The following is a 141,588-nucleotide window of genomic DNA, read 5'->3' as shown; positions in this document are numbered from 1 at the left end:
CTCATCTTTATATGGATGCCTCCTTCTCACTAACTGAAACTGTTGAAGTCTTCCCTGTCTGACCAGCTGCTCTAAGTTAGCCACAACCCTTGCTTCTTCTATCCCCCTCTCCACCAACCTGGACTCTGGAAAAATATGCCCTGTTTCATTTTCTTCTAATTACATATCCCCAGCTAAAACACTCTTATTTATGATTTGTTGGCTTATTTACTTTCTGTCCTCTTTCCCCCACTTAAATGGTCTTACTTGAGCACAAGGACCTCATCATTCTTAACCTGCCACATTTCCTAAGGCCCCGAACACTGCCTGGGACATGTCAGGACCTAGTAAATATCCACTGAATGAATAGATTAAGTCCACAATTGTCTTGTAGTCAACTTTTAAAGGCCACAGGTACGTTCATTCTCTAAGGTTCCATGACTCTAAGATTCTACAACTCTAGTCAGGTATGGTGGTGCATGTCTGTAATCCCAGCTACTTGGTAGGCAGAGACATGAGGATCATGAGTTGGAGACCAGCCCAGATAAAGGTATTGAGACCCTGCCCAAAAAGCAAAATAAAAACAAAAGGGCAGGGGTGTGGCTTAAGTGGTAGAGCACTTGCCTGACAAGCTCAAGGCTTTGAATTCAATCCCCATCTCCACTCCTCAGCCCTGCCACACACCAAAGAAAAAGACTCCACTTCTCTGCCCTCCTGTGATTCCCTGGGAGCTGGGGCTCAAAGGTAAATGAAAGGCTGCTGTAGGGAAGATGGAAACAGCTGGCTGAACTATGATGGGACAAAACTCCCGGCGTCAGGAGAGAAGAGACAGGAGAGGAATCAGGCACCCGGCAGAGAGAAAGTGTGTAGATCAAGGTCCCCTATGCATATGTGCGAGGCAAGGTGACTCTTCCCCGAGATCCGCCCTGTCCACCTGTACCGTCTCTTCCGGAACTGCTGATCTATCTCTGCCAATGACTGGCCTTTTGTTTCAGGAACGAATGAGTAGATGAAACTCAGGCCGAGGACAGCGGTCAGCCCGTAGAGCAGGAAGGTCCAGGACAGGCCAATGGCACCTGGGGATGAAAGGCGGGAATGTGGGCCAGGAGCCAGGCGATCGCTCCAGCCCTGCAGCCTGAGAGCTGGTTCACCAAAGCCAAGGCTCAGGGTAGCCAGCAGGCGGGCAGGTAAGGACCTGAAAGTGGGACAGTGACTGGCAGTCCCAAAGAAGGGAGAGAACCAAGGCACAAGTCCACACACATGGGCAACTGTATTTAGGGGAAAAGCCCCTCACTTAATCATGTCTTACACACTAACCACCCGAGCTTAGGTAGGGACACCAGATGTAGCATCAGGACAGCTGCAGGGCACAGCCATGAAAAGCCAGGAAGCCCATGGACATTGTTCAGTGAACTCGACACTCAGCAAACTGAACTTCAGCCAGTTTGGCCAGTGTCTGAGTGACGATGGTGCAGAAGACAGAGGCCAGGGCTCAGTCCCAGGGGAGTACTCAGCACCCCTCTTCCTGGAGTCTCAGGTGGAGGCCTGGTCCACCAGGACCCAGATGATCCCGAGTCCTTTGAACTTAGTTAACTCAAGTCAGAGAAAGGAGGCTGTGGAGGAAGGGACTCAGTCTAGGTGGACACCTTTCTTTCTCTTCCAGGCATGGCCACACCTTCAACAGCTCCTTGACCAGTGGGCCCTGCTCTCCAGCAGACACAGTGCTGGGCTAGAGATAGAAGGACCAGTTTCCGTCTTCTGCCTACCTGGCTGAACTTGGAAGGATGTGTTTTCCCATCTGTGAAATGGGAATGACAGCCATGGGGCACAATCCTAATAAACCCCTACTCCCTCCCTCTCCCCTTTTCCTTCCCTCCTCTCTATTACTCGCATTCATTTCAGACAGAGAGAAATGCCAGAAGTCTGCAGCAGCAGGGAGAAGCCTGAGCACCCTGACGTGACAAGAGACTGTCATGGTGGGTGGCTTCATCTTTCGTGTCCCCCACAGCCCCACAAGCTGGCTGTGCCACAGGAAATAGGGAAGTAAGTGAGCCCTGAGAACTGTGCCTTGGGTCCACAGTGAAGCAGGCCTAGGCCTAGGCATCAGAACACTCACAGTGATTGGCTCAGGGATGGGAATGTGACCTTGCTGAGCCAATGGGAGTTGGTCCTAGAACCTGGGCTGGAGCCAATGGGAAAGGTGCTCTCCCTCTAAGGGCTGCCACGCTGCCTTTTGGCTGCCATTTTTGCACCCTGAGGCAGGTTTGCCTTGGAATAAAGCCTACCGGGCAGCAGGCAGAGCTGAAAAGGAATGAAGAATGGCTGACAGTTGTTTGGAGCCCTGGGGTCAGTTTTGCATGAAGCTACCTGGGCTGCATTGGGTTTTCTGTCATTTACGGCCTGACAGAGACAGGAACTTTGACTCTGTCTGGAGAAAACCAGACCTGGATCCAGAAGGAACTGGGCCAACAGATTGGGCCAGAGGACTTACCAATGAGGTGGAGGAAGGAGAGGCTGATGAAGAGGTTGGCGGCCCAGTTGAAGCTGTTACAGAAGGCAAAGGCTCTCCCTCGGATTTCCGCTGGGTAGATCTCACTGAGGACCAGCCAGGTCACTAGGACAGGAGAGCAGGAGGGCCCCTGGGCTAAGGCTGAACCACATAGGCCTCCCCCAGTGTGAGACAAACAGAATGGCAGACTCCTGACCCTGAATCTCCTCATACTGCCTCAAGAATCTCTGTAGCCATTGCTCCGTTTGCCCAGGACTAAGGGGTTTTTAGGGACACAAGGCTTTCAGGGCTGAGACCAGGGCAGTTCTGGGCAAACTGGGGTGGTTGGATTTCACCTTATTTGTTAAATTCCTTTTAAGTAAGCCTTTGTGACTGAGCTACCCAGGAGCAGAGCCAGATTTTATGAGGCCTAAAACTTAAAATTTTCTCTGCAGAGCCTTAAAACAATTACAAATATAGTTAGGCCTTGACCTTAGGAGGAACACCTGGAAATACCCACTCCAGTAACCTTTAGACTGGTAAGGCCCCCAACTGCCCACTAAGAGCGATAGAATGTTCCAGATTTACCTGTAAGAAAACTCTTACCTGGTCCAAATCCGAGTGAGAAGGCAGCCACAAAGGCCATCATGCAGACCAGTGCGGCCCAGTGCAGCAGGAAGTGCTCTGAGGTGGGAGGAGGGCGTGCTGGGGTGGTGGCGCTCAGGGCTGGCCAGGGAGGGGCTGTGGCATCTCTGGCTCCTGGATGGGGCTTGGTTCTCTCTCTGGCTGACAAGACTGGCTCCCCTTGGTCCCCTCTTGTTCTTGTCATTGGAGGTAGAGAGGAGCCCCTCAGCAGACCTGAGCCTCCAGGGAGGCCAGACTGCCGGGTGGCATTGGGCATGGCCAAGCAGCTTGGGCCTGAGTCCATGGGCACTGAGAAGCTGACTAGGCCTATGCCACTGACCGACAGGGCCATGAGGGCACAGCCAGAAAGCAACAGGGCCCTGCGGCCTACCCGGTCCACCAGCCCCATAGCAGTCAGGGTGACTGCCACCTTCACCACACCGAGCCCCACGGAAGCCAGCACGGAAGAGGACCTGCCACGGAAGCCGACTGCGTGGAAGACAGTGGAGGCATAGCTCAGCACGTTGGGCTGCCCTGTGAGCTGCTGGAAGAGCACCAGCCCCAGGCCCACCACAGTGCGGCCTCGCATGTCACCCCGGGTCCTGAAGAGGTCCAGAAAGGTGTACCGTGGCCGCACCAGTTTGGTGGCCTCATCTCCCTGAAGTGGGATGAGGTCCTTGTGGTCAACAGGCTCCCCAGCACTGGCAGGGAGGAGGAGGAGGCTGAGGGTCTGCAGTAGAGCTGGTGCCACCGCCCAGCCAAACATACGCCTCCAGCCCCAGGGGGTGCTGGCCAGGGCGTAGTTGAGGGCGTAGGAGAGCAGGATGCCCATGGTGGTGCCCACCTCGTAGAGGGACACTAGCACTCCCCGCTGCCGCGGCCCCACCAGCTCTGACACGTAGATACAGCAGGCCATGGAGGACAGTGAGATGGCGAAGCCCACTGCCAAGCGGCCCAGGACCAACCAGGCCAGGGAGCCAGCCAAGCCCAGGCTCAGGCTACCTGCCAACAGCACCAAATTGCTCCCCAGGATGGCTCGTTTCCTGCCATAGCGGTCAATGAGGAAGCCCCCCACCAGGGAAGCAATGAGAGCGCCCAGGAGCAGGCTGCCCACCAAGAGTTCCTGCTCTGAGCAGCTTAGCCCGAAGTCCAACTGCAGTGGCAGCAGGGCACCTGATATGACAGCCAGTTCATAACCAAAGGTCAGGCCACCCAGCAAGGACACAGAAGCACACAGGAGCAGGACAGGTGGGGGATGGCCTAGAAAACAAAAGTAATAGAATGGTGTCTGTCAGAGTGTCTGTGCACCAGTCTCCCTCCATCTGTCGATCTATCGTCTGTTCAGCCATCCATTCGTCTATCCATTCTCTCCTTCTTCCCTCCCTCCAACCTCTTTCCCTCTGTCCATCCTTCCTTCCTTCTTCCTCCTTCTTTTCCTTCCTTTGCTCTTTCCTTCCATCTATCCATCAACCTGTCCATCCATCCATCCACAAAGTCACCATCTATATGCCCATTTATCTACCTCTTAATTCACACAACCATCCCTTGGTTTATTGATCCATTTATCTAAAATCCATCCATTAGTCCACACATCTTTATACCCATCACTCTATATGCCCATCCACAGACGTCACCACCCATCCATTCACCCATCCAAATGTGTCATCACTCATGTACCACACGCCAGGGCGCATTACTGAACTCACAATACAGGGGTGTTGTGAAGAACCTCACATCTTGGTAGGAAAAGGCAAGGTGGTCAGTAGGTGTATAACACAATTTTATGTGGGGATTGGACAAAAGAGACCAGACAGAGGGAAGACCAAGTATAAAGGCCTTGGGTTGAGACAGATTTGGGTAGATTTGACAACCATGAATAGTAATAGTTAGGGACCCTTACTAAATGGCAGATCCTGTTTTAAAAGCGTTATACATATTTTCTCATTTAGTTCTCACAATAACCCTTTAACATAGTATTAGCATCATTCTCTAAGGTGCAGAGAGGTTAGGAAACCTCTGTACTGATGTGAGTAGATGCTGAAGGCTTTGGACCCTGGTACCAATGAGTAAGGAGGCCAGAGTGGCTGGAGCCTAAGGGAGAGTGAGCCCCGATGCCCAGTGTCAGAGTTCTGATCATGAAGGATGTTCTAAGCCTCTCTGGGAGGAATCTCTGCACACCTCACCTCGCTCTGTGTACTGCTCAGCTGCCCTTGATCAAGTTACTTCTGGTCTCTCAGTCTTGGTTTGCTCTTGTGTAAATGGGGAAAATAAGACCATCTGCCTGCTTCCAGAACTGTGGGAAGAAGCTAAAGCAAGGATGTGAGAGTGTCCCTTGAATGTTACTCCACCATGTTAGAAGACCTGCCACTGTTGGCTGCTTAGTGCAGCGGAAAGCAAGGTCTTAGACTGCAAAGGCCTCACCCCACCACTTGGTCCATGAGACCTCTTCTCCTTGACCTTGTGTCCGATCTATAGATGGGTCTAATAAATCCTTTCTCACTGGCTCTTGGGAGAGGTCAGAAGATAAAAGCTATTGGCCCCCGGTTCCTTTTTACCAGTCCTTTGCCCACTTACACACGTGGTTAAAAACCACAAGCTTGGTGTCATCCTTCTTCCCTTTGAAATTCATCCCTGAGAGGCTGGTGCTAAGGGTACAAGGAGGAGGAAGAGGTGACTTCTTCCCACTCTTTTCTGTAAATGTGGAGTGAAAGGCCTACCAAACGGCAAAGCAGGTTCCTGGCATAGTGCGCAAGAATTTTTTCATTAACCACGCATTTTGTTTTTTCATTCCAAGAGGTGGAAAAAAAAGTCCAGCAAAAACATCATCAAACACACCCAACTCTACTTTCAGAAATTTAAATGCATATATAAACCACTTACCATAAAGAAAACATGAAACAGAAATAACCACCTACTTGGAGCTGAATGAGAACAAAAGGCCCATGTGCCAAAACTATGGGATGTGATGAGAGGTAAACCCGTGAAAATTGTAACTTTTTATGAGAAACCCCCAGATCACCTCAGAATAAGTAAGGAAGCCTTTGTGTCACCAGATAAGGGATGAAGAAGTTCCTAAACATTTCCAGTTTCCAGGCAGTGTCACAGGAACTTGAAATTCACAATGACAAGAATTTAAGGTGTCTCACAAAAAGGAGAGCTTCGCAAGGTGGAAGTTTTAGCAAAGATGTATTTTAGCATAACAGAACAAACTAGGGAGAAATAGGGAAGTGGGGGGAGCAAAGCACCTCCCGCTTCGTGTAGCTGTGGGAGCTGAGCTCAAACACAGTAGCCTTTCTGTGGGCTTTATATTCTCTGAGCTGGGGAAATACATGCGGTCATGTCTCTGTCATCTAGTAACTCCTGGGTGGCCGAGGTGGGTACTGTTTATTATTCGAAAGCATAAGATGTGATCTAAATCCACCCAAAACACAGGGGCAATAGTTACAATTTCAGGACTTCACTTTGCCAGACATGCGCTCTGGTTTTCTGTCTCTTTTAGCCATTTGAGAAGAGTGTGTAGCTTCTTAACATCTCAAGGGAGAAGGCGGCCACAGAGAGGCCCGTGTGCCTCCCTACTCATACGACTTAACACTGTAAGGGAGAGCTCTTTCCTTGTCCAGTTTACTTCCTGGTTCACATTTCTGAGTCTGGGGCTTTTAATATTTATTAATTTTAATTTTCCTGACTTCTTGCCTATCCATCCTGCCTCATTTGAATAAAGAAGCTATGAAAATTCGAAGGAGCAAGTGGAATTAATGAATAGAAAAGCAGATGATAATGAAATGTGAGAAAAAAAAAAAAAAAAAGGCCAAGCTAGCTGATTATAACCCTCAAGTTGGTTGACACGACTAAGACAATAGCTAATCCTGGCCAGTGTGATTAAGGAAAAGAGACAGAAATATAAACTCAGGAATTATAAAAGGATCATCATTCCAAATAGAGGACAAAACCCAGTACACAAAGAGTGACCTCCCCTCCCTGCTTCCCCTGCTCACCTGAGCTGCCTGTGTTTAGGCCACTTCAACCTGACAGGTTAGACCTAGTCTGCTGTGTGTCTCTTGGGAAAGCAGCACAGAGCTGGATGCATTCAAGATCAGTGTGAGACGCTCTGCTTCAAAAAAACTAAACTGAGTCACATTTATTACAATTACTGCTTCTGCCACTTCTTTTTGTGTCTTCTACTTACCATGCTATCAAGCTACAACTTTTTCTCCCCATATTTGCTTTTGTTTTTCCAGTGTGGTTCCATTTACCCCACTAATTTGAGTGCTGCATGTTCTAGTTCCTTTCTTCCTAGAGAAGTGCTGTCCAGTAGAATTTTCTGCAATGATACAAACTTCTGCGTCTTGTGCTGTTGCATATGGTGGTATATGTTTCCTTCGTGTTCCCAAAAGGGGACGCTCCCTGAACAATTATGGCGCCCAGGTCTCTCTGTCCTCACTTCCCTATGCCCCACCTCCCTTGGTCCTGGAGGTTTCACTCCCAGAGGGAAGATTTTTCCAGGCCACATGAGGCCTGTTGTTATGGCTTAGGTAATATTCCTCCATCCCCACCCCTTGCAAAGTTTCATGTGTTGAGGGCTTGATCCTCAGGGGGTGGTGCAATTTTGAGAGATTCTAGAAACCACAGGAGGTGGGGCCTAGGTGGAGGGAGTCCGTCAGTGGGTGTGTGCCCCATCCTGGTCCCCATTCTCTGCTTCCTGTCAGCCATGAGGTGAAGAACCTCCCACCACCATGATGTTTCTGCCCAAGTCCATGGGGCCAAGCAACCATGGACTGGACCCACTGAAACCATGAGCCAATCCTTCTTCCCTTTAAATTGTTCTTTCGGGTATTTTGGTCACAGCTCACAAAAGTAACTGATGCAGAAAACTGATTCCAGCAACTAATGGAAGGAGCAACCAACAGTGACCAAACCTGACTGTGTGAAGCTTAAGCCTTGGGAATTGGTTTGTGGAAGGAATTTGGAAGAGTCTGGAGATGTGGGTTAGAGAAGCTGTCAGCAGAGCTTAAAGGGCAACTTTGGTGGAAGCTCAGAAGACAGAACATCAGCAGAAATGTGGGCAGTGAAGGCCAAGCTCATGAGATTTCAGATAGGAACAAAAACTCTCCTGGGAACTGGACTAGAGGCCCTTTGAATTGCATATTGGCAAATAACTTGTCTACATTTTGCCCATGCCCTAAGACTTTGTGGGAGGCTGAGTTTAAAGGTAATGGACTCATTACTCTGGTCAAAGAAATGCAGTGCAGCATTCAGACTGTGGCATCATTATTCCTGGCTGCTTTTAGCCAGGCTTACATGAAGAATAAAGAGCAAAAAGCAAAGCTTTTTGTTTTGAAAAACTTGCAGTTTGGTCAGAAAAGTTGAGGCTAAAAAGGCATGGTTTCTGAAGAGATTAGTGCCATTAAAGAAGACAAACACTTTGCATTGGGACAATAGGAAAGATGATGACTTTAGGGCATCTCAGGAATTGCTAAGACCCCATCTATCACAGCCTCAAGGCTATACATGTGTAAATTCATTAAAAAGAGTTTCCTTGAGAAAAGAGAGCCCCTGGGACACCTTGCTGGCACAGGGCTGCCTAAGAAGTTGTTTCCCTAGGATTCTGTTCACTGTGCCCAGCTGTCCTGGCACTCAGAGGCCATTGCAGCCATGGCCCAAGGAGGCCCGGCTACTGCTAAAGGTGTCAGCAAACCTTGGTGTATTCATGAGATGATGCTAGTTTTGCAGGCCTGCAGAATGCAAGAGTTTTAGGGTTGTGGAGGCTTCCACCAAGATTTCAAAGGAACAGCTGGGAGGTCAGCATCCCTGAAGGCAGCACCTGAGAGGGCAATGTGTAAAGATGTGAGGGTGAAGCCTATACTGCAATGGAGACCCAAGGAAGTTAGGGATGCCAGAAACATGGACTGTCTAATTAGAAAAGCCTCAGGACATGAATGGAGCCAGCCCAGGAGAGAGGCTTTGTGGGCTGCAATCAGCAAGGCCATGGGGGCAAGGCTCACTCATGACACTTCATGCCCAGGTTGCTGGACATGGAGCTACAGGATTTAATGCTTGCTCTGCTGGCTTTCAGTCTTACTTTGGTCTGAATGCTCCTTGTTAATTTCCTGCTCCTCCCTTTTGGGATAGGAAGGTTTACTCTGTGCCAATGTATGATGGAAGCATGTAAGTTGTTGATTTTACAGGGGCTCACAGCTAAGAGTTGTCTTGAGTCTCAGATGAGACTTTGAACTTGGGCTTTTGAACAATGTTGAAACTATTAAGACAATAAGGGCTCAAGGAGATGGACTGGATGCATTTTGCATTATGAGATGGACAGCTCTTGGGAGGTCAGGGGTATATGTCTCATGGTTTGGATTTGAAGTGTCCCCCGCAAAAGGCTCATGTGTTGGGGACTTGATCCCCAGCTGGTGACACTATCTTGGGAGGTTCTAGAGACTTTAGGAGGTGGGCCCTAGCTTGAGGAAGTACATGCCTTTGAAGGCTGTGTCTGGTCCAGACCCCTCCTCGCGCTCTGCTTCTGTGCACCATGAGGTGAGCAGACTCCTCCTGTACAAGCTCCCACAGCCATGATGTTCTGCCTTACCATAGGGCTGGACAATGGAGCCAAGGACTATGGACTGAAGCTATGAAACCATGAGCCAAAATAAATATTTCCTCCCTTTGTTTCTGTCCAGCATTCTGTCTCAGTGCAAAGTCTGACTAACACAGCAGTTGAGGGGAAAACAAGGAATTGCCTGCCATTTCCTGGGTTCATCTTGAGACAAAAGGGAGCCCAGCCAAAAGACCAAGGCCAAGTTGACTTCGCACAGTTTTGCTGGAAAACACAGTATAGATTTGGGTCACTGTGGTAAAAGGAGAACAACAAAAATTAAGGTAAAATATAATAGTAGTAATATCCTGCCAGGCATGGTGGCATACACCTACAATCCCAGCAGAGGCAAGAAGATTGTGAGTTTGAGGCCAGCCTGGGCCACATAGCAAAACCCTGTCTCAAAAAAACAAACAGTAATAATAGATGTCGTTTATGGAGTATCTTCTCTGGGCAAAATCTTTATGTGCCTGCTGCTGATTCATCCTCGTAACAACCCCATGGAGTTCTGCTACAATCACTCATGTTACAGATGGAGAAACTAAGGCTCAGAGTGTGTTCACAGCTAGGAAGTAACACAGTCAGGACCAGAACACTTCCAAAGCCACACATTAAGAGCTGTGCCTCCCTGACTTGCAGCAGCAAGGGCCGGTTGGAGATAGGTTGGGGAGACAGAAAGAGCCAGGACTCAGGGCAAAGAGCAGAGGAAAGAAAACTCTCAAGAGGACTCCAAGTGACAGAGTAGGTGAAGTCTCATTGTCCCAAGGAGCATCCCAAAGGTGGGGGAGTCTTCAGCAGGACTGGGGAGACCATCCCCCTTCCCCAGAAGCTTTCCATGGCTCCTGCTGCCTGTTTGAGGAAGTCTTTAGTGGGACAAAAAGGCCCTTTATAGACTACCCTACCTCCCAGCTACTTCATCCCCATCCTGACCCCATTCCTCCCCACACCTTGCAAACACTTCTGTTCCTGGCACACATCAGACAACTCCATGCTCACTGCCTCCACTAGCTGGCACTGCCCTGGTTCCCAAATGCTGACTATCCCACATCAGCCACCTCTCTGGAATCCTCTAGGTACACACACCTGTTGGCTTCCAGACCCCATCCTCTGTAGGGGAGCTGCCTGCCAACCCTACGCCATAGGCAGTATTGTCATTCCCATTTTATAGATGGAACCCCCAAGGCACAGAGAGGCCAAGACATTTGTCCAAGGTGACACAGTGTGTAAGTGACAGAGCAGGGATTTGAACTCATGAAGTCTGATGAGTTATCAATGTTGAGTGTGATAAAAAAAAAAAAAAAGCTCACATTAACTGACCACTTGTCCCATGCAGGTGTGAGCTGAGCATCTCAAGTTTACATTTGATAAGCATCACTGTGATAAGGGTATTTTATAGCAACCATATGAAAGTCAGAGAAGGTGACAAACTGTCTCAGGTCATGACCAAGAGGGAGCATTGAGGCTGGAACCCAGCCCTGATCCCAAAGTCTGTAGACAGAGTCCAGTCCTTGAACTGTGGAGAGAGCAGCCTGGGGGCTCTAAGGAGGGCAAAGACAGGGGGATTACTTTGAACCTGTCCCTTCCCAGCATACCTCCACCACCCAGCCCTGGCTCTGCCCAAGGTAGGTGACCAGTAACTAGCTACTGAATTAATTTAGGAAGAACAGAGGGGCAGGAACAAGGGCCAGAGCCAAGCTCAGTTTCCTGGGGACCCTGGCCTCTGTAGGTTCCAGTTTCTCCCAGGCACTGGGTCCCTGTACCCCAGAAGTGATGGACTTTAGAGACAGGGCTGGAGTTGGGTGACAGGTGTGCCCTTGCTCTGTACACGGAAAGCTGGGTTGCACAGTGGTTAGTAATACAGACTGGCTGGGGTTCCAAACTGGAACTTTTCTTCTCCATAGCTGTGTGGTCTTGGGCAATACACTTAAGCTCTCTGTACCTCCTCTATTTACAAATGGGAGAGTTTACATACTGTATATACCTGCCTACCTACTTCATAGCCATTCTTGGCAACTATATGATTCTCGACAGAACAGTCCAGAGTGCGGTTTTAAGAGATAAGTCAGGTTTTGCCCCCTACCTCAACCCCAGTTTAAAACCCTTCTCCTGTTTCCCCGTATCATTTGGAATAGAACCCAAACTTCTACAAACTTCCTACAAAGCCCTGGGTGATCTGGCCCTGTCACCCCTGACATCTTTTCAACCCATCTTCCCTTGTCCACTAGGCTCCAGCCGCTCTGGCTCGGCCCATACCAGTTCATTCTGACACAGGGCCTTTGCACTTGCTTCTCTTGCCACCTGGAAGCTCTTCCCCCGGATCCCAGCAAGGCTTGCTTCTGCAGGGGAAGATCTCGGTTCCAGGGCCTCCCACCCACCGAAGCCCAAGCCTGGGGCCTTCGCATGGCTTCACTGTGCACTGTGTTCAGTACTTGTTCATCCAGCAGCTCAGCCAGCACAACAGCTCCAGGAGAGAGAGGATTATGCTTACTTCCTTCCCCTGCTGTCTGGCGCAAAGTAGATGCTCACTAAAGAATGAACGGCTGACTGGCCCTTTGACCTTCCGAGTCCAGAGAAGATGAAAGAAATCTTAGAGATGCTCAGCACTGGACTGTCCTCTCCTCTCCGAGCCCTGTCCAGGGCAGGGTCTGTCCGTTTTGCAGGACCCCTCGCCCTGCCCATGTGGTGCGGGTGGACTGGGCCCATTTCCTCCCCTGCAGAAGCGACATTTCCCTGGCCCGGGGCTGTTATCAGGAGGAAGGCGGCCAGGACAGCGCCGGGCCAGCAGGGCTCCTTTGTCCCTGGCAGAAAGCAGGAGGAAGGCAGTGCCAGGCCCGCCTAGTCCCCAGTCCCGGCCTGCGGTCCCGCCGGGCGGGATGGGTCGGGGGCCGCCAGGAGGGCGAGGGGCGCGCGGCCGCGCGATGGGGACTTACCCATGGCGAGCCGGACCCGCGGGCGCGCTGGGGGCGCCGGGGACGCTGGGGATCCGCGCGCGTAGCGCCCGAGTCAAACTTCGTTGCCCGCCTCGGGCCTGTGTCCCGCCCGCGGCGCCACGTCGGCCAGCCAGGCCCCCAGCCTGGAGGCGGGACGGAGGGGAGCCCGGGACCGCCCCCGGCTGTCCCGCCAGGCCAGGCAGGGACCCCGCCCTCCCCACTGCCATCTGAAGTTCTCCCTGGGGGAGCCCCCCACGCCTGTCTCTCCCCAACTTTTTCCTCAAGTGGGAGATGCCCCAATCACTGTGACCCTCCCTTGAGTGGCCTCCCAGTGAACACACACACACACACACACACACACACACACACACACACACACACACACACCCCTGAGCGGCTCACTCACCCACGGATTCACCATTCTAGCCCAGAAGAAAAGGAAATCCCCAAAGGACCAGGAAAATCCCACCTACTGGTAAAGGCTGGCAAGATGTGCTAGGCAGGCCCAGGGGCTACCTTGGCTCTCTTGGTCTGTTGAAGGGACACTTCAGCTGCCACCTGATGATCTAGACAGAGGGAACAGCAAAGGAGCCTGTGGGGACCGAGAACAGCAGATGTGAAGCCAGGGGGCACTGGTGCCTAAGAGTAGAGAGGCAGAGTGGAGGGAGACAGGGGCACTGGCAAAGGTTGATACTTAAAGGAGGAATCAGGAATGTGGGTTTTATCCCAACTGAAGGGAGAAATAACTGGGGAGCTCTAACAGGTCACAGGAGCCAATGCTGGGACAGGGAGCCCCCTTGGAGTCTGCTGGGAGGTGAGGGATGAGGTTGGTTTGGCTCAGGTGTTGGTAGAGATGGAGAAACACAGGCAGATGGGGGAGAGACTTGTAAGGACTTAGACCCTGGAAGGGGACAACTCGCACTGGGAAAGGCAATCTACAGTTCTGTGTTGGCTGGGTGGTGTTGGGCGCTTGGTCACCTTTGAGGCTGGGTGACACTGGGCATGCATGTGGAAACAGGTGGACAGTTAGATATAAGCCTGGAGTTCTGGAAAGGAGTCAGGCTGGGGACAATGCCACCAATTGTCAGCACTAACATGGCACAGGCTTCTGTAACCTCACTGTGTGCTCGTACATAGGTGCCTTCCCCACATGCACCAGAGCTGTACTCACGCTAACTCAGCCTCACAGGTGGATGCATGCATTCTCCCATCAGGCCTGTGTGCCATGGATACAGAGGCATTTCGGGAATGAGACAGCGTGGATAAGACCTCTGAGCCAGAAGCCCTTGTACAGTCCTGAAAACATAGTGGGGGATGTCTGACAACATGGCTCCAGAATTCTTTGCTCCCTCCCTTGAAATTCAGGTGGGCTTGTGATTGCTTCAACCAGGGCACTGCACAGAGTGGTACTGTGTAGTTGAGTTTTAGGCTGGGTCACTGGAACGCTGGTACCCCAAGACTCCATGTAAGAAGGCTGCCCGCCAGCCATGCTGTGAGGAAGACCATGCTAACAGAGGCCACATGCAGATGGCCCCAGAGAGATGTCCTAGCCTCAGTGTCATCCCAGCCCTGGCTCCAGAGTTACCCACTGGCTGTCCAGATGCCCAGTCTTTCCAGCTGAGTCTCTAAACATTATGGAGCAGTGGCATGCCATCCCTACCCTTTGCTCCCTAGATTCCTGACCGACAAATTCCATGAATGTAATTAAGTGATCTAAGCTGCAAGAAGTAAATTGTCCTGCAGTAATAACAGCTGGGACAAGAGAGTGATGGTTGCTCAACTTTGTGTGTGGAGTCGCTCACTGTCAACTCTCACAGTACTTCCAGCTAGGAGAAGGTGGCAGGAGCTATTACAATCTATCCCCACTTTATGGATGAGGAAGCTGAGGCTAAGGAAGGAACTGTAGAGCTTGCTTAAAGACACACCCTGTATACAGCTGAGCTTAGTAGAGCCCAGTTCTGGGGAAATGGGGCTCCAGGTGTGGTGCTCTTAACTGTCCTATATCACCACCATTCTGCATGGAGAAGAGACCAAGAAGGCTTCTTGGCTCTGATCACGTGGCAGCTCTTCCTTCATCTGTGAACATCTAGAATTTTCACCAGGACTCAGGGTGCAGCAAGGACTGGCTGTTCCACTCCTGGGAGATAATCTGCACATGCTAGTTGACTGGCAAGGCCAGTGATGACCTTGTGGCTCAATTGAGTCATGCTGCTTGAGTGTCTGCTGCCATGTCCTGTCTCCAGAGAATACAGAACCCCTCTTCATTTGCCACTGTCAAAGGAGAAAGGAAACTTCCAACTGGATGGTATAAGAAGCAGCTTCAAAAAAAATGGTTGGTCCCTGGTATTCATACCCAGTGTCATCCTCTTCCCTGGAGGGTGGGCAGGACCTAATGACTTACTTCTAATAAATGGAAACAGCCAAAGTGGCAGGTGCCATTTTATGATTGAGACATACAAGACAGAGGTTTGGGGCTTGCTTGTGGTCTCCTGATAGCTCAACTATTCGCTCTGGTCAAGCCACCTGCCTTGCTGTGAGCTACCTGATGGAGGGCCCCACAAAGGCAATGCCTCCAGGTAATAGCCAATGGGAAGCTCAGGCCTTCAGATCAACAGTCCTGAGGAACTGAACGCTATCCACAAGCTCATGCTTGGAGGGAGCTCTCTCCCAAACTGCCTCACTGACTAGGTGTCCTCACTGACAACTTGATTGCACCTTGCCTCTGGGCTCTTGCTCAGGGCTCAACTCTGCTCAGTTCCCTGTACCTTAAACACCATGAAATAATAAATGTGTTTTGCTTTAAGCCATTAAGTTTTGCGGTAATTTGTTACATGGTGATAAATAGCTAATACAGATTCCATCACTGGTAATTACCTTGTTCAAGAAAAGGAGGTGGACCACCTGGAAGGCAGAAGGAGGGATTGGCCAATGGAAAGGTTTATCTGCCTTCCAAAGAGTTGGTTGCAGCAAGCGTGCAGACATCTATTATCCCCACAAACAAATCTCCATGAATGTGAACTTAGAAACAAAAACCTCTTTTACTTCTGTATCCCCAGTGTTGTGCTGCAGAATATCTAGAACCATGCCTAGCCGATAAAGAGTTGCTCAATAGTAACTGCTGAAGGATTTTTTATCTTCCTCTCATTCACCGAGCTAACAGAACTTCCTGGGTTTTGTTCTCCAGAGTCTACACTTTAAAAGAACAGAGATCAGGTGAGACAGATAGAGGGACCCAACCCTCCCAGGACACTGGAGCAGGGGTTGAGCACTGTTGAGCATTGCTAACTACTGTTAAATGCTGTTGAGAATGTTAGCTTTGATTTGAGCTTTCTTTAAGCCTTTATAGTAAGCACTATAATTTTTTTTTCTGCGAATGAACAAAACTTCCAGGAGCAGTTGTTCAGTCCTTTGAATGTCAGTGGATAGACCCTTCCCTTATGCCTAGCAGCCTGGAGGGGGGCATGTATCAACCTTCTCTAGCAAGTGGCTGGACTGCTGCCCTGGTGATACTCTGTGATCACTCTGAGATCACCACAGCTTACAGTCACCATGGCTCCAGATAACCTGGACAGGCCCTGGAAGGCAGCATTTCAGGCAATAGAAGCTGTTGTCCTTCAGGATGGAGGGGGAACACCTCCTCAGAAACTCAGAGGCCAGTGATTGGTGCAATGTGGGACTTGCATTGGTCCCTATGTGGGGTTTGTGATTGGTGGAACTGGAAGCTGTGCTGTGGCTGGTGCAAACACAATCCCTCATTTGCATAACACAGACATTGCCCTCCCCCGCCACACACACCTAGCTATATAAATAGGCTATTAGCTCACTTTGGCTGAGAGACCAACTTCTGTGTAGCCCCTCAGTATTGAAACATTAGGTTCAATGAAAGGCTTCTCCTGAATGGTCTTCTCTTGCCTACTTGTAATTTTTATCACAGAAGAACTCAGAGATGGTGGGGAGAAGAGGCAGCAAAGACAACAGAGGACAGTAGGAGTACAGAGAACGCTATGAAGAACTGAGGACAAGGGAATATAAGTCCCCATCACTAGAAATGTTCTAGGAAGCTGTCAAGCCCTGAGGGCCAAGGATCTCAACATCCAATGTCCAATTACTAACGCCAGTCACTGTAAAGACTGACATCTGAGTTTGAATAGCGGCCAAGTGCCAGGCCCCTGGCAGTTAAAGCCCAGGTTAGTAGCCTCCAACCTGAGCACACAGAGCTGCAAGTCTCTGGCCCCCAGGGGCTGGAGCCATAAACCTCTACTTCTCAGGCCTTGGAGCCATAAGCTTCTGAGTAAGCCAGTCCATAAGCCTTTGGTCCTCAAGGGTCCAGGACTGCTTCTCCTTGCTACTCCTAGTTCCTATTGGAGCACAGCAGAAGGACCCCAGACAGCTGCAAGTTCCAAAGCCTACAGGGTCTGCATAGGCATTAGGAATGGCAGAAGTGAGCTGGCCATAAGGCAATGTGGAGTGGTGAAAACTGACACACCGAAGGCCATATGTCCACAGCAGGAGTCGCAAATGATAACCACCTGCCTTGTTGTGTCCACGAAGTTTCACTGGAATACAGCCGTGCCTGTTCACTCATATACTTTCCATGTAGCTTTTGTTCCTCAGCTGTGGCGTGGAGCAGTCATATCAGCGGACTGTCTCTGGACCTTTACAGAAAAAGTTTGACAACCACTGATCTGGCCTAGCTGGGGCAGCTGGACTGGTGCTCAGCCTGTGGTGGAAATACAGACATGGTGCTAACAGGTCTTCCATAAGGGGACCATGATCTTTCCTGGGTTCTTTTTTAGTGAAGGCAAGTAAATTTTCTTTAAAAAAAAATCAAGAGTGCTGGAAAAATCGTGATGAATTGTATGCAACTCCAAAGATACCAGTGTCCATCTCAAAACCGGGTGCATGGGACACAGGTGACCTCGGGCAAGGTTCTCGTGGGTCCCACACAGTGCCCAGAAGTGACAGAGCCTGGAAACCTAACAGAGCCATTGGAAAGCGATGACGATGGGCCAGACAGCTCTGATGTGTCCTTGTGTATTTGCTGTTGCTGTCCTCACATAATTGCTGCACAACAAATAAACAACCAGAGGGTAGACTGACTGCTCATCCTGAGAAGGGGGCCTGCCTGAGGACAAAGCCACCATAGAAAAGACTGCTGAGAGGCAGCCAGATACAAACTCAGATGCCACTGCCTGAGCCCCAAAGTCCAGCTGTGTCTACCATGAGCCCTGCTGTGCTGCTTGTCACTTCCCGCCACTATAGTCATGAATAATGAAAAGTTATCCTTGCTGGGTGGCACTGCCAGCACCGCGCTCGGCCTCTTCCCTAACCACTGCAGTGCACACTGGTCTGCCCCAGAGGCCAGGAGCCCTGAGGAAATGACACCCATTGGGAACAGCCGTCAACCATGGCTGCTGAAGAGTGATTATAAGTAGTCAACTGTCAACTCCACTCCTTCACTCTTTGACAGTCAAAAAAAAAAAAGAGTATTTGAAAAAAAATTTTTTTCTTTATCCTGTGCACACTATTTGGTAAGATTTCCTTTCCTCTCAGAGCTGTAGGGGGTGAGGAAACAGCAGGCTGGTAGTTAGATGGGGAGGTAGGCATTAATTAAATAGTCATAGGAACAAAGGACTCTGTGACAGTGCTAGAGAGGAGAGACTCTGAGGGGCACTGGGACTTATAACTATTGGATTTCCTCTCCTCTGATGGGTGGCAGGGCTTCCTTGAGTGCCTGCCACTTGAGCTGAGAAGGGAAAGATGCCTCCTCCATGAGTCTAGGCAACAAAGGGAAGGAAGAGCATTTCCAACAGAGGAAAGAGCAGATGCAAAGATCCTGTGGCAAGATGGAGTATGGCAAGAGCTTCAGAGAAGATAAAGGTGTCTGAAAAGCAGAGAACAAGGGAGGGTTTGGTGGGAGAAGGGTCTGGAAGAGGATGCAGAGGTTCCTTGCAGGGCCTTACAAGGCTGAATTAAAGATGGTGTCTTTATCTTAAGCACAGGGAGGAGCCATTGAGAGGTCTGAAATGAGTTAAAGAAGCCAGAACCCATCTGACTGTAACAAGCTTGGCTCTAGTAAATATGTTTGCACAGTAGATTTCTAAAGCAGGGGTTCAGACAGATTTGGTAACCATAGTGATGGCTATGTGGACACAAACAATTATGATAATGAACCCCCGAATTTGAGAAACTGGATGTTATAAATAGAATCTGTTCTGGGTGAGCTTTGAGTGGTCTGGGCTCATGAAAGACACTGGAAACTGCATTCTGCCAACAAAAGGGCCTAATGTTTGAAAAGGGACCTGCCGTGTGAGTGAATGAAACCCGGGACCACATTGCTATGACACTGGTGTCATAGCAACCCTCAGACCAAAAGGCCTTTCTTCAGTATTTCCAACCGGGCCCCAAGGACTGAGGGGGAGGGGTGAGGACCCTGAACATGGGAAACCAGTCTGCTGTCCACTATCTCCATGTGATCAGCATCATATTTAATTCTGACAAGCACTTGCTGAAGTGGAACCAAAAGATGTGGCCCACTGGAACTCCTCCAGCCCCCTGTCTTAGGCTTTTCACAGTCTTTTCTATATTTCTACCATCCTGTGTTGTTTTCACCCCTCTGGCCCCCTGCTCTCTCTGCCCCTGGCTGTTCTCTGGAACTCTTCAGTCGCCTTCTTGTTGCTGTCTCCACTTGATGTTTACCAGCTCAGTTCACTCTTCTTATGATAAAAATCAAAAGTCAGTAAAGAAAAGACCATTTGGGACATCATTTATTGGGCCTAATGTGTGACAACACAGGATTGTGTCTCCCAGCTGACTTGAAAAGTCAGCCCAACAGCTTATTTACATGGCCAGGAAGGGCACAGGTGTTTGAACCAATCACAGCAGAGCCCTTCATGTAAATGAAGGATTATGTTTGCACTAGTCCCAGGCCTTCTGCTGGGCCACCAGGCGAAGTACTTCCCCTCTGGCCTGGGTGACAATGGCTTCTAGAGTTCACCGGGGCTCGTGATATCAAAAAGACCAGAGAAAGCTGCTTGAAGCAGTTGTGGCTGAACAGTGCCTACTGGAGCCAGAGTTGTGCTTTGGCAGTGAGGCATGAGTATAGTTTGGCCAACTGCCAAAGAGGGCTGCTTGGCTCACAGTCAAGGCAAGTTCAAGGTGCCCAGGCATAAGGGAAGGGCCTGTTGAAGGACCAGCCATGACAATTTTAATCATTCCCAGAAAGCATTAAGTGTTTCCAATAAAGACAAAAGCTCAGCACAACTAACAATTCTAATAGCACTTAACAGTACTTAATAGTATTTAGCAGAACTTAATAGTGTTTAACTTCTGCCCCAGAGAGTGATGGGACTTTCTCATCTATCTATGATCTCATCTATGCTGGGAAAAACCCCATAATTATGTGTGTGTGATATGCCTGATGTATAACACAAATCTGGAAACTTTATATAATGGTCAGTGGTGTTGTAGATTGGTGAAGGGCATGGGCTGTTTTGGATTTGTGAGTGTGTACACAATTTTGTATTGTAAGAATCTGTGACGGCCCATGTTAGCCTTGTAATGAAACCGAGAGAATCAGAAAGCTTAAGTTTGATTTCTCATCTCCTCCCCCACAACCCTCTCTGAGACTCAATTTTCTGCAAGAAAGGTTTTATCATTTACCCTTATTACTCCTGAACGCATTCCATAAATAGTCATGATCCTAGCACCTAAGACGATGGAGAAATGGTTTGTTGTCTGCTTTGGCTAGGTAAGCCCCTGTGCGGGGGCGGGGGGGGGAGTTCAGGAGTCAAGGGGCGAGGAGCCCAAAAAAGAGGCCACTAGGAGCCAAATCTTTCCAGGATGTAGAAGACTACTGAAGGAGCAGAAAATCCCAAAGCGATTTCCTTGAGAGAGGCCGAAGTTTTCCGGAAAGAGCCGAAAAACTGGGACGGCCCCAAAGCCTTCCGGGAGTGTTACCGAGGGTTTCCGGAGAGAGCCGAGAAGTGAGGAATTGTACCGAGAGTTGCCGAATGAGTACGGAGATGGACGAAGGCTAGGGGCGGACCACAAGAGCGGTTCCTGAGAGATACCAAAGATCTCGCAAAGGGCGGAAAGGTCGGGAGGCGGAACCACTCCCACAGGGTGGAAGTGTCGGAGGGGAGGTGTTGAGTTGCGGAAGAAGTCGAGGGTTTCCGGAGCGGGCGGAAGCGCCTACGGCAGCTTCCGGAAAGAGTAGTAGGGCTGTGTGGTGGTAATGGCTGAGGTTACGGAAGCGGCTTCGGCGGAGGCTGAGGCGTTGGCCGCGGCCCGGGAGCGGAACAGCCGCTTCCTGAGCAGCCTGGAGCTGGTGAAGCAAGGCGCCGAGGCGCGGGTGTTCCGCGGCCACTTCCAGGGCCGCGCGGCCGTGGTGAAGCACCGCTTCCCCAAGGGCTACCGGCACCCAGCGCTGGAGGCGCGACTCGGCCGGCGGCGGACGGTGCAGGAGGCCCGCGCGCTGCTGCGCTGCCGCCGCGTAGGTAAGGCGGCCCCGATACCCAGCTCCGTAGTTTCTGCGTTCGAACCGTCTTCCTAGGCCTCTAGGAAGTGGCCTCTCGCTCCTGTCTTCGTTCATTCTTAGGAGGTCGCGTGGTCTTGGAGCAACCCGCATTTGTCCGAGAGCCATGCCGCTGGCTGCTCGGCTCGGCTCTGCCACTGTTGCTCCGCAGTGAACATGCGCCCGCTTCCCATTTCACCGGCTCAGTTTGCTGTCGCTGTCTCCTCGTTCATTAGTCTTAGGAAGCAGATGTGATGACAAGCACTTGCCGTAGGGCCAGGCTGTCGGGATTCGCTGCCTCACGTGTAGCATTCCAAGAAGTGCTGAACCTCTCCGCCTCAGTTTCCTCAACCTGTAATGGAAAAGGGAAGTAAAGGCATTCGTGACGGAGACCGTTAGGCGACGTGTGTATGCCGTGCATCACGTTCGAATGCGTGCCCGATACATAGCCCTCAATAAATGTCAGATTTCTTTAAAGTCGTTCATTTTTTCCCCATTACGACATCATTGTGTGTCGCCACCAGAAACACTGTCCTCAGATGAGAAACTGAAGCTCAGAGAGGGAAAGTAACTTGCCCAAGGTTGCACAGCTAGTAAGTGGCCGATCCCTCTGATTCAGAAGCGTTGGCCTTTTGCTTTTATAATTCTTGCCTTTTTCTCACTAGGTTTTTTTTTTTTTTTTTTTTTTTTTAGGCACCTACTGTGCACAAGGACATTGTTAGGTACTGGAAGAGCTGGGGAAGGGGGGCGGAAATTAAGTGGTGAGCAAGCAGGTACATTAGTACCCCTTGAACTAAGTTTAATGAAGTTAAATTTCACAATTTCCATTTTACTTTGTGATAAAAGTTGCATTAAACATGAGCTGCCTTGTTTACCTCCGTGTCCCCCGTTGACATGCCTGTCGTCAGTTTTTAGAAGGTGTCCCAAGCATGGTTGACATTCAGTAAAGATTCATTAGTTGAAGGAATTGTCCTTGAAACAGCAGAAGCTGAGGCTTAGAGAAGTTAGTGTGACTTCAGGGTTTCACAAAGATGAATTTCTAAACAGACAGACTGCTTAGCCTCCTGTTTGTGTCCTTGTCAAAAACTGCTCTGACTGGGCCTAGCCTCCCCTCTGACTCTTTGTTTACTTTTTACGGAGTAAGTGTGGTGATGAAGTCCAGTTGTAAAGGGTGTTTGGGAGGAGGAGGGAGCTTTGGCACCTCTATACCTAACTTGGGTGGGCTCAGTCATAGTCCCACTGGGCTTGAGTGTGTGTGGGGGGGTGTGGGGGAGACAGACATCTGGAGAAGCTGTGCCATTTTCTACAGCATTCCTAGATCTTCTCAAATAAGTAGATTTAGTCTGGAAAACCAGCTCAGTCTGAAAATAAAGCCTACTGTAAAAAGAAGAAAAGGAATTTAAGCCACTAACCGCTTATGTATTGATTGCAGGAATATCTGCCCCAGTTGTCTTTTTTGTGGACTATGTTTGTAACTGCTTATATATGGAGGAAATTGAAGGCTCAGTGACTGTTCGAGATTATATTCAATCTACTATGGAGACTGAAAAAACTCCCCAGAGCCTCTTTGGCTTAGCCAAGAAAGTTGGGCAGGTTTTGGCTCGAATGCACGATGAGGACCTCATCCATGGTGACCTTACCACCTCCAATATGCTGCTGAAGCCACCCCTCGAGCAGCTCAACCTGGTGCTCATAGACTTTGGGCTCAGTTTCATTTCGGGACTTCCAGAGGACAAGGGAGTTGACCTCTACGTCCTAGAGAAAGCCTTCCTCAGCACCCACCCCAACACCGAGCCTGTGTTTGAGGCCTGTCTGAAGAGCTACTCCACCTCCTCCAAAAAGTCCAGGCCAGTGCTAAAGAAATTGGATGAAGTACGCCTGAGAGGCAGAAAAAGGTCCATGGTTGGGTAGAAGAGTGTGTGTGATAACCACACACAGTTCAGCTGTTTTTCAAAGTAAATGTGAAGAAATGCTATGAGTGAGATTAGACCTAAATAAAGGTGTTGGGATATTTTTAAGTGCTCTGTGATCATCTTGTTAAGTGCCATTATCATCTGCAGTTCTCTGTTCTCAGGAGTTTATTATGTACATAAGACATGTTTCAGGTAGAATTGGGTATTTAAAATAATCTAGGGACTTGGGTGTGGCTCAAGTGATAAAGTGAAAGGTCCTGAGTTCAAGCCCCAGTACCACCCTCTACTTCCCCCAGAAAAGCATAAAACCAGTCTAGGGCAGGCTTTCTCCCATATTGTGACTTGTATTCCTCCTGTCACAGCGGTGGCATTGAACCATATCATGAGAACATTATTCTCTTCAGTCTCAGTTGGGGATAGTTTGTCTTTATCAGCCCTTTAGTCCAGTGGTTTTGTTGTTGTGTACATGATGTGTTCAACTTAAAACAATTTAGTGTGATATAACCAACATTTTAAAAATCAAGCATAGATTAGAAAGTGTATTTCTTTATGAAACTGTTTTGAGTGTATATGTAGACACAGATATGCAGTGGTAAGCAGTGATTGATACAAAGCTCCTTTAAGTTTATGTAGATAGAGGATTTACATCACAGGAAGTAGACAGTCATAATGGTGAAGTAGTATGGAAGGAAGTTTGACAGTCTGGTTTCAGGAGCAGGAAAACTGAGTTCAGATGCCAGCACTGGCTGAGGTATTTGGGAAGGCCCACATTAGTGAAACCATATGGGGTATAATCTGATGAAGCAAAGTATAACCTAATCCTGACTCTGGTTTCTTTGAAACTTTATTTACAAAGATAGGCAGCTGGCCTGTAAGTCATAGTTTGCAGATTTGATTTTTAAAACTATTAAATATTTTTCTTGATTATTGAGTTTTTAGTATCCCCCTTTAATTTGTGCCCTAGACAAGTGCCTCACTTGCCTCCCTAATATGGCCAGCTGTCACTCACTACCTGGGCCCTGATGGGGAAGCCCAGGTCCTCACAGTCCTGCCTGAACAACGTTTTTGGGAATGAGGTGTCTCCTGAGTCTAATTAGGAGTATTGCAACCTCAAAGGACTGTGGGCCTCTTTTGCCACCAGAGGTCGCAAGTTACTGTCATTCTCTGCAGACAGGTAGAGGTAAAGGAGAAACTTCTCTCCACTTCCCCTTCTCCCCTCTCCTTCCTGCCTCCTTCTACTCTCTCCTCTACTTCCCTCTTTTCTTCCCAATTCCTGCTTTCTCTCGTTTCCTCCTTTCACCCTTGATCTTCATTTACTCACTCCTCAACACGTTAGCTATAACCAATTTAACTGAAGTGAGCCTGTCCTTCCTGACATCAGCCCTCAAATCTTCTTTCCCCTGCATATTATGCACATATGTAGACATCTTTGAACCTGAAGCTGCTGTCATTCAGGTGTTCTGTCACTTGAAGCCCTAAGCATTCCAACCCAGACAGATATGGCTCCCAGTCTTGCAAGACACGCTGTTCACAGCATTCTACTGCCTTTCTCATCAAGTTGGGGCCTGTAGAATCATTGGACTGCATGTTTAGATCAAAGACGGGAGTGACAGGCTTGACTCCAGACCTGTCCAAGATAACCTCAGGAGCTCTACCCTACTAGGTCTGGCCAGTCTCTGTTTCCAGCAAACTATGAGTTTGGGGAGAGTGCCAGATTTCTTTGGGCCTAAGTTTCCCTGTCTTCAAAGTGAAGCATTTGATGTGAATCAAACTGATTGCTGACCATGAAGACATTTTTTGTTGTACCCAGGTAATGTTATTTTTTAGTCACCATTGTTAAAACACTTGGGATGGTGTCATACAATAATCGACATATCTGACTTCTTTGGAAATATTGCCAGGAGAACCGGCCACATGTTCCCCATTCCTAAGACATCACCACCCCTTCCTCTTGTCTCCACTCAGGCCACCTGCCAGTCACCATCCATCTGCACGTTTGTGCTGCAGTTCTTACAGAATTGAGAGGGGAGCAGAATGTTTCTCACTCAGACCTTGTTCCCCTCGTCACCCCCATGTTACTTGGCCCTAAGAGCATTTGGGCATTTGTGTTTTGTGCTTGCAACCCCTAGAGAAGATAGTCTGGGACCTCCCCTGGTGTCTCCAACCCAACAAGTCCCAAATAGCCTTCTGGTTCCATCCTTGGTCTCTGCTCCTACCACAACCTTAGGAAAGGACAGCTCGGACCCGGCCCTCAGCCCTGAATGGGGGGAGTGGGGCTCCTGTGACTCCATGTCCAACCCCAGTCTAGCCAACACAGCAGCAAATCTGGCAACTTTACTTGGAAAATGTAATCAGGAGCTAGGAGAGTTATTGTGCCTAGGGGAGGGCAGGGACAGGAGGCTCCTGGCAGATGGGAAGTTCTAGTTCTTATTTCAGTGCTGGGTCCACAGGTGGATTTGGTTTGTAAAACTCCATCAAAGTGTATGCACACTTGCTTATATGTGAGCTTTTCTGTATTTATAGTTCACTTCTCTAAAAAGCTTATGAATACACAAACAACCTATGGTTATGTTCCTCCTCCTCGTTGCTCCTTGGCTCCAGGGCCTCGTGATCCTATGCCTGACCTTCCCAGCTTCCTCCTCACGGGACTCCTTGCTGTGCCCTCCTTCCCCACAGTAGCTTGAGGAATCCTACATCTCAATTTGGATCCCGTCATTCCTCTGTTCGGAACACTCCATTGGTCCCCACCTCCCTCAGGGTCCATGGAAGCACCTGCCCCACCCAGGGCTTACCTTCTCCCCACTCTACTCCCCCATTTCCACCCACCCACCCCATTCCTCACCTTCCTACACACCTGGAATACTTCCTCCACTGCCTCCTGCATTCCCTTCAGGTCTCTGCCAGATGTACATTGTCTGAGGAAGGTCCCTAAACACCCTGTGCAGAGGTAACTCACACCTGCCCACCTGCTTCTCATCTCCATTCCCTTGTGTTGTGCTCATGACCACCTAACATTCCTGAGCCCACTGCTCTTGTGCTGGCTGGCTGTGTCCCCAGCTAAAACACAGACCCTGGGCAGGGAACCCATTGGGTCTGCTGCTGGTTCCTTAGATGTAGTAGATGATGTGTGCCTAGCCTGCTCATTGGAGAGAGTCAAAGATCCACGTGAGCCTCCCACCCCCTCCCCAAGCATGTGCCATGCATGCGCGCACACACACACTCCACCTACCCAACGCCTTTCCCAGCTGGAGGCAAGGCAGAATGCAATCCTGGCCTGTGGTTTGGAACAAAAAACAGTCAGAACCCTGGGGGTCCCATGCCGATCAAAGGCTTCTTCGTATTTGTGAGCCGACCCCCTCTGTCCAGGGTAGAGGCGGGTAGGGGACTGCCCAGAACCTGCAGTTGTCACAGCTCCAGGCCTTCCCCATAGCGAGGAAAGGCCTGAGAGACCTCCAGGAGACCCAGGGGGAAGACTCCCCCTCCCCAGACTGAGGCTCTCTGCTGGGACCTGCCTCAAAGCCAATATTACTCTTGGAGCTGCAGAGGCACCAGTGAAATGTCACGCTCAAAGATGCTGACAGTGGCACCAAGCAGGAGAGAACACTGGAAGCTGTGATGCCCCCTCCCTGCTCTCCCCCCTTCCCTGCTTTATTTTTTTTTTCACAGCAGTGCGCATGCTTTCCACACTTACCTTCTCATAGAAAGACTCAGAGGACAGCTCTGTGAGTGGGGCCTACACCCGGCCTCAGCCCCGCTGTCTCCAGCACCCAGAATAATGCCTGGTGATGAATGATACTTGTGATTGTGATTGGTGGTTGTAGCAATCAAATGCTTTGATATAAAACAGGTTTAGCCATTTGATATGCACCGATCCTCTAGCAGGCATCGTTCTAGGCACCAGGAGTGTGGCGGGGGACAATGGGACCCCTCATACTCATGGAGTTTAACCTAGTGGGAAATAATTTCAAATGGTGAAGGAAGCGCGGGGACTGTATGCAGTGAGTGCAGTAGACTTTCCTTAGATTGGGGGATCATGGAGGCTCCTTGGGGGAGGTGACATTTGGATTGAGATCTGAGAGAGAAGGAACCGGGCACTGTGCTGGTGGGGGTTGGGAGAGGGTGCCCACAGAGATCCAGGCAGAGGTGGTAGTAAAGCAGAGCTTGGTGTGTTCTAATAGCAGGAAGCAGGTCACGAAGAGTGTGGTGTACAGTGGTTGAAGAGGGGTAGGTGGGAATGGAGTTGAAGAACTAGCCAGGATCCAGTGGTTCATTTAAGCTCCCAGCAGTGCTGGCCTATAGAAAGCCCTGGATAACTGGGCTGGTGACTATAATGAACACATCCACTCACAACTTACACAGCTCGTTATTTTCCAGTTGCAAATCATTAGTACCATTTAATGAGGGGTTGGTAGGTCGCTAGGCCTGTGCTAAGTGAATAAACATGAAAAGTAGTTAGAAGTGAGTGGTTTCCTTCAGTGACCTCAACACAGCAACCTCGGTTGCAGATGCCTAAAGTCATGAACACATCAGGCTCAACACTGGGGCTTAACTGTCCTCGAAAAGAAGTAAGAGGTTGGCCCGTGCACTAATAAGCTCTGGGCTCCTACCTGCTTTGCCAGCCTCATGATGCACCTGCCATTCTCAAGGTCACTTGTGTTCCTGTTGTCTACTACATGACAAATCACTTCAAAACTGAAAACAGCACTGACTTTGTTATTTCTCACAATTGTACGGCCACCTGGGCTCAGCTAGGAAGGTTCTTCTGCTTCGTGTGGTGTAGTTGGGGCCATTTAGCTGGCTGTAATTAGCTGGGAGCTTGGCGGGGCCCAGGACATCCAAAACGACTTCTTATCTTCCAGGGTCCCCCTCTAGAGTCATCATTTGGTAGTCTACCCTAAACCTTTTGTAGTATGACACCAGATGCCAGAGGAAGTATTTCAAGAGATAAGCCCTAACCTGCAAGTGGCTATTGAACCTTTGTTTGCATCACATTTGCTGATGTCCCTGTAGCAAAAGCAAGTCACATAGCCATGCCCAGGGTTACCATGGGAGGGGGCTATACAAGGGTGTCAATACCGGGAAGCATGGCTTATTGGGGGCGACCAGGATAACAATATGACTGCTAGAGCTCAAGCCATTATGCCCATATTCCAGGAATCAAGTAGGAGGAAGGGAGAGGAGAACCATATGGCAAGCTCCTTTAAAGACATAGTCCTAAAAGTCCCACACAACTTTTATTTTACTTCTCATTGACTGGAGTTTGATCACATGGATACACCAGCCTGCTAGGAGTAAACACCAGCAAAAATTGATAATGTACTCCAGAGAAATGTCCCTGAATGCCTTGGAAACTGGATATGAGAAGTCCATGCCCCACCCAACCTCCCCACCTCCTCCTAGATACCTGTTTATCCTCCATTAAGTAAATATAGATGCAATCTTTCCCATTAGTTATACACTGGCCAGTATGAAAGGGTTTTTGTTTATTTGTTTGTTTGTTTTTTTTGAGACGAGGTTTCACTCCGAAGCTCAGATATGGCTTTGAACTCACAATTCTGTCTCGGTCTCCTGAGTGCTGGGATTACAACCATCGACCACCACACCTGGCATCAGTATGTATTTTCTATGTATTGCTATACACAAAAATTTTAGGACAGTGCTTGAAACACAAGCGTATAAATGGTAGGCATGGTCTCACGAGAATTAGTAGTTATTATTCATCCCTATTGTTATGGTTTGGATATAGTGTTCCTCCAAAAGACTCATGCGCTGAAGGCTTGGTCCCCAGCTGGTGGTGCTACTGAGAGGTGATTGGATCACGAGAGTGCTAATTTCATCAATGGAACTTTAGCAGTGGATTAACCCGTTGCTGAGTTCACAGTTGAATAGGTTAGTAGGAGCTATGGCCTAGTTGGAGGAAGTAGGTCACTGACTTTGACAGGTGTATCTTGTCCCTGAGTCCTTCCTTTCTGATTCTTGGTCACCATGAAGTGAGCAGTTCTGCTCCACTACAGCCTCTCCGCCATGATGCTGGGCCTCATCACAGGCCCACAGGGAGGGACCAGGTGACCATGGACTTAGACCTCTGAACCATGAGCCAAAACAAACCTTCCTGCTTCCAAGTTGATTGGCTCCGCATGTGGTCAGTGATGGACAGTGACCAGCACACTAATGTTACTGTGATAAAATTACAAGTGCTCCCACTCATATTCTCTAGTTTGCCTTGGGTGTCAGTGATCAGACCAGCATAGTTCCAGGGACCTCTTGCCACAAGTCCTCTCACCGTGGGGTCTGGCAGCTCCGGCAGTGGTACAAAGGCTGGGGACAACTAAATGAGAGAGCCTCGCTCAACCACTTGAGCTACGACCCCAGACCTTTTTGCTTTAGTTATTTTTTTGAGTAGAGTCTCATGTTTTTGCCCAGGCTGGCTTGGACTATGATCCTCCTATTTACGCCTCCCACGTAAGTTAAACAGCACGTGTGTGGTGGCTCACGCCTGTGATCTCAGCTATTCAGAAGGAGATCAGGAAGACTGTGGTTCAAGGCCAGCCTGGACAAAAAATTTATGAGACCCCCCCCACCCATCTCAACACATAAGCTGGGCATGATAGTACATGCCTGCCATCCCAGCTCCAGGGGAAGCATAAATAGGAGGACCGTGGTCTGAGGTCAGCCCCAGATTAGAATGCTGAGATCCTGTTTAAAATAAAAAAACTAAAGTAGAAAGGAGTGGAAGCATTGCTCAAGTAGTAGAGCACTTTCCTAGCCATTGTGAGGCCCTGAGTTAAAGGCCCACTGCCACCACAAAGTAAATAAATAAAAAAGAAAGCAGCTTCATGTTTAGGTGGGGACAGGAGAGCAGCTGTGTGCAAGCCTCAGTTTCATCAGCTGCCCAGTGGACATACCTATCAGGGGGATAAAAATGAATGTTAGCCAAACCATCCATTGACTGAGGAAACTTTTTACAAATTCCCTCCCACAGTCCACTCCTTTTCATGTAAAGAGGAAGAAACAGAGCAGAAGTTAGTGGGTTCAACCTCAAAGCCCATAGGGTTCTATGGTCCAAGTCATCGAGCTGGGAACCTGGTGTCTTGCAGGCTGTCTCCTCTAAGAAGCTGTAATCTTCATAGGAAAAAGAATGGTGGTATGAAGAGCCATCTCTTGGCTTAGGGTGACCTGGGTCAGAGATTTGGACAGGGTGGTGTGGGGTGGGCTTCCACATACAGTCTCAGCTGGGAGACTCAGGCTGGGCCCAGCTGAGGCTCCTTTGCTCATGTGCCACCTAGCTGATGGTGGCTGTTGGTTGGGGGCTTGGATCTTCCCCCTGCCCCCTCTATGTGGTTTTCCTTCAAATATGGGTTTCAAGGGTGAGGCTTTCAAGAGTTAGTGAACCAGGCAGACCTGTGCCTTGGAAGTTCTGCAACCTTATTTTCCCATACTCTTCCTCTTGGTTGGACCATCACAAGCCCCACCCACTATGAAGAGGTGGGACATGCACCCCCAACTCTCAGTGGGGTCAAGGGAGAATACTAATAATGGTTGTCCAGGGTTGAACACTTCTGCTGTGCGATTACAGGGCTCCGCCCTTGCTTATTAATCCTCTCATCATAGCCTTGGGGGTACATGCTATTGTAGTTCTCATTTTATTTAATTTTATTGTTTGTGTGTGTGTGTGTGTGTGTGGCATTGGGGTTTGAACTCAGGGCCTCAGGTACTTTTACCGCTTGAACTAGTCCACCAGTCCTTTTTTGTGATGGGTTTTTTCCAGATAGGATCTCACGAATTATTTACCTGGGCTGACTGTAAACCATGATCCTCTTGATCTCTGCCTCCTGAGTAGCTGGAATTACAGGTGTGAGCCACCAGCATCTGCTGTAGTTCTCATTTTAGATGAGGAAACAGCCTGGCTAAGTTAAATCTCTTCCCCGTAACAGGCAAGTGAGTAGCCCAGCCAGAATTTGAATGTGACTTTGTTTAATGCAGGATGATAGGTTCAAAAAGTATGTAAATGGGTCATTGTCAGGGTGAGATGAGTGAATATAGATAAAGAGCTGTACACAGCATCTGGTAGGTGCAGCATATGTCTTGCGACTGTTAATCCTATTACTGTTATATTTGAACCACAGATTGAAATGTCTGTTCCAAGGTCAGACATTGTACTCTTAATCTGGTTCTGGAACTATGGAGCCAGCCCAGGGGCCCTGGTGACATCCACCCGGGCCTTTGGGGAATGGATCGCTTTCTTTGCTGTCAACTGGTCCAGATCCCTCAGAACAGGGTTTCCGGTTTGGAGTTCCCCATCCTCCCACGCTCGGGCCAAAGTGCTCTTCGGAGGGCCTTGTTCTGCACACAAGGTTGCCTGCAGCCTTTGATGAAGCCGCTGTTGGGCCTGCTTAGGGTTAGGTCTCAACCTGAAAGGTCATGGGAGAAAGTTTCATCAGAGCTTTGAGCAAATCCACTGGGAAATAACTTGCCCTTAGGGTTTACAGGAATGCAGCAGAATGACTAGGACAGGGCGAGCCCCGACCCTCGCTGGCCCTCCTTGCCATCTCATGCCTTCCCAAACCGCAGATCTCTGCGACCGAGGTTGGGAATTTTGTTCTAACCAGGCCCTCTCTGCCCAGTGGGAACTTAGCATTTTTCTTTGCATTGTAAATCTAAATAGATTTCATTTAAAAGAAGGTCTTACAAAGTCACACAGACTTTAATAAAAAACAAAAATCAGTTGGTGTAAGTCGAAGTGATAAATAAAATACACATAAAACAATGCTGTCCAGCTCCAGAAAGAGGCCAGAGGCTCTAACCCTGACCCTCTCTGTCAGTTAAAAGGAAGGTTCCAGGGAGTAAGGTGTTGCAGGGGTCCTGACTCCCACCTGATCCTCTCTGCAGTAGTAATGAAGAGCTAAGGAAAAGCGACATGGGGAGTGACTTTCCCGTTCTGCTACTTAATGTTGTCGTTCAGATGTCTGTGCCACCACATAACATTCTCCTCGAACTCACCAGTGCCTCCCACACTTGAGAAATATTCCACGGGCAGGCGCATTCGTTCCACTAACAGTTCCGCCCCCAGCAAGCTCCACTGGCAAAACACACCAGACCTGAATCACTTCCTTCCGTCCCTGCCATTGCAACTCCACTCTGAGCAACCACCATCTCAGCCAGGGGGCCTCCCGGGATGCTGCAGTAAGAAGAGCAGCTAACAACAAGCACTGCTGGCAAGGATATGGGGACATCGGGACCCTCCTACCCTGCTGATGACTGAAATACTGTATGTGAGACCCTTAGAAAACAGTCTGGTGGCTCCTCAAAGCATTAGGCATAGAGTTTCCATGTGACACGGAAATGCAGCTGCTAAGAGAAATGAAAACCCCTGTCCTTACAAAAATGTGTACACTAAGGTTCAGAGCAGCATTGCTCATAATAACCCAAAAGGTGAGCAATCCAAACGTCTATCAACTGAAGAATGAATAATGAAATCATTACATCATACAATGAAATATTACTCAGCAATGAAAAGGAACAAAGTGCTAATGCTTGCTAAGACATGGAGAAGCCAGGCACCAAAGGACCACACGCTACATGATTTCAGCTGTGTGAATTGCCTAGAACAGGCCAAGCTGTAGAGACAGAAAGGGGATCCAGCTTCCTGGACTGGGGAGGTCGCTGGGAGATGAGAGTGACTGACTGCTAATGGTGTGGGGTTTCTTTAAAGAATGAAGAACATGTTCTAGACGAATTTTAGTTAGTGATGGTTGCACAGTGAATGTACTAAAGCCATCGGGCTGTACACTTTTAAGTGGGCGAATTGTTACAAGGGAACAGTACTCATATTTGTGAATTCTGTCTCAATGTGCTGATTGTTTTATAAATGAAAGCAGAATGTGCCACTCTGCCTACATCTCTGCAGTGACTCTCCTCGTCACTCCTTCTTGGGCTTTCAAGATCATGTGTCATTGGCATGCTGGTTGTGCTTCTGATCCTATCTCTGACCCCAGATTTGGTTTTTTGTTGTTGTTGTTATTTTGGTTTTTGGTGTTACTGGGGTTTGAACTCAGGGCTCCATACTTGCTAGGCAGGTGCTCTACCATTTGAGCCACTCTACCAGCCCATTTTTGTGATGGGGTTTTTCGAGATCAGGTCTCAAAAACTATTTGCCTAGGCAACTTTAAACTATGGTCTTCCTGATCTCTGCCTCCTGAGTAGCTAGGATTTCAGGTGTGAGCCACCAGTGCCCAGCTGACTCCAGATCTTCATGACTAAGACCTGTCAAGTTTGCTCCTGCCTGGGAGCCACTGTCAAGTTTGCTCCTGCCTGGGAGCCACTGCACATGACTACTCTCTCCAGAAATGTCCCTCACTTACCAGAGTGGCCACCATGGTTCTCCATGCTTCTTAGCTCTTTGCTTAACTCAGGGTCTGTAGAGGCCTTCTCTGGCAACCCACCCTACTGCATCTCTGTTTCATTTCCCTACCTCCCTTTCTCCACAGCATTCGTCCTCTTTTTTTACCTTTTGACTGTGATAACATTTTACCCACCTTTTTGTTGTCATTTGTCTCTTTCCACCAAAGGGAAGTTCCAGAAGGGCAGGGGTTTTCACTTTTTGGTGTCACTCATTATTGTATGCATAGCCTGGCAAGGAGCTGCCATCCAGAAAATACTGATGAAAACAAATGACAAAACATATGTGTGATCATTTCCATGTTTGCTGCTGGGAAAAGCAAGTCTGACATTTTGATATTAAGTTTGCATTGGCACAGCCCCTACCACAGCACAGGCACCACTTGGGTCCCAGAGCTGTTCAGCAGCCAGAGTTGGGGATGTCCTGAAACCCAATGCGATGAGATGGAAGAGCTGTTCAGGCATTGCACCAGAGAAATGATTCCACCAGAATCTGGCAAAAGTTGGATTCGATTTTAAGGAGCCAGAGAGTGAACAGCAGCGGAGTTGTGCACATGGTGCTTCTTCATTCTGGCTGCACCTCTACAACCTCCCAATGCCCAGGCAACAGCTTAGATGTGAGCTCAGCCTCTCCGAGGCCAGGGCCTGGGCATCAGCATTTTAAAATTCCCCAGGATTCCAACATGCTGCCAGGGTTGAGAACCACTGTGCTGGGTGGCCTTGATACCTGAGGACAATGACACTGGGGATTGGCCTGGAGAGTGAGCACACTCTAATTGTTGACAACTCTTTTTTTAATACCTGGGGACTTGGAACATGGAGACTATTTACTCCTGTTTTCTTTGTTTAATGCTTACTGTTGAAGTCCCCATACCTAATAAACATACAGTTGTTCCTTGGTGCCCCTGGGAGATTGGTTCCAGGATACCACATGATATCCAAATCCATGGATGTCCCAGTGCTTTCTATAAAATGGTATAATCTTTGTATGCCTACATCCCCTCTATAATTTAAATCACTTCTAGGTTAGTTAGGATGCCTGATATGACAGAAATGCTATGAGTAGTTGTGACACTGTATTGTTCAGGGGACAATGACGAAGAATCTGTGCATGCCAGTTTTAAGAAATACTTTTCTTCCATGGTTGGCTGATCCTGCAGATGGTGGGGCCCTGCACACAGAGGAGCTCAGTGCTGTGAGTCATTACTGTGTCGTGGTTAGGCACATGGACTCAGAGCTAACTTCTAAGGTTTGAATTCCCACTTAATAGCTGTGCGTCCTTGGACAAGTTTCTCAAACTCTTTGTACTTCAGTTTCCTCCTCTGAGCTGAGGGGTTGTCCGAGGGCCTACTTCATAGCGTTATTGAATGTTCAATGACTTTTCCTGGATAGCTTAGGACCATGCCCAGCGTGGAGTTAGTGCTCAGGAGTGCTTGCTCCTGTTATTCATGAATAAATGAGGTGGGAAACCAACATTCTTTAGCAATTCATGTAGCTCAAAAACTCAATTAAATTCAAGTTTTGTAAAAATTATGATTGCAAAGTTTTGTGAAGCTGATTCTTTTTTTCTTCTTTTTTATTCAGTCCAGGCTGATCTTGAACTCGTGATCCTCCTTCCTCAGCTCCTAAGGGCTGGGATTACAGCTGTGCATCACCATGCTTGGCTTACGCTGACTCTTGTGAATGGTTCAAACACTAACCTGAGAACGCTCATGAATGCCTGACACTGGAGATCAGAGAATTTACTTTGTTATTCTCTTTGTTATAACTTTGCAAGATTCTAATTTTTTACCCCTTCCTAGATACATTTTATTAAAAAAAAAAAAAGTATCCTCACAGGCCTGCAGCAATCTTCCCCAGTCTCCAGGGAAAGGGGTAGGAGCTCAAACAGTAGGTCTGGAGGTTCAGCACCATGGCTGGCTGAACTCTGAGCTCCAGTAAAGGCTGGATCTGAGAGGATCCTTCCAGGTGCATCAAGTCTGAGTAGTTCCCTAAGGTCCTTCATCCCCAGCTTCCCCTGCAACATCACACGCTCTAAGTCCTAGTAGTCTGTGGAATTCAATGTGGAAAGATGAGTTTTCACCAAATGAAATGCTCTAGGTTTCTCATGACAGGCAGGAAATGACCCCATGGTTCTGCCGTTTTGATACACTTATGCCTTATTAGACACGTTGTGTTGTTAGTAGTTTTTGACAGAGTTGTACTTCTGGCTGATGACCTTTGCTCCCACTCTAACAACCCCCCCAGAGGCTTTCTAGGTAAGAAAATTATACTTTAAAAAAATTCATAATGAGCTAGGGATACAAAGAAACCTAAAAGAAATAAATTTTAAGAGGAAGTGTCAAGAGCATCACGGGAGAGATGTCTCTGTGGCTTCAGATCCCAGTGCAAGTGTCAAGAGGAGTTGGCCTCAGGTGGGGAAGGACAGGCCAGCCCGACTGTCCCCAGCTGCTGCATAGTTGAGGATGGAGTGGAACCCTGCTCACATAGCTCCAAGTCTGCCTGCTGCCTTGTGCTGTAGGATTTTATCACAGGCAGGGATGACCCACTGAAGGGCTGCAGGGAGGAGAGTGAGAAGGATCTCCCAGAGAAAGGACAAGGCACTGTCAAAAGTGGGGGCAGGAGCAGGACAGGGGAACCCAGAGAAAAGCTGAGGTGGTGCACATTTCCACCTATAAAATACTGGGAGTGGGTGGAGAAATTGAGAGGTGCCCTTCCCTCCCAGGCACTCCAGGCTTTTGGCTACCAGATACTGAGAGGGGTGCAGGGTAGCTAAGGGACAGCCATGCAAGGCTGCTACAGTCCTCCAAAGCTGGATAGAGGAGAACAGGACTAAAAATACCTTTCCAGCTGCAGGAAACAGGAAGCAGGATTTGGAAGAAAACCTCACTTCCTAAAGACCAATACCATGGTAACTTGGCCATACAGAAAGAAAGAACTCTGCCATTCCCAACTCAGGCAGCCTTACTGCTTAGCTGAGACCTCTAACCTCACCTGCACTTGCTCCCCAGGCCTCCTGGAGGAAAAGTTCTCCTTCTGCCCTCAGAAGAGTTGGAGCCAGGGATGAACTAAAACTGCACCAAAGCTGAGTGAGCACTACAGGTGGGACTGGTGAAGTCTACTCTCTGACAGCCGTGCAGGGAAAGGAGGAAGCAGCCTTTACTTCATTCTTTACTGCCCCTTCCCACAGAACGTCCACGTTCAAGGATTAACAAACACACAAAACTGTGTGGCAAGAAACGTGCCAGACAACAGACAAGAGAAACAATAGAAGCAGATATGGAGTTGGCCCAGATTTTTGAATTTTCAGCCAAACTATAAAAACCAACCACAACCACCACAACAAAAAGGTATGACAAAAATGGAATCATGCACAAATAAGTGGGATATTTCAGCAGAGACTTGGAAACTATTAAAAAGTGACTGAAAATGGTGGTTTTGAAAAATACCACCACTAAGTCTAGAATGAAGACTTAGATCTAAAGCAACTGAACCCAGTGAGGGGAGGAATTATCAAAGCTGAAGACAGGAAATGTAAAAGAGCCCAAGAGAAACACAGAGAAAAGAAGGGGAAAATATGAAGAAAGAATATGAAATTTGTGAGATAATACCAAATGCTGTATTGTAAGTATAACTGGAGTTCTAGAGGGGACCAAAGAGAGTATGGGGTACAAGAAGTATATGAAGAGATGATGGCTGAAAACATTCTCAAGGTGATGAAAGACACCAATGCCCAGATCCAAGCACCTCAGCAAAAGCCAAGGAAAGCAACCTAAGCTCTCCTCAGACCTAACTGCTGGAGACCTTACAACAGGCATAACAAGAAGTGCTTACCTCCAGGGGAACAGCCATCCAAATGGTGAAGTTCTTACCAAAAACAGCGCGAACTTGAAGACAGTGGAATGACATTCTTAAAGTGCTGGAAAAAAACCAAAAAACTGACAACTTGGATTCTATGTCCACTGAAAGTAACTTTGAAAATAAAGGGGAAAAAAAATAAAGATGATTTCAGAAAAACAGAAGCAGAGAGAATGCATTTTCACAGACCAGTACTACAAGAAACAGTTAAAGGAATGCTGGCCTCTCAAACCTTGGATCTGTAGGAAGGAATGAAGAGACAGGGAAATATTAAAACATCTTTCGAGCACTTTCATTTTTTTTTAGTATATTTACACACATCTTTAAAATATTATTATTGATTCTTTTAAGAATTATAACAATAAGCCTGGTGCCAGTGGCTTATAATCCTAGCTACTCAAGAGGCAGAGATCAGGAGGATCATGGTTTAAAGTCAGTCCTGGCAAATAGTAAAAAGCCTTTCACAGTAAATAAACAAATTAATTAATTAATTAATAGGGCTGGTGGGGTGGCTCAAGGTGTAGACCCTGAGTTCAAACCGCAGTATCAGAAAAGAAGGGAAGGAGGGAGGGAGAGAGGGAGGGAGGAAGGAAGGAAGGAAAGAAGGAAGGAAGGAAGGGAAAGAAAGAATGTAAAGAAAGAAAGTATGAAAAGAAAGAAAGAAAAAGAAAAAGATAACATTGTGGAATTTATACAGCAGGATTCTGGTAAATGTTTAATAACTGGCTTTTTGAGGGGGAAAGTAATTTGTGGCATTTTATTATCCCCATGGTAAAATATTCTCACAATTGGTGTTCTTAAGCTACCATCAACCAGATCTACAGCTGTCTCACATATTTTCTGCAGCTGTAACAATTATCTCTCACAGTTAGCATAAGTGAGCTTCACCGCCACACTGGGTTTATAGAACACATAAGGTGGGGACTGTAGGATACAAAGGCTGGGAGGGAGGTGAGAGGGATGATGCTGAGAGGCTCTTACCCTGTGCCTGAAGGACTTTGTCATCTTTGGAAACAGACTGTGACAAAGACACACATCATAGTCTCTAGCATAATCACTAAAGTAGTAACAGAAGGATGGCTAAAAAGTAACACAGGAAATAAGTGGGATACCAAACATGATATTCAGTTGTCACAAAAGAAGGCAAGAGAGAAGAAACAGGAACAAAGAACAAATAGATAACTAAAAACCAAGTACCAAAATGAGACACTTAAATCCAGCCATATAAACAATTACATTAAATGTAAACAGAATAAATAGTCCAACTAAAAACCAGAGAATGTCAGACTGGATACATGAAACACATTATATCCCTTACTAGCTGTGTAACTTAAAAACAGAAACACATTGTAAGTATAGAAGCATATCTTTAAAAAAAGTAGGAAAAGATATCCCTGCAAACATTAGACAGGAGTTAATGTAGCTATATTAATAGCTGACATTGATATATTGAGTTTTCTAAATTATGCTTGAACTTGAAGCAAAAATTATAATAGTCTGGTGTGCTCTAAATGTATGTAGAAGAAATATTGAAAATGATAATATTTTAATCAGGGTAAGGTGAAGAGACATAGAGGTGAGAAAAGTTCTCGGCATTTCTTTCAAAATGCAAGAGCAATAGACCATGCTGTACATACGCTGTAGTGTAGCGCCTCCACCAAGCGCTGGAAAGGCCTTAAAGCAACAAAATATACACGCAACTCAGAAGGAAGGACTTTGTTCCAATGCGCTATGCAGAGGGCGGATAAGCACATGAGAAAATGCTTCATGGCAGGAACCACTAGCGATGCACCCCAGATCACCATGAGGCTGAGGATGGACCTCAGGGTGCAGGGAGCAAGGTCCTGGGGCTGATCCCAAGCACTGGATTTTTTTTTAAATCACAATGAGATGCCCCTTCCCACCCATTAGTATGGCTGTTGTGGGGGAAGAATACCCAGGAATGAGCGTTGGTAAGGACACCGTGAAATTGGAGTCCTTGTACACTGTTGATTGAATGCAAAATGGTGCAGTGTCTGAGGAAGAGAGTATGGCCCTTCCTCACTGCAGGAAGCACAAAAACGCAACAAGGCTCAGCAATCCCACTTCTGGGAAGCAGGGACATGGCAGCAGTATTTGTAATTGTCAAAGGGCAGAAACCACTCAGTATCTATCAGTGAATGAATGGGCAAACAAAATTGAGAACAGATAGATAGCCATATGCACACACACACACACACTGAAGTACTATTTAGGCATAAAAAGGAAAGAAAACCCTGTGTGGTGGTGCATATCTGTAATCCCAGCACTAAGAGGCAGGAGGACTGAGAGTTCAAGGTCAGCCTCCTGGGCTACATGACCCTATCTGGAAAGAAAGGAAGGAAGGAAGGAAGGAAGGAGGGAGGGAGGGAGGAAGAAGGAAAAAGAAAAATTAGAAAATTAGGGGGGGAGGTGGCCCAAATAATGTACACACATGTAAGTAAATGTAAAAACCATAACATAAAATTAAAAAGGAAAAGAAACATTTGATAATACAGGATGAACACTGAAGACACATTAAGTGAAATAAGCCAGTTACAAAAGGACAAATATTCAATTGCAGATGAGCCTCAAACTTGCCTAGCAAATACAAAGTCCTGAGTTCAATCCCTAATGCCACCAAAATAGTAGTAATAAGTAGGCACGGGAGGGGAGGAGAGTTCACCAAATTCACAGTGAAAGGATGTGAGCATCACTTTTCTTTAGGAAAACAGAGAAACCACGGTGACATGTTTTCACACTCCTATCAGAGTGTCTGGAATAAGAACCTGCGACGTTACCAAGTGCTGCCGGGGTGTGGAGGAATGTCGCTGACCGAGATGTGAGAGGCCACAGGCGCCCTGGGGGACACTTTGCTAAAGACGAAGCTGCCACCACCACTTGACCCAACGGCTGCATCGCATTCCCGGGCACAGCCTGCAGGTGACTTTGGCAGAGAAGAATGGCACCGCTGGCGACGGGGACAGGGACAACTCCCAGGGAGCACTTGCTGGCCTAGACCCTGAGCCGAGTGTCACACTCATGGTGACAGTCACACTTGCCCAGGCCGCCAGGGCCACCACCCCCACTTCCGAACAGGGCCCGAGGCCACTCGTGGCTCAGGGCCACTCAGGTGGCGGCCGTCACCCAGCTGGGAAGCTGTGATGCGCTAGGCCACCCCGCCCGCGTGGCCGGGCCCCTGTTCCCGCGTCTTGTCCCTGACTTTCCGCGATTGTCCTGGCCTCCCCGCCCGGTCCCAGGGAGGAGAAGAGGGCGGTTCCGGCGCGGCCCCTCCCCGGCCCTCCCCCGGGCTTTAAGCCCTGCTCGCCGCCCGGCAGGGCATTCGGGCCACCCGTGCGCCGGCGATCGCGCGGATGGCGGCGCTGGCGGCGCTGGCCAAGAAGGTGTGGAGCGCGCGGCGGCTGCTGGTGCTGCTGCTCGCGCCACTGGCGCTGCTGCCCGTGGTCTTCGCCATGCCGCCCAAGGTAACGCCTGCTCCGCCTGCGCCCTGGTCCTCCCGAACCTGGGGCTTCCCGCCCCGCCGCCACCCTGTCCGCTCTAACGTGCCCCGGACCGCTGGGAACACAGGCTCCTCTTCCCCCTCCTCGCTGCTCCTTGGACAGCCCCTCCCAGCCTTCTGGACCTTCCAACTTCTGCGACATGATTTGGTTTTTTAGCTCTTAACTCTGTGCTTGGCGCTGTGTTGCACATTTCTATCCACACTCGTGATGCACACTTAATGAATGCCAACTGTGTGTCCCGGCGCAAGTCACGTAACCTCTCTGTTCATATGCAAAAAATAGGGGAAATGATAGTGTCAACCCATGGCTTATTAGTGATTATAAATGAGGCAGCCAATGTAAATTCTGCATAACTAAGCCTGGTGTATGGCAAGTGCCTAAGATGTCTACCATGCACCAGCTGGTCCCACTCTGCACCAGGTCCTGCGCGACAGGAACAGCTAAGATTTAATGAGTGCTGCTTGGGGAAGGCTAAGTGTTATGTGGGTCACCTCTTAAAATCCTTCTGCGTCCCAGAGGGGGAAAATTATTCACCCCATTTTCCAGGGGTGAAAACCAAGGCTCAGAGAAAGGGAGTGACATTTGTGGAATGACACCAGAACCCCAGCTGTTTCCAGATATCCAAAGAAAGTAACCTGTAGAAGATCAAAGGCTGCGGTCAAGTTCAGGAGCCCTGAAGAAGACTGGTACTGTGAGGCCCTGTGGGGTTCCTCTCCAGTGTCCAGTACCTCCAGGCATCACAGAGGACACTAGACTTGTAAGACAGTCTCCTACTGCATGAAGTCACTCCCCACCTTGGTATTAAGTGATGTGTTAAATGCTCACAAAAGTAAAAGTAAATAGAAGGTGTCATTTAATGGTATGCTACCCAGCACTGCCCACCCAGACTAAGGGGAGCTGGAGGAAGAGACCCTCCAGGTGATGCCAGCTGGTGCCATGGAGACCCAAGACTAACACACAAGGAAGTTTTCTTGTGACAGATTATAAAGCCATCAGAGTTTCTTGAGATGGATGAGAACAAATAAATGATAGAATAAGAATTAGGCACCTTTTCAAAACCCAGCCTGTTCTGGTGACTTGCTGACCTGAGGTCTTGGAACATACCTCCTTCCTTCCCTCCTTCCCTCCCCCATCCCTCCTTGCCTTTCTTTCTTTCCTTTTTTTTTTTGTGTGTCAGTACTGGGGTTTGAACTCAGGGCTTTGTACTTGTTAGGAAGGCGCTCTACCACTTGAGCCATGCCCCTAGCCTCTGCTTTCTCCTTTGGGGCTCTTTGACTTTAAAAGGGACAATGATAACAGAGATAACTGTCTTCTGGGGACAGATATGAGGGGTGGATGTGATGGCTATTTGAGGTGCAACCTGGGGATGGACAGAGGCCGGGCCTGGAGTTTGCTCTGAGCTCCATGAAGAAGGCTCCCTGGCCCCCTCCAGGGCTCTTACAGCTGTTCCCTGCTCTGCCGCCTGGTAAGATGGCGAGTACAGAGGCAGACCTGTGTGTCACGGGGCCTCAAGCATGTGCTCTCCTAGAGAACTCTCTGAGAGAAAGTACACAGACTTACAAAGACCAAACTGTGAAACTTAAGCTTCCTTAGCTCAGCGGGAACCCTCATCCATCTGAACCCAATGTACACAGTGAGTGGACAACAGGAACGGCCAGAGAGAGTGTGGCCACCCTGCAGTGGGGTCACCTGATAAGGAAGGGTCTTCCTCAATGCTTGGCTCTTGCTTTGTACTGGAACCAGGTGGGACCAGACTTTCCATATTGCCCCAATGGTGTCCATGACAACTAGGCAGCCGAGATTTCTGTCCCAATAGAACGGAAGTGGAAGCTCAGCAAGGCTAGGTGACTCGACCAAGGTCACGCAGCAAGCTTGGAGTCAGAATGCAGTTTATACTTCTAAGTGCTATGTGTTACTCATTCCCCGAAGTTAGAATTCAGTAGAACTGCTCCTTTCCCCTGCAGCTCCTAGGTGGGGACCTTTTGTGTGGCCTTAGATGTAACTGCTTATTTAAGTGGCTGATAAATCAGGAACTCCTCCCAGAAGGCAGATTTGTCCCTTGGGGTGGAAAGGCTTAGCCTCCCCCAATACCCCTAACGGGCACAGGCGAATCCCCGCCATCATGGTGCTGAGGATATACAAAGCATTACTAAGCTCTTGCTTATCAGGAACAGAAATGTGCAAAAACCAGTGATGGGTTTGCAGCTGCAGGACAAATCTTGTCAGCTTAACTACCTGCTCCGCATGATGCTTTTGCTGTGAAAATGTAGCTCTAAGATAAGTGTCCATCTCCAGTCCCAATGTCAGGTGGCCCCCGGAAGCCTCTAAGGAACAGAGACATCCTGGAGGCCCCCAGGTGGGTGCCATTGTACACATGGGTTCCTAGAAACATTGAGAAATCTCAGCACTCAGACCAGGGACGAAGCCAGAGAGGCCCTGGCATTTGCTCGGTGGCATGGAGTGAGGGGCTGTCATTGTCTCTGATCAGGGGCCTGGTCTTTCAGCAGGATGACATCTCCAGGCCAGACGGCTCTGATATTCTAGGCGTGGGCAGGGGAAGGGGAGCTGGCCTATTGCAGGGTACTAGCCAGGGTCAAGTGCACACAAGTCTGAGAGGAGCAGTTTTTACATGACATCCTCTGGCTTGACTAGTGGGAACAGTGTCAGCAGGGAGGAAGAGTGTGATGTGGTCCTGGAATCAGTGCCTGGAATTTCCAGGGCCACTGAGGATCCTGGCTCTGACCATACAGTGCCAGAGGCTGGGAAGCCAGGATGTCACAGGGGATCCCTCTGAGTTTTCCAAAAGTGGCTATCTTGGGAGTTGGAGCTTTGGGAAGTGGTCTCAGACAGCTGGTGAGCACAGAAGGGACAGTTACAGCAAGCTTGCAGAAAAGTGCCAGCCCCATCTGTTCACAGAGGGGTCCAACTCCTCCCTTCTTGCACCCATAGTGAGCAAATGAAGGTGTACTGACCCTGTGGCCACCATGAGTTCTTCATGCAGATGCTTATGGTGACTAAGATGCTTGGAGGAGGAGGAGACAGGCAGGGTGGCTACAGAATGTTGTGCACTGATCACTGGCCTGGAGGGGGCAAGTGAAGGAGCCAGCCTGCACCCCCATGCCAAACTGCTCCTTGTTCCCCCAGTGCAGAGCTAAGGAAGGGCTCCTTCCAGTCTGCATGGAGGTGTCACCTGAGACTTCTCGGATGGTGGTTTGCCTAGCCATTGGCAGTATACTTGTAAGGTAAGAGGCCCACTTGCTTGCATTTGCCTGTCTCCTGGGCAGGTGGGGGCCTGGAGAATAGTCATTTCTTTTCCAGTTTTGAGGCTTTGAAATCAGTGTGGATTCTCATTCCACAGCCCTGCTCTGCGACCTTGGGCAAAGCATTTTCCCTGTCTGGGCCTCTGTTTCTTCATTTACAGCATGGTCATAGTATCCTCCTCCTTCTTGGTGATCACTTGGGCTCTTTGCTTTTCAGTCAGTGTTCAGGAATGTTTAGCTCTCCCATTTAGCAATGAGGAAAACTGAGGCTCAGAGAAGCTAAATGATGAAGAGAGCTTGGGGTTTGGGTTTTGACACTGAAAGGATGAAAGAAGGGAGCCTCCTGAGCAGGAGACTGAGTTTCTGTGAACCAGAGTTTCCCCATTTGTGAAGTGGGGTGGGGGGATTCACCCTCTCAAGGAGCTGTTAGGAGAATTCAGAGAAAGTGCAGAAACTGTGCAGGGCCACGCCCAACAGATATGGGAGTAAATAATAATAATAACAGCCACAAATGTCTCCCCACACTTACCAAACACCCACCTTTCACATTTTAGCTCATTTGCTTCTCATGACAGCCTTAAGAAGTAGGATCAATGACTATCCTCACTTTTTTGTTGTTTCAGCAGTACTGGGGTTTGAACTCAGGGCCTTGTGTTTGCTAAGCAGGTGCTCTACCACTTGAGCCACATGTCCAGCCCATTTTGCTTTGGTTGTTTTTGAGATAGGGTCTTGTGATTTTGCCCAGGCTAGTTTGTACCACAATTCTCCTAACTATGCCTCTCGTGTAGCTGAGATGACAGGTATGCACCACCATGCCCAGTTTTTTATTGGTTGAAATGGGGCCAGGGCTGGCCTTGACCTTTGATCTTCCTGTCCCTGCCTCCAGAGTAGCTGTGATCACAGGCAAGAGCCACCATGCCCGTTGGTTATGTTCATTTGCACGCATATGAAACTAGGCACCTCGTGGTGTTCCCGAGGCCACACGGCCACAAAATATTTCTTTGTCCAGTTTCTCCTTCCTCATCCCTGGATTTTGGAAGACAGGATGGCCAGGGTTGCAAGGCTTTCACGGGGGTTTCTCAGAAAAAACTGGGATTCCAGCTTCCTGGATCAAGCACCTTCTCTGGCCATATTTTGCCTGGTGCTTTTCACTTTGAACCCCAGAGAGCTCAGATAGGACATTTGTCCCCAACCCAAAGTTGAAATCAAATCTGATTTGCTTTCCATTTATCCAAATGCCACCCACATTCACTTTGCTAGATCCCATACCACTCAATAATTACTTAATTACATCATTATTATTTACATTTTTGACATTAACACCTTACTACCCCCCCTTCTTATCTTACAAACTTTAACATACAATTTAAAAAGGAGATTTTCTGTGGGTACCTTGTATGAAAAACCAGGAGAGTGGGAAAAGGAGCAATAAATAAGTTAACAAGGACGTTGGTTAATTCTGCTTCCTTGCTGCTGCCGCTGGCACCTTGGGCTCTGTGCTACAGAGGGCGGAGGCAGTCAGAGAGGTGAGGACCGCTGGACCAGGGAGACTTTGTTTCGGAAGTAACGAGAGGGAAGAAGGCACAGAAAGGGGTGACCTAAGTTGTCCTTTTCCATTCCATGTGTCACCCAGTGTCTTCTGAAGTTGGCCTTTTTCTCCTCTAACGTTGGACTCGCAGCCAGGGCACGTGCCTTGCCCTGGCACACATGAGGGTGGCTGGCAGCCCTAGCTGCTAACTCTCCTCCTCTGGAAAGTGAAGGGTTTCCAGGTGACACTTCTGGCTATTAAGTACAGGAAGTCTCTGAATAATGACTGCCAAAGATGCAGGCCAAGTCCTCAAGATCTGGGTTACCTTCTGTGGGAAAAGGGACCTTACAGATGTGACCCAGTGAAGGAGAGATGGTGAGTGTAATCCAAGTGGAGCCAGTGTGACTGTGAGGGTTCTTGTAGGACTCAGAGCCAGAGTGACCTTATGATAGAAAGGCATGATGCTGTAGGCCATGACCCAAGTGACACAGACAGCCTCGAGGCTGGCACGGGCCAGTAACAGAAACCGGCCATCTTCAGGAGCTTTCGGGAGGACCTAGGTCAGCCAACACCCTGACTCCAGCCCAGTGGAGAGGACATCTGACTTCTGGCCTCCCACTGCACTGTTACTAAAATCTCTCCACAGGGGTGACTTGTCACTGTAGTGAGAAATGAACGCATAGCAGAACCCCACCCAGGCTGGCGTTTCCAGGAGGGGCTCACGATTCGCCCTCATATCTGCCTAGAATTATAGGGAATTGATGGCTGGTCACTTGCAGATGTCCCGTGCTGTGGGCCTCTTGTTCCTGGGGTGCAAACTCTGGTGTTCAGGAGCGACCCTGGCTCCTCTGGATGTGAGTTCGTCTCAGGCCTGTCTCGATGCACTGTGTAATTAGGACAGGTGTCTTTACCTCTCTGAATCCACCTCCCCAGTGGGAAAATGAAGGTATCCACAGAACTAAAAACCTTGGCAGAACTTTATGGTGACTAGATAAGTTCATGTGCATCTCAGGGGACATATAAGCTGTGCCTTTGGCAGCCCAACCTTCACATTCCGCACCGCCCCCACGGCCCCCAGAAGAGTGTTTGAAGCTGATTTGGGGCAAGTGGGAGTAGCATCAATGGGAGAGCTGTGTGGAAATGGTCAGTTCTGAGACTCAGTTTTCTTATCTGGAGACTGGGTCTCATCTCAGCACCTCACGTTGCTGGGGTGAATGAGCTCTTTCTGGAGGCACCTGGCAAAGTCCTGGCTCACAGAGCTCTCAGTAACCATCAGCCACTGTTATTGCAGTTACCACCGTCACATGTCAGGACCTGGTGATCATTCTAGTTGACCTACAAGAAAGAGGAAATTAAGCCTGGAGAATAAAGTGAGCTGCCCAAGGCCTCATGGTACAGGAGGAACATCCCACCCTGTCCTTATGCAGTGAACAGGCATCAGCCATTAGCCTTTTATTCTAGTATTTTGGGTCACCTCTGGCACCTAACTTCTACATGAGTGCTGAGGGGGTCAGAGGTCCAGTTCTCTGTTTCTATTCAGATCCCTGCAGGCCCTCTGCAAAGGATAAGAAAGGCTACTACTTGCTTATTAGGCTCTGGCCCTGCTCCCTTGCTGATCTCTAGCCCCTCTCTTCTCTGACCTTACTACTGTTCCTTAAGTACCTCAGGCTGACTCTCACCCCAGTGCCTTTGCACCTGTGTTTCTGTCTGAACCCCAGTTCCCCCCACTTCATTCGTCTCAGTTCAGATCTTACCTCCTAAAAAGCTTTCCTGCCCCCACACTTAGACCCCATCTAAAGGGGAAATGGAAAACCTTTCACTCTCCATTCTCTGCCTTCCTTTTCACTGAAGACATTATCACTGCTGTGGATGTCAGCTCCCACCTCTGCCACCTCCATAGGGCAGGGATTCTCTTTCTTTCATCCTGCTGACCATTGTATCTTTAGTGCCTGGAACACAGCAGGTGCTCAATACATCTGTATTCCACAAGAAAGAAAGAATGCCAGGCTCACAGCAGTCCTGCCTGGCCTTTCCATCTGCCCCAGAGGGATGGATGGCAGACAGAGCAGCCCTGCCCATGAAAGGCTAGCATGCAGCCATGGGCCAGTTCCCAGGCTGAACCCAAAGTCTTGGTCTCCCTCAAGCCCTCTGCCTCCCACACAAAGGCACTGACATTTTGCACTAGGGGAACCATCCACAGGCTAATGGGGCAGGTGTGATCCCTTGACAGGGACAAGCTGTGAGACTCTCCTTAAAACTGCGGGTGAGGCTGGCAAGCCAGGAGGACTTCTCATCTTCAGTTGTTACACGCTTGGACTAGATGGGGTGGGACATTGATAGGAAGGAACGACACTGCTGAAGGGACAGTGTCCAGGGAGAAGGGGGTCCACCTGCTCTGCTGAGATGCGGGCATCCAGGACATGCTGAACTGGAGGCAGCACCTGCTAAGAGCCCTGTGATTAAGCACCTACTGAGTGCCAGGTGTTGGGCTGGGTCCCCTTCGGACATCCAGGAGATCCTGTGACCTCCTGACAAACACAGCCCAGGAGGGAGTGTTCAAGAGGCCAGCAGAGGAGTGACATGCACCAGGTCCCCAGCTGGGGTTGGATTCTAGAATGAAACCTAGAGTCTTGACTGTGGCCCCCAGGGCACTGCATAAGCTGAGTCCTGCCCACCTAGCCCACCTGGTCTCTGACCAAGTGGTTCTAGACTGTTTTACACAGGCACAGTAAGCACTAGATATGAGAGTGACTGTGGTGAAGGAAGACATTTCTTATCCACACAGATCCCTGAAACAGGAGTCGTGCCATGCAGGACCACTGAAGAAAACCAGGGTCAGGCAGGAGGTGGCAGGAAGGAAAGAGGGCAGCCAGCCAGAGCCTTTTCCAGGAACAGGAGGGAGAGGCTGGGTGAGCAGGCATGGGGCTGGCCAGTTTGAAGATCTCTGCAGGCTCAGGGCACATAGCTATCCCTCTGGTCTTGGGGTGGTTTAGGGTTGATGGACAGTGGCCTGGAATTTGAAGCCCAATAAATCTGCTGATTGTTTGGTTTGCATATGAAAGGAAGCTTGCAGACTGGTAGGTGATTGTTTTTAGGGACTAGCAAGCACTGGGAGGCCCTGCCCCTCCAGGGGGTCAGAGCTGCAAATCTAGAAACTAGAAAACGGGATTAGTAAATGTCTTCCACTCTTCTTTCTCACTGTGCTCCACCCCTAGGCCCTTTGGTTCTTCATGCTCACCCCGATTGCTCCTGACTTAAGGGCTTTTGCACTTGTTGTTGCCTGGAATGCCCTTGTCCTTGATCTGCCACAGCTGGTTATTAAGGCCTTGTTTCCGATGGCGCCTCCTCCTAAGAGTCCTCTCAGATTGACTACTCTGAAGGCACTTGCCTTCCTCTCCCTACAAAGCTCCCCCTAAAGCAGCTTCCTGTTTTATTGTCCTCATACCATTGATTCCCAGGTAGACATGTTGTTCAGTGTCTGTCTCTACCACCAAGCTATAAGCAACACACATGGTCTGTGTGGCATACCCAGGGCCTAGAACAGCATCCAACACACAGTAGGGGGCTGGCAAACAGCACCAATTAATGAACTGGGATTAGGACCCAGTTTCCGATTTCTGAACACATGTGCTTTCTAAATCACGTCCCAATGTGTGCTGAAATTTTGAGCTCAAATCAGTGTTTTCCACCCTTTCTTTTTTCAGCTGGGAAGACTGAGGCCATAGGGGGCATGGAGGAACTTTCCTAGCCTCCCCAGGAGGTGGTCCCAGAGCCCTCATCAGTGCCCCCTAGGTTTGACATTGTGCTCCCTACCAGGTTTGACTGGCTGTCCATGCTTGATTGGGCACACAGACCCCTTGGCCTTAGACACAATCCTCTGAGACTGGGCCAACTTTCCACTTGCCAGCTCCTGCCAGGTGTGTAAACAGGCCGCGTGCTTCCCGGTGAACAGCGGGAAGGGAGATCACACCCCCTGACCCAGCTCCATAGGACAGTGCCCTCTGCGTTGATGAGCTGGGCTCCTGACACCCCCAGAATCCAAAGACACAAAGTCAGCACCTAGCTGGCTCCAGAACGAGCCAAACATATATGCCCCAACCACACTCTCCAGCAGAGAGGAGAGGCGTCAGGGCCTTGGAAAGACACACGAGGTCATGGTACCTCCTCACCCTCAACTTTCTCATCCGTAGTAAGATGGACACAATGCTGGGGAAAGCCGAAAATGCCCGATGCAGAACAGATGGCTGCTACTGCCACTGTCGGCAAAACTGGGGTACCAAGCTCTGTACTTTGTCTCCCACAAGGGGAGGCAGAAGTCCCCACTGGATAAAGACATCGGAGAAGGGCCTTGGAGGCTACCATGTTCTGCTGCCCAGCCTGGTGGGGCCCCTTTTCTATCCCTTTTGCTCTGCTTTGGGGACCTGGTCCACAGGTTGGGCTGAGAGAGGGATTCCTTTTCAGTCACGTTTCACTGCCTGTGGGAGAGCACTGATCCCGGAAGGCTGCAGAAACCTCAAAGAACCAACCATAGCTGGCACTTCCTTAAGCCCGGCTGGGTGTGCCTCTAAGCACTCAGGATATACAGGCAGGTCAGGGCTCTGTGGGGCAGGTACGTTGTGATCCAGGCATGCAGATGAAGAAACTGAGGCACAGAGTAACTGTCATTTGCCTTTGTACCTATGACTGGGAAGTGGCAGGACTGGAATTCAAAGTCTTTGGGCTGGAGTCTATGTTCTCAGCCCTACTGAGTGACTCAGGGGGGACAGGCCCTTGTTACCTACAAGGAGGCTGAGTCTCGGAGAGGGAAGGCACATGCCACAGGCCAGAATGCTAGGGCTGCCATTTGAGCCTTGGTCAGCCTTGTTGAAAGCTCAAGTGGCTCCACTGTGACTTGAGGAGGCAAAGGTAGGGGAAATTGAGGCAAGCTTCTCAGAGCAGAAACTGGCCAGCTAGCCATTACAAGTGTGGATGTCTTGGGGACTTTCCAAATGCTGCATTTTATGGATACAGGAGCTAATGTGAGTGGCCAAGCCTAGGGAGAAGGAGGAATTTGGGCTTGGCTGCTTGAGTTCAAGTTCTGGCTTTTGATCCAGTTGTGTGGCATTGAGCCAGTTACTTAACCTTTCTGTGCCTCAGTTGTCTCATCTGTTAAAGTAGGTGTAATAGATGACACTTCAAACGTGCTGGCTGCCATGATCTATGGCCATAGCACCAACTGTGCTTCAGCCCTTAGAGGAAATGCTCCAAACAGGTGGCTCTCAAGCACATTTGCTCCCAAGACACTGGATGATTTCCTGAGACAACTTTGTCTGTTACCACTAGAGTTGTGAGTGCTCCTGGCACCCAGTGGACAGAGGATGTCAGTGCTGTCAAGCATCCATGCCAATGGGCCCTTCCCGGGGCGCCTCAGCTCCTTCCATTTTCCCAAGAGTCCTGTTTTGCTGTTAAAGAAGCAGGGCCCACAGTGGGGAGGGCCCTCCTATCTCAGAGACCAGCTCCAGCCTTCGTCCTTCCTTCCTTCCTCCACCTCTCAGCCAGGTGGACAGTGCTGTCCCCCTTGTGGGAGAACGTCACAAAGGAAGGCCTTGTCCACAGCCTTAGTCCCTCCATTTTACCCGGCCCCTTTGTGCCTCTACCTCTCTGTCTCTGTCTCTCTCCAAATGCCAAAAGTTGCTTGCTCTGAAGGTCTCAGGTGAGGTGCAGAGGGAAGAAACAATTCTTCTCCCTGTCCCCTTAAGCCACTGTCTGTAACCCCCTGGGCTTCTCTGGAAAGGTCTGGAGCCAGGCAGTAGAACTTCTGGGGCCTGAGCAGGGCGACTTACAGCACAGTCCACATCCACTCCGCTTACTGCAGAGCGAGGCCCAAGAACCTCATCTGCTCAGCTGATGACTGAGGCTAGAATCGTGGGGTGCGCAGGCCTGGGGAGCCTGGCAGAGGCTTGTCTCATGTTGGGGATTCCAGGGGAGCCTGAGGCTGGTTCTGAGAAGACAGTCTCAACGCCCTAAACTGAAGTCAACCCAGGAGTGCTGTTTCTCTGCTCCCGGCAGTTTTCCTGGACTTCTCTCAGAATTTGTGTCCCCTCTCTTGGAAAGGGTCCTGTCTCCCCTGGGTCAGGGAGGAACAGCATCATGAGAACGTAAACCCGAGCAGCAGACTTCCTGCACTCCAGTCTTGTTCTTCTACTTCCTGACAATGTGACCGTGGGCAAGTTACTTAGCCTCTCTGTGCCTCAGTTTCCTTCCTCTTCTGTAAATGAGACTACTCATGGCACCTTCCTCACAAGGATGTTGGGAAGGTTGATTCACACATGTCACATATTAAGGCCATACCTGGCTTATCAGCAAACCTTGCTATTATTAGTACAGAGCTGGGAGTTGGTATTTGCCTTGCATCTGGTGGTCTGGAAAGGCTGTATAGGGGATGGGGCTTGCTCCCGAACTTTCTTGGCCTCCTGTGTTTTCTCAGAGGTTCTCAGGTTCTTTGAGCTACTCTTTCCTCCCCTATAAAATGGAAGAAAGCTCACTTGCTCGGAGCTTCCAGGAGGATTAAATGAGATAGGGCTTGCTTTGAGAAAACCCCAAGGAATGGTCCAGGTTATCCTTCTGATTCTTGGCACAAAACCCAGAGTCCCCTGGGAAGGGAGGGACTGGGAGCAGCGCAGGCTAAAGGCGACTTCCCACTGGGTTCCCACTGCACAGGCTCCCAGGATCCCTGGGCCACCAGGCTGAGGGCAGGGGTGATCAGAAGCAGTTGAGCACCTGAACTGCCTAGCAGGCTGGCCCTGTGCTCAGAACATGGGGCAGCACAGGATGAGGCCCAGTGACCACAAAAGACCCCAGCTTGGCCAAGATCCTGCTCTGTGACAGGAAGCAAGGCAGCTCCCTTGCATCCTCATCTTCCTCAGATTCCTCATCTGTCACATGGGCCAACCCACCTCACAGGGCTGCAGCCAGGAACCAGAGAGACCAGGTCCCTTGCAGACAGGGACCTTATCTGCCGTGATTACCCAGGTCCCAGCACCCACTCAGCAGGTGCTTCAGAAACGTGTCCTGAGAATCTGGGTGCATTAGTGTTTCAGTAGTGTGCCAGGCTCTGTCCTCAAGTGACAAATGCAGGGAGTCAAAAAGCAGTCACTGAGCCCCTACTGATACCAGCTATGTTTCTAGGGGGCACAGGGTGAGCCACACTGTTGAGTCCTTACGTGTTCAGAGCTGACACCCTAGAGGAGGAGACAGAGTGGGGCACATGGGTGAGTAAGTATGATCTGTGGTGTGTAACATCATGCTAAGTGCTGTGGAGACACAGGTAGAAAAGGCGCAGTGAGTGTGGGATGGGGTGACGCAACTTTAGAGTCAGGAAGGTTTCCTTGGGAAAGGAACATTTGAGGAAGGAGGAAGCAGTGAGGCTGGGGATCTATAGGGGCAGAGCACACGAGGCAGAGGGAGCACCAAGTACCAAGGTCCTGAGGTAGGGGCATGGTGGGTGTTCCAGGCAAGTGACCTTCCGTGGTCCTCACTGCAGCCTTTTCCAGGAGAATAAGCCCTGGGCTCTGGTCACTGAATCGAAAGGTCAAGATGGGATGGGAAGCTTTGCTCACCCAGCAACAAAGGGAAGGCCTCTGGGAGGTCTGGCCTCCAGGGTGTGTGTGTGTGTGCGTGTGTGTGTGTGTGTGTGTGTGTGTGTGTGTGGATGGCACTTTGAACACATCCCTGTCCCCATGTTGGGAGATGGACCGCTGTGCAGATGGGGAGACTGAGAGGAGAAGGAGCTGCCCAAGGTTACACAGTGAGTCAGCTTCTTTTCTGGAAGAACACGTTCTGTCTTCCTAGGACTGAGTCAGGACACAGCGGGCTCCGGGCTGGGGTCTCCCCACCCCTCGTCCACACCACCTGCCAACTAGTGAATGATTACAGAGGCCTGAGCAGCCCCAGGGTGTGAAACACCCCAGGAACACTTTTAATGAATGGCTCCAAGAGCTTGAACTTGTCAGGACATCTGCTAATGAGTCCAGGGGTCTAACCCAACACTCAGGAGAGTGGGATCAGGTGGCGGTGGGTGGAGACAGTTTTTCTAGGGCCAATTCCCTCCCCCTCCTCTTTCCTCCACTGGTCCAAATGGACACAGGGGCTCTAACTGCTTTCTCTGCATTTCCAACAGGGAGGAGGAAGAAATGACAGTCAGACTGTGTGCTGCCTCAACCTCTCATCTATGTCATCCTGAGCGAGTCCCTGGCTCTGCCCTCCTGCCTTAGTATCTCTCTCAGACAAGTGGGAACATTAGGCTGAGCTCTGCTGGCCCCCATACTGAGCAGAACCGGGAGTGGGGGAAGTCCTGCAAAGTGCTTGCTGCCTGTCCATCTTTGCATTTCCTCTAGCAGAAGCTCCCAGGGCCTGGGAGGACCTACAGACACAGTAACTTGGAAGGACTTAACCTAGTTCTGCACATGTATGTGCCCAGTGAACGTGGCTATTACTGTCCCTGTATCCTTATTGCCAAGGAGCCAGGGCCCTTAAGAGCTCATCCCACCATGGCTGATTCCTGGCTTCATTCCTTGCTAGGTGCACACATGGACAGAGAAGTCACCAATCTGATCTGTGCCTCGGTTTACTTGTTTCCAAATAGGGTAGTTGCGGTGAGGAAGTGAGAGAATGCATGGCCAAAGCTTGGCTCAGTGCCTGGCAGGTAGGAAACTGTCACTAGATGGCCACTGTAGTATTGTCATCTACCCTTCACACTGAGGCAGAATGACCTTGAGCACGTCACACAAGCTGAGCCACAGCAAACTGAGCTGCCTGTGAACAGAGGTCAGAGCTGCTTCCCAGCCATGTGTTCCATAAAGGAACCCACAGAAGTGAGCCTGGCACATAGTGAGTGCTCGCTGTGGGTGGCTATGGCACCGAAGTAACCAGGGCCAGCTGCTCAAGAAATGTTCCTTGCATCTCATGTTAAAGCATAGCTATGTCCCTGGCCTGGTCACTCCCTCTTGGTGTTCTGAGGCCTGTCTACAACACATCCTAGTTTACAGATGGACCCAGAGAGGCTCAGAAAGGCCAACCCCACAGCCGAGGCTCGTGCTCATGAAAGTGGAGCTCAGGTGCACCCAGGGTTGTGTGGGCTCCTACTGGCTTCGTCTCCTGGCCTCAGTTTCCAAGTAGAGGCTCTGGGCTGAGGTGGTTCTCAGCCTGGCAGACAGGGTTTCTGTTGGGTTTCCTCTCATCTAGACAGGCTGGGCCCTGCCCCTGGCATGGCAAGCTTCCTAGAATCATTACCTTCATCCCCAAATGGCAGACCCCAAGTGCCTTGTGGGTCACTGGGAGGAGACTTTTTGTTTGCTTGTTCGGTTTTGGTTTTTTGAGACAATGTCTCGCCATGTAGCTCAAGCTGGCCTCAAACTCACAAGCCTCCTCCTGCCTCAACCTCCAAGGGCTGGGATTACAGTGCACCTCTACATCCATTATGAGAGGAAATGTCTAATGTAAGAAAGGCAAGAAATGCTCACAGGAACACAGTTGTGAGCAGTACATGGCACAGTGTATGTGTGTTGGGGGGGGCGCTTACCCTGTAGCCAGCTACACCACCTTGTTATCCCTCACAAGAACTTTACAGGATTGAAATCCTTGTGACCATTTTTACCACCTCCATTTACAGATGAGGCATACAGAAACAGAGTTAAGTGGAAGAGGCAGAATTTGAACTGAAGCACTGTGGCATTGGTTCCTCTGCTTCTTGACATCCTGTCCAATCCCTGTCTCAGCTTCCTGTCCACTGTCTTTCCATGGACCTGCACAGCTCTTGCTTCTTGGGAGCAGCCCTCTTCTAGACTCTGGGCCATGATGGTGGTTCTGGGAGCCCATTGTTCCCAGAACGTGCTATCTGTGAGCAAACCTACTGACTACAGGGAAACCACCTGATCACACACCTGGTTGTGAGTCCCTGACCTGCGAGGCTCTGGAGGGCCAGGCCTGGGCTGGGGATGGGGCGGAGACCCAGTGAGGTTCAAACCTCAGCTTTTGCCTTGCAGGAGTCCACATTCAGGACCTCACAGGGGCCTGTGCACTCCTGGGGAGTGCGCCTCCAGGAGGCAGCAGGTGGGCATTGCTGTGGGTGGCTGGTCCTTTCCTTCTCCCTGAGTGGCTGTCCATTGATTCTGCCTGGCATAGAACTACAGGTTCCTGCCAAGAGCCTGGTCACTGCCCAGTGCCCTGACTGCTGCAGCCCAGGGGAGCTGGGCAGGGGGGCAGGGACTACAGTGTTGGATGTGGTGTCCTGAGAGCTCCTGCCCTTGGTCCCTGGCATAGGGACCCTTTCTCTCTTTTCTCATTCTTGGGTGGAGAGCTTGGATTGACGCAGCAGTAGAAAGCCACCTGGATCTTCCTGGAAATCATTCCCTAGCTCAAAAATTAACCACCTGACACGGCATTTTCTCCCCCCACCCCTGCCCTGCATGTTTTGTCTGCAGACTTTAATCCTCGTGGCGATGTACTGACTAAGCCTGAGACGTTAAGATTTCTTACGGAGGGGGTTACAAGGCCTCCTGTAAGAGAGCCAGACCCAGGAGAGTATGTCTAGGAGGGGTCAGAGACTGTGACCAACCCCTATTTCCACCAACCAGGTCCTTGCACCAACCAGGACCAGAAGCTACCTCAGAGTGGCTGGAGTAGGGGCTCCTTGTCAGGACTGTGACAGGTCTTCCCTCCTCCCAAACCTCTGGGGGATCTGAGCTCCCAATGACATTAGACAACACAGGCTCTTAGGTTGCACAGTCTACCTCTGACTTGCTGTGTCACCTCAGACAAACCCCTTTCCTTCTCTGGGCAACCATTTCCTCCACTGCACTTGGGGTTAGACCAACGTTTCTCAATGTCGGCACTATTGATGTTGACATTATTGGGAACAAGTAGTTCTCCACTGTGGGGCTTGGGGATATCCTGGCTGGCATGATATTCAGCATCATTCCTGGCCAGTATTTATTAGTCGCCAACAGCACCTGCACCAGTCATGATCATCAGCAGTTTCCCCTAGGGGATAAAGTCCTCCCCTGTTGAGAAGCATCAGATTGAATGAGCTCAGGTTCATGCTGGCTCTCATATTTTAAGATTTAAGAACAGTATTTTTACGTCCAGTTTTAAGAAATTAAATATGTAGCCACTCAGGAGCATGATTCAAGGCTAGCCCAGGCAAAAAGTTAGTAAGACCCCCATCTCAATCAACAAACCAAGTGTGTGGTGGTACAAACCTGTAATTCAAGCTGCGTAGGAGGCATAGGTGGTGAATCACAGTGTGAGGGCAGCCTTGGGAAAAAAGTAGAGACTCAATCCAAAAAATAGCTATAGTAAAAAGGGTTGGAGGCGTGGCTCAAGTTGTAGAGCCTAGCAAATGAGACCCTGAGTTCCAACCCCACTACCACCCCAAAAAAGAAGTGATTAGTAATAAAGTATCATTGATATCTGATTATTAATAATTAACACAACATACCAGTAGTTCACTTTATTAATAACTTCCCATGTATTATCACTGACCAGTATTTATTTTACATTAAATAAATCCATCTTCAAAGCAGGTGCTAAATCAGATGTCTACAGCAGATGAGGAAACAGAGGCAGAGGGCAGTCAGCAAACTGGACCTAGGATCAACAGCTAGAACAGGGAAAAACCAGGTCTCCCATTCAGGTTCATCTGATCCCAGAGCCATTGTGTTTCTGCCCATGTGTGTTTATCATAGAAAGGTTAGAAAATGAAGATATGCAAAGGAAACAGGACTCACTTATGGTAAAATTACTAGCTGAGGGCAGTAGGGCTTGAGTTGGTAGAATGAAGACTTTTCTACTCCATTCACCTTCCTGAGAATGGCTGCAAGGTGGAACAAAAGGAGAACAAAAAGTCAGTACAGATGATGGGAAGAAGGAGCACCTCTCCTACCCCCGCAGTGCTGCTGGATTCGGGCCACACAGCAGAAGGACCCCAGAGCAGCACGTGTACCCGCAGAGCCCAGAAGCAGGTGGATTTCCCCAGAAGGATTTTTCAAATCTCTTACCGGAAAGCCTGGTGCATGCAATGGGGGAGGTGACAGTACAGGGTCCAGATGAGCTGATTGAGGAGGCTCAGAGACCCTTGGCAAAAAGCAGGAGGTTCGAGTGGAAGGGGGAGAGAATGGTGGGTAGTGATCAGCCCCATGCTTGCAATTGTGATCACTCTCCTTTTTAAGACAGGGCCTCATCATGTGGAGGCTTAGGCTAGCCTCTAACTCATGATCCTCCTGCCTCAGCCTCCTGACCACTGGGATTACAAGCATGGGCCACTGTGCTCAGCATCACTGTTCTTTCTTGGTCAAAGACACATAAATGCTAAAAGACACCAAAGGGCCAGGCCTAACTGGCTCGTGCATGTACTCCTAGCTACTTGGGAGGGTTAGATGGGAAGGATTGAGGTTCCAGGACAGTGTAGGCAAAATAAATAAATAAATAAATAATTGCCAGACCCCATATCAATGGAAAAAAGCTGGGTGTGGTGACACACCTGGCATCCTAGCGATGACAGGAAGCATAAACTAGGAGGATCGCACTCCAGGCTGAACAAAAAGTGAGACCCTATCTCCAAAACAACCAGAGAAAAAAGGGCTGGCAGAATGGCTCAAGTGGTAGAGCGCTAGCCTAGCAAGCATAAGACCCTGAGTTCAAACCCCAGTACCACCAAAACCAAAGAACACAAAAAAAGACACACCAAAGAACGGTGACCTTGGGTCTTCCCTGAACAAGATTACAGACCCCTTAGAGACATCCAGAGCAGTGGTAGTAAGAAAGGGAGGGGCAGGGTCTGGTCTCCCATGGCCCCCTTAGGATGTCACCTCTTCTTCCTATGCCCACTGGGAAAGAGGCTGGGCAAGAAGAGGCAGGGGAATGGCGAGTGCCATGTTGCTTCACTACTCACTTCCCTTTGCAGTAAGGGTGGGGTTAGAAGGTTTTAGCTGAGTCAACTGACTTCAGCAGACAGAGAGAATCTGCTGGGAAGAGGAGAGAGATTTCTCCTAGAGCCCTGCCCTTCAGCAGACTGCCTGTCCTGTACCGGAGCCCTGGGCGGAACAAAGGCCAGAGGCAAACTGCTTACCTGAGAGACCCAGAGAGCCCATCTGCAGGGCCAGACACCTCTTTCAACCTCTGAACTCCAGAAGTTAAAATTCAAAGGAACAGTACTGAGGCTCATGTGACGCCTCAGACCTTCACCTGCCCTTGGAGAATCAAGGGTGGCCTCGGCTTTGCGCCTCAGCAGAGCTTACAAAGCAAGGGGCCCAGAGGCCCTGCTGGGGGGTGGGGTGGAAGCGTGGACCCCTCCTGGGCTCCCCTCCACGGTTTCACTAGTCCAGTAGTTGCCAGGACTGGTAGCTGAGAGCTTTCTTTGTGCTCTCCATGGTCCTGAAGAAACAGCTCTGCCTCTCCAGGCCTCAGTTTTTACACCTGCAAAATAGGAATTTAAAAATGGATCGTGCTCTTGAACCAGGGTCCTGTGATCCAACACTCTGACCTCACACTCAGTACTGTGCAGGCATGAGCACTTTTTCAGGGTTTTTGTAAACAATTTTGATGAGAGGTTATAAATTCCTTGAATCCCATTTGTAAATGTGATTTATTTTGTCTTGGGCATTTTTTTTTTTTTGGTTGGAGCACACTATTTTTTTTAATGAGTGAGTCTTTTAGAACTGAGATTTCACAGAAAAGTACAATTTTAAATTTCTCGTTGAAAATTAGGAGGTCTTGCAGGAGGCCCAAATTCCCATGTCAATAAACCAAGGAGCTGGGCAGCACTTTCTGTCCTTAGGGGTGCTGTGCCCTGCTTCGCCACAGTCACCACCTCTCCCTACTGCACCCAGGACACCAAAGCAAGGCCCAGTGCTGCTGTAAGTTGCAGGCATGAGGCTCACCTGGCTGTGATTATGTGACTTTACTTACTCCAGCCCGCTTCACTTGTTAAATCTTCCCCTGCATTTGAGTTTCTAATGCCTGCTTCATTTATTCATTCAGTTAACAGATGTCTTTCTAGGCACTGAAGATAGAGGTAAACAAACACAGCCAAGGGCCCTGTGTCTGGTGGGAGGAGAGATAAAGATAAGTGAACAAACAGACAATAAACTTCAGCTGTGCTTGATAAGAATGAAGCCCAAGTTTGGAGCAGACCACAATCCATAGTGTGATCACAGAAGAGCTCCCTGAAGAGGGGCCTTGGAAGTGAGCCAGGGGAACCAGGCGGGGGACAACAGGCACGAGGACCTTACCCCTGGATTTCACAGTTACAGCCTCAGCTCTGCCGTCCCTGCGCCAATCCCCTGGGAGAGCTCAGTTCTGTCCTCCAAGCCCAGCTGGGAGCAGGCAGAGGGTGAGGGGCAGGGAGGGGGTAAGGGCCCCCAGCACTCATTAATTCCCCACCAGACGCCTGGCATCCAGCTGGCAAATCTGAATCCATCTACCCACAGGAAGCTCAGCTGGGGCAGGGAAGCTATTTGGGGTCATCCAGCGCTGTTCCAATCCCTAACCAGCAAGGTAACGAAACATACTTTTAACCCACTGGCTGCGAAAGGCCAGGGGTGGAAGATCCCCTTCCATTCCTGCCATTACCCCCAGCCGGCCAACCTCCAGCTGATGCATGCTGGGATCTGGGGTCATTCTTCCACAGAGGGCTGAGGGCGGCATCCTGGCAGGAGCACCAGAGGGAGGAGGGGGAGGGCAAAAGGAAAAGAAGGAGGTAGTGAGTGAAAGAAGAAAGAGGAGAGAGAAGTTGGAGGGAGAGGAGAGGAGAGAGCAGGGGGGGAGAGAGAAGAAAAGAGGGGAAGGAAAAGGACAGGAGAGGGAAGGGGGAGAATACAGGCTTGGGACTCAGATCCTTTAGTAGGTGACCTTCCTGACCTGAATTTATACAACACACAAGATGGATAGAGTGCACACAAAGACTCACGGGGTGTCAGGTGTGTTCAAGTGTTCTTACCAGTTTTGCTCACAGTTGCCCCAAAATGGAAATAATCCAATTGTCCATGGGAGGAAATGTGCAGATAAATTGTTGTACACTCACTGAGTGGGACACACTCAGCTATAAAAAGAAGGTGATCAGGGGACGCACACACACAACTGAGCAAAATAGCCAGAAAGTCCGTCCTGTGTGTTCAATTGAAGCAAAGTCCAAGAACAGGTGGCACAGGTTACAGAAATCAGCGTGCAGGGCAGGGGGCTCCGGGACTGGCCTGAGGGGGCACAGGAAATGCTTTGGGGTGGTGGAAGCACTCTGTCCACACCTGAATTGGATTCGAGTACATAGGCAGGTGCGTTTGTTCAGACACCTTGAACTGTGCAGTCACAATGGGTCCATGTTATAGCTTGCAAATTGTAGCTCCATAAGTGCAGTATTTTGAAACAGTGGTGCTCATTTTTCTTCCCAGCTATTGTTGAAACATGTTTCCAATGAGGGAAGTTCTTTTCCTATTTCTTGGACAAAAACCCTTGCAGATGTGTGACTTTGTCTATCACTCTTGAGAAATAGCTAAAACTCCCCAGTTGCTTCTATTCATAAGCGTGATCTCTCTCAATTTGGAAATTAGGATGGTGGCTGTGGGAGGTGACCAAAAGGTGGAGCCCTACCTAGGCTGGAAGCTAGAGAGGTGGGAGGGGTAGGGTCTGGTCTCCTATGGCCCCCTTAGGATGTCGCCTCTTCTTCCTATGCCCGCTGGGAATAAGGCTGGGGCAAGAAGAGGCAGGGGGATGGCGAGTGCCATGTTGCTTCACTACTGACTTCCCTTTGCAGTAAGGGTGGGGTTAGAAGCCTCCACCTCTGGAAATACACCTTTCACTGGCTGCTCCCCTCTGGCTTCCCATACTTGGGAACTCTTTTGGGAGTCCTGGACCCCTTAGAAGCAGACCTCTTAGAAAGGGTCCTCAGTGGCCCGGTCTGACTGCCTTCGTCCTCCTCACATCTTTGGAGTATTGGTTCAGCAAAGGCTGTTAAATAAAATGCAGGATAACCAGTTCACTGAATAACTTTTAGGTATAAGTACACCCCAGATATTGTATGGGACAGACTTATGCTAAAATTATCCATTGCTTATTCATTCTAATGCTGATTGGATGTTGAGCTTAGCTTCTCCCCATCCCCCCTCCTGTGATAGCAGAGTGCTAAGAGCTGAGCCCAGTAGCCTGCTCGCACTCTCACCTTCTCTGTGGCCTTGGCTGAGTTATTTGGTCACTCTGTGCCTCAGTTGCCTTACCTGCTAACTGGGGATCACTATGGAGCCTACTTCCCGGGGTTGTTGTGACAGTCACACTTGCATTTAGGCGATGCAGGAGCAGCAGTTTGAACATCAGTCAGGCACACAGCAGATTCTCTGGAATGGTTGCTTTGTTGTTAGTGTTATCACGGAGGTATGGTGGGGTTAAGGGAGGAAGGCTTAGGAGTTTCCAGTTCTTTTCTGGAAAGGACCAGAAAGATGAGGCTTCTGGGATAAGGGATCAGGAGGGAGGGAGATAGTTAGTTATTCAGAGCATGGGGTAGAGGGGAGCGGTGATGGAGGGGCAGGATAGCAAGTGAGCTTGCGACATTCTTTTGGCCTAGAGTGTGAGAGTCAGCCATGATAGAGATAAAAAGAGGATGTGGGGATGTGACTGGAGGTCTAGGCCACAGGCCCAGCTCCAGAAGCTCCACAGCTCGGGCCTGGCCACTCCCCTGAGTAAAGAGGGGGGTGGTGGTGAGGGACAGAGAAAGGAGATTTATTACACAGCACAGGCACGTGGTGAGAGAAGGCTAAGTGAGCAGCACTTCAGCTATCTCCTCTGTACGGACGTGAGTTTTAGATTTAAACAGAGGAATAATTGGGGCAGAGGAGGGAGGTGTGAGCTCCTGGTCACAAGTATGGTCGGTGGTCAGAGGTAGAGTCTGGGTTGATCGTCATCTCAGGTGTGGGTGTGACCTTGCTACAATAAGAAAGTCATTGCAGTTTCCTCTCCTGTCATGGGATGTTTATCTATCAGAACTGTCCTTCCTAGATTCCAAGGTGGCTGCAAAGTGACTGCAGGAGAGAATGGCTTGGTCACAGGTCTGGTCTGGTGGTCAGAGGTAGTCCAGTTTCTTGTTATCTCTGGAATGGCTGAGAGCAAAGGCCACAGATACAGAATGGAGATGGAGATGTCATGCTTTTCTCCTGCTTTTACTTACCCTTTGAACTTCTGCAGGCCCAGGTGAGAAGTCAGTGTCTTAAAGTACCTTTTACAGGAATTTGACAAGAGGAGCCACGGAACAGGCCAAAATCCATGGTGGCAAAGAATGAATACTTGGAGTCAAACCTCCTGGGGTCCAGTGCGGGCTCTGCCTCCACAACCTTGCACAGTTTACCTGACTTACTCTCTGTGCCTCTGTTGTCCTGTTGGTGGGATGGATGCGGTAATACCTGCTTCAAAGCGTCGTGAGAATAGAATGAGTTCATACGTGTAAACCACCTGGAAAAGAGCCTGCCCAAGTGCATAGATGCATTGTACTTGGAGTCCTTCAGTGTTTAACAGAGAAGAACGTAAACATCAGGACTCCTGTTTAGACTATGTTCCTAAGCTGTAAACCACAGTCTTAGGGCTGGATTACCCAGATACAACTCTCTATGCATGACCTAAATCCATGTCTTTACATAACTCCCCTGAAAAGGGGAGAAAGGAATGTCTCACTCCTACCAGGAAAGGAGACGTTCCCTCTTTCTTTATCTTCTGAAAGAATTTGTGCAAGACGGCACCATCTAGCCCTTTGTCATTTGGTAGCATTACCATTGAAGCCAGCAGACCTGGGGGTTTTGGCAGAGAGAGTTTAGTGATTGATTCTGTTTCTTTAACAGAACTTGCAGCCATCAGCTTTTCTCTTTCTTTTTCTGAGAGTTGAGAATTTGTTTCCTTTAAGTTGTCGAAGTGATTGGCATAACGGCGTTCAAGCTCTCCCTTTATGCTCTCCTTGATGCTGTAGGTCTGTGCTCAAGTCCTTCCTTCATTTTTTTTTTTTTGAGACAGGGTCTCATTTGTTTAGCCCAGGCTGGTCTAGAAATTGTGATCCTCCTGCCTCTTCCCCCTCAGAGCTGGGATTATAAGCATGTAGCACTACATCCAGTTCTTTTCTTCATTCTTGCTATCTGCTAAGTTCTGACCTTAGAGTGTTACTAGTGTGAGGAGGCTGTATTACTACCTGAAAATTTTAACTTGAGTGCCAGGCTTGGTGGCTCACAGCTATGTGGCTACTTGAGAGGTGGAAATGGGGAGTAGTACAGTTTGAGGCCAGCCTGGGTGAAAAGACCTTGAGACCCCATCTGAACCAATAGCTTAGCATGGTGGTATGTGCCTGTCATCCCAGCTACACAGGGAAGCACAAATAGGAAGATCATGGTCCAGGCCCCAGTATGAAGCAAGACCCTATCTCAAAAATGACCAACACAAAAAAGGCTGGGGCATGGCTCAAGTGATAGAGCACCTGCTTAGTAAGTGCAAGGCTCTGAGTTCAACCCCAAATAATAATAAAAAAATAAATAAATAACTTGGGTGCTGTTCAGGAGTTTCTCTCTCTCTCTCTCTCTCTCTCTCTCTCTCTCTCTCTCGGTGTTTCTCACTCATACACAAACTCACCGATCCCTGTGGAGTTAGAGGAGCAAATCTGCAGCCTTCCTCTACTGCTCCACAACTGTGTTTGGATATGAGAGCAAAAGGAAAAGCGATACCCACATGCCTGCAGGACATTGGCTGGTCTGACTTCAGAACTCTGTGAAAACTTCCATTCTCTAAGTTCAAGCACATACTCCCTAGTTCTCTCCCTGTTACCCCCTTTGGCCTCTAAGTTACTAAGCTAATTACACCCCCTACCCTACCGTGTCCCTAAGGCACTTAGAGCTGCATTGGCTACTGGACATGCTGCCCTGGCTGTGGCTAGGAGTCTGTAGTCCTCTCTCCCCCAACTTTGAGCCCCTCGAGGGCCAGTGTCACTTACTCTTCTCCATGTCCTGAAGCTGCAGCAGGGGGCCCAGCAAAGAGTAAGAGTCACAATACATTTGTTCCTTTATCCGTCCATTTGTTTGTTCATTCATTCATCCTCCACTGGCTGACACAGTGCTGGGACACAGACGAGAATGAGATAAAATAACAGGGAACTTCTTGTGGAACTTGTGTCCTAGTTGTGGAGACAGAGGGTAAGCCTGAAACGTTGCTACAATATGGCGGTATTTCCAGACTTTTCCAGGGACACACATTGTGTAGGATTTTAAGGGGAATTTAAATCTGTAAGCAAATGTATTTTGGAAACTTTGGGTTAAACAAAGACAAATAAATGTGTTCCTCTGATTTGTCAGAGCCTTCAAATGTGTCAATCATGAATTTTAGTGGAATGCTAGGGAAGGAGCTGTTGAAAAACCTTACTGGTGTCTCTGGGTTCTCACCAGGTCTTAGGTGACGTACCCAGTACCCTCCATTGTCCTGCAAGATTCGATACAGAAAGGACGTGAGGCCTCGTGTTTGGCCCCTAGCAGATCACCACCGTCCAGTGGATAGAACCATGTAGAATGTACTGTGTGCTCTTCTAGCTATGGAGTGGGTTCTTGTTCTGGAACCATGCTGACATGTCTACTTAAGAAATACCTGTTTCCATCTGATTCATTTGGAAGTAGTGAGTAGGTTGTTCCACACACAAAGCTCACCCCTGTGAGCTGGGTTTGGCTCAGATGAGCTCCCAAGCCAGCTGGAAGACATGACTTTGCTTTTTAACTCACATACAAAAGAAACTTCCCCTTGTATTCCCCATACCAAATACCTCTCAAATCCCAGTTTGGAAAGATGTCACTTACTCCAAGGGCTTCTGTCTTGGATTGGTCATCCTGGAGCACCAGAGACAGGACCTGACTTTAAGAAACTATGGGGGAGGGGAGGAGTGAGAGTGAGTAATTCAGGTACATGAATGAAGAGGTCACTGTGGGGACAACAGGCTCTCATGGAGACCTCTGGGTGGCGGTGGCCAAACTTTGTGGTTGGGAGCTGTTCCTAGAGCGCTGTGTCTCTGGAGGTCTTGGCCAAGGGTGTGTCTAAAACCAGAGACAGCTGAATGGTGTGTGGGAATGGTGAGACCCAAAGGGAGCTGGACAAGTGTGTTAGTCCATCTGTGCTGCTATAACAAAACACCTTAGACTGGGTAATTTATAAATAACAGAGATTTATTGCTCACAGTTCTAGAGGCTGTGAACTTCCAGAAGTCCAACAAATGTCCAAGATGGAGGTGCTGGCAGAGTCAGTGCCTGGAGAGGGCTTGCTCTATGCCTAAAGATGGTGTCCTATTGCTATGTCTTCACATGGCAGAAGGAAGGCCCCAGTCCGTAGGCCTCTTTTGTAAGGTCACTGATCCCATTCAGGAGGGCCAAGCCCTCCACCTCTTAGTACCACAATGGAGATGGGATTTCAACACATGAATTGGAAGGGGGACACAGACATTCACCTACAACAAGGAGGTCCCCAGGCATCTGCCTTCTCAGACTCCGATGGCTGATTGAGCCCTGGTGCTCTCCACTCCACTGCTCACTGCACCAAACTCTTTTAGGTCTTATCTCTGTGGGAAACCAATGAGCCAGGGTGTTCAGGCAGCAAACCTCAAATGCCAGGTCAAGGACCCTCCTAAAGTCTAGCAGTCTGGGTGTCTTACAATAGACCTAAGATGAAAGTGGAATGCCTTGTGCTCATGTCCTTTTCCAACTGCAAAGGTGCAAGAAGGTCTCAGGGACCCCAAGAGTCATGGATGGCATATGCTGGCTCCTGTGGGCTTCTGAGATTTCCATCTCTGCTGAGGGTCCACACTGTCCAAATTTGGGATGCCTGTGGTCTAGCAGGTGGTACACAGGACAGTCACATTTGACATTTAATAGTCCAACAAGTGTCAGCTATTGTCATTATTTTTAGAGTGTGCAGTGCGTGTGGGGCGTTGCACTAAGTGAAGGGGACAAGGTGGTGGCTGCTGTTGGGCTCCCTCCGTGTGCCCATTGGTGCTTGACACTCCCACACACGTCACCGGCACATCCACGGGAGTCGCTGCTCCCAGGAGCAGTCTCCCACCAATGATGGCCAGGAGTGGGCAGCTAAGACACCCCCAGATACCCTTTCTCCTAGGTTCCCCTCAGGATCCCAAACGAGGTGCTTACAGCAGTAACCTTCATATTGGCTTTGTTCTCTCTTTCACCTCCCCACTGCCTTTCCAGGACTTTCTGAGGTCCCCTATCAAGTATATTTTTCTCATTGCCATCCAAGACAATGGGAGTATGTCATTAGCTTCCCCATTTTAAGCAAAATGAGACTCAGAAAGGTGATGCCACCTTTGGTCAAGGTTTTGACCTTGAGCACTTCCACGTCCACTGCCTCCCTGAGAATGAGCCTTGATGGGACCCACCCCAGACTTCTGGCCCTTGTGACCCCAACCTGGCTGACTCCCCGAGTCTGTGTCTCCCCTGCAGGAAGGCCGCTGTCTGTTTGTCATTCTGCTCATGGCAGTGTATTGGTGCACGGAGGCCCTGCCACTGTCGGTGACAGCACTGCTACCCATCATCCTCTTCCCCTTCCTGGGCATCCTGCCCTCCAACAAGGTCTGCCCCCAGTACTTCCTGGACACCAATTTCCTCTTCCTCAGTGGATTGATCATGGCCAGCGCCATCGAGGAGTGGAACCTGCACCGAAGGATTGCTCTCAAGGTCCTCATGCTCATCGGAGTCCAGCCAGCCAGGTAAGGCCAGGGATGGGAGCCAGCCCTACAGAGGACCTCACAAGGGCCCAAACTCGCTCTTCCCGGTTTAGCCACTGGGTCAAGAAAGTGTCGTTCCACATTTTCCATTGGCTTATTCATTCTGAGCTATTTGGTGAACTCCTGGTGTGTACCAGGTGCAGTGGCAGGCCCGCCATGTGCACTTGTTCTCCAAGTACACAGGAATCACTGGGGAGAGAGTGCAAAGTGCCCCAAGCCCCAGGCCCCATGTGCAGGGGTGGCAGTCCTGTAGCCTTAGGGCACTGTGATCCAGGCTGCTCTGGCTGAGGTCCATGTTGTCCACCTTGGGAAATGACTTCACCTGCTTCATGGGATCCTCAAGAGGATGAGATGAGCCGGTGCTGGTGAACCACTTAGACCCGAGCAGAGAAGCTGGCTGTTGTAAATCCTCCTCCTTTGCTATCTACCTGCCCAGGTGTGCAGAGGAGCGGGAGGGCTGAGGGGAGTGTGGGGGTGGGGGAGGTGGCCTTAGAGAGAGAGGAAGGCAGCATACAAGCCTACAGGACCTCAGGCCCGCCGGCCAGGATTTGGGCTTTTATTCTCAGAGGACATGGTGCCCTTTAAAATAGGTGTGTTTTAAGAATACATATAATAATGTACGTGTGTTTGTTTGTTGCTGTTGTTCCGTGAAAGCCTTTGGCAATTTGGTGATATTTTAAGGTTCTTCTCGGAATAATATTTTTAAATTGCATTTATATAATTAAATTCCATAAATTGCATTTATGCACAATTCATAGGATTTAAAGTAACAAGTATGCAGCTGCAGCATAATGCAGTTATGTAAATAATTCCTGTAAATACATGCATATTTGCCACAGCACCACATATCCTTCTTCATTAACAGCAAATGGCAAGATCCAGTGACGGGCCTCATAACCACCTCAATTATGAGGCAGGTTTGAATGTCAGTGATGGCCCAGGGTTCTGCAAACTCCGTTAATGCGATACAAAAATATCCATGATGTCTTTTGGGGACAAAGACTCAGACGCTGCTCACACCACTGAGCTTGGTTGCCAGTTTCTTGCTGAAGGAGAGGCTCAATTCCATTAGAAGTTAGCAGAATGAAGATGCAGTGACACTCCCCTCCCCCCACACACACACCAGTTTGGAACTGGACAGATTTGCATTTTGGAAAGGTTCCTCCTGGCCTCCATGCAGAGACCAGAGTAGGGAGGTGGGAGTGAGGTACTGTGTGCCACCTGGTTAGGAGCTGATCTGGGGGTCCTGGTGGGAGATGGTAGCTGCCTAAGTAGAGTGATGGCAGTGGAGAAAGACAGAATGGATCAGTTAGTGAGCTCTTCGGGCAGTGAGATCTCATAGGCAGGAACAGAAGATTCCAAGTGACTGTGGGGTTTCTAGCATCTACTCTGTGCCAGGCACTCTGCAGGGCTCTGTAGACAGTTTCTTTCAGTAAGGAGCAGACAATCCCATGGGACAGATTGTTTGAGAACTAATTCCAATGCCAAGGGGAAGTGGACACCCAAGGGACTCATCCTGGTGTGAAAACCCATGTGAGAGGGAGAGGGAGACTTCCTGGAGCAGGGTATATCTGAGCTCAGCTTGGAAGAGTGGGGCAAGGCAGCCACCAAACATGTGATAAAGTTATAGCAGTGAAAATAGTAAGACACTGTTAGGAACAGATCTTTTAAAACAATCTGGAAGAAATTGAAATCAGTAAAAAAGGAAAGGATTAGTGAATATATGGTTCAAGTTGGATAATTGGTTTAGTCCATGAAAAAAAAATCTATTTACATCTAACTAAATTCCAGGCAGATTAAGAAGTCAATATGAAGAGAAAAACCCGTTAGTGTCTGTCGGTGGGGACAGACTGAGTGAGGATCAGGAAACAGTGGATGCCAAGCATGTTGAGTGCTGGTGAGAAGTCCAGCAGCCTGAGCAGTGGGTACAGGTGCAGGGGAGCAGGAAGGAGTCCAGAACGAGCACTGGCAAGATGGTGGCCATCTAAACCCCAGGCTACTTTATTCTGAAAAAGGGGCCATCAAGGAATTAGGGGCAAGAGAGAGAAAAATTCAGGCTTGGAATGTCTTCAGAACTGTCTTGCTGGTGGTATCTGTGGTCAATTCACTTAAACACATTGAGCCAAGGGTTCCTTAGGTCTATAATCAATCCAATTATCAGTCCCCACTTTTCCCATGACTGGCCTAGACTTTCCATCTGTAAAACAAGTGGGTTGGATTTCTCAGGAGTGGGGCACTGGGACTAGAGGATGTCCTCAGAGCCGCCTCTCCCTGCTTGGTTCTAGGCTCATCCTCGGGATGATGGTGACCACCTCATTCTTGTCCATGTGGCTGAGCAACACGGCCTCCACCGCCATGATGCTGCCCATTGCCAACGCCATCCTCAAGAGCCTCTTTGACCACAAGGAGACTCGGAAGGACCTCAGCCAGCAGAGTGACGACAGCACAGGTGAGTTTGGGGAAAGGCACCGGGGCCAACCCCATCAGTGTGGAGGGATGGGAGCAGGGATGTCCAAAGGATGTTGGAGAAGACCAAGGGCACGCACAATTATCAAATGCCTATTACGCACCTAATAATAATAATAATAACTGAGAATTAGGTCAGACAAACCATGGCTCCTTAATTTTGAAAAATGCACTTATTGAGCACTTGCTATGTACTGAGCAATGAGCCCTTTGAAGTAATTGGATTTCACTTGAAAGCATCTGAATAGACATCACTAAGACCCAGAGAAATGCCAGTGAATGCAGTGAGATGCAGATCAAGCAGACTGGCAAACAAGACAGCTGGATACACCCAGTGCTGGCAGGATCGGGGCTGTGGGCACTCGCGTGTGCTGTTAGAGAGGACGTGAGCCAGGTCAGCTTTTCCAAAGGACGTTCTGCAAGAGCTCAGTCTAGCTAAATAGGCACACACCCACAGTCCAGCAGTTTCACTACTGGATGCAAATGCTCAAGGAATTCTCCAGTAGACCTGCCAGGAGACATACCTGGTATTGTTTGCTGCAGTATTTTTCATGGTGTTGGAGGCCTCATGGCCTCCAGTAAGGGTGGTGGGTACACACATTAAGCACCATACTGCTTTTAAGAGATAAGAACTAGCAAACCGAAAGCCAGGCATGATGTCTCATGCCTTTCATACCAGCTACTTGAGAGGCAGAGATAGGGAGGATCATGGTTTGAGGGCAGCCTTACAAAAAGTTAGCAAGACCTCATCTCAACAAACAAACCAGGAGTGGTGGTGCACACCTGTGAATCCCAGCTATGTGAGGGACATAGGTAGAAGGATCATGGATCCAACTCAAGGCCAGCCCTTGGCAAAAACATGAGATGCTGGCCCCCAAATAACTAAAAGCAAAAAGGGCTGGGGGCATGGCAGAGCACCTGTACAGTAAGCATGAGGCCCCGAGTCCAAATCCAGTGTTCCAAAAGACTAGCAAACCAGTTACATAAGTAGAACTCAAAAAACAGTTATGACCGGAGAGCAAACCAGCATGAGATGTAGATCACAACACCAGTACATGAATCAAATAAACTCATGCACGAGCCACGGCAGAACATAACAAAGTGAAAAACTCCCCTTAAACACACCTGAGTGGTTGCTATGGGAAGGATAGCAGGAGGAAGGGGGGAGAGGAGGAGGGCTCATGGCACGATCAGGAGGATTCAGTTCCCTCCACCCTCTGAAAACATGTTCTTAGCAAAACTAAATTCAGGTGACTAGGTGAGGACCCAGAGAGGGGAAATGACTTCCCCTGATCACACAGCAAGCAAATGGTTAAGGATGGCGCTGAACCCAAGCAGGATGGTCCCAGAGCCCACTCAACCCACCAAAAAACAGCTGTACCACTAAGAATTCCTTTGGCTGAAGTGAAAGAATGACTATCTTCAAATAACTTCAAAAATGTGCTATTTTCTTTAGATATCGAGAAGTCAGAGAAAAGGCAGTTCCAGGATCAACTCAGAGACACAACCTCTCAGGACTTTTTGCTGGCAGCTGATTCCCTTGATCTTTCTCTCATGATTACAAAGTGGCTGCCACATGCCCACTTTTAAAAAGTCATACTTTTTTTTTTTTTTTGAGAAACTGGGGCTTGAACTCAGGGATTACACCTTGAGCTATTCCACCACCCCTTTTTGGTGATGGGTTTTTCGAGATAGGGTCTGTGAACTGTTTGCCCAGACTGGCTTCGAACCATGATCCTCCTGATCTCTGCCTCTGAGTAGCTAGGATTACAGGTGTGAGCACTGGCACCTGGCTAAAAGTCTTACTTTTTATTGACACAAATATATTTTAAAGCTAGCATTAAATTGCTACATATGTGGGCATAAATTGCTAGTTTGTCCCAGCATCAATTCTTCTTTTTTTCTTTTAGTAATAGAACCCTTACACAGACTTACGACAGCAGAGAAAAGGCTGAATTTTCTTGAATCTCCTTGCGAGTGGATGTGGTCAGGTGACTGAGTGTGGCCAATGAGACACGAGTGGAAAGGAAGCATACAGTTTCTGGCTTCTGTCCTTCTTCTTTTTCCTGCTGGGTGGATGTGAATGTGCTGTGGAGCGAAGGACGTCACAGATGGAGACCACATCTTGGGAGAGATGGCAGATGTGCCCCACTAGATTTGGATTCTTTACCCCAATGAGCACGACAAGCGTTCTCTCTGGAAGCAGGGGCTCTGTGTGCTAGTTAGGTTCTACACTAATACATGTTAAAGTAAGTCACACGCTGATCCACGACCCTCTAAGTGAAAGTTTTCGCTGGCAGGGTGTGGGTTTTTCCCTACCATGCAAGAAACGGCCCTGCTTATTTTACTTCCACGACAGCTCTGAAAGCTAGAAATGAGCGGAAGCACTTTACAGATGACGTGCAGAAAGGTGACATGATGCATCCCAAATCTTGTCATTGGTGAGACAGCCGAGCCAGGGTCTCTGTGAGGGCAAAGTCTTCCGGTGGAAGGGCAGGGATGCTACAGAGCAGTGGCTGGCACACTTCTCAGTAAATAATGACAGTAAACAGTTTATTCTTTGAGGGACACTCAGTTGCAACCCTTCAGCTGTGCCTTTGAAGAGAGTGGCAGGGTGCCAATGGGTGTGGCCATGTGCCACTAAAATGTTCCTTACGGGTGCCAAAATTTCATGTACTGTTGACATCTTGAAATAGTCCCCTTCTGTTGGTCTTTCAACCATTTCAAAAAGTAAGGGCCATTCTTGGTTGTCAGGCCCTACAGACACAGGTGGGGAGAGATTCAGCTGCAAACCACGAGAAGCCCCCACCCCTCTCTGAGGTGCCGGTTTATTGGCTCCCAACTCCCCTCCCATAAGACTTGGGACTCCAAGAGAACTGCCTGAGAGTGACCTCGGGGTGGCTCTGCCTCTCTCCCCAAGTCAACCCCAGCTGGGCTATTTCATACGCTGGGCTCAGAGAAACACCAACAGATGCTTTAAGGCCTCAGGTCTGAATGAGACAGGGCTCCTTGGCCCTGTTTTGAGGATGGAAGCTGAAGAAGAAGAGAGTATAAAGCAGACCCCATCACACAACTGAAGACAGTGGCTCTGGGTGTTTGAATCAGGCTGTCCCAGGCTCTTCTGCCTCCCACAGCAGAGTTTCTGCCCCTGCCCCCAGTGCCCCCAAATGGGCCATGAATATTTGAATGGCAAGACCCTTATCATAAAGATGAAAAATCTCAGGCCCAGAAAGAAGAAGAGACTTAGCCAAGGTCACACACAGTAGAGATTGTACAGCAAGACCCAGAGTTATTCCCTGTGCTGAGGGTGTGGGGAAGCAGGAGACCCTGGGAGGTCGGGGCAGAAGCCTGCCTTCTAGGCCGCAGGATCAGAGAGCAGGGACTAGTTAATCATCAGCCTCTGAGGCCCAGGACAAGGCTAAGGCCAGGGCAGGGAGACTGGCCTTTTCAGCCAGTTTCAGCTTTGGTCAGGTGGCTGGAGGTGAGACAGGGATGAAGGAAGTGGAGGCTCGTGTTGGTGGACCAGGAGAGGGACAAGGATTCTCCCAGGGGCTCAAAGTTTGCAAGAGGCACCTGTAGCAGTGACAAAGTGAGGCTAACACAAGCTGTCATTTTGTGAAGACCCGCTGGGTGTGATTGTATGGCTCAGTGCTCAATTTTTAATATTATTATCTGGCTTAATTTTTATAATTATACTATGAGAGCATGGTGTCCATTTTACAGATGAAGAGACTGAGACTTGGAGAGGCAAAATCATTTGCTCATAGTGATGTGGTGAGTGAGTTGCAGAGCTAATCTAGAGTCTGCGTCTGTGAGCACAGGGCCATGAGGCCTGGCACAGAAGGGAGCAGGAGTGGAGCAGGCTGGGGCTCACTGGAACCTGACTGGTTCTGTGCTCCATGCTGTCACGTGAATGGTGGCTTCTCCAGAGTCCTTCTGTATGCTTTCATTACCTCCTCCACCTGCAGAGGGCACTGCTCTCACCCTCATCTTCCAGAGCAGGAGGGGCAGCTCAAAGCAGTGACTTACCCAAATTCTCTCAGTCAATGAGGGGCCCACCCAGCCTCCAAAGCTAAGCTCTCTCCCTCCTTTTCTCTGCCTTAAGAAGGTCACTTCTATATGCCACCATGGCTTTCCTCTGGGAATGCCCAAATGTCACTATTCACAAAGCAGTCTTATAGGTTGGGTGAAGTGTTGCTCTCTTCATTCACTGAGCTCATCCACCTCCCAAGACTCTTTTCTCATTGACAGAACAAGAACAAAAACTCCCAATTGGTCTTTGTTGAGTGACACTCGAGCAATGAGACCCAGGCCACAGAAAATGACAGATCTGTGGCAGTTGGATTAAAAACTAGTGTAAGGCTTCTAGGAGTTGAAGGCTACACTCTCTCACTAGTGAGAGAGTTTATGCATTTAGTTGTTTGTGATTCCTTACTCCATAGATGCCAAGCTCCATGGGGGCTGTGTCGACCTTTGCCACCTCTGAACGATCTTCACAGCACCATCTCAGCCACCTAGAACTTTCCTTGGCAGGTAGTGGATGCTCAGTTGGTGTGTGGTATTAGTGAAGAAATGAGTGAATGAGCCCTAACTCATACAGTGGGGATCATAATACTTACCTCCAGCTTGGTTGGGAGTGCTAAATGAATGAATGCACGTGAACCTGCCTCATATGGGTGCCTTTGACCTTCCCTGGGGTGCTGTCTACCCAGTCTGACACAAGAACTCTTTCTTGAGGGTCTCCAGAGCTTTACAGCTAACCCGGGACGTTGGACCAAAGTTATCAGTTCTAGGTCAGACCTACTGAGATCTGGGTGGGTGCCTTGGAGATGGGATCTGGGTACAAGCCTGGCTCTGCCACTAATCCACTGTTTCCTCTTGACCCCAACCATGACCTGCCTCTCTAGGCCTCAGTTTCCCCAAGTGTAAAGAAGAAGGGAATAATCTTGCCTGGATCTCCAAGGCTTTTGCAAGATTAAAGCCGTAAGGGTTCTCAGTTGCCTCACCCAATAAAAACTCAAGGCTCAGGGTTATTTGAAAAAGCCGTTACATCAAGGTCCAGACTGACCTGGGATTTTTGTGCTCAGGAAGGCACCCTAAAGACTTTGCCCCACCAGCCTGTCGCCACGTGGTCTCAGGCCACTATGGTCCTAGAACCCCAGGGGAACACTGGGGTAAATGGTTAAGAGCATTTGCCTCAGTTTTCCATTTCTTTCCAGTTTCATCTTTGTTGGCTTTATTAATATCATCATCATCCAGAAAATAATGCCTGGTATAAAATACTCTTGCTTTCCTAATCAGCACAAAGAAACAGCAACAACCCTACTGAGAGTCCCCGCCATCTCCCATGCTAAAGGTAGTTTCTATCTACAGTTGTGTGCATGAATGTCCCCTCCGTCTCTAGCACATGGTCTGATATCCCGGCTGCCCAGCTCAGATGCAGGCAGGGAGCAGCCAGGTTCCATGCATGAGGCCTGGGCAGGCACTGGAGGCCTCATTTTTTCTGTCTGACTTCAGGTGAGCTGCTCTCAACCCTGGAGAACTTTTCAAAACTACTGAGGCCCTGACCCTGCTCCAGGGCCACTAACAGTCCCTATGGGTCCCTTTCACCACAGGAAATTCTCAGATACAGCCAGCTGAGGAGTTCAGCCACGAGCTAGACTGGAGGAGCTGATGAGCTCTGCCCTTGTCTGATGCCATGTGACACTTACGGTCCCAGCCCAGGTGGGAAGGGTACATAGTGAGCTGGAGATGGGGGTGGGGGGGCCTGAAGGTCACTGGGTCAGAGTCCTCTGCTGAGCCATCCCCTGGGGAATGACTTTATTCCCCGCCCCCTGCTATTAACAGCTTCCTGCTTCCTTGCCCTGGGCTGGGGCCTCCTGGTAGACATGTGTTCCCACCACCTGAGCCTCGAGGTCCTCTGCACGGATCAGGACCAGCTCCAGTGGACCTGACTTTCACCTTCAGACCCCTGCTGTGATCAGTAAGGCCAGCCTCAGGCACAGCAAAAATGAGTCCTGTCAGACATCATGAAATCCTCTTCCCTCCTGGTACCAACTGGGCAATTGCAGCCCAGGTTAGGGAAGTGGGAAAGGGACTTTCCCAAGGCTCCCACTCCCTGTCCACATGGCTGAGATGGGGCCTGATTTCCAGAGGGAAAGCCCCATGTAATAGAAAATATCAAGCTCTTCTTCTCCTGCTAGAGTTTCGTTAAGAGCATCAATGTCCTCCAGCAAAGACTCAGGGAACCTGTAGGAAGATGAGCAGGAGCAAGGTCATGTCTCTGTCCCAGGTGTTAACAGAACCTGCCAAAGACTGGGGCAGGGCAGGTGGTCTACAGGAGGTCTGGGGGGCCTGGCTGGTGCTGGGTCTGGTGTTGCTGGGAGACAGGACTGTTCTGTGTCTGTGTGGAGAAGCTGTGGTCATTTGTCACCAAGAGAGCGGTGCTTGGTGGGCTTGTGGTGGCACAGTGGCTTTGTACTCTTAATGACTTTTATCAAATGGCTTTGGCTTATTAGTCTCAGAGTAACTTTGATGTCGGTGGTCTGCTGGACCATCCAGGTCCACAGCAGAACATGGCCTAGCTGGGAAGGTTGTTCCAAGGTCAGACATCTTTTTTTCTTTTTGTTCTTTTTGTTCTTGTTCACAGTGGCCTCATTAATGGAATTCTTGCCCGCACTTGGCTTTCTGGTAAATTTTTTATACTAGGGGTTGGTGAACCATGGCCCACAGAATCTGGCTTACTGTCTGCTTTTCATGTGACCTGAGAGCTAAGATTAATTTTTATATTTTTTAAGGGTTGAAATAAATCCAAAAAAGAAAAACAGTTTGTGACACATGAAGAGAATGTGAAATTCACACTCTAGTGTCTAAATTGTTTGCTGTGCACTCTCCATGAGGCTCAGGCTATACCAGCTGAGCTGTGTAGCTATAACGCAGACAGTGCGACCTCTCCAAGGCTTAAACTAATCACTGTCTGGTTTTTGACAGAAGTTTTCTGGCCCCTTCTTTATTCTATCTGTCTATCTATCTATTTATCTATCCATTCATCTATCTATCTATCTGTCCTAGGGTTTGAACTCAAGGCCTTGCACTTTCTGGGCAGGTGCTCTACCACTTGAGCTATGTCCTCAGACCTATTATTATTATGGTTATTATTACTTTATTTTATTTCCAGTGTGGGGATGGAACCCAGGGCCTATGTGTGCTGGGGAAGTGCTTTGCCACTGTGCCCCACCCCCAGCCCTGGCCCTGCTCTGAGAGGGTTAATTTCTTTATCCCCTTGAAGTCCAAGGAGAATTGTCCCTCCATTCTGTGGATTAAAGAGCTGAGGCACAGAAGATGAAGGGATTTATTTCAGCTTCTGCACCCTTGACATTCAGGATGAGAGTGCATTTTGTTGGGTGGGGGGGCTGACTATATTGGAGGGCATTGAGCAACACCCCAGGTCTCTGACCAACAAGTGCCAGGAGAGCCCTTTCCTCCCCTGGTTGTGACAATCCAAATTGTCTCCAGGCATTGTCCAATGTCCCTTGCTGAGAGGTGGAGGTGGGCAGGGCAGAATTGGCTCTGGTGAGGGAAAAACTGCTCTGAGGCCACATAGTAAGTGATGGAGCCAAGATACCAATCCAGTATCACGCGTTTAGCCACAACTCTGCCAAATTTCTCTGACCACAGGGCCTTTGCACTTGCTGCTCTTATTTCCTGGAACCCTCTTCCCATGGATCCTCACATGACTGACTGCTTTTAATCCTGAGGTCTTCGTTAGCTCACAGTGACCTGACCAGTGATACTCTACTGTCACTGTTCATGACTTTGCCATGTTTCGTTTCCTGCATAACATTTGTCACTTCCCCAAATGGTCTTCATTCATTTATTGTTGTCTCTCCGTCTAGAATATAATCTCCAAGGGAACAGGGGCCTTTGCCCACAGTAGGTGCTCAATATATACTTTTCTGGAAGAATGACTGAACAGACAACTGAGATCGCCCATCCCACTGCTGACCAGTTTCCACCCTTAGCTGATCGTTCCTAAGCAGCCCTTGGGCGTGGCAGCTGGGCTAAGCCCAGGCCTGAGTAATGTCAATCAGCCTTGCAGCTAAGTTACTGCCCAGACCCAGGCCATCAGACAGGGGACGGAAGAGCAGAATGTTGAGTACCAGTCTTTTCCCTCCGTCTGCCTCCTTTCCTCCTTTCCTGGGTTCTCACCACTGTATTTTCTTTTCTTTCTCCCACTGCATGGGATTCGTGGCAATGAGGATGCATGTTTGACTGACTGTGCAAGATTTTGAGAGCTGCCATCCCCTTTGCTACTTTGCACTGATGTTTCCCTGCCCTTTCCTGCTAGTTGCTGTGCGGAGAAATGGGCTGCACACGGCGCCCACAGAGATGCAGTTTCTTGCCAGCACAGAAGGGTAAGTACCTGGAAAAATTCCCCAGGGGAGCCAGGGCCCAATTTGAGGGGATGTGGACCAGAGCTAGTGCTTCAGACAGCCCCTCCAGCCCAAGTTTTCTCCAGGTGACCCAGTGTCCACCTTTCCACTCTTTCACCCTTGTGGCTCAGGTGAGGCCCTCGAGGGTCTCCTTTACAAAGGCAGCTGGTAGCTGGGTGTGGTGATACCTACCTGTAATCCCAGCACTGGGGACACAGAGGTAGAAGGATCAAGAGTTCCAGGCCTGCCTGGGTTACACAGTGAGAACGAGTCTCAAAACAAGGAATATAAAATAGAATGGGGATGGGACAGGACAGGACGGGACCGAATAGAATGAAATAGGCAGCCATGGAAAGGACAGGGAGCTCATGGTCCCTGAGGGTCCCCTGAGGCTGAGGGCCCCAGGTGCTTTCCCCTTGAAAGCAGGAACCCAGGACAGCACACACAGCCTGGGAGATAAGGAGCTCAACGATATTTACACAACATCCTACGACCCAACAGCACGTGACATCTGCAAAAGGATGTCACGTTCATTATGCGGTGTCCTTTGGACTGTACCATGTGGTTAGGGTCTGGAGTCACACAGACCTGACCTGGTGCTCTGGCCCTCCTGCTTCCCAGCTGTGTGACGTGAACACCTAACCTCCCTGAGCCTCAGTTCCATCATGATGCTGGGATCCACTTTAGAGGTGGCTTTAGGACTAAGTGAGGCACCACTGTAGCTGTCATACAGCAGGTTGCCCAGAGCCTCGTGCAGAGGACACTCTTGTTACAAAGGCATCATTTTCCTGGTTTAACGGCAATGAAGCAGTAGGGAACAAAGTGAGCTGCTGAAGACAGGGCTGGGTGTTTACCGATCGGGTCCATTTCATTCATTCAACACCTATTTATGGAGGACTTGCGTGAGCTAGGCGCTGGTCCAGGTCACGGGTTACAGCAAAGAGCAGCAAACCCTCAGCCCCACCCCCCGTGGAGCTTATGTCCTAGTGGTGAGGAATGAATGGGGGAACAAAGTCCCAGTGTGTCAGATGGGTGGTCAGTGCTGTGGGCAGAAAGAAGTCACAAAGGGGTTAGGGGATGGGGGGGCATTTGTGGTTTTAGCTGGGTGGTCAGAAGCCTCATCGAGAAGGCCATGCCTACTCTCTCTACAACAAAATTAGAAATAAGGGCAAAATAGTTTCTGCTGGGTATTGAGGGTTGGGGGAGAGGGAGGGGGCGGAGTGGGGGGTAAGGGAGGGGGTGGGGCAGTGGGGAGAAATGACCCAAGCCTTGTATGCACATATGAATAATAAAATAATAATAAAAAAAAAGAAGGTCATGCCTGAGCAGGCCCAGTGGGAGGTGAGGGGTCAGGGGTCCTGGGGGAAGTGTTCTCAGCAAAGGGACCAGCAAGTGCAAGTTTCCTAGGGTTCACAGAGCAATGAGGGCGGGACACTGGGTGAGCCGACTATAGAGGTTGGGGCATGGAGGTAGCTGGGTGGTGAAGAGGTGCTGGTGCAGAGACAGAGCGCGTGGGACCTCACATTTCATTGATGTAGCCTTGCCTGTGAAGGGGATAGGAGCCAATGAGAAGGCAAGTAGTTTTCCGTCTGGTTTATCCATGACCTGTGATTCTTCTTGGCACTGTTTGGGGACTTTGAGATGGGTTTTGTGATCAGCCCAACTGCTCATGACCACATCACCTGGGAATGTATTTAAACACCTGTTAGTGCAGAGTTTGTGCTGTCTCCATTGTAAAAGATCCAGTCCCCGCTCCCTGGGAGTCCCTGTCCATTGGATGCAACCCCTCTCTTTGGGCCTCCGTTTCCCCAACTGAACAAAGCAGGGATTGCACTAGGCCAACACTCGGCACTTTCCCCCGCTCTCATTCTCCTTCAGAGGCTCTTCTGGCTGGGCCCAGGTGTGAGGAGGCCATGGCTCTAAGCAGCCTCTCACCCCTGGGAAGTTTCTGGCTGCTTTTGCATTTATCTTCCTGTTGGGATAGAAAATATCAACTCAGAGCCCAGGCCAGGTCCCTGCACCCTCGGGGGAGAAGTCCCTTATGAGGTAGTTAAGGCCAGAAGGTATTGGAATTATCTTTTTTTTTTTTTTGCAGTACTGGGGCTTGAACTCAGGGCCTTCACCTTGAGCCACTCCACCAGCCCTTTGTGTGAGTGTGTGTGATCAGTTTTTTAGAGATAGAGTCTTGAGAACTATTTGCTTAAGCTGGCTTTGAGCCTCGATCCTCCTGATCTCTGCCTCCTGAGTAACTAGGATTACAGGTGTGCACCACCAGTGCTTGGCTTCTTTTTTTTCTTTAAAAATAAAATTTAAAAATTGCTTTGTTGCAGACAGGACCAATTCTCTCTTTTTACATCTTAATTTCTTTTTTGTTTTCTAGATTATTGAGGTATACTGACAAATAAAATTGTGTATGTTTAAGGCATACAGTGTGAAGTTTTGAGATAAATGTACATTGTGAAATTATTACTACAATGAATCCAATTATTGTACCCATCACCTCAGATCCACTGCATACAGCGATTCTTCTTTTTTTTTGGTTGGTACACGGGATTGGAGATTGGGTCTTGCGCTTTGGCCAGGCCACTTCGCACTGGGATCTTCCTACCTCTGCTTCCTGAGTAACTGAGATTATAGATGTGCACCACCACACCCAACCCCCATACAGCAATTCTTAACTTCATTCACTTAGAAATCCTTTATAATAGCACAAGTCAAAAAGTATTCTTTTATTTTTTGGCAGTACTGGGGTTTGAACTCATAGCTTCCTACTTTCTAAGTAGGTGCTCCACAACTTGAATCACACCTGCAGTCCTTTTTTTGCTTTTAGGTTGTTTTCTTTTCAGATAGGGTCTCACTTTTTGCCCAGGGCCAGCCTTGGATGACGATCCTCCTACCTGTGGCCTCCCTCATAACTGGGACCACAGGTATTTACTACCATGCCTGGCTTATTGGTTGTGATGGGGTCTCACTAACTTTTTTTTTTAATTTTTATTTCATTCATATGTGCATACAGTGTTTGGGTCATTTCTCCCCCCTTCCCCTACCCCCTCCCTTACCACCCAATCCCCTCTCCCCCCCACCCCCTCACTACCCAGCAGAAACTATTTTGCCCTTATCTCTAATTTTGTTGAAGAGAGAGTATAAGCAATAATAGGAAGGAACAAGGGTTTTTGCTGGTTGAGATAAGGATAGCCAAACAGGGAGTTAACTCGCATTAATTTCCTGTGCGTGTGTGTTACCTTCTAGGTTAATTCTTCTTGATCTAACCTTTTCTCTAGTTCCTGGTCCCCTTCTCCTATTGGCTTCAGTTGCTTTAAAGTATCTCGCTAACTTTTTTGCCTAGGGCTTTCCTGAAACCAAGATTCTCCTGCCTCAGACTCCCAAGTGCTGGGATTACAGGCTGCACCAACAGGCCCAGCTTCATTGTGATCTCTTAATGATATAATTAAAAGTTCTTAACTTCCTTCTTTCTCCAAGCTGTTTATATCTGTACAATGTACAAGGAAGGCGACTCAGAAAAGTCAAATAAGGAATAAAAGAACCAGAATTGCCCCACCAAGGAAGGCACAAAAACAAGCTTATATTCCATTCTAGCTCTATCCTAGACTCTAAATACCTGTAGATTCATGAAACATGCAGACTTTAAAAATAAAAGCCTAAATAGCACTGTTGCCTTTCCTTACACACCCACTCACCTCACCCACTTTAATAGCTGCCCCTGCGTTCTATCCGGAAATAGAGCATTTGTTTAGCCAGTCCCCGTTGGATGGAAACTTAGGTTGCTTTTGATGTGAATGATATCTAATGCCATAGTGGACACCCTTGTTCCCACACCTGAGACACTGGTCTCATTGCCTTAGGAAAAATTCTTAGAGAAGAAACTTGAGCTGGAGGTTGTCTGTGCCTATGCCAAATTTCTCCCAGAAAGAACTCTTGACTCTCCTAACCCCAAACACCAGGCAGAGCACACGCAGCCTGTTTCTCTGGGAGGCAGGAACTTGGAGTGTGCCCTGAGTGGCTTCTCTTTGGGTCGTTTAAAGCAGAGGTCACCCTGAAGAGGCGGAGGCACCACTGGATCTGCCCTCAGACTCCACCAAGGAGGAGGAATACCGCAGGAACATCTGGAAGGGCTTCCTTATCTCCATCCCCTACTCGGCCAGCATTGGGGGCACCGCCACTCTCACAGGCACAGCCCCCAACCTCATCCTGCTCGGCCAGCTCAAGAGGTAAAAGCAAATGTCCCTAGGCCCAAGGTTTCCACTCATTCAGGAATGGGGACACAGAGACGTGCAAACACACACACACAGAGCAATTCTCAGCTGTGCAGAACCTCCTTCCACTCGGTGGGGGGTGGGAAATGGGAAGGTGACTGTGTGAGTTGGGAATAAGACAAAGCAGGGTGACAGGGTAGATGTGACAAGATTGCAGTCCTATTGCAACAGGTTAGTCAGACTCCTCAGTCCTGTCTGCTAAGGTGACATTTGAGCAGACACCTAGAAGTGTGAGCGTGAGCTATGTGAACATAGGTTGGAAGAGCTTTTCAGGCAGAGGGAACAGCCAGTAGTACAAAGGCCTTGAAGTGGGGCTGTTCCTGGAGAGTCGCAGGGATCAGCAAAAGACCAAGGACAGAGGGTGTATGGTAGCAGGTGCCTGAAGTCTCAGCTCCTCCAGAGGCAGGAGGATCGCTTGAGCCCACAAGTTAGAGACCAGTCTGGGCAACAGAGCAGGACCCTGTCTCAAGAAAGACAAAGGAGGCTGGAGAGGTGAGAGGGATAAGGTTTAAGAGTAGCATGGTGAGAGCTTTCCTCCAACTGAAGTATGGGGCGTTGGGAGACAGAGCACAGGAGCCACCCAATTGTTCTGAAAGCCAACCCCAGCTGGAGGTTGGAAGGAGCCCAGAAAAGCCCTCCACCCACCAGCAGGATCCTCAGCCAAGGGTGTTCTGCCTGGAGTAAGTCTACCTTGCAGCAAGAGCGTTCAGTGATGGGCGGTGGCAGTCACGCAAGGGAATAGAAGAGAAGGTTCTATTATCCTAGCTTGTTTTTTAAGGTCTGAAAAGATCTAATCATGCCAAGTGCTGGTGGCTCACGCCTGTAATCCTAGCTATTCAGGAGGATCACGGTTCGAAGCCAGCTGGGGCAAATAGTTCACAAGACCCTATCTCATAAAAACCCATCCCAAAAGAAGAAAGGGCTGATGGAGTGATTCAAGCAGTGGAGTGCTTGCATAGCAAACATGAGACCCTGAGTTCAAACCCCAGCACTGCCAAAAATAAATAAAAAGATCCAGTTTTTCAAGGTTCCACATCTGTGATTTTTCAGATTCTGAGAAGCTGGGGTTTCTAAAGGTTTTTGTGGGTTTTTTTTTTTTTTTTTTTTGCAGTGCTGGGGAATTGAACTCAGAGTCTGGCAGTTACTCTACCACTTGAGCCACATCTCCAGCCTGTGTAGACATCATTTGTCTTGCTGGACAGGCTCTAGCATGGCCATTGTCGGGGAGCCAACGGCAGCTGAGTCTTAGAGTTTGTCGTAGTCCCACCTGCCTGCTTCACTGGGGCAGCTGCGTGGCACAGGAGCACTGCAGGGCACCAGCGAGGCCACTGGGTCAGAACCCAGCATCCTGCAGAAGAGAAAGGGGGGGAGCAGCCTGTTGTGTGAGGAGCCCGCCCCCGTGGGCAAGGCCGCGGGATGGGGGGCTGCCTCACCTCCTACCCTTTCCCAGTTTCTTCCCGCAGTGCGACGTGGTGAACTTCGGCTCCTGGTTCATCTTCGCCTTCCCCCTTATGCTGCTGTTCCTGCTGGTGGGCTGGCTCTGGATCTCCTTCCTGTACGGGGGCATGAGCTTGCGGTAACTCACGTTTTCTCCTTGGGGAAGCTGGGCCAAGAAGCCCGAGCTAGAAAACAGGAGGTGTGTCATATACTCAGGTCTTCACTTGACTATGGGGATGGGGTGTCCTGTCTGCCACACCCACGCCCACAGTTAGTGCTTTTCAACTAAGGCGAACAGTCATGGCCAGAGGACAGGGGCCGACAGGGTTCCCCATTTCATGGGGCCCTGCTACAGAAGATAACCTGAGTGAAGATAAGACACGAAATAATACCAAATCGTATTAGGAGGGAAAATACTCTGTTAGCGACTCTCCTCAAATCAACCTGCTTATGTCTAGGGAAAACTCTTTCCCAGGTACGAGGGAAATTTTAGCATCTCTCTGACATTTACCCACCGCCTTTTGAATAAAGAAGGAGCAAGCTGCGAGTCCGATGACAGTGTCAAGATAAAATGTGCTTTGATGTCCTGTTTGATTTCATGTTTCTTTCTACTTGAGACAATGATTCTTATTCACGTCTATGGGTGTGATACAGTTTTCTATTTAACTCAGTCTCTTTAGCGACAGTGGTGACTGTGAGGAAGATATTAGGGAACATGCAGCAGGCAGCATAGGAATGTAGCAATGGTGGTGAAGGTACATTCTGAATGCCTAGCACTTGGGGCAGCTTGGGGCTGCAGAGATAGGAGCTCCAGCTCAGAGCTGGGGTGGTGTGTCATGAAAACCCAGTAGCCTCCACTCATCTCCTAATCCCAAACCCTAACCCTAACCCTAAACCCCAACCCCAGCCCCTATCCCTAACCCTAAACCCTAGCCCTAGCCCTAATCCTAACCGTAAACATCACAGAGCAATACAGACAGGTGTGTGCAGGTGTGCCTGCTTTGGCTATGAGCCATATATTCCCCCCAAACAGGTACCCACTCTTACTGGTTTCCTGGGGGCTGTTCTAGAGTTTCTTTAAGCAACGTTAAACAGACACAAATAGATTTTTCTGGTGACTGGTCCTCCTGACGATTTCATTCTGCATGTTAGCAAGCATTTCATTTTTATAAGAGAAATTTCCAGAAGTAGGATTTCTGGATCAGAGAAGAAACACATTTTTATTTTAGTAGACATTGTTAAATCATTCTCCCTGAGAATTGTACTAACTGGCTCTCCATTCACGACGTGTGGGACAGCCTGTTTTCCTGCAGAGAAGTGGATTTTTAATACTCAGAGAGGGAAATAATTTGTGTTTATTTTATTATGAGGGATTTGGAGCAAGTTTCCATGTGGTTGGGAGACAGCAGTATTTCCTGTCCCGTAAGCAGGAAATCCAAGCATTCGAGAACCTTTGTACATTTTTCAAATGGCTTGTTGGTCTTGGTCTTACTGATTTCTAGTGCTCTTTCTGTTAGAGAACATAGTGTTTATTCTGCAATATGAGATGTAAAATTTTTTTCCTGATTAGCCTTTTAACTTTACTTTTTTCCCATGCAGAATTCCTTTAAAATCTTTTATGTTTGTGAATTTGTCAATATTTTTTCATATAGCTTCAGAAATTTCAATTACAACATAGAAAGGTTTTCTCATTACAAGAGTTTATAAAAGAATGGTTCCATGTTTTCTTCTAGTATTTTTATATGTTTTATATTTGAACCTCTGATCTGTATGGAGCTCATACAGATCATTGTAAGGCTTGAAACCAACTTCATTTTTTTGACCCAATCGGCCACCATACCTTAAATGTTAGTTACCCTAATTCCATTCAGTGACACCCCAAACTTAACTTTTGATGAAACCACTTTATCTGTCTTTGTTTGCTTGTGCTTTTGGTGTCCTACCTAAGAAACTGCTGGCTAATCCAAGGCCATGAAAATTTATGCCTACCTTTTTTTCTAAGAGTTCCATGACATTAGTTCTTGTATTTAGACCTTCAGTTCATTTGGGGTGAAATTTTGTGTGTGGCATGAGGTCGGGGTCCAAGTCCTTCGTTGTGTGGCTATCCAATCACCACGTGTTGTGATCTTGGTGCTCTTGTCAAAAATCAGTTTCCGGAGAGGGGTGGGTTTGTTTCTGGACTCTGTTCCATTGATCTGTGTCCATCACCTGTACTGAATAGCCCATCTTTCCACACCAGTCTGAGACACCAACTGTTTTTGTGTTTGGTGGGACTGGGATTTGAACTCAGGGCTTTGTGCTCTATGCTCTACTATTTGAGTCACACCTTCAGTTCATTTTGCTCTGATTATATTTGGCAAACTATTTGCCTGAGCTAGTCTTGAACCACAGTCCTCCTGATCTCTGCATCCTGAGTAGCTAGAATTATAGGCGTGCGCCATGGCACCTGGCTGGCTGAGATACCAGCTTTACCGCAGGGTGACTGATGGAGCTGATTTCTAGGCTTTTTGTATCACTCCATTGGTTTGTCTGTTTATTCAAGTGTCTGTTTGACTCTCAAAAGGATTTGAAGCCTGGGAGTCATGTGACTAATCACTTCACAGTTTTAAAAGGTCACCTGAGCTACAGGTGGGGACACCAATTTTAGGAACGTAAGACAGAAACCAGGCTGACACCTGGCTCCAGAGCAGAGACTGCGGCTTGGCCAGATGGTGTTGGGGTGGGGGTGGGGGTGGGGGTGGGAGGGTGGCAGAGGGGAAGTCCAGCACACCCGCCACAGCCCCTGCTAATCTGCGCCTTTTTGTTTCAGGGGCTGGAGGAAGAAGAAGTCACAGATAAGAGCTGACGCAGAGGACAAGGCTCGAGCTGTGATTCGGGAAGAATTCCGGAACTTGGGACCCACCAAGTGCGTGGAGTGCTGGGGAAGAGGAGCCACCTCTGCCTACCCTGGCTGAGTCCCAGGGGGACAGCGGGACCCACAGCTGGGGGGCTTGGAGAGAGAGGATGGGAGCTACCTGGCACAGCACAGTTGTCCTCTTGCCCTGGTGCTGGGGTGGTTACCTTGAGGACCGAAAAGCCCTTCAGAGCGTGCTCAGGTGGGGACCCGCCCCCTCCACCTAAGGTTCCCTTCCCCCCTGGCGCAGGGGACATCTGACACCATCTCCCGATGGTAGTGGGAACAACTAGGCCTCAGCAACTTCTGTCCAAGGGCTGCTTCTGCCACTCCTTCCTGTGTGACTTTGCTCAGGATGCCAGCCCTCTCTGGGCTCTGCGCCCCAATCTGTGAGATGGATACAATGGCTGCTGCTTCCTCCAGCGTTCTGTCTTTCCACTCCTGCACACCCTCTGTCTGCGTCTGTCCTCTTTCTGTGCATGTCACCCCTCAGGGTGTCTGTCTGTCCCTGTCTGTGTGTGCTTATCTGTGTGTCTCTATGTGACTGTTGCTCTCTCTGTCCACCTCTGTTTCTGTTGTCTTTTTTTCCACTTTTTTGCCTTCGACTCTGTCTACTGTTTTCTTTCTCTCTGTCTTGTTTTTCCCTAGGATCCTGAAAAATCCCTGATGAAAATAACATGGGGTGGTGGTGTTTAGACATGATCCTGAGGCAGTGGGGGCCTGGACAGGAATCAGTGACACAGTGGAACATCCTGCCCTTATTCTGGGGACTCCCTGGGAGTGGAGGCTTCCTCTTGGCTTTCTCAGAGGTAGTCTGGACCAGTCCTGCCTGTGGGCACCTGCCTGAGCCCAGGGTCTCCACCACTCCTGTGTCTCTGTGCCACAGGTTTGCCGAGCAAGCCGTTTTCATTCTGTTCTGCGCATTTGCCATCCTCCTCTTCTCCCGGGATCCGAAGTTCATCCCTGGCTGGGCCAGCCTCTTCGACCCTGGGTGAGATTCTGGGGCCCCTCAGGATGGAGTCCAACAGGGAGGATTCTGGGATGGAGCACGTGGAGCTGGAGGGGTAGCACAGCTGGGAGCCCTGAGCTGTCTTTGCACTCCTTGTCTCATGTAACTATGTGCTTATAGCTCCTTCTCTGCCTCTCACATGAGTCTGGGATTAGACAATAAATTATTTGGTTCTCAGGTGTTAAGAGCCCTGACTTTGAAATCAGACAAAACTGGCTTAGAGTCTGTTCTGCCTCTTGTGAGCTGCCTGTCTCTGAACAAATCCATCCTCCCTCTCTCCCTCCCTCCTTCCTTCCTTCCTTCCTTCCTTCCTTCCTTTCCTTCCTTCCTTCCTTCCTTCCTTCTTCCCTCCCTCTCTCCCCCGTCCTGCCTCCCTTCCCTTCCTCCCTTTCTCCCTCCCTTCCCCCCTCTCTCCCTCCCTTCCCTTCCTCCTCCTTTCTTCCTTCCTCCCTTCCTCTCCCCCTTCCCTCTCTCTTCCTCCCCCCTCCCTCTACTCATTTCTGGAGAACCTGTTGCACACTGAGCCTTCCACTGGATGTCAGGGATGAGCAAAGGCACGTACTTACACAATAAAATAACTGCTCGTTAGACCAAGTGCCACGAAGAAGAGTGAGCCGGTTCTGTTATAAAATGATGGGGGGGTGGAGGGCATTGACTTTGGATAGCTGTGGAAAGAACCAAAGCTCAAGAAAGGTGGTGGAAAAAGCAGTGGAGACCCTCTGGGAATGTCCACTGAAGCCCCAGGTGGAACGGACTCAGCAGGTCTGAAGGATGGACAGGAGCCCAGTGTGATCTGGCAGGAAGGGGACAGTAGATGAGATATGGCTGGAAAGGTGGGAGAGGGGCCAGGTCAGAGGGTCTTTGGGTCTTTTTTCCATGAGAGTAGTGGGCAACTATTGGAGGTTTTAAGTTCCTTAAATCTCTTTGTGCCTCAGTTTCCTCATCTATAAAATGCTATTGCAATAGTACATTTTGAACTCAGGGCCTCACTCTTGCTAGGCAGGCACTACAGTGCTTAAGCTGTGCCCAGCTCTTTTTGCTTTAGTTATTTTCTGGATAGTCTTGAGTTTTTACATGGGACTGAGATCCTCCTCCCTAAGTCTCCTGCGTAGATGGGATGACAGACACATGCCACCAAGCCCTCCTACTTGGATGAGATGGAGTATCACTATCTTTTTGCCTGTGCTGGCCTTGAACCTCGATTCTCCTGATCTCTACCTCCCAAGAGGCTGCGCATGAGTCATGGTCCCGGCCCTAATAGTTCATGTCTTACTGGGTCCTTCTGAGGGTGAAAGAGTTACCACAGCCAACCCTCCATATCCGCGGGTCCCTCACCCATGCATTCAACCAGTGTGGGTCAACAATATTTGGGAAAAATTGCTTCTGTACTGAACATGTACAAGACTTTTCTCCTTGACATTATTTATATATCATTTGCATTGTCTTCAGCATTGTAAGTAATATAGAGATGGTTTAAGTATGCAGGAGGAGGGCATTGAGCCTATGGAAATGCTCCTTCTGTTTCACAACCTTGAGCTTGCACGGGTTTTGGTGTCTGTGGGGAGCCCTGTACCACGCCCCCGCAGGTCCCCCAAGACAGCGATAGAAGTCAATCGATTAGAATGGCAAGTGGGAAGACCTCAATCATTAGCTATATTTATCAGGCAAAAAAGGAAACAAAATGGGGCATGATAGCAGGGGCAAAAGTGTAGGTGAGGAGAAAGGATAGGAGATACGACACATCTAGATGTCCTCTTGTCTTCAAGACCAGGGCCCGGCAAGCTACACCTCACGGGGCAAATCAGCCAGCACTTGCTTTTGAATGTTTTCACATTTTTAAATGGCTGGGGAAAATTAAAAAACAAACAATATTTTGTGACACATGAAAATTATACGAAATTCACATTTCAATGTTTATAAAAGTTTTATTGAAACACAGACACACTCGTTCACTTATGGGTTGACTATGACGCTTCCATGATACAAAGTCAAATTTGAGTAGTTGTGACAAAGACCGTGAGGCTGCAAAGGCAATTGTATTTACTGTGTGGCTTTTAGAGAGATCCTTTGCTGCCCCTGGTCAGGGGAAGGTTCGACAGCTTGAGTGAAGGTAGTAATAATGGAGATGGAGCAGTTAAGATGCTGCAAAGTTACATGTAGTACGACTTGCACTAGGTTTGGTTTGAGGGTGTGAGGAAAGAAGAGCATTCTTTAGGGGGCTGGAGGGGTTCTCCAAGTCCACCGGGCACTCTGGCTAGGTTAGACTTGTCAACCCATGGTGTCTTCCACATACCCCAGCAGACTGTTGGGTGCACAAGACTGGAGGACAGCCTCGACTGGATGGTTCTGGAAAGAGCCGATGGTTAGGAAGGGTGAAGGTAAAAGCGGTGGAGACACTGGGAGTGTCCCCGGAGGCCTGAGGTAGGAACGGACTCAGGGGAGGTGCTTAGTCTGCAGGGGCAGGTACGAGAGTCACTGTACACATTTGGAACTTAACACTGTCATAGGATGTGTTGGGCTGAGTCGGGGAATATAGCAGGGAGTCTGAGGATCTGTTGAGGGACCCCAACACTGAGCAGTGGGACACAGCACAAGGATCCTGTTCGAGAAGGTCAGAGGCAGCCAGGGAGCTATGGGTCGCCCTGGTCACAAGAGAAAGTGCTTTACAGATCACAGGACACTGTGTCAAGTTCTCATGTGAGCTGGGACAGGAACAGATGGGCCACACGACTGCTGCATTTGGTGGGTTCTGATGATTTTGGCCAGCACCACCCAATGGAGATAAAATGTTAGTCGCAGGTATATTTTAAAAATTATTTTTATGGTATTGGAGTTTAACAGTCTTCATGCTTGCTAGGCAGGTGCTCTTCCACTTGAGCCACCCCTCCAAGCCCTTTTTGCTTTGGTTATTTTGGAGATAGGGTCTCGCTTTTTTGCTTTTTGCCCAGGCCACCTGGACTGTAATCCTCCTATTTTATAATTCTTGCCATAGCTAGGATGACAGGCATGTAGTACCACACCCAACTTTTTTCCTTTGAGATGAGGTCTCAGGAACTAATAACTGGGGCTGGTGTGGAACCACACTCCTCCCGATCTCAGCCTCCCAAGGAGCTCTAAGGGTCTCCCTGGTGAAATGGGTGAGAAAAGTTCTGATCTGCTGAAAAAAAAATAGTTATCACTTCATGGAGCCATAAGAACTGTCTCTTATTACTATTGCTATTTTTAATTCTTCCAAAATATAAATTTTTTCAGATGAAAAATGTGTGTTATAAGCTTTCCGTAATACAGAAAACCATAGCATCTTAGGATCCAGTTCTGATATGCATCTTTTCTGGCTTTAAGAAATGCCTATTGCCAGGTGCAGTTGCTCACGTCTGTGATCCCAGTTACTACAGAGGCAGAGATCGGGAGGGTCACTGTTAAAGGCCAGCCCAGGCAGAAAGTTTGAGATCCATCTCAACCAACAAAATAGGACTGTATACATTTGTCAAAACTCTTGGAACGTACCCTAAAAAGAGGTGCATTTTATCTCATGTTAATTACGCTTCTATAAAACACAAGACAATTAGCTGAAAAGAACCTCAATGAAATTCAAGATTTCCTAACAGAAATATGGTCACACTAAACATATTACTTGTGATGTTCTTTTTCCTTTTTTAATTAGCAAAGGTATGTACACTGACAAAAAATTCAAATGATACTGAATTGAAAAAGTAAAAGCTAGATCTCCTTCATCTACAATCTGAACAACTGGGTGTGTGACGTTCCAGGTACACACACCTCTGTCCACACACGCACGGACCTGTGTACACACATGTGCAAGACTGAAAGCACAGTACTGTGGCCGTGGACCGCTTGCTAGTTCTAACTTACTTCTTTTTTAAACACTCCATAAATTTATGGAAGGAGAGCACCTTTGTTTAATTAATTCATTCCTGATTGGCCTGTGACTGATACTACAAATTAAACCCTGCTTTTGAAAAAAAATTGTATTTCTACGTCAATACACAAGAGTGGATGTTATCTTTCATCTTTTTTTTAAACACACAAGGGTTGTTCTGATATGGGTTGAACACAATTTATTTAACATGTTTCTGTCAACAGCCTTCCATTTTGCCTTACTTTTTCCAATAATGAAACCCTGCACGTAATCTGTGTACCGAGTTTACTTTCTTCTGAGGGTAATTCCTGTAGCAGCTGGACCAAGGAGTCTTCATATGTGAAAGTCTGAAACACTTGCAGCTGTCTTGTCCCCGTGAAGGCTGAACTCATTTGCTCTCCCAGTGCCAGTGTCTGTTCCCAACGCTCTCGCCACACTCAGGCTTTTGAGCTTTTTGAGCCTCTGAGCACCTGGGTGGTGCAGCAGTGGTGTTTTTATTTGTGTTTCTCTGGCCGCAGTGGGATTGGCCACCCTTTCCAATTGCTTAGCTATCTGAGCGCTCTTCTTTCTGAACGTGGGAGCCAAATAGCTTCGTTAGCCATGGACTCTGGCCTTCATTGAACTTGGAACCAGAAAGTTGTGAGGCCCATCTCTTCCACAGGCCATGGTCTGGCCTTGAAAACTGTCTCTGGTCTCTGACCTTGGGTTTCTCATCTGAAACAGAAGACGCTTGCCCTGAGGGCCTCATGTCTACCAAGGTTCCACAAAGATACCCTATGGGTGATTGGAAGGTAGCAGTTAGGTTTGGAGGGGCTGTAAGGCTGGGGATCTGGGGTGAAGGGGCCGCAGCTATGTGTGGTGAGCTGCCTGTCCCAGGAGAAGCTCAAGCATCTTCTGGACCAACACACAGGGCTCTCACAGGAGTCCAGGCTAGGCTGATTTGGAAGCTCCGTGGACTCCAATATCCTGTAGCTCTCAGATTTTTCCCTGTTTGGTCAGTCCCTCCTCTGAGGTCTTTGGACTGGGAGGACAGGGACTTGTTTGGCCCTGGATAAAGGCCTTTGCCTCCATAAGTGGCAGTATCCATGCTGGGTACAGTGTGGTATGGTGGCCAGCGGCCCAGCTGCCCACAGTGCCTCTTCCCAGCAGGCCTTATTCCCTTGTACAAATCCTCCTTTGCAAATCGGCCAGACCGTGGTGTGCTGAGAAGCCAGGGCCTCATGCTTTGGGGCTTTCTCATTGCAGGTTCATTTCCGATGCTGTCACCGGCGTTGCCATTGTCATCATCTTGTTCTTCTTCCCATCAAAAAGACCCTCTCTCAAGTGGTGGCTTGATTTCAAAGGTAAGATACCCAAGGCTGGGTCTCCACGGGTCCAGGCGAGACCAGGACTCAGGCCTTGGGCGTCAGTGGCCTGGAGCAGCTGCCCTGTGCTAACCACATGGTTCTGCTTGTCCCCATGTGCTGTCCGAGTGGTGACCTTGTCTGGGGATTTCAGGCCCAAGGTGACAATCCAGGACAGGTGCTAGCACATATAGTCCCTGCAGCCAGATTCAGCAGCTGTCTGTTTCTGTAGAACTTGTGAGCTCAGAATGGTTTTCACATTTTCAAATGGTTGAAAAGGAACCATTTCCTGACACGTGAGCATTACGTGAACTTCAGGTTTCAGTGTTTGTAAATAAAGCTTTGCATTTCCTTCAGAAATGTGTGGGAGTTTATTTTCTTTACATAACTATGTAGACAAGGGCCTCAATTTTGCTTCTGAGCCTACAAAGCCAAACAGATTGACTTTCTGGCCTTTTACAGAAAACTATGTCAGCCCCTTCGCCCAAAGCAGGAGTTATGACTCAGCTGGGTTTAAAGGGAAGAGGAACTGGTAGGGTGTAGGAGCAGGGCTGGGGTTGCTGACTAAAGGTATAACGTGGTTTTAGTCACGAAGGGGGCCCTGCCCAGTCTGCAGGCCATCTTCAGACGGCATCGACCACTCACTGAGTTCCCAGCAGAGGTCCACCAGCACCTGTCACTGGGGAGGCAGCTGCAGCTAGCCCTTTTCACCTGGGGCAGCAAGATGGGCTCTGGACTGAGTCAGGGAACAGTAGGCACAGTCCAACTACTTTCTATTGTTGAAAATTAAAAACAGAGGACTAGGTCAGTGAGGCTGAGAGCCCAGCATCTGGCCAGGAGTTCCCAGGGCTCCACAGCAGCTGCAGCATGGCTGGGCCCGGAGGAGGCTGGAACAAGGTCCCAGGATGCCTCACTATGGGCTAGTGGCCTCCACAGTGGGGCAGACTCAGCTCAGCTGCCAGCTCCACGTCTCTGCTTCCAGCTGGTTTCCAGCAGCCACTCTGTGGTCTGCTGACCTCTGCAGAGCTGCTGCTGCTCCCTGGGTCTTGCCTATGGATGGCTTCATTTTCAGTTCTGGTTTTACCATCTTCATTCTGCCTGCTTCCTCCCAGTGCCCATTCCAGAAGCTTCTTATGGCTCCTCTTTCTACACCATTCCCTAGTGTCTGCTCCTCATTGAACTCCAGCAGGGCGAGCCCTCCTGCAGTGCACTCTTTGCTCTCTCACCTCTAGTTGTCTCTTCTCCTGGCTGTTTCTGTTCCCCTCGGACGCTTCTGAGAGCGAGAATCCAGTTGGTCCTCCTTGTTCTTATTAGCAGATCTCCCCCAAAGGCCTACTGGCCACCTCATGAGATGCCCACTCCTGGCTTTGTCCCCTATTCAGACTCAATTCCCAGTTCTTTCTCTTGACTGGGTTGTGAGGGAGGCACCATCTTTGAAACCGAGAGCAGCCTCTGCACCTCAACGAAGGCAGCCATAGAGGATGAAAATAGTGACCAGTGAGCCAGGTGCCAGTGGCCTGTAATCCCAGCTATTCAGGAAGCAGAGATCAGAAGGATTGCAGTTTGAGGCCAGCCTGGGCAAATCACAAAACCCTATCTTGAAAATACCCAACACAAAAAATGGCTGGTGGGGTGGCTCAAGTGATTAAGTACCTGCCTAGCAAATGGTAGACTCTGATTCAAACCCTAGTACCAACAAACCAAACAAAACAAAAATAGTGGACAGTGGTGGATTTGTGCAAACCTCACCAGCCCAGGATACTTACCAGGGTAGATGCTACTCTGTTTCCACGAATTGTCACTGGGCTGGAAAACAGGACTTATTTTCTCAGATTTGCTGATGTCTTAAGAGAAGCCAATAATCTGGGTTTCCGTATGAAATCTCCTGATTTTAACTGTTGACAACTAGTTCAAATTGCAGAGTGAATACACAGGGTCCAAAAGCAGTGACACTAAACACTTACGTGTTTAAGTTCAGTGCAGAGAGGTGCAGAGAGGTGTATCGCCTGCCTTCCTCTTTTTCTTTCCCTCTCCCTCTCCCTCCCATCTCTCTCACTCTCTCTCTCTCTCTCTCTCAATCTGTAGTACTGGGCATGAAACCCAGAACCCCTGGGTTTCTCTACCTCTTAAGCCACGCCCCCCCACCCCAGGTTCTCAAACTGGCGTTCCAGCCTTGCCCCATGGGCCATGGGCAGGAAGGGGTCTCCAAGTGTACTGCTGGTCCTCTGGCCACCACTTGGCAGAGGTGGCACTTTGTAGTATTCAGCACCCCAGGACTTCCGTGCAGCCTTGGAGATGGCCAGTCTTTCTCCATGGAGAGAAGGTGACCTGGTAAAGGTCACACAGCACGTTAAAAAGAGAGAGGATGCAGAAACCAGGCCACCTGTCTGCTCAGATCCAGCGATGGAACGCTACCCCTCTACCCAGTGCCAAATCCGGCCACCATCACCTTTGTAAACAGAGCTTTTGGCACCTCTGCCATACTGTCCCCTGTCTCTACATTGTCCTTGGTTGCTTCCTTGCGATGGGGACGGAGCAGTCACCTCCCAGACAGCAGGTCTGGCCTGCAAAGCCCAAATCTTCCACTCTCTAGCCTGGACAGGAAAGGCTTGCCAGTCCCTTCCCCCAGCGTAACCAGTACCACTCACTGTCACTTTGAGGAAGTAAAAGCATGAGTAATGTCACAGCCAGAGGACCCTTAGCTCTGTTTCTCTGAATGTCCTTCCTCTTTAACCCCGTACACGTTCAAACATAAAGAAAAGCCTTTTCTCTTGTAAATGAGGATAAAAATAGCACTTGGCCACAAAGGCTATTGGGACATTTAAATAATGCCCTGTGCGTGGAATGCCTGATTCCAGAACATTCTCAAACTGTGGGAGCGATGAAGATTACGTTCATTCTGAACACAGCAGTAACCCCATCGTGACTCTTGTGGGGTTTCTCCCTAAAGCTCCAAAAACTACACTGGAGCCAGTCCTTGCCTTCCTGGGGCCCCGAGTGTCTCACAGAGATGGGGTTTCAGGGCCCTGAGTGTGTGCTGGGTCCCTTTCTCTGCCCAGCTCCCAACACGGAGACAGAGCCCCTGCTGAGCTGGAAGAAGGCGCAGGAGACCGTGCCTTGGAACATCATTTTGCTCCTGGGAGGTGGCTTCGCCATGGCCAAAGGCTGCGAGGTAAGAGCCGGGCGTGGGGCGCAGGCCTGGGAGGCTGGGCAGGTCCCGCCTGCAGCTCCAGGGCAGGAGCAGGGGGACAACAGGGGCCTGCAGGCTGGTTTCCTGCTAGCCAGATTGGGATCATCAAATCCAGGCTGGCTCTAGAGTCTGTGCTTCTGACCCCTGTGACATAATGTCTGATAAGAATCACGATTATTTAATGCTGTTATTAATAGGATTCTAGAGGGCCCTGTGAGCTCAGGGTCAGGGCCAGGACACAGCAGCAGTTTCAGGGTTGGTCACTCTCTGGGCGTTGCAAGTCAGGATCAATGGCCCAGGCCTGAAGAGAGTGCCAACTAAGGATCTAATGTTTACGTAATGCGTTACAGCATTTAACCCTCATTGACCCTACATGGGGGGAATGTTTTAGTCGCCATTTTACAGGTGGGAAGACTGAGGCATGGAACCTTTAAGCAGGTCTCCTGAGGTCATAAAATAGCACTCTGTGTAAGAGCTGGGGTTCAAACTGATTTCCAAGTCCATGGTCCTTACTCTGCCCTCAAGAGGACATTGCAAGGCACCAGGCAGTGACTCGGTTCTTCACCAACCCCACTGAGGCTCCTTTTATAAAGATGAGGAAGCAGAGACAAAAGGAGACCAAGAACTCACCCACTTGTGCAGCCAGGAGAAGGTGGAGCAGGGACGCCAGCCCAGAGCTCAGGACACTGGGCTCCACCCCACTCCTACCTCTCAGCCACAGTGGTCAGTGGCAGCCATACCCAGCTAAGGGTCCATCTGAAATAAGGAAACCTGAAACTCCTTCTTGTATCGCTTCCCTTTGTAATTCAATGTTCATTTTCAGTTTCCAACAAGGTCACGGTACAGGACACCTGCTGATGGCCAGAATTCAGGCTTGGGCACTGCACGCCTGAGCCTGCATTCAAATCTGAGCTCTTGCTGGGCTCTCGGGCAGGCTCCCTCCCCTCTCTGGGCAATGTCAATTGCAGGTGAAAGTTCTTACTCTTGGATTGTAGGGGTGAAGAAGATACTGACCCCACACTTGGCTGGGACCCCAAGTGCCTGGTCCTACTACTCCCTCATCCAAAGTGAAGACAGGCTTCCAAGAGGAAGAATCTGAGATGATGAGGGGGCAGGAGGTGTATGTGTCACCAGCTGGTGCCTTGGGGTCACTACCTGCAGAAGGAAGCAGGAGCGGGCCAAGGGGGAAGTGGGGCTGCAAGGCAGACCCCTCCCCACAGGGAGCGCTGAGGCTGAGCTGACCCTTCAGTGCTGTTGGGTTGATTGATCAGAGGTGGTGGAGCCTTTATACCCTGGTGTCCACTCTGTATCTGTGGTCTTGCGCTGCCCTAGGGGCAAGGAGTCCCTGCTGAAGGGGATAGGGATGGCACAGTCAGGTTCTTCACAGGGATGTTTTATGAAATTTTTTTTCTAATTCTTTTAAAAAAAGACCACATGTAAAATTGTACAGAATTCAAAGAACAAAAGTACTTTTTTGGTCTCCATTTTAGCAATTACAAGGTCCAGACTGATCCTATGTAGCACAGCTCATTAGTAGCAGAGCTGGCATTTGAACTTAAGTCTGTTTCACTTTTCATGCTATTGCTTCCTATGAGGGGTATATAAGGGAAGACTTCCTGGAATAAGTGACATGCTACCAAGGCCTTGAAGAAGTCATGCAATCCAATGGGACTGGATCATCTATCTGGGTTGCAATCAAAGATATTCAACCTTGTGTGTGTGTGTGTGTGTGTGTGTGTGTGTGTGTGTGTGTGTGTGTGTGATCTTTGCCTAGTTACTAACCTTCCCTAGGCCTCAGTTTCCTCATCTGTAAAATGGGAATAGCAATGGTACCTACCAGTAGCCTTGTAATTATTACATGAGTCGGTGTGTGTGGAGAACTCAGAACACAGCCCAATCAGGTTGGTTGCTATGATTGGACAGTCAGAATGGAGGATAACAGCCTGAGCAGGTGGGTGGCATGGAGCATCTGCCCCAATGACTGAGCCCAGCTGGTTCTGAAGGACAAGGTGACCCTGTGTCCCAGAGGGATGGGGAGAGGAGGAAGAGACTCTGCTCTCTGGGGGCTGGGCTGCAGAGCTGCTGTGCTTCTGGGAGGCCAGGCTGGCTCTTGGCCCAGCCCTGGGCAGCCAGCCGGGGTTTCCATTCAACAGGGCCTTTGTCTGGTGGCTGCCCCTGGCCCCCAGGCTCTGCCAGTGCCATGTGTTCCCAGGCAGCACAGCCTGGGCCCAGAGTGCTTATAGCATCTCCTGGCCCCTGGCCAGGTTCTTCATCAGGCCACAGTGAGGCCACCTGTGGCCTGGACATGAGGGCTTCCTCCTCCAGCTGGAAGCAGACCTGGTGCCCCCTCAGAGCTTGGGTCACCTTTCTGGCCTGTCTGTAGTGCCCTGCTGCAAAACCTTGTGCTCATGACACAGCAGCTCAAGTGACAGGGCTCTGCTGGGCCTACACACAGGCCACACATGGCTCAGCCCTGCCTAGCTCACTGACAATGACCTCTCCCCCTTCTTTACACCCCTCTAGTCCCCCGCAGCCAAACTGACTCAATAACATCCCAGGAACTTTGCATCTGCCTTTCTCTCTTGAATATTCACCCTCAGATCTCTGGGTTTCAGCTTCTCAGGAATGGTCACTTTATCTAGAGTAGCCCCCATTCTGTCCCTCTCACTCTCACCACCCTGCTCATTTTTTTTTTTTTTACATCACATCTACTTCCAGATGGCCTGTCTTGTTAGTTTTTTTGATGGAAGCTCAGTGAGGATGGGGACACTGTTCATCCACCTCTGATCCAGGCATCCAGAAGACTCTCAACAAAAACTGACAGGGGAGCTACTTTGAAAACTGACAACACAGTGCAGGCGAAGTAGGCAGAAGAGAAACGAGACGTGCCAGGCGCTAAAGCCAGGCGCACGCTGTTTGCTGTTAATAGAAAGATGCATCTCTGTTGCCTTCATAGGTCTGAAATCAGCAAACTTATAAACACGTCACAGTTACAAATGCTTCATGTGCAGTCACGGAAAGGTGTGTCCTCCTCACCTGCTGGGAATCTCAGAGTTATCTTTTATGGTGACCATGATGGGGATGGTAGTAATGGTGATGGTGAGATGGTGATGGTGATGGTGGTGATATTGGATAGGTAGCCTAATGAAATGGCTAAAATCCACCAGGGCAAGTTTCTTCACTTATTTGGGAACTCACTTTAGCCACCTCACACCTCATTTTCTTCAACCTTAAAGTCGGGCTAACTGAATCGTCTGTTTCATGGCACTGTTACAATGATTACGTAAATTAATATTAGCAAAGTACTTGGAAGACTATGCAGTTCTGACTAAGCACTGTATCATTAAATTACATAAATAATAGGAATCAAATTCAGTGCTTATGATGCATAGGGACTGTTAAAGAAATCAAGAAACAGAGACAGAGATGTTAAGGAACTTACCTAAGATCACACAGCTTGTAAATGTTCACACATGTGTGTAAAACCTTCTCTTTTTATCTTTTCTTTATTCAGATCTGCTGGTCTCTCTACCTAAGAATTTATACAAGGTTGTATACATAAAGCTGAAGCCACAGTTTTCTGAGCCTTTTTAGAGATTTTTCCAAGGATCCCAGGAGATTTTGTTTTCAAACATTGAACTTTAGCCCTCCTTTAACACTCTCCTTCTAAGATGTGATTCTTCTAGAAAAGAGATCAGGAGGGCTGTGATCAGGAGGGTCACAGTTCTAAGCCAGCCTGGGCAAAAGTTAGTGCAAGATGCTATCTGAGCAGAGCCATCTAAAAAAACAAACTAAAGAAGTAAGATGGCCGGGGACATGGTTCAAGAGGCAGAGCGGTTGCCTAGCAAGCAGGAGGCCCTAAGTTCGTTTGGGGGCAGGGAGGGAGAAATTAAGAAAAAGAGGTCAAGTTGAAGTAGGAAAGGAAAAGGGAGAGGCAGCTCAGACTTGCTGCCTCTCCTCCTGCAAGGTGGCTCCAGTCTTCTGGTCACCTTTGGGGTCCCTAAGTAACCCCATTTGACAACCATTGCACTGGGAGTTTGTGAGTCCCCACTCTGACCTGATGCACACTGGCGCTGACCAGGTACCCAGACCTTTTCTTCTGTCGTACACTCAGCTCTTTTCTCCCAATAGAGAGAGAGGCACTTCTGGAGAGGCACTGTCATCATCTCAGGTTTACAGATAAGGAAACTGAGGCACAGAGAGGTTAGTTACTTTCCCAGGGTGACACAGCTAGAAAGGATGAAGCTGAGATGCAAACTTAGTCTGACTCTCTGGCCATGCTGCCTCTGACCTTAGCTGTTGCTGGTCCCTGGCATCCCTGGGACCTCTGTGGAGCTGTGGGTTTCCAAAGAAACAGAGCATCTGATTCCTAAGGGGATTGGAGAATGCAGGTGATGTCCCTTTAGTGTCCCCAGCAGAACCCCAGGCTGCTGGGGAGGGAGATCCTGTCTCACAGGCTGTCAGACCTCCCTCCAGTGAGGAAGTTGAGCTGCTGGGACCTCAGCAGGAAGCCCCTCGCTCAGGGGCCAAGCTACAGGATGCTCCTGGCTCTCTGTCCCCCAAGTCCCTAACGCTCCCTATCACTAGCCCCTCTGTTAAATTGCACGCACTTTGCCAGATCTGTGGCCTAGGGAAAAGCCAGTGGCCCCATTTTTTTTCCAGGGCCAAGGTAGGGCCTGTGGTGGTCTCAGACAAATCCTGCAGCCGTACAAGAAACACTTTAATTTTACAAGGACTTTTCTGGAGTGAAATATTTTAAGCATTTATTATTTGTGCATTGAAGATAATTTTTAAGTCAACTTGTAGGGACACATGTACTATTTTAACTTGGCAAAAGCTGTATATTGTACTGTAGAATCTGTTATGGAATTTTAAGTTCTGAATAAGCAATGGATTTTCTACTAAACACAAAAAAAATATAAAGCTTTTTTGGTAAAATGTGTTGGAACAGCGGGTATTAGGCTGATACCAGGACTAGGGTAGGCAGACATCTAAGTTGTGGGGGATGGATTCAATGGTGCCCTTCACCAGTTTCTGAACCTACAGCTCTTACTTGGTTCAAAAAACGAACTCTAGGACCCCCTTGCAGCGTTATTGCCATGTGGAACCACCAGGGGGCAGCAGGCCAGGTCATAATGAGGCTGTGCTGGACACACTAGGATGAATACTTTTGGTGGTGGGAGCGGGGAGCAACTCTAGTGTGATTCCTGAAGAAGCCAGCAGACAGAGCACCCCATAATTCTGCACCTTTGGTGAGAGAGTGGAGTCTGGGGTCCACCCTGCCTGGAGGACTGTGCTCACTGTGGACATTGCTCTTAACTAAGAGGTACAGTGTACAGAGAAGGGGAGGGGGCTCTGCAGACCCACATGAGCTTATGGATTCAGATGTGCATCTCAGTCACTGCTTTTGAGGACCTTAGGCAAGTCACAAAACCTTTCCCTCCTTGGTTAAACAGGGACAATAATAGCTACCTTACAGGATGGTTGGGCAGGACCAACAGGTAATGCAGCAGGTGCCTGACCCCTTAAAACCTCCATAATGGCGATCCTTATGACAGTGACTAGTACTGCGATGTTAATGTTAATAGGTGTCTGAATACCATTGTGATAAACGTCCTAAGAATGGGTCATCAATCTCAATTTCCCACGTACTGATACCACGTTGATGGTATTGCATTTGAGATACACCCAATACTTGCTTTACGCTATATATGAGACATCAGCTATGCCTCATATATCTGATATATAAATTCATGTAGCATCAATTTCTTATATGATAATAATGGATATTTTATATACGTGATAACTAATTCCTTGTTAATAACTGTCCTTGGGGGAATGAAATTCACCTAAAGGGTCCAACCCCCCTCTCCCACTCATGTTGGTGTTTACGGATGGTGGATCCAAATGGAAATGAACCTCTGCTTCTAACCAAGTGAATTATCAGGGACCCAGCGTTTTGGGTCCCCGGCCTGTGGAGTATGGAGTGAAGTTCAAAGCAGAGAGGCTCCTGGCTGGATGGGTGACATTTCTCTGCCCCTCTTTGCACCTGACTCGCCCCGCCTGGGAAGGAAGGGCAGTGCTGTGGTTGGGTGGGCGCCCTGGGCCACCCCCGCGGAGGTGGCGGAGGTGGGCATGGAGTGAAGGCTGCCCCTGTCCTCAGGAGTCCGGGCTGTCGGCATGGATCGGTGGGCGGCTACACCCCCTGGAGCATGTGCCCCCTGTGCTGGCTGTCCTGCTCATTACCATCGTCATCGCCTTCTTCACGGAGTTCGCCAGCAACACGGCCACCATCATCATCTTCCTGCCCGTCCTGGCGGAGCTGGTGAGGGTCCTTCTGGGGCAGGGTGAGGGCATCACTCCCCCAGTCAGGGTCAGAAACCTCCCAGGAATGGGGCTCCACCCACACTGAGCACTTCCAAAACCCGCGCAACTGTCAGAACCTAACACTATTCGTCATTTAAACAGAGTATTTTCAAAGTGCAACAAGTTCCCTCGCTGAGGGAAATTAACCCATGGTCATGTGGAGTTTTCTAGGAAGATCAATTGGGGCTAGGTAGAAAGTCAGAGTAGACAGAAACTGCAGGAGAAATTGTAGTGGCAGGCGAAGCTAGGGTTCCCCCCACCACGCCAGTGGGGTTTCGGCATCATTGACCATTTGGGCCTGGGAATAACCAGCACCTGAGACCAGCAGCTCCCCGCTAAATTTCGACAAATGTCTCCAGATATTGCCCAGTGTCTCCTTGGGGAAGGGACAAATCATGCCTAGTTGAGAACCTTGCTCCAAAAATCACCAGTCCCAGCCAGTTTTAGCAGGAGGCAGAACCTTCTTTGCTAGGTAAGAGCTACCAACCTTGAGGGAACAGAGTTCCCATCTCACTGCAGTGGTCCAGAGCCCAGAAAGATAGAGACCTTCATGCAAGCTGGGTGTGATGTCAGCCAAACCCTGTGTCCAAACCAGATAAGGGGCAAAGCAGGAAAAGGCCTTAATTCCAGCTTCCCCACAAAGACACAAGTCCTGAAACAAATGCACCCAGGTGTGTGCAAGAAGCCATGAATCACCCTTAGGCAGACCAAATGACCGATATTAGGAAACGATCAATGTAGTTCCATATTTAGACAGATTAGAGAAGCTCAAACCTTAACGTAATCTCAAACAGATAAAATCCCAGTACTGTACAGGCGTATGCAGGCAGCGATGGCCGGTTCACTTGTTGCTTTGAGTTTTGCTTGGCCGGTTTTCTGTGTTTGTTTGTAGTGAATTGCACTGAATTCCTTGTCAGTAATGTAAATATTCCACTGTAAGTAGATAGCTGATTTGTTTAGCAGTCTGCTAAAGGACACATAGGTAATTCCAGACTGCTGTCATCCGGCCTCTCTGCCTGGCCCTGGCCTTGCCTGTGCACCTGGGGTTACAGCTAGAAAAATTCCGGTAACTGAGATCCCCAGGTGGAAGAGCAGGTTTCTTTCCAATTGTGTTCCCTATGAGTGAACTGCTGTTCGAGGTGGCCTCCCATGTGTCCTCCCACCAGCAGTGTGGGTGTGAGTCTTTGTACCCTCGATGAGTGGGATTGGCTCAATCAGACTGGTTCTGAGAGACCTGACAACAGAGGGAAATGGGGCATGCTATGAGGTGGCATGAGGAAGGGGAGGGAGCACAGAGCGCCCAATACCTTTGTAAGGCGCACCGTTTTCTGGAAAAGGCACTCACAGAGGACACAGTCTCTTAAATTTTGCTTGTTACTAACATAAAAACTCTTATGCAGAAGGGGATGATTTTAGGGATTTGAGAAAATACCTATGTTTTGGGTTGCAGACATTCCTTAGAGAGGCCCAAATGGCCTCCTGTCAAGTAAAATGTGGGAGGTGTGACCAGCTGCTGAGACGGTTTGGCTGAAGGAAGGGCCAGGTCCGAGTTGCTGTGTTAGAGCCCTGGTTCTTCTCAGTCCGCGGTCCCTGTACCACCAGCCCCAGCACCACCTGGGAACTTGTGAGAAATGCAAAGTCTTGAGTCCCCCTCGGGCCTGCTGGATCACCTACCTACACTGGGTGACTTGGGGCCAGCTGGCTGGGTTTTCCTTGAGAAAGAAGGTTCTAGATAAATCTCCCCAGCTGCTTCCAGATGAAACTGCAGTGTTACTGACCTTGGGAATGTCTCTCCGTCCTTTTTCTTTGTCTACTCCTCCCCGCCCCCCACTCCCGTCTGCTTGTCTCTTTCTGCCTTTATGTCTGTATTTCTGGCCACATGTCTCTCTCACTCTCTTATTGTGTGTCCCTATTGCCTCTGCCCCTCTGCCAATCTCTTTGCGTCACTCCCGTTCCAACTGTCTCTACCTCTTGCTGTGGTTTCTGTATATCCTTCTGTCTGTGCCTTGGTGTCCATCCTGGCAGGCCATCCGCCTGAGAGTGCATCCACTGTATCTGATGATACCCGGCACAGTTGGCTGTTCCTATGCCTTCATGCTGCCTGTCTCTACGCCCCCCAACTCAATTGCCTTCGCCTCTGGACACTTGCTGGTTAAAGACATGGTGAGTCCGGGCATTTCATGGTCTCACTGGGGGGCACCAGGCAGTGGGCCAGGCATCTGGACAGGATCTCTGCACTCCTGCCCCGCCCTCCAATTCTGAGTAGCACTCAGAGGCTGAGTTAGCAAACGCTCTGGGACAATCCTCATGCTAGACAAGATCCAGAAACACTGCCTGGCCACTGCTTCCCATAGCAGTGCCCTCTCTGGGACTTTCTGGACATACCCTGGGACTTGGGGGTGGGATCCCGGGTCTGGTCAGCTGGGGAGTGAGATGGACAGAAGTCCAGGGTGGTGGCAGTGTGGGGAGTCCCCAAGGTTTTACCTGGACCAACCTTTGGCAGTTCCCCAAAGAATGGGTCTCCCTGCTGAGTCCTCCTCCCGATTACCTTCTGCCTCTCCTCCCTTTGCCCCTGGCTATCTGGGGCCCTTGCACAGTGTCCTGAGTTGACACAGCCAAAAAGGGAGATTGACTTAATTGGGCACGAGACCCCAGCAGGATCAATGGAGACAGAACCAGCAAGAGTGGAGAGAGGCAGGAAGTGATACACTTCTGAGGAGAGAGGAGAAGAGAGGAAGGGAGACAGATGGTCCCTTCTTGGTTCACTCATTCCTTCCATGAGCTTGCTGAGTGCATTCTGCATTCTAGCCACTGGGGGGGGCAGCAGTGGGAGTGGCTCAGCGCTGCCTCCAAGACGATTTTTAAAACATGATGTTAATTTAGCATTGCTAAGTGTAAAGAAGGAAATAAGATACAGGACATGAGGGAGTGGAAGAGGACAATGGGAGATACTTCAGATGGATTGGGAAGGAGGCCTTTCCTACCAGGTGACTTTGAGCTGAGACCTGGTCTTGAAAAGCAGCCAGGCTTGCACAGGAAACGGACAAGGGCTGTGTGAGCAGAAGGCACAGCAAGTGCAAAGGCCCAGAGGTGGGGAGCAGGGTCAGGAGTGGAACTGGAGAGGGCCCTGTGTAGAGGGAGCGGAGTGGAGGGCTCAGATATGGGGCCTCATTCAGACTCAGTGAGAGGTTCCAGTGGGGTATCAGGCAGGGCGATGGTGTGACTTAGCCTCTCACATGCGCACTTTGCAGCTGACTGGAGTGGGCAGAGGGACCAGTGTGGAAGCAGGGAGGCTATTTAGAGAAAAGGTGGTGAGGGGCAGGTTTAGAGAACAAAGAGAGAGAGGAGAGAAATGGTGACACCTTCAAAGGCAGAGACTTGCTGAGATGTGGAAAGGTCCAAGGGACCCCATAAGCAGCCAGTGTGTGGCCCACCTGGCCTGCAGGGTTTGCTCCCAGGAGTCATGATTTAGTTGCTAATTAGGGTAACTAATGTGGGACGTGTAGGAACCTCCAGCCTGGCTCCAGGACTCTGGAAAACGGACTCCCCACCCCCCCCCCAGTTTCCCACACTTTGTCCTTTTCCTTCTCCAAAGCCAGGGGCTTTCAGGCCCCAGAACAGAGATGGCCACACAGTACAGTGTTTCCGTAGCCTTACATTTGGCTTCTTGCCTTCACCACGTATGCCTTTTCACTAAATCAGCTTTGCATATTTTTTAAAACTTAAGAGTATTGAAAAAGAAAAGTTTCTGGCTGGGGGCGTGGTTCAAGGGGTAGAGCACCTACCTGCTTTGCAAGCACAAAGTCCAAGTTCAAACTCTAGTCACACACACACACAAATAAGTGCAAAGCAATAAAAGTAAAATAATTAGATTCTCCTGATAACAGTTGCCTGGAGAAGGTTCTAAGCCTCTCTGTGCTTGTTGCAAAGGGTGGTGGGTAAGGTAGAGAGCAGACTAAGGCCACGACAGCCCCCAGGGGAGTCACACACTGGAGACAGCATTGAACAAGGACTTGCTTTCTCTCCGTGCAATGCACGCTGGGTAACACTAAGGTGAAGCAACCAGGAACCGGAGATTTTCAGCCCCAGGTGGACTGATCCCTGTGAGAGCCTCCAGAGAGGAGGAATTGGCCAAGAGTTTTCTACCTACTTAGAGAGAAACTTCCAAACGAAAAATTCTTCCCAACAGGCAAGTGTAGCCTTAACTGGCCTGCACCACCATGTGTGGGCATGCACGTGTGTGTTTATAGGTGTAGATGTGCGTGTGCGTAAGTATGTTGTTTTGCCATCTGCATGGGGGCCCCGTTGCAGGTGCGGACAGGCTTCCTGATGAATCTGATGGGTGTCCTGCTGCTCAGCCTGGCCATGAACACCTGGGCACAGACCATCTTCCAGCTGGGCACCTTCCCGGACTGGGCCAATGTCCATTCAGCCAACGTCACAGCACTGCCACCCACCTTGGCCAATGACACATTTCGGACCCTCTGAGCACCCCCTGGGGGATTCTCTTGGGGCTGGGTCCTCCTGGGCGGCTGTGGCCATCACTGCTGGGACCATGCAGGGTGATCAAGCAGTTCTCTTGTGGAATCTAATATACAGCAAGCGAGGATGACCTCCAGTGGCCCACTCAGGCCCACAGGCTCATTGTCTGTGACACGTTCTCTTTCTCTCCCATGCCCAGATATCTCCCAGATCTGCTGTTTGAGAAATTGGCTCCTCTCCCTGTGGGCTGTTCTGTAGTTAGGATGTAAGAGAGACCCATTACGCCTCACTGTGCAAATCTGGATGGCGTTTGTCTTGCACACTTGGAATAGGAAGCTGTCTGTCCCCATGGGTCCAGTAATTCTCTTCCCCACTACTTGAGGTTTCTCTGGAAAGAGACCTAAGTGTGTCTCTAAGGTGTCTCTAAGGACCAACCGGTTTGCTTAGAGGCTTTTCAGCTGCAAAGCCTGGGCCAGCTCTTGTCCCTGTTCACAACCCAGTGGGACCTGCTCCCCTGGTGCCCTGATTGGTTTTGACCTCTGCAGATCCCCAGGGGACAAGGGATGAGGAGAGGTGACTTGGTCGGGCATGGGGGAGTACAGAGCCTCCTTACTGTCTCTCTGGACTGCCAGGCTCACCAGGGAGTTAGGGAGCCCAAGGGATTTTGGATTTTCCTCTTTAATCTGATTCAGTTTGGCAATAATTCTGGTGTCTGGCCAAGCCTGGGTCCCATCCTCTCGCAGGTAACCCATAGTCCCTCCAGCCTGGGGCCTCCTGCATGTGGCCCTCATGGGGCCTCTGTTGCCAGGAGTCAGTCATGTCTGTTTCTTATCCCAGCAGCTGGTGACTACCTCCCCACCCCCACCCCCAGTAGCAACCATGTTTAGTTAGCTAAGGCCACACTTCAGAGGCGAGAGAAAAGTCACAAGATCAATTGGAGGACTGGAGGTGTGGCTCCAGCAGTAGAGTGCCTGATTTGCAAGTGCAAAGCCCTGAGTTCAAAACCCAGTCCCACCCAAAAAAAAAAGATCAGTTGGAGCCAGAGTAAAATGTGTGTAGCAGGCAAAATATGGTAATCCTTTTCTACATTTGGGGAACACTAGGCTATTCCAGCAAGCTCGTAGCCAGACTTGGGGGAGCTGGGGACTCCACTTCCTCTTTCCTGGCAGAAGCAGCTGGGCTGCCTGTGAATGGCACAGGGTTGGGGCCGCAGGCACGCTGCACACAGGGAGCAGAGGCTGGCACCACAAGGGGCAGAGCCTCACACTTCTCCCACCCCGCCCCCAGGGACTGACTGGGCTCTGCCACTGTACCAATGAGTCAGGGTGTTTCCCTGAGAGCAGGGGCAGGGCCCTGAGCTGGAGGTGGAGCTCTGCCTCCTCCCCACGGGACATCAGTATTGAATCACAAGTTCATCCCACCGTGGCTGGACACTGGTGTCCTGCATGGGGCAGGGAGAGGGTCATGCACACAGAAGCCCATAGATTTGTGACCAGTCATGATTTCAAACACTTCTGATCAAAAATGCTGAAAAATAAACAATGTTAATTAGCACTGGAGTGGGGAATCTTGGCTTTCTGAACAGCACAGCTTCAAAGCCCGAATTCCTGGGCTCTGACTCTCTGAGTTCACCTCCTACCTCTCTCCCCTCTCTATTCCACTTGTGCAAACTCTCCTGCCTCAGGGACTTTGCATGTTCTATTCCTGCTGCCTGGAACATTCTGCTCCCAAATACATGCCTGGCTCCCACCCTCACTTTATTCAAGTCCCTTTTCAGATGTCATTGCCCCATCCTGTTAAAATATGGCCCCAGTACTCTCCGCCCTCATGTGCCGTTGTTCCCAGCATGTAGGACTCTGTGTCATTTATTTTCTTGGTTATTAGTTTTGTCTCCCTCCAGCACATGTACAAACGTACATGGCTTGTTGCTGTCACTCCAGCCCTGGGCCAGTTTCTGGCACATAGCAAGGAACTATCCCATCAAGGATTTTGGTGTCATGAGTCAGTAAAAGAATTTACCAAGTCGAGCAAGTAGAAGCACGAAGTTTATGAGGCACTGCTAAGAGAAGTGAGGGCAGCTGGGCACAGTGGGTGTTGCTGCTGCTTCTGGGGCAAGTTTATTAGTGCAGAGCAAAAATGCACCCTCTAGGGAAGGAGCGCTGAGTGGGGGTCCCAAAACCTCAAGCTTTTATTAGGGTCTGCGGAGATGGGGGTGGTCAGGCTTGGGAAACTGGTTGTGTGTCATTAGCTCTCAGAGACTGGCTATGTGTCAGCCTCTCCTCCCACGTGTCCAGCGGAAGGAGTTTGGGGTGTGGATGGTCAGACTGAGGCTGTTATTTTCTGTGGGCTTCAGGAGCTGCAGGTCAGCAAGACCCTGCTGTGTGTCACAAGCCATTCTGTTAATGTCCTTATCAACATCCAAACCACGGTTCTCAGTCATCAGCTTTCCTCAGTCCCTCCCAGCCCCCACATGCTATTTGCTACCTGAATATACACTAAGTTTATGAAAAAGTGACCCAGGTCTGTCCAGTCCACATCTTTGTTCACTCGTTCTCCCATTTGTTCATTCAACAAACATTGGTTGAGACCATGTCTGGGCTGGGTCACCGCCTCCGCCCCTTTTTCTCCACAGAGGAGGCCACCATGGGAAGGTAAAATGCTAAAATTATGGAGTCATGGATCCGGGCAAGATGGTGAACTGATTCAGAGGCCAGGGTGGCCAGGAGGACTTTTCTGAGGAGGTGGCACTGGGCTGGGGCTGGAAATAGCTGGATGCCCCTAGCAACGTGGGAGGAGAGAAGGCAGGAATGGTGGAGATCTTGGGGCCCCCCGAGCTGAGGGAGGATGGTCAGGTGGCTGGGCCTCTGCAGATTTGGGATGCCCAGCCTCCATCACTATTGGCTGGCGACAGCCTCTCCACCTGCCCCAGGGCTGTTCCCTCTTCATGTGGCTTGTCCCTGAGGCTGGCAGGCTGGTGTTCTCAGTGAGCGCCCACTGACACGAACTGCTGGTATTGGCCAGAAGTGAGGGATGTGGCAGTGTGCAGGTCACTGGGACACATCAGGGGCTCGTCGGGATCACACAAAGAGTGCCCAGGTCAGAAAGGACAAAAAACAACCCCAAATCTGTTTTTGTTGGACTGTATAGCACTCCTTCAAACCTTTGGCCTTTGACACAGATTCACTGGCTCCCAGTTCTGCTTTTGGCCAGAGCCCTGCAGAGGTGGCCAGGTCCTGGTTCTGTGTGGCGTGGCCAGGATCACTGAGCTGGGAGACCAGCTGAGGCTAGAATGTCCATGGCAGCCACTGATCCTCCAGGGCCCCTCTTCAGGTAGCTTCTCCAGGATCCAGCCTGGACCTTGGGTCCAGAAGCAGGACAGAAGCTGAGGCTAGAAGGCCTCTTATAGCCTGGACAGGGACGTCCAAGAACACCAGCTCTGCCACATTCCATGGGCCAAGGCCGGCCTCAAGAGAAGGAGATGGACTCCCCGTTTGGTGAGAAGAGCAGGAGGCACGGGCAGGCCGAGGGGCCAGCAACAATGTTTGGAAGCCACCTACCATGGCCCTCAGGAGGAAAATGAGCAAGAGACATGAAATGTCATTCCAGAAAAGGACATCTAATGGCAGAGTTATAAAGAGATGCCCCCCATTTGCTTATAATCAGGGACATACAAATGAAAATGAGGTCAACACAGGTGACCGACCTGCAAACCCTAGACAGGTGGACAGTAGAGGGAGATGAGGAAACCAGTCCCCGTGTTTTGCTGGGGAGACAAGTGTGCCAGTCAACCCTGCAAAGGGTTTGCAATTATTGGGGACTCCATTATCTGTGTTCCCTATAGCCTAGTTAACCTCCTCCCAGGTTTGTACCCCAGCAAGCTGCCCCAAGGTCCCTAAAGTGACAATGTTGGAGGATGAGGATGCTTGGAGGCACTGAGTGTCAAGGCTACCCAGGTGGCCATCGCTGGGGAACATCTAAAGAAAATCCAGGCGAAGTGTACTATGGAAGTCACACGAACACACAGGCACGCAGAACTGCAGGTGCCCAAAGTGACAGGGCAGACACAGACATGTCCTAGTGTTCAGTAGAACAGATAAATGTAGAGCCAGGTAGGCAGAGGAATGAAGAAAAAGGGTGAAATGAGGCTGGGCATAGTGGTACATGCCCTTAACCCTAGCTAAGGTAGGAGGACTGAGACCCAAGGCCAGGCTGGCAGAAGCACGAGACCCTATCTGGAAAAAAAACAAACAAAATAGCAAAAGAACTGGGGCACGTCTCAAGTGGTAGAGCACCTGCCTAGCAAGCAGGAGGGCCTGAGTTCAGTTCCCAGTACCCCACACACATACACACACACACACCGAAAAAAGAAGAAGAAGAAAAGAAAAGTCATTAAACAAGGAGTTCAGAAGCCCTGTTGGACTCCTGACTCCTTGAGCAGGTTCTGGAGCTTGGTGTTCTCATCGGAGCAATAGGAACACAGTCTGGACGCAACAGAAAACAGCTCACTGACTGGCTAATTTGAGGACAGCTTGTAAGGACCTAGTTCCACCGTGTGAGAGAGAACAGGAAGAATTCATGGGAAAGTGCAGGGCCCGGGGTGGGAAGGCAGTGCTGGGGGTGGAGCACCTTCTACTGCTCTCCTTAAGAGAAAGAGCCAGTCAGTGGACACCTGGAGCTCAAGATGGCCGAGCAGGGAGGGAGCAGCCTGGGGTCTCCTCCCCCCCATATGCACGCACAGTATCTCACCCCCTTACCTTCAGGGGATCCTCCAAGACCCCCAATGTGTGCATGAAGCCATGGTAGTGCTGAACCCCACATCACTAAGTTTTCCCCACAGATGTGCCTAGGATGAAGCTTAATCTATAAATTAGACACGATTAACACCACTGACAATAACCTGCTCGAATAAAACAGTAAAACTTATAAATTGTTCTGAGACGTCTTGTTGACTATTTTTGGGCTGTGGTTGACCATAAGTGACAGAAACCATGGAAAGTGACACCATGCATAAGGGGGGGCTGCTGCATCTCACAGAGGGAGAGAGAGAGAGAGATTTATTTGAGGGACTGGGTCACAGCCGTGCAGTCTTGGGGAGCCCACGTCTGATGGAGGTGTGGGGACTGCAGGCTGAGACTCAGGAAACAGTGGCTGTTGGAACCTGAAGGCCATGGGTTCCCCAAGTCCGAGAAGGTCAGTCTTTTGTTCCATTCTGGCCTTCCACTGATTGGTTGAGGCCCACCCCCATTCTGGAGTGCAGTCTGCTTTTTTCTAAGTCCGTTTATTTAAACATTAATCTCATCAAAAATATCCTCACAGCAACATCCAGAATAATGTTGGACCATATGTCCAGGCACCATGGTTCAATCCAATTGACACATAAAACCTTATGTGGGGCGCCAGCAGAAGCCAGAACACAGGAGGCTTCCATATGGCCCGTCCAGGTCACCTCCCAGGCACAGGGCAGGGAGGAGGGGTGAGAGAAGGAAGAAGACACACTTGCAACATAGCATTGGCATATACATGGCACATGAGGCTTGGACCCCGTGAGAGCTGGCTGTCTGGTGGGTCCCCAGCCCCACCTCTAGCACTCAGGCAGGATTTTGTTTGCTCTTCCCCCAGGGAACTCCCCCAGTAGCTGGTGGGGGGAGGCACGGTTAAGTTGGAGCAGGAACTCTCACTTGTCACAGTCCCCACCACTCCTTATTGCCTTACATGGCTCCCTTCTTTCCCCTCTGCCCCCTCCCTGCCCTGTGGTTCCTACACTACTTGATCCAGAAGTCATATCTCAGATCCAGATGCAACACAGCCCACAGAACTTTCTGTAATGGCAGAAGTGGTCCCCATCTGCCCTGTCCAATATGGGACCCACCCGCCCGAATTGAGAGGTATCACAGTATAACACACTGGACTTTTCACACTTAGCACGAGAAAGCAAACATCAAATATCCTATTAATAATATTGTATATTGTTTACATTGGAAGAATAATTTCTGACTATACTAGATTGAATAAAATATTTTACTGAAATTGATCCATCTTTTATGTTGTCATTACTCTGTTTCTCTTGGGTAGCACTGTCTGCGTGGTAAGATTTTAGCCAGCCCTGCATGGCTGGACAGTGGCTGGACAGTGGCTTATCCCCAGGCTAAACCCCCAGTGACACCAATATTTGATGGGCCTCTGACTCTGATCTCAGACTGAGCTGAAGGCCACCACTTCCTCTTCTGTCTTATGGCTCTGAATCCTTCACCTCAAAAGTCCCCTCAATGAGGCAGGTTCTATTTCTGATGACTCAGAAGGGCCCCCCACCCCCATACACACCGGATGTTGTGGGCCTTGAGGTCATGCCAGCCTGTATGGAAGAATGACTGCCCATGTGCACCAAGAAAAGCCAAAAATATCTTCCAACCTTCCCCTCCCAGACCTCCATGGTTCCAAATCTTCCGCGTCCACCAGAGGCCTTCTGGAAACGCCCATGTGACCGCTAAGCAATCAGCTCCTGGTGCCTGTGCAGACACTGGCATGGCACTGGCATGGTGCCCGTGCAGAAGCTGGGCAAATGTCTCCAGTGTCTTCTGAGGCTTTCCTTTCTGACCAGCACGATGTCATGACATTTCCAGCGCGATGGGACCTAGGCTGGGGAGGGGAGGACATCTGCAGGGCTGGGGCTCTCTCAGGTATAGCTGGCAGCCCAGGTGCGAGGGAGCAGGGCAGGAGCGTCTAACTAGGACCTACTGGACACTCCGTGTTCTTCCTCACCGACTTTGGAAAGAGCCTAAGAAGTAGCTACCATGTTCTCCTGCTATGGCACGGGTACACAGGTTCAGAGAGGGACAGTGTCCTGCTCAAGGGTCACACAGCACAATAACTGGCAAAGCTGGCATTGGAGTTCAGGTCTGTTATCTGCAGCCCTGGGTCCTGTGATTGAGGGGAACAACCAGAAGCTCCCTGTCACTAGACAGTGCCACAGAAGGCCCCAGCCAGGCCTCCTGTAGAGAGTGCAAACTGGTGGCCCCTGTGGGAAGGCTTTGGCTAACAGTCCCAATAAGACTGGCCAGCAAGAGTGTTTCTTTTCTCTTTCTTTCTTTTTTTTTTTTTTAATTTTTATTCTGACTTGAAAAACTTGGACATTTTTATGTAAAAGGAGACTGATTGGTCTTTGTAGAAAATCTCAGGTCTCCTCAGCTGCAGGGGAGCAGCTGCCCTCACTGAGGGGTCTGGAGTGTGAACCAGGCCATCACCTGATGCCCTTAGACCTTCTCTGTGTGTTCCTGTGTGACTCACACACATAGGGTCACTCTGTGCCTGGTCCTTGCTGCTGTGGAGGCCCCTGGCTTCCTGCAGGGACCCGTGGCCCTCTCCAGGCCACAGAAGGATGACCAGCTTCAGGCGAGGCAACCTGTTCTTATGAGGGAGAGTGACAGGCAGTTGGAATACTGCTTAGCGGGGATTCAGGAGAGGCCTCCAGGGGACAAAGTCCTGCTGGCAGTGGTGGGGACAGAGGTGCTGAGGGAGGCGTCTCTACATTCCTGGTGGGAGTGGGCTGTGGGACAGCCTGGGCAGGGACAGAAGGAACTTTACATTTATTGAGCACCTACTATTTGCAGTGTCAAGGGCATTCTGAAGTTGTCACGGGTCTGTGAATTATTGTCCCCAAAGCAGAGTACATAACGTTAAAAAACTCTGGTCTTAGCAGGGATTCCATGACCTCCTGTAGGTTCTCAAACCCCAAGAGTCAGAGATGAGTCTCCTCCTTGGGCACATAACTATGGAGGGAGAGGGATGGGGAAGCAAAGTTCTTTCTCCCACTCTGTGTGGTCTCTCTGAGCCTCAGTTTTCTCCTCTGTATAATGGGTTAATCCCACCTTCCTGCTATCAGGATCACAGATACTTCTTGGAAAACTTCTCTCTCCCACACCTTCCGGGAGAAGATGAGGCAGCTGGCCCACCCCTCTGGGAGGTGGGCCTCAGGCAGGGCGGGGCAAGGCAGGCAGGAGGGTTAACTAAAGTGTAGAAAAGCAGAAGCAATGGGTTTCCCAAGACCTAGCCATCCCCCCACTTCCTCTCCACCTGCCAAGGCTACTGGAGACTGCCCGCCAGACACTGCCGTTCTTCAGGGACATGAGGGGCCTCCATGGAGCCGCTGAGCACCTCATCAGGACTGGGTAGGTCTGGGGACTTGGGCACTGAGAGTCACAGTAAGAAAGTCAAGCAGTCTGCTGCCTGCAGCTCAAGTTCTGCCATTCCTGGCTGTGTGACCTTGGGTAAATCCTCCCCTCTCAGAGCCTCAGTTTCCCCCTCTGTGAAATGGGAATAACAATAATGACTGTGAAATTGTTGTGAGAGGGCTTGGTTTAGAGTAAGCACTCAACAAATGGCAGGTAGCGGCTCTGTCATGTGCGATACCCAGCATAGAATTTAGCACCCGATGTGACATGGCACCGCCTTTAGTTCTCACATCATTTATATTTGTAGCTATTATTTCGACAGTGGCCTGTTCCAAATACTAATTATTCAGTGGGTGGAGGGCGTTTGATCCCAAATGCAGTCAAGGGCCCGTCAGCACTGTGGTGCACAGGCCTGCACTGCGCTGAGCAGCCTGTAGGTGGCGCGCTCTAAAAGACAGCCAGGGAAGCTCTGTGCAAAGCAACCACCCTAATGCACATTCCTCGCTTCTCCAGAAAAGCAGGAAATCTGGATTTTAATGGGGGAATGATGACGTCAGCCAACACTCACACACCTGCGCATAAGAGTCAGCTCTTGGGGCTGCAGGATTGTGACCTCTGTGCCAGTCCCCCAGGCCTTATGCATCACAGCTCCCCGAGTTCAAGAGCCCCCAAACCATTTGCTAGTCATGCAGTCAGAGTTCAGGACCTCTACCCTTCTGTCAGAGATGCCCAGCCTCCTTCACCCACCTAAGAACTTCCAGCCCCAGCTCAAAGGCTACCTCCTCCAGGAAGCCTTCCTGACTCTCCCAGGTGAAAATTAGTGCCTCCACCTACCTCCCCCCTCCCATCCAGGCCCAGGTACACCATTCTGAGTTCTTGATTCTTTTTGTATGGATTTACCTTTTAACGGTCTGGTTTAAATCTCCCTTACTTGACTGTAAACTTCCTTGGTGTACTGCAGGTGACTTAATACCCTCTCCTACATCTTCGAACATCCATAACCCCCTCCAGCACTGACTGCCTCCTGCTAGCCAGAGCAAACAAGCAATGACGCCACACTCCATGATTATTCATGAGCACCTGCTACAGGGAGACATGTTCTAAGCAGTTCCCTGTCCTGAAGGAGTTGACACTCTAAGGATAGATGGTAGATAGCATGGTGCTTTTCATGTGCCACACACTAGATGACCCCAGAAGGCACATACTTTTATCGTACCACTCTACAGGTGAGAAAACTGAGGCACAGAGAGGCTGAGGAACTTGCCCAAGGTCACACAGCTAGTGAGTGGTAGAGTGGGTATTTGAACCTAAGCAGGCCAGAGATCATGGCCTTACACTTTTCACAAGTGTACAGTTTGCTTGTCTAGACGTTCAACATCATCTTTACCCATTTCCTTGGCCTTCTCCTGATATTGAGGATAAATAGCCTCTGCTCCTTTTTAAAACCAGCCCCACCTGCTTGCCCTCAATCTCACCCACTGCCCCCATCAAAGGACATCTCTCCAGTGAGACCCTTTCCCAGTGTCCCCTTCTCCACTGAGCTTTCCATCTGCAAACGTGGAGTTTCTCCCACCTGAAATGAAGACCCTGGAACTCACTTCCCCTACCTGCTCCTGCCCTGTTTCTAGCTCTTCACTGCAAGACAAGTCTGTGTTCATGTCTCCAATTCTCCTTCAGTCTCCCCTGGACCCACTATGGTTAGGTTTTAATCAAACATGCCACCAAGCTGCCCCTACTGAGGTCACCAGTGACTCCCACGTGGCAAAATGCAAGAGCCCTGGCTCAGTGCCCCCTCTCCACCCATGGGAGGCATCTGACACTCTGATCACTTCCTCCCTGCTCTGAAACAAGCTGTATACTTGGCCTCCCAAGCGCCACCTGTTTCTCAGGCTCTATTGCTGACTCCCTGTCATCTCACAGCACCATATTCCGAAATCTCGTCCTCTGTCTCTGTCTCTGTCTCTGTCTCTCTCTCTCTCTCTCTCTCTCTCTCTCTCTCTCTCTTTCTTTCTCTCTCTCACCATGAATCTTTCCATTGCTCTCACAAGACTATAATCATGGATTCCAGCAGCCCAAACACCCTTCTCCACATCTTCAGGGATTTTGTGAGCACTGACACCCCTGGACGAATAACCCTGGGGCAGGCTGTGATTACTTCAGCTTGTGTCACGTGGGTAAGAGGGGCTGTCTCTGATTGGTCCATCTAGAAAGTGTGCCTGCTTCTGTGGCTAAAAGGGTGGAGCCTGCTAGCAGGCTAGGGGCTCATGGGGCAGGGACAAAGGCAGACCCCTCCTTCCTAATAGACCTGGCCTTCCTAATAGAGGGTCCCCCTGTTTCCTTGTGCAGGTGGAAGTTCTGGTACTTGGGGATCCGCAAAGTACTTGTCCCCCTGCAGGCCGCCTGGGATGCCTTTGCCCAGCCTGTCCCAACCAGTTGTGGCCAGTTGCTGACCCAGCTCCTCCTGTGTGGTTTCCTGGCTGTCACTGCCACAGATCTCCTTCGCCATTGGCTGATCTCTTCTCAGCTTTATCCTCTGGGACCCTCAGCTGGGGTGACCACTGCCTGTGGCTGCCTGATCTTCCTCAGCCTGGGCCTCATGCCCCCAGTCCGCTGCCTGTTTGCCCTCAGTGTGCTCACCCTGGGCACAGAGCAGGGCCGCCGGCTGCTCCTGTCCTACAGTGCTGCCACTCTGGTTGTTGCAGTGGTTCCAAACGTCTTAGCCAACGTGGGTGCAGTGGGGCAGGTGCTGAGGTGTGTCACTGAGGGCTCCCTGGAGAGTCTACTCAACACCACTCACCAGCTGCAAGCCATGTCCAGAGTGCTGGGCCCCGCAGGCCAAGCAGATGGCAGGGGCCTGACATTTGAGGCCCAGGGAAATGGCTCTGTCTTCCAGCTTCATATTCTCAGGGTCACTCAGCATGTCCTGGAAGACTTCTCTGGCCTGGAGTCCCTGGCCCGGGCAGCAGCGCTGGGGACCCAATGGGTGGCCACAGGGCTATTTATGCTGGGCCTCCTGGTGGAGTCGGCCTGGTACCTCCATCACTACCTGACTGACCTGCGGTTCGACAATGTCTACATGACACGGCAGCTGGCTCAGCAGTTGGCAGAGGCTCAGGCCACACATCTGGTCGCTCCTCCCCCCTCCTGGCTCCTGCAGGTGGTGCAGCCGAAGCTGTCCCAGGACGAGCTGCTGAGCTGTGTGCTGAAGCTGGGGCTGCTGGCACTGCTCCTGGTGGCCACAGCTGTGACGGTGGCCACAGACCACGTGGCCTTCCTCCTGGCTCAGGCAGCTGTGGACTGGGCTCAGAAGTTGCCTGCTGTGCCCATCACGCTCACAGTCAAGTACGATGTAAGTGGGACCATGGGAGGATGGCATTGGGTCATTTACTGGAGGGAGGGGGCAAGACATTTGACCCTTGCCTTACAGCTAAATGTAATTTGCCTCGGAGTGTCAACTCTTGGGTCAACCGTGGGGTCCTGGGCATCTGTAGATAAGCTTACTTGATCCAACAACAGCTGTGAAGTGGGTTCTCTTTTTATTCCTATTTCAGATGAGGATATTGGGACCCAGGGACCTTAAAGTAACTTTGCCCAAGGTCAAGGTCAAGGTCTTCTTGAGTTGCAGAATTTCCTAGTTTCATGTTCTTCATCATATAAATTAGATCAATCTTCCTTAACCTATGAGGTTATCTTGAGTCTGAAAATGTGACGATGTCTCTAAAAGTACTTAGCAAGGTCCATGCCACACAAGAGGTGTTCGATAAATAGTGGTTATGACCAACAGCTCACATTTTGATATTTCAGACTGGATGTAAGGCTTAGGGACAATCTAGAACAGGAGTTGACCATCTATGACTCTCAGAGCAAATCCAAATGGCTTCCTGATTTTATAAAGTTTATTGGAACACGGCCTTCCATCTGTTTATATACTGTCCAGGCTACTCTACAAAGGCACAGTTCGGTAACCCTAACAGGAACTGGAAGGCCCACAAAGCCTAAAATTTAATAGTAAGATATAGGGCTGAGGGTCTGCTCAAGTGGCCGAGCCTCTGCCTAACAGTAATATACAAAATACTCTCTTAGAGTAGATACTTTACTATTGGATCAAGATTTGTTACTCAATCTTTTCTTTGCTACAGTCTTGTCATTTTTAGTAGTGAGATCTCACACAAAAGTTCATCACATGAAACATACCAAAGTGTCAGACCCTGAGCTAATAATAACTTACACTTATTAAGCACTTACTCTGTGCTAGAAAATTATTTTTTCAAACGATAGGAAATCAATTTAGGTGGCATGACCAGCTTCTGTTTTAGTGAAATAAGCTAGACTAGGAAATAGAGAGTATGTTGTAGATGATATGGGTGTTATTATTTTGGAAATTTCTCTTCAATTAGAATACAATGTGTGCTTGGAAGTTTCTATAAAGCACATTCTTTTTTTTTTTTTGTGTCATTCACTGGGTTTGAACTCAGGGTCTCATACTGGCTAGGTGCTCTTACCCCACTATGCCAGCCCTAAAATGCACTTCTTACTGTAGGCCACAAGAAGGAAATGTGTCAGGGGATGTTCTCAGCATGTCCCCTGATTTTCTCTATGTTATCAAATGTAAGCTGACATGAGTTCCAAATCCACTATTATTTTATGTGACATTAAGAGAAAGTGCTGCTGAGTCATCCTTGATGGGATGTGTTCTTATAATGTAGCATTTCAACTGCAGTCATATAAAGTCATTGCCTTATCATGATCATTTTGATGATCTCAAAATAAGGAACTAATTTTTGGCTTTTTTTGGGGGGGCACTAGGGTTTGAACTCAGAACCTCATGCTTGCTAGCCTGGTGCTCTACCACTTGAGCCGCTTCACCAGCCCTGTTTATGTTGAGTACTTTTGAGAAAGGATCTTGGTGAACTATTTGCCTACGCTGGCTTTGAACCTTGATCCTCCTCATCTCTGCCTCCTGAGTAGCTAGGATTACAAGAGTGAGCCACCAGTCCCTGGCAGGGAAGTAGCCAAGTCCAGCTCTTCTCAATGACTCTGGCCAAGTTGTTAGGGTCCTAAAGCTTCTCACTAACCTCACTGTCTTCCGAGGGTTGGGGACGCCCCTCCATTGTCCCCAGCATTTTCCTTCAGCTTGGGACAACTGTGTCTGCAAGGGTTGATGCTGTGCTCTGATCCTCTGGGAGAGCATGAATTAGCCAACCCCTCCTCGCTGCTTGGCATTCTTTCTTCTTTCTCCAGGGCTGTGGAGTTTCTCCTACTTTCAGCTGAACCCTTTTGGGTATAACAGGCTGTCTTTTGCACATGGGCTAGTGACTCAATATTCCCCAGCCCCATCTACTCACATGAACCCCCTTTCATAACCTGTGGCTTGGCGGGAAAATATGAGCTAACAGTCACTCCTCAAAAATGACTGTTTGCTTCACTAATGCTACATGCATGCCCGCCTTCTCTGTCCTCAATTTCAGTAGAGACACCAGAACCATCTGCTTCTCAAGCAGAATTTTCTTGGACATTTTGGAATGATGACCAGCTTGCACACAGCCCAATGTGTATAGCTCTGCTGAAATGATGGCCCAAACAAACAGGCCAAGTTTCTACAGCGTGGCTGCTGTGTTGGCTGAGTGACTGCTGGCAGCACTTCCAAGTCCTCCTGACTTCAGAGATGGTAAAAGGTGAAGAAATACACATCTCAGAGCTGATGAAATAGGGCGTGATTCCATGAGATAGGAATTATTACCACCATGCCTATTACAGATGAAGATGGGGGCTTAAGAGTTAGGGAATTTCCCAAACTCATCCAGCCCAGCAGTGGCAGAACCAGAATGCACTGTAACTTTCACGGATCCCCTCCATTAAAAAAAAAAGAAAGAAAACCAATGACCACATTGCTATAAAAGCAAATATATTAATGTTATACACAGAGATATAACTTACATTTTTTACTTCTGAGTTTAAACAAAATGAAAATGTTTTTGTGAGCCCCTAAAAGTATTATCCTGTGAGGCCTCATGGAGAAATCAGCTCTGGATAGAACCAAAATCCAACCCAAAATCGGGAGCCAAAGTGCCCCTGGTTCACCTCTGACCTCCTGCCTCTCTGGGACCACCTGTGCAAACTGCAGAGCCTCATGCTTACAAGCAGGACACTGCAACCCACGTTGGGGGAACTAAGCCCTGAGGCAGTCACATTTAGTTCACTGTGAGACTTTGGGTTCCTGGTCCTTTAAATCAGTCTGCCATGGGACCCCAACCTCACAGACTAGTGCTGGTTTGATGGAATGGCACATGTGAGGTATGCAGTAAGCGCTCACTAACAGTCAACGACCATAAGCATTAGTTGACTTACTCCAAAATATTCTGCTCAAAGACAGTAAGAACGACAATAGGGACACTTGTCGGGCACTTTTTATTTGACAAAAGAGCTGGTGTCCGCCTCAGTCGGATTTGGTCCTCCCCAAACTCTTGGAAGCAAAGTTATTTCTGCACCCATTTTGCAGGTGAGAGCAGGGAATGGTGGACCCATGGGTCCCTGCACCTTGCAAGTGGCCGGGGACTGGCGGTGACCCTTTGGCTCTCTGTTGACTCTGCCTTTTTCTCCTTTTTGAAGGCATCTTACACAGTCCTGGGCTTCGTCCCCTTCCTCTTCAACCAGCCTCCGCCAGAGAGCCCGTGGGTGTCCTCGCAGCGCTCCTACCGGTGGGAGCTGCGCCTGGCGTCCCGCGGCTGCCCGCTGCTGCCCGCGCTGCGTCCCCGCGCCGCGGCCCCGCTGGCCGCGGGCGCCCTGCAGCTCCTGGCCGGCGCCACGGTGCTGCTGCAGACCTACGCCCGGCGCCTGCGGCACGCCATCGCCGCCTCCTTCTTCTCCGCGCAGGAGGCCAGGCGCGCCCGACACCTGCTCGCCCGCCTGCGGCGAAGGCACAGCCGGCGTTGCGGCCAACCGCGGTCCCCCGGGGCGCCCTTCCACGCCCGGGCCCCGGGCCCCGGCCTGGGTGGACAGACCCAGAGCGGAACAAGAGCTCTGGGGTCCCACGCACCTCCTGCTGCCTCCCTAGGTAGTGGCCGTAGGTTGGCCACTGCACCTCTCTGAGCCTCAGTTTCTCCATCTGCATGATGACTGTGTGATGAAAATTGTTGGGATCTGCTTTCCACGTGGGAATGAGCAAGGAGCCAGTGGGCATGGCGGAGGGGGTGGGCGCAGGTGGAGTAAGCACTGGGACACCCACGATCCTCTAGGCCCCATCCGCAGCTGCTGCCTTTACCTGTCAGGTAGAGACGAATTAATTCAAATTAATTCAAATTAATTCGTCTGGAACTTGTTTGCATGCCTCTGAATCCTCTGAACTTATTTATAGTAATCTGAATTTGTGATTTTATAAATGAACCTATTTATTAAATCTTAGATTAAATGTTATTTATTTGCTTTGAACTGCCCTGGGGCTTTCCATCTAGGATAGCCAGGTTTAACAAATAAAAATGTCGGGTGCCTAGATCAGTTTGAATTTCAGATACACAGTGAATAATTGCTTAGTATTCCTTGACCTCTGGTGTGCCCTCAGTCCCTGGGTCAACCACCCAGGTAACCCACTGTGTGACCTTGAGTTCTCTGCTGTCAAAAAAAAAAACAAAAAACAAAAAAACCCCACAATGACAACAAACTTAAAATTATTGTTTGGATTTTATTTGGGATAGAAGAATTGGCAACAATGCATTCCACAGAACAGAGGGAGTGTCCCGATGGGCTGGCAAAGGAGTCTGGCTTTATAGATAGAAAAGGGCCAAAGGAAGGAACAAAGAGAAAAAGATTCTACCTTGCAGAAGAGGTCAGCTAGGTCAGCTTCTAGACCTTTCCTAGAGCAGAATCTGAGTGAGGAGTAAACAGGAAATGAAAAGTCGGGAAGCTTTAAGTTAGTCTAATGTGAAGCGAACTGGTGTGGGCCAATTGGATGTCCTGTCACTCAAAGCTTAATTACAGGTAAAAGAAATTGGAGTAGAAATTTTAAGTAAGGGAGCTCACCCCTGCTCAGACGGATAAGAAACCAGGAAGCAACCAGTCAAGGAATCAGCCCTAAGAGTGCACTGTCTTAGCCATGTCTGTGCATCCGGAAGACACCATTACAACCAGAACCATGCTGCACACCTGAGAGCTGACCAGCAAAACAGGGAAACCAGGCCCCTCTACCCCCAACTTCCACAAAGCCGGTGCTCAGGTGCTGAGATCTCTGGCCACACAGCACCTCCAGCAGGGCTGCTGCATTGCACACTTCTGGGGGCTATGCTGTCCACATCACACTGTATGTGACCCATTGTCCAAGTGACACTATCCCTGGTCTGTGGATGCCCTACAGTCTGCATGACCATACACAACACCTTGGTTGTCAGGCCTTGCAGTGGAATAGCAGTGGAAATCAAGCCTCCATTTCAGGCTCCAGAGGTCACATGAGTGCATCTGATCAGTGGAACCTAAATTACACTGGAACCCTAGCTGCAAGAGTCTGGGAAATTACTTTTTAGTTTCCAAACTTTCAAACTTTTTGACTGCCAATCACCCCTCCACACCCAACTGAAGTAAAAGTTTAATTAAAGACACTTATTTAATGGAATGCACTAGATATTTTCTATTCTATTAAATTCTGTCCTATTCTAGTCTACTCTATTAATCAGATACAATTCTATTTTGTCCTGCTGTTTTATTCTTCTTCATTAAGAAGATTACTGGTAAGGGCCGAGTGTGGTGGTTCATATCTGTAATCCTAGGCACTTGGGAGGTAGAGATAGAAGGATCACTGGCAAAAGCTCAAGACCTTATCTGAAAAATAATCCAAAGAAAATAAGGGCTGGGGGCAGGGCTTAAGTGACAGAGCACTGACTAGCATATATGAGGCCCTGAATTCGAACCCCAGCACTGCCAGAGAGAGAGACAGAGCGAAAGACAGACAGAGAGAAAGAGAGAGAGAGAGTTTTCTCTCTCATTTTAGTAAAACTAAAATGATCTTCCCTTTTGCTCTGTGCTGTTGCCAAAGGCTTATCTGAATGAAGGACCAGTGCCAGGGCAGGGGGGCTGCTGCACATGGCTCAGTGATCACAGATGGTGCTCCACCCAGGACTTCCCATCCAGACCCTTTTCTTGAAACTGACATCCTGAGACACATCTAGGCCACGGGTTTTTAAGAGGATGGAGAAGAGAAATCTGCAATCCAGCCCTCCACCCCACACCCCGAGCTTGGAGGTATTTTTAGGGTGTGAGTCACCACCTGTGGGAGCAGAGCTCCAGTCACTTTTCCTCCCATTTCTCAAATGTGCTCCTCTCCAGGGGTATTAGTGACCACCCATGACACCCAACGCCCAGCTCTGACTCCCTTCCCAGCAAAACTGCCCTGCTCAGTGACTCAGCCTCAGCTTTTTCTTTTCTTTCTTTTTTTTTAACTACACAAATAATACCTAAGTCCTTCTTATAAAAACTCAGAGCATTACATGTAATAATAGCTCGTGTGTAGTGCGTACTTATGGTGAGTTAGAAAATGATAAGTACCTTGTTTTTAAGCCCTCATTTGCAGCATTCACTGACCCCATAGTGTAAACTGTTCCACTGGGGGATTTCAGATTCTTCACTGGATGTTCACTCCTGGAAGCAGAGCGGGGAGGACGTGCTTATGACTGGCTCCAGGGACTGGGGCGGACTGATCCTGAAATGGTTAAAAGACTTAGCCAGAGAGAAGCCATTAATCAGGTGTCCAGAGAGAAGCCCTTAATCAGGTGCCATGTTAGCTTCAAAGCTGAAGGAGGTTCATGAGGTCTGGTTCCCATAAAATTAGAAGAACAGAAGGAACCAAACTAGGATATGGTCAAATGATTGTGTGGATTGTGTTGATTGTGTCCACTCATGTTTATAGATAGCAGCCATTGTCTCACTTCTGCACCTTAGCTAACAGCTATTGTCTCGCTTCTGTACCTAGGCTAGCTTGCTTTGCAAAGATTGCCAGACAGGATGTAGTTTTTGCCTTTATAAAACCTGCAAAAGTTTAGAGAGGGGCTACTCTGAGATCCAACGACCTGTTGGTCAGGGCAGTCGCCAGCTGGCTAATAAAGACTCTCCTTTAAAGTCTTTCTTGGGTGGTCATATCTCATTCTGGCTCGTAACAATCCCAGCATAATACAGTGCCTGACGCTCCACTAAAGCTGTGTGCACATCATCAAAGTATCTGAGGAAGCTGGGCTCTTGTCATCCTTCCTTTGGAGGTAGACTTTATGATACAGACACATTAAGTGTTTTGCCCACAGCTGAGCCAGGATTTAAACCCAAGTAGTCTGCCTGCCAGAATGCACAGTCTCTCCAATAAGAGTACAGTTCCCTTTTTGATGGTCACACTCAAATCTCTTGGGTCCTTTATCCCCCAGACATAACCACAGTCATCACTCGGATGGGTACCTTTCAGATGTCCTCCTCCTCCTCTTCTTTTTTGTGTGTGGACACAATACTGGGGTTTGAACTCAGGGCCTTGCACTTGCCACACCCCCAGCCCTTTTTGCTTTTTTTAGTTAGTTTAAAGACAAGGTTTCATTTTTTTTCCCAGGGCTGGCCTCAGGTAGGGGTGCTCTGACCCATGGCTCCCACATAGCTGGGATTACAGATATCCAGCTTGTTTATTGAAATGGGGTCTCACTAACTTTTTGTCTGGGCTGGCCTTGAACTGAAATCCTCCCTATCTCTGTCTTTCCAGACACTGGGATTACAGGTGTGAGCCACTGTGCCTGGCCTTGGACGTTTTTTTCTAATCATAAACATGTATGGAAACATAATATAGAAGTACAGAGTATTTGTTGTGTTTTAAATAACATGATGCTATGCGTGATGGTTCTGCAGCTTGTTTTTTCACTGAACAACATGTTTTGTCATTTTCATCATTGAAGAGCATCAATGTGCCATTAGTCATTCAGCAGCAAGCCTGAGGGTAGAGGGTTAGGTGGTGTCTAGGATTTGCTGGAAACAATGCTGTAGCAGACATCTTTGCCTCCTTGAACAAATCAGTGATCCTCAGGAGAGACTGGAACTTCCTGAATTCCATGGGTTTTAGGTTTTAGATGTGGGCTAGTTATATGGGCAGATGGACATTGAAGATGGTCCCCAGTTGTTACCGGGAAACCAGTCCCCTGGCCTCGTTGACAATTTACATATAATGAGAGCAGGGTTTTGAGGAAAAGAAAACAGGGAGGGCAGGGAGAGTCAAGCCCTGGATGCTCTGTGGTCCCACTTCTGAAAGATGGCGTCTCCTTTTAAAGGCGAGTTCCGGGACTCAGCCTGACTGAGTGACCTGATGCATGTTCACCTGGCCTTCATTCTGCAGGTGTCCAGCACCACTTCTCTGAAGCTGTATGTCCTGGCTGCAGGTTTACTCCTCTGGTGGACAGAGAGAGATAAGGGGTAGAGAGCTGCCTGGTGTTATTGGAGAGAAAGATTCATTACTGGATCTCCAGCAGTTAGACGAAGAGGGGAAGAAAGTTAGCCTAATCGACACAGTAAAGTGGCCAGCAGGCAAGCTGGCTGTACAAAAAATTTTGGGTTTTTTTTTGCTTTTGTAATTCCAGTTACATTTTCCCCACTGTCAATTTATTCCTTCCATTCCTATGGAAAAGAGGCACTGCAGTCATCTCACTGTTTGCTGCCTTTAGTGAATTCACGGGCACAAGTATGGCATCATTGCTCCTCAGCAAGAGCAGCTTTTAAGTCCCTGTTACAGTCACCTCTCCCTCCTGGCTCCCGTACCCTTGTCGATTCCCTCCTCTTGAACACAGGCAGACTTGCCTCTAGCTAATCAAATGTGACACTGAGGCAGAATAGATCAGGGAGATGAAGCATGGGAAACAGCGCACAGGAATTTGGAGATGAACACTGTGTTAATAAATGGCTTGCGTAAAAGCACACAGCCACTGTTTTCTTTGATTTAAGCTTTATACCCACTCAACAAGCTGCACTATCTAGTAAAGGGGGTGGAGGGCGCAGCTCTCTCTCTCTGTCTCTGTCTCTCTCTCTCTCTCCCTCTCTCTCTCTCTCTTTCTCTGACCTTGAATACCTGTCCAAAAGATTACACTCTTGGAGAATGAATGAAGGGACCTTGCAGAAAGACACTGGTGGAGCGGCTCAAGTGTACAGCGCCTGCCTAGCAAGCATGAAGACCTGAGTTCAAACCTCAGTACCACCAAAAAAACCCAAACAAACAAACAACAACAAAAACCCTAAGACACTTATCCTGGGCAAATGAATTCTCTAAGTACAAAAAGTATTTACAAAGGAAAGTACTTATCACAGAGTATCACAAATGCCACTTGTCATGAAGGGAGCGTCTGGCAGGACCCCCTCCTTCCCAAACCCCCACATCATTGTGTCCCAAAAGTTAGAAAACAGGCTAACCTTGAAAATCTCTGGGCCCAAATGATAAGGCAGTGTGACAACAAGAATGACAGAATATACCAGAACAAAGAGGAGAACTCATTCCTGGGTGAATTAAGGTCAATCCCCAATCTGCTTTTCTATCAGAAATACCTGTGGCGTTAGAGCACTCATTGCACCTACTGTCAGATGTGCCCGCAGCCATGTCTGGGTTGAGTTCTGCCTTTCTATATTTGCTTTCCTTTACTACTAAGCCTTCTTGGTCTCTACCTCCATGTGCCCTAAAAATTTTTTTTCTGACAACATCATGAACTTGGTACCCAAGGGTCAGGCTGAGGCCTCCTCCCATTTTGGAGACCTCCTCCCTGGAGTGTTGCCAGCTCCAGTAACAAAGTGACAGGGTGCCACCTCTGTGGGAGGGTCACATGAAATTGTACTTCCACTGTACTCTCTCCATTGCTTTCTTCTTGGCTTATGTGCTTGGATGAAAGTAAGCTGCCAGGTTGGTGGCTCACCCAGAAGAAACTGAGGGTGACCTCTAGCAAGTGCCAGCTATGAACAGAAGCCCAGTCCTACAGCCTGCAAGGAATTACAGTCTTCAATGCCTTCTAAGTGAGCTTGGAGGTGGATCCTTCCCCTTGGGTTGAGACACAAGACCTAGGTGGCACCTTGATAGGCGCCTGTGAGAGCTGCCACTCCTGACCTCAGATCACAGAAACTGAGATAAGAAACATGTGACTGTCACCACTACTTTCTTGGTCATTCACATAGGGAACTAGCACAGCCGGGGTCCCCAGAAAGCCTGTCTGAGACAAGGGTCTCCACAAAGGTGGTTTATTTGGGAGGCGATTCCAGAAAGCACTGGAGGGGAGGAGGGAAGTGAGCAAGGAAGAAGAAGAGCCTGTGCAGGATGCGTTCCGGGAAATGGAGAACAGCTTCCAGGTCTTCCTTTCCTGAGTCTCAGTCCTCACTGTGAATGGCTGGAAAAGCAGACTGCTTGCTCCTCCATGGCTCTCCACCCTCGACGTGGAACCTTCTGTGATCAAAACGTTGACCGTGACCACACAGAGCCACTGCCCGGTGTCCTTGAACTCCATTCAGCTCTGATGCCTCCGCCCGGAATTTCGGCCAGTTCCAACCCAGGCCGGGGCTCAGCCCCACGAGACTGCCCGGTTGCAGGTGCCAGTCACGAATAGTAAACTGCCCCCTATAATTCCGGCTGACCGGATATAAATCAGGGTACCCAGAGTCCGCAACTTGGGCCCCGTCACTTTCGGGAATGGCTCATGGAACCGGGGCAGGACTTCAGACACGTGGCGGCATCGGGCGCCCCCTGCTGGCTGCCTAGCAACTAGCGCCAAGAGGGAAAGGGACCCGGTCGGTGGGGAGAGGTCCCTGAGGGCGGTCCCACCTGCGTCCCCACCTGGTATGAGCTCAGCACACGCTGGGCTTGCACCTCATTCCAGGCCTAGCTGGGGCTCTGCTTTTCCAGTGTGAACTAGGGGTTCAGTCCGAGGGCTGCCACGCCAGTCCCCGGGGAGAGCGAGCGAGCCAGAGAAGCACTCGGTCAGTGAGATATTTTGTGAGCATTTAAAAACAGCGTGCCGGAAGAATAACTTAAATGCAATAAAGCCCACCACCGTAAGTAGACAGTCTGATAATTTTATTTTTTAATGACAGTGCTGTGCACCATCCCCACATCCCCCTAAAAAGGGTCGCCATTCTTGTTTTTCATTCAGTCTCTACTCTCATCTGTTTCTACCTCCACGGACTTGCCCTTTCCTGCTGGACAGTCCATAATCGTGAAATCATAGAATAAATGGTGTCTGGATTCTCAGCACAGGAATTTTGAGCTCTCTTCACGTTACAGCATGCATCAACAGATTTTTCCTTTTTAGTGCTACATAGTATTCCACTGAGTGTGTTTATCCAGCCAGGTGTTGCACATTTGAATTATGTTCAGTTTGGGGCTTTTATGAAAATGCTGCTGTGAATATTTGCAAACAGGTCTTTGTGTGGACTTACCTCTTCTTTCTCCTGGGTAGATACCAAGGAGTGAAATCTCAGCATGGTATAGAAAATGTGTGCTTAACTTTTTTTTTTTTTTTTTTTTGGTGGGACTGGGGTTCGAACTCAGGGCTTCACTTGCAAAGCAGGTGCTGCACCACTTGAGCCACACCTGAAGTCCATTTTGCTCTGGTTGTTTTGGAGATGGGAGTCTCATGAACTATTTGCCTGGGCTGGCCTTGAACTATGATCTTCCTGATCTCAGCCGCCCAAATAGCTAGGATTACAGGTATGAGCCACTGGCACCTGACTGTTTTTAAAAAACACTGTCAAACTGTTTTCCAAAGAGGCTGTTCCATTTTATGTGCTCACCAGCAGCGTGTGAGGGTCCTGTTTCTCTAAATCCCTGGCAATGCTTGGTGTGGTCCCTCTTTTGGATTTTAGTTGTTCTAGTGAACGTTTTGATATGCATTTCCGAGTGACTAATGCGGTGAACATCTTTTCATGCACTTAACGTGGCTTCTTTGGTGAAATAGCTACCTCAACAATTGCCCGGTTTCTATTTGGAACATTTGCCTTATTTTTGAACCATAAATATTCTTTTCTTATTCTAGCTACAAGTCCTTCATTAAATATATGCTTTACAATTATTTTCTCCCAATCTTGTCGTGCTGGTTTCATAGTGGTGCCTTTGGAGCAGAAGTTCTTAATTTTGTTTTTTTCTTTTTAGATTCTTGCTTTGATGTCATATCTAAGAGGCCCTTGCCTAACCAAAGGGGATGGGCATTTTCTTCCATGAGTTTTATATTTTATATTATCTTAGATTTCTAGCCAGCTCTGTTGTGAGTTAGTTATTGTGAATGATAGAATAAGAGTCTAGGATTCTGTTGTTTTGTTTTATATGCAACTATTGATTCTCCAGACATTTTGTTGAAAGACCTCATTACATTGGCTTTGCAATTTGCATATTTGTCACAAATAAATTAATCATAGACATCAGGATTTATTTCTGGACCCTATTCTCCATCCCTAAGTCAATATCACACTGTGGTGATTGCTCTAGGTGTTTTTTGGCAGGAGGGATACTAGGATTTGAACTCAGGGCCTTGTGCTAGCTAGGCAAGCACACTACCATTTGAGCCACGTCCCCATCTTTTTAGACTTTAATCATCTTTTTTTTTTTTCAGATAAGGGTCTTGCACTTTTGTCCTGGCAGCCTCAGACCTTGATTCTCCCACCTTCACCTCCCAGGTAGCAGGGATTACAGGTGTGCACCGCCACACCTAACTGCTGTAACTTTAGTTAAAGCATTTTATTAGTGCTGTGAACGTGAGTTACTTTGCTTCTCTGCACCTCACTTCCTACTTTAAGACGGGAATAACAACGGATTCTACCCCTTGTAGAGGAATGTTATTTCATTTACTTTCAGTCTCATGAAAACAATCACTATTATTCTTCCATTTTCACTAATTCATAACTTTTTTTTTTTTTTTTGGTGGTACTGAAGTTTAAACTCAGGGGCTCACGCTTGCTAAGCCCTGAAGTGCTCTACTGCTTGAGCCACTCTGCCAGCCCTATTTCTTCCATTTTTCAGATGAGCAAACTGAGATTCAATTCAGGAAGCAGGAGATGTCCGGGCTAAGGTCAACAAAGTGGCCTTTCACCTTTCCTTTCTGCGGCCCACCAGCTGAACCCCTCCTCCTTTGTGAGGCTGAGACCATTTCCCACTAGAAAAGCTGAGAATGACACATACTTTCCCAGCCCCACCCCTGCAGTAAGGCACAGAGTCCTCACATAGGACTCCCAGGATCAGAAGCACCTGATGGGACTTCAGAGCAAACGTCCAGGCAGGTCAAGCGTTTGTTCCACAAACATGGGCTGAGGCCGTTCTGTGCGCCAGGCTCTGTGCTACGTTCTTGGCCAGGGTTATGTGCACACAGAGCTTGGAGTGGTGGAACCCATTGTTATCCCATGACTCCACACCTCACTGTCTTGCTAGGAAGAGGAAGGAATCAAGAATGTTTTTACTCCTGCTGGGGGAGAGGCTGGGGGAGAGGCTCAAGTGGTAGAGCGCCTGCCTAGCCAGGGTGAGATGTGAGGCCCTGAGTTCAAACCCCAGTTCTGCCAAAACAAAACAAAAATAAAAGAATGTTATTACTTCACTCCTTTGGAAATTTTCAAACGACAGAGACAGAGAGAGAATGGCATGACAAACTATTGAATCTGATGTGATCACCGCCAACCTACACAGCCACTGCAAGACAATTAAAAGAAAACATTTTCAAACTGCCAGTATCCAAGAGTAAATTTAAGTTAAATTGTTTGTTTTTAATTCAGTGAAATGAAAATAAATAGCAAGAGAAAATAGTCATGAATAGATCTACATCATCACCATGGATGATTTCACAAGTGCATTGTTTTTTTTTGTTTGTTTGTTTATTGTTCTTTTTTTGTTTTTTGGTGGTACTGGGGTTTGAACTCAGGAGCTTTGAGCTTGCTAGGCAGGCACTACAAATGTGTTTTTGAAGCAAGTTTAATAAAAAATACAGACAGTATGATTCCATTTACACAAGTTCATAATAATTATTAGCAATGCCATACATATAATTATACAGTTTAGGGAAATACATGGATGTCATTAAAGTATAAAAAAGAGTTGAGAACAGTGAACACTAAACTTGGGTTAAGGAAGAAAGGAAGGAGGAAGGTCAGGAATGGGAGGTGAGTTTCCCCATTTTATTTAAAAGGCTAAATGGTAAATATGTGAGTGTTTATTATTCTTTATTTTTTTTATCATATGAACTTAAGTAGGCAATACTAGGAAGATAGATCAACAGTTTTCATTTATTGTCGACCTTGACTGCACATCCAAGTCACCTACAAAGTTCAAAGAAAACAAAACCCACACTGAATGCAATTCCGGCTGCCCTGACCCAGGATTTCGGTGTAACTGGCCTGGGGTGCAGCCCAGGCAGTTAAAGCTTGTGATTCTGCCTGCAGCCAGGATTGAGAAGCAGGACTACAGGAGAGCTGTGTGACACAGCCAGGGTCATGTGTACCAACACACATAGATCTTAAACACACAGTGCCAGAAGGAAAAAGCAAGTTGCCAAAGAATATATGCAGCATAATGGCTTTTATATAAAATTTAAGAGCATGAAATTTATGACATATACACATGTTTTTCTGGATACAAATATACATAGTAAAAGGGTACCAAAAGTGTGTGGGAGTTAAAATCCCCAAATTTGGGAGATTTTAGCTCTGGGGAGGGGGAGTGATGGCTAGGGCTGGGGATGGAACTGGGAGTCAGGACTGGGGACTGCTATAGTTTAGATCTTAAGTATCCCACAGAGGTTCATGTGTACAGGCCTGGTCCCCAGGCTGGCACTACTGGGGGACCGGGAACTTAAAGAGGTGGGACATAGTGGGAGGTCTTAAGGTCATTAGGGGTGTGCCTTGGAGAGGACAATGGGACTCCCCCCAACCCTTTCTACTTTCTCTCTTTTGCTTCCTGGACACAAAGTGAGTGGTTTTGCTCTGCCATGTGCTCCTGCCATGATGTGCCACCACAGGCCCAAAGTAAAGGCGCTAATTGATGATGGACTGAAACCCCTCCAACAGTGAGAAAATAAACCTTTTCTCTTTGTATGTTGATTGTCTCAGGTATCTGTTATAGTGATGGAAACTGACGGACACAGGGAGTCAGTTCCAAGTGACAGATATTCAAGTTGCTTCTGGACTTTTGATCCCTGTTCAGAGTGTTAACAGCAACACGTGTGTTGGGCTGAAGGCACTGACTGGTTTCCCCAGGAACCTCCTGCAGGGACCAGCCTGCAGCCTGAGGTAGAGGCCAGGCAGGGGACAGCCCCTTCTCAATCAGCTCCTTGGCAAGGCCAAATGACTTTTCCTGCATTGGGTCTTTCTCCCACAGTGTGGAAAAAATTTCCCAGGTACGGGGAGCAGCTGTTTAAGGTCACAGAGCCCTATATTCCTTGGCTGTGTGACATTAAGCAGATCCCTCTCCTCTCTTAGCCTCAGTTTCCCTATCTATATCACAAGAAGGGTAGACTATATAGCACACAGAAGCCATTTCCTCTCTGCCTCCTTGCTAACTACACTCCAGTTTTTGCTCAAGTATATGGAGGCAGTAACTTGTTCAGGAAGTCCAGAAGCTGATGCATGTGTGGTTTAAAACAGTGCTTCTCAACCCTAGTACTTCCTAAAATAATCTGGAGTACTTAAAAAAAAAAAAAACTCAAGTGAAGGGGGCAGGAATCCCACGCTTACCCCTAGTGATTCTTACTTAGTTGGTCCAGAGTGAGCCCCGGCATTTATATTATTTACAGACTCCTCAGGTGATTCTAATACACAGCTTAGACTAATTGAGGAATGCTGATCTAGTACAATGGAGGTATCTCAATGCCTTTTGTTAGATACTCATTTTCCCAGGCTCCTTTGCACATGGGATTGTCATGTGATGCAGTTCTGACCAATGAGATTCAAGCATGGTCTTGGGGAGGGGGATTCTGGGAACTAGGTTGCTGGCTGACAAAGAGATAGATGGGGAAAGTGCTCTGTCTACCATCTGCCCCTTGCTCCTTCCTGCCTCACACACGAATTATGTACAGGACATCACCTTTGGCTGTGGCAGCCATTTTGTGATGAGCCTAAGAATGAAAAGCCAACATACTGGAATATCAGAGTGGAAAGAGGGGGAATCACAAGGCCCTTGATAAAGACAGTGACTATTGTTTTTCTCTCAAAATCACCTGCCTTCCAACCTCATACTGTGTGAGACAATGAAGTAACTTAATGCAAAAGCAGCTTCCAGTCAGGTGTTTTATTGCCTGTCTTACTGAGAAAGACAGACCACCCAGTGCTCCCTCGGAACTCATATTCTATGGAGGAGCTACATTTGAGCACAGGGAAATGCTGAAACTCCAAACTCTGTGACTTTTCTGCCAAAAATAGCATCCTCTGGGCCTCAAAGAGCAATTCTGCACCCTGAGTTCCCATTTGGCCTTCTAAGCTGTGTTGATATTTCCTCTCTCCACATCTGACTTGTCTCAGCTCCATTAAAAGGAAGGAAAGTGAAACCAAGATATTCCTAAAGATTAGAACCCATGAGTTCTAATCTCTTCTCCCCTACAGACTCACCTATTGTAGGGCAGGTGTTCTGGGCTATCTATTGCTGTTACACGCTGCCCCCAAAACGTCAGGCAATAATTGATTATGGTCTTTCATAATTCTGGGGCTTAACTGGGCTTGACTGATTCTTGCTTGGGGTTTCTCATGTGGGCACAAGAAAAGCATGGCAGGGGCTGGACCCATTTGAAATCTTGGCTGGGTACACCAGCCACATGGCTTCTCCATTCATAGTGTCTGGGACCCCAGGAATCCTGCATGTGGCCTGAACAGAGTACCATGAACTTCTTCGGTGGCAGATCAGGGCCCTGGGAGACAGGAAGCAGAGCTGCCAGGCCAGGTAAGGGCTATACCTGGAACTGGCACAGCATCCATATCTGTGACTAGAGGAGTCACAGGGCCCATCTAGATCTCTGGACTGGCAGTAGCAAGGTTACATTGCAAGGGGCAGGTGGGATGCATCCTTTATCACCGCCTGGCTGGGAAAATTCAATCTGCCACAGTAAAGCAGGAGAAGCCACAGGAAGCCTTTGGCTATCCGGGATCAGGAGCCTTTCTACACTGAGTTGGGAAAAGCCTGTGTGCATATCACTGTCTCCAGAAGCCACTCCAGGAAGGAAGAAGGGAGTAGTGGAGATGACACTGTAGGGCATGGTGGTGTTATTTTAAGTCAGCCTGAGCTGGATTCAAATTCTAGCTTGCTCCTTGAGAATTGGGTGGCTCTGAGGTGACACATCACTTCTCAGGGACTCTGTTTCCTCCTTGTTTATCTAAAGGAAGCTGAGGAGGCAATAGCTACCTGCAAAATCACAGGGCTGTGTGGATGGGGGCTCTTCTCCTCTGTCACCCAGGGTCAGGAGTGAGACAGGTGAGGTGCCCGGAGAGAGGGAGGATGGTATATGTATAGGAACTCCCTCTCCCCCTCGCTCCTCCCCCTCTCCTTCTCTCTTCCTTTCTCTCCCTCCCTCCTTGGCTCTGGTTGTATAAGGACATAACCTTCCCAGAAGTCCCCCAGCAACACCCATCATGACTCTCTAATGAGCCTAAGTTTCTTGCTTCTCCCCAGTCCAAGCACTAATAAGGGGTGTGGACTCACCACGGTGGCTGAAATGCTGTTCCAATAGTGGGTCACCAGCAGGGATCAGAAGCCACATTTTGCAACTGATTTTCTGGGTAAAAAATGAAATAAGGCAGAAAACACAGCCTGCATGGCTCATAGAAAGCACAAGCATAATGTCAAACTTGTTTCAGCTCTTCATGGTGTGTGGACGTGTGTGCACGGTGTATATGTGTGCATGTGTGTCTGTGCACATGTGTGTACTGGGACATGATATAAATGTATTTTGTGGGTACTGGGCAACAAGACTGAAAACTTGCAACTTAATTGTTGGGGATGGAGTGGATGATAAACAGTTGACCACTCCAGCCACCATGTTTAAATGTTCCTTTCTTGGGGATGTGTTCCTGGAATTCCAGACTGGTCATGGTTCTCCATTGCACATAGTAATGACTCTTAGGATAAGTCTAACTATCTACTTATTTGCTGCCTTCCTCTCAAGTCAAAGGCTTCCTTCCTCCCTAAGTGCTGGGAGGCCAGGGACCAAGTCACCTGTGGCCACAGGGGCCTCCAAGCTGACATGCCTTCAAGAGCACACTACTTGATGGAAGGTTTGGAGCCAGGCAAATTTGGTTCCAATGCTGACTTTACCACTTCTCATCCCTATGGCACCAAGTAGATCTTTCACCTTTTCCAACCTCCGTTTTCTCATCTGTAAGATGAGCACAATCATACCCACTCCCCGACTCAGAGTCCTTAATGCAGTAAAAAAAAAAAAAATAGGTGCCCATGTGCTAAGTTATTCAATGGGTTTCCTTCCTGTTTTGATGGGTTTGGGGATAGAGAATTTATTCCTTTTTAAGGCTGCAATCCTAGCAGTTCTAGAAGCTGGGTCTCCTTTGTAAAAAGCTTGCAAAGAAGAGAATAAAGCCAGACAGAGATGACAAAGGGAATTCTGACACAACAGTGCTTGAGTTCTTGGATCCAGTCTTTCTCAGGGGCAGTACTACCCCTACCGCACCCCCACTCCCCCACTCCTGCCCCAGTTACACAAGTGCATTTGTTTTATGTAATCTGAGTTGTGTTTCTGTCACTTACAACCAAAGAATCCTAAGTAATAAACCTAACTCACAGAATCGTTGTGAGAATTAAATAAGATAATGCACACACAGCAGGATGATTGCATGTTTTCCAAATGCATTCTAATCTGCTTTCCCATCTTGGAAATTTGAATTTTGTTTGCTGACAGACTCCTGACATGAAGACTAATTTCAGGGGCTGGAGTGTGGAAACTTTGGATATTACACAGGCAGATAGGGAGGAGAGTGGAAAGCTCTTTAAATGGTGAAGAGAAGCACAGGAAAGCAAATAAGTGTGAGAGAACGACCTGAAGAGAACGGACTAGAAAAAGAAGGTGTCTGAGTCCTTGAGAAGAGACCAGCGTCTTTATCCCCGATGACTCAGTACAGTACAGATAGAAGGCAATAATACACATTCCAATGGAAAACTCAGGCACCCTGAGGAGAACCCATGTGTGGTGTCCTCCAATGGTTGCCTACTCAACACTACCCACTGGCCCCACACATTTATTTCTTACTGGCTTCCCATGGTGGGGGTAGGAAATCCCTCATACTAACTCTCCCAGCTTCCCTTGCAGCTAGGGTTTGTGTATGTGACCCAATCCTGACTAATAGAGCCTGACAGGAAGTCTTCTGGGAAGATGAAGGTTGATTCCTGCATCTCTTAAATATAGTCCCATCAGTGTGGGTTTTTTTTTTTTTAAATCTTATATCTGTCAGTACAAAACACTCGTCTTATCTCTTCCTGCTCTGGGGTTCAGTCATTTCTCCAAGAATTCCTGACTCATTTTATTGAAGAATGCCATCAGAAACCAAGGTATGGTTGTTAGCTATGATCATTGTTGTTGAGGAGGTCCCTATTTTTAAACCACTTTAAATCAGACATTTGGTTACTTGTGGCTAAGAACTTTGTAACTGATTTTTCAGAAATATCTAAGCAAGTGTTGTGAACAATATGTCTCAGGAGTAGAACAAGAGAAGCTGATTAAATGTCTTTGTAGATGGCCCAAGGTAATACCATCAACTGTCTTTTGCCTCATTACTGGTATATGTGGGATCCAGAAGGGCTCCCTAGCCCTTTGGAATAATTGGGGGCAAATGGGTGGTTGAGAGACACCTTAGCAGGAGCCTCATGCAGAGAGAGGTGAAGGGATCTGGTACCTAAGGCATCCAGTATGGACTACTCAAACAGAGATGGAGCAGGAGTCCTCACCAGACCTCAGGGCACCTGAAGCAACTGCCAGTGCTGAAGTGGGAGAGCTGTCAGCAGGAGAATATGTTGAACTTTTCTGAAAGCAATTGCTATGCATCTCTTGGGCAGAACCTCAACAATTACTGATGCCCAAAGGTGTGAACATTTTTCTCTAACACCTTGGCATACTGAATCCTATCATGTTCCAGTTCACTCAAATCTCTTTTGAGTTTATTTGTAGATATTCTGTGAGGAGAAATCTCAATGGACTTGTGGAACAAATAATCCAGTTCAGGATTACATAAAGTAATTAGGGACAGGTGGGGCAATGGGGTGGATCTGAAGAGCTAGGCCCCATGATTTATGACCTTGAACACAAAAGCCACTAGGTAGCTCCATCAGTCTCCAACCTAGAATTCAGCACCAGAAAACTCTGGACAGCTCCCCAGGGTTCCCCTAAGAGAGGATTTCTTTGGGCCTTAAATTAAGGCTGATGATATTCCAGGTCAGACCTTCTCCATAAACTCAACCTTTTCTTCCAACTGATGCTGTCACACCCTAACATTAACAACTAAAGAAAAATTATTCTCTTGTCTGTCTCCTACCTCATATGACCAGTATTCTCCATTGCATCAAAGTTAGTATAATGTTGGTATGAGCTTGGGTTCAAGAATCAGAGCACCTGTATTCAAATAAAAACTCTGACCTCCTGGTGATGTGTCCCTGGACAAGTTTCCTTTTTTGACCACTCTGAGCCATTGTTTGATGGATTCATTTAACAAATATTTACTGAGTTCCTCCTACATATAAGCCATTGGTCTGGGAATTGTGTACACATTTGTGATTCTTATGTAACCTGGATTCTCTTTGGAAGACATATAATGTAAACATACTTCAAAGAAATCCATAAAATAAGTCCATACTTAGAAGTCCTATAAAGAAAATCAAACAAGACATTATGATCCAGAGTAATTCAGGAGAGGGACTTTTACTAAGCAGCTTGGGGATGGCATCTCTAAGAAGACAAGATTTGAATGGCAATTTGAAGGGATGAGATAGAACCAGCAGAAGAACAGAGTTCCTGATACAGGGAACAACAGCTACAAAGGCAAAGAGACCGAGACAAAAAAGAGCTTCTCCTGTGTTTCCTAATGCTGCCACAACAAATTAATATAAACCAAATGGTTTAAACAATAGAAGTTTATTCTACAGTCCTGGAGTCTGCATACTCTAATCAAGGACCATGCTCCCTGTGAAGACTAGAGAAGAATCCTTTCTTTCCTTTTCCTAATTTCTGGTGTTTGCTGGCAATCTTTGGTGTTTCTTTGGTGTATTCCTCCAGTCTCTGCCTCTGTTTTAATTCAGCCTTCCCTGTGAATGTCTCTTCTGTGTCTCTGTATCTGAATCCCTCTCTCTCCTTCTTATAAAGACACCAGTCATTGGATTTAGACCCACTCTAACTCAGTATAACTTCATCTTAACTAATTGATGTCCACCTGCAAAGACCTTATTTCCAACTAAGTCCATTCTGAAGTTTGGGGGGACACAGGTCAACCCAGGATGCCATGTAAGTTATGTGCCAACATGGGAACTAGGACTGAAGCATCATGATCAGGAGGAAGAGGGAGGGAAGAGCTACAGCATGCAGGGTCTCTAGGGCTTCTGTTCAAGAGTTGAGGTTCATTTTAGGTACAAAAAGATGACATTGAAGGGCAGGAGAGAGGCTTGAATTGGTACTGTATGGAGAATGGAGTATAGAGTGAGGATCCAGAATGTGTTCAAGAGATGCACTGGTAAAGAATTTCAGTTGTCCAAACAAGAAGTTATGAGTGAAATGAGCATGGTGGTTAAAAGTGGATTAATTTTAGATGAGGATCTTCTAAAGTGTTGGATGTCAATGAAGAGAGAGACGGAGAAATAACCATTCCCAGGTGAATGACAGGGCAGACTAAAGATGGATGCTTAGGTATGGGAAAATAAGGAGTTCCACTTCAGACATACTTAATTCATTGCCAGGTTCTGCCATTTACCGCTGCCAACTGAACAGCTCAATGAGACCTCAGAGAGAGGGCTGGCAGAAGCCCAAGTAGCTACTTACCATTAATATGGGTTAAAGTTGCTCTGAATCACACTTCAGGAGGATGGCACATCTTAGGAGGGAAGACGGCACCCTGAGCATCACTAGCACCTGCTATTTTGGGAAGAGTTGAGTGCGGATGGGTGGAAATAGGGAGCACAGCATTCAGAATCTGGGGTTCTGCTTTCTGCTGTGTGACACTGGTGGTCACTCCTCTCTGGACATCAATATCCTCATCTATAAGATAAGAACAAGAACACGTGCCCAGCCAGAGCTATGGGGAAAAGACAGCAAATGTAATTTGTCTGAAGTAGAGTAAAGGCTTCTTTACTGTTATTACTGAAGATCCCAGCAGATAGTGTACTGCCCAGTGTGTGGGGGAAAAATGGGCCTCCACAGCCAGGCCACTGCATTCAATCCCTAGCGCACACTTCTCTCTTCCTTACTACCTTTGTATCCTTGAGCCAATTATTTAACTGGTCTGGACCTTGGTTTCTTTGTCCATAAAATGGGGATGCTAATAATATCCTCCTGTAAGGGTGCTGTGTATATAAAATAAATTAATATGTGTAAAGGACGGAGAGCATCGCCAGACAATAACAGTTTCTTCACATACACTAGCCACCATTTTTATAAAGACTAACAATGAAAAGCAAGACATGGTAGTTAGTACCTGTAATCCCAGCATTCAGGAGGTGGAGGCAGGAGGATGGTGAATTCTGGGCCAGCCTGGGCTGCATAATGAGACTGTGTGTGTGTGTGTGTGTGTGTGTGTGTGACAGACAGAGAGAGAGAAGAAGAAGAAGGAGGCGGAGGAGGGGAGAGGGAAGGAAGGAAGGAAGGAAGAAAGGAAGATAGATTGAGGATGTCCTGAACTCTGGTTAGTGCTCCCCAAAATACTCCCTTACTAAGTTCCCTCTCATTCACTTCTTGTTCATATATAGGACCTGCAGGTGGTGTACAGAACCATTAAGGTGTGGGGAGAAAGTGATACATATTAATAACTGCAGTCACCAATGTATTCACCCCTTGTAATCAGTTCTACACATCTTACATGGATTTTATTCAGGTCATCCTGGAAGCCTCCTCAGAAGGGACATGAGTTCTATCATAATTCCCATGTCACACAAGAATTTTTTGTTTTGTTTTGTGAGACTGAATCTCACTATGCAACCCAGATTGGCCTTGAACTCATGATTTTCCTGTCCCAATTCCCCAAGTGCTGGGATTACAGGTGTGTGCCATTATGTTCAGCAAGAAGTTGGGGTTTGTGGGGGGGGCTGGGGTTTGAACTCAGGGCCTTCACCTTGAACCACTGCACCAGCCCTTTTT

At 48.9% G+C, this 141,588-nt stretch overlaps 4 protein-coding genes and 1 long non-coding RNA gene across 9 annotated transcripts in view; 3 read left to right on the top strand and 2 right to left on the bottom strand.

The window, feature by feature from the left end:
• Positions 1 to 12,777, bottom strand: part of Slc2a10 (solute carrier family 2 member 10) — a 17,040-nt gene extending 4,263 nt beyond the window's left edge. The window contains exons 1-4 of one of the 2 annotated variants that reach the window (XM_074074911.1): positions 12,614 to 12,777; positions 3,074 to 4,351; positions 2,471 to 2,593; positions 1 to 1,055 (exon numbers count right to left, since the gene is read on the bottom strand). The exon at positions 1 to 1,055 is cut by the window's left edge and continues 2,638 nt beyond it. In XM_074074911.1, coding sequence (XP_073931012.1) covers positions 820 to 1,055; positions 2,471 to 2,593; positions 3,074 to 4,351; positions 12,614 to 12,617 — 1,641 coding nt within the window. In that variant the 5' untranslated portion in view covers positions 12,618 to 12,777 and the 3' untranslated portion in view covers positions 1 to 819. The remainder of the gene's footprint in view (positions 1,056 to 2,470; positions 2,594 to 3,073; positions 4,352 to 12,613) is intronic. The other variant, XM_020187579.2, reaches the window with a different exon arrangement.
• Positions 12,778 to 20,641: 7,864 nt separating this feature from the next.
• Positions 20,642 to 23,146, top strand: Tp53rk (TP53 regulating kinase). Its single transcript, XM_020168111.2, has 2 exons — positions 20,642 to 21,111; positions 22,561 to 23,146. Exons 1-2 carry the CDS (start codon positions 20,850 to 20,852, stop codon positions 23,037 to 23,039), a joined length of 741 nt encoding a protein of 246 aa, XP_020023700.1. The 5' UTR covers positions 20,642 to 20,849; the 3' UTR covers positions 23,040 to 23,146.
• Positions 23,147 to 31,010: 7,864 nt separating this feature from the next.
• On the bottom strand, positions 31,011 to 40,634 carry LOC141423418 (uncharacterized). 2 transcript variants are annotated; one of them, XR_012448285.1, is made up of 3 exons: positions 40,096 to 40,634; positions 33,577 to 33,698; positions 31,011 to 31,452 (listed from the first exon to the last, which is right to left on the bottom strand). It is a non-coding gene; the product is annotated as an uncharacterized lncRNA (long non-coding RNA). The 2 variants fall into 2 exon arrangements; XR_012448286.1 differs by lacking the exon at positions 40,096 to 40,634 and adding an exon at positions 37,274 to 37,602.
• Slc13a3 (solute carrier family 13 member 3) lies at positions 40,633 to 108,695 on the top strand. 3 transcript variants are annotated; one of them, XM_074074909.1, is made up of 13 exons: positions 40,633 to 40,779; positions 67,086 to 67,351; positions 69,655 to 69,818; positions 78,183 to 78,249; positions 82,314 to 82,496; positions 83,992 to 84,117; positions 86,788 to 86,883; positions 87,758 to 87,862; positions 93,006 to 93,103; positions 96,163 to 96,275; positions 102,457 to 102,618; positions 104,685 to 104,822; positions 106,971 to 108,695. In XM_074074909.1, the coding sequence occupies exons 1-13, from the start codon at positions 40,669 to 40,671 to the stop codon at positions 107,145 to 107,147; spliced, it is 1,806 nt and encodes a 601-aa protein (XP_073931010.1). In that variant the 5' UTR covers positions 40,633 to 40,668; the 3' UTR covers positions 107,148 to 108,695. The 3 variants fall into 3 exon arrangements, with proteins under 3 accessions (XP_073931010.1, XP_020023697.2, XP_073931011.1); XM_020168108.2 differs by having other exon boundaries at positions 82,311 to 82,496; XM_074074910.1 differs by lacking the exons at positions 82,314 to 82,496; positions 83,992 to 84,117.
• A 6,455-nt stretch (positions 108,696 to 115,150) lies between these two features.
• Positions 115,151 to 125,316, top strand: Ocstamp (osteoclast stimulatory transmembrane protein). The gene is given in 4 exon segments (XM_020168106.2): positions 115,151 to 115,306; positions 117,656 to 118,658; positions 121,919 to 122,248; positions 122,250 to 125,316. Coding segments are annotated over 4 exon segments (1,491 nt in total). The 5' UTR covers positions 115,151 to 115,262; the 3' UTR covers positions 122,364 to 125,316.
• Positions 125,317 to 141,588: the final 16,272 nt, after the last annotated feature.

Source organism: Castor canadensis, chromosome 5 (genome assembly GCF_047511655.1).
Source record: "Castor canadensis chromosome 5, mCasCan1.hap1v2, whole genome shotgun sequence".
Classification (NCBI taxonomy): domain Eukaryota; kingdom Metazoa; phylum Chordata; class Mammalia; order Rodentia; family Castoridae; genus Castor; species Castor canadensis.
The sequence above is the reverse complement of the archived record's forward strand: the minus strand, read 5'-3'. Positions and strand labels throughout refer to the sequence as shown.

Coding starts and splice junctions, on each gene's coding strand:
- Tp53rk (XM_020168111.2), top strand. CDS start 20,850: ATGGCTGAGGTTACGGAAGCGGCTTCGGCGGAGGCTGAGGCGTTGGCC. Junction 21,112..22,560: donor GCTGCGCTGCCGCCGCGTAG/GTAAGGCGGCCC, acceptor TATTGATTGCAG/GAATATCTGCCCCAGTTGTC.
- Slc13a3 (XM_020168108.2), top strand. CDS start 40,669: ATGGCGGCGCTGGCGGCGCTGGCCAAGAAGGTGTGGAGCGCGCGGCGG. Junction 40,780..67,085: donor TCTTCGCCATGCCGCCCAAG/GTAACGCCTGCT, acceptor TCTCCCCTGCAG/GAAGGCCGCTGTCTGTTTGT. Junction 67,352..69,654: donor ATCGGAGTCCAGCCAGCCAG/GTAAGGCCAGGG, acceptor GCTTGGTTCTAG/GCTCATCCTCGGGATGATGG.